At 37.7% G+C, this 136,716-nt stretch overlaps 17 protein-coding genes, 1 long non-coding RNA gene, 2 other non-coding genes and 1 pseudogene across 29 annotated transcripts; 11 read left to right on the plus strand and 10 right to left on the minus strand.

Annotated features, from left to right (window-relative positions):
* The first annotated feature begins 4,122 nt into the window (after positions 1–4,122).
* Positions 4,123–14,310, plus strand: LOC126616557 (putative disease resistance protein RGA3). The gene is made up of 13 exons (XM_050284630.1): positions 4,123–4,442; positions 4,529–5,490; positions 8,081–10,916; positions 11,064–11,244; positions 11,351–11,420; positions 12,067–12,146; positions 12,369–12,461; positions 12,566–12,645; positions 12,773–13,029; positions 13,287–13,398; positions 13,506–13,554; positions 13,643–13,770; positions 13,912–14,310. Exons 1-4 carry the CDS (start codon positions 4,268–4,270, stop codon positions 11,090–11,092), a joined length of 4,002 nt encoding a protein of 1,333 aa, XP_050140587.1. The 5' UTR covers positions 4,123–4,267; the 3' UTR covers positions 11,093–11,244; positions 11,351–11,420; positions 12,067–12,146; positions 12,369–12,461; positions 12,566–12,645; positions 12,773–13,029; positions 13,287–13,398; positions 13,506–13,554; positions 13,643–13,770; positions 13,912–14,310.
* A 1,234-nt stretch (positions 14,311–15,544) lies between these two features.
* Positions 15,545–17,268, plus strand: LOC126616558 (15-cis-phytoene desaturase, chloroplastic/chromoplastic-like). The gene has a single exon (XM_050284631.1). It carries the CDS (start codon positions 15,711–15,713, stop codon positions 17,172–17,174), a length of 1,464 nt encoding a protein of 487 aa, XP_050140588.1. The 5' UTR covers positions 15,545–15,710; the 3' UTR covers positions 17,175–17,268.
* A 15,161-nt stretch (positions 17,269–32,429) lies between these two features.
* LOC126616560 (CBL-interacting serine/threonine-protein kinase 11-like) lies at positions 32,430–34,330 on the plus strand. Its single transcript, XM_050284633.1, has one exon. The coding sequence runs from the start codon at positions 32,602–32,604 to the stop codon at positions 33,988–33,990; it is 1,389 nt and encodes a 462-aa protein (XP_050140590.1). The 5' UTR covers positions 32,430–32,601; the 3' UTR covers positions 33,991–34,330.
* A 3,284-nt stretch (positions 34,331–37,614) lies between these two features.
* On the plus strand, positions 37,615–39,372 carry LOC126614744 (uncharacterized). Its single transcript, XM_050282399.1, has 2 exons — positions 37,615–38,825; positions 39,005–39,372. The coding sequence occupies exons 1-2, from the start codon at positions 37,677–37,679 to the stop codon at positions 39,005–39,007; spliced, it is 1,152 nt and encodes a 383-aa protein (XP_050138356.1). The 5' UTR covers positions 37,615–37,676; the 3' UTR covers positions 39,008–39,372.
* Positions 39,373–40,149: 777 nt separating this feature from the next.
* Positions 40,150–44,633, plus strand: LOC126614193 (uncharacterized). Of its 2 annotated transcripts, XM_050281778.1 has the most exons (13): positions 40,151–40,361; positions 40,698–41,260; positions 41,408–41,853; positions 42,002–42,114; positions 42,260–42,379; positions 42,506–42,593; positions 42,773–42,864; positions 42,941–43,045; positions 43,146–43,255; positions 43,475–43,562; positions 43,658–43,693; positions 43,792–43,888; positions 44,004–44,633. In XM_050281778.1, exons 2-12 carry the CDS (start codon positions 40,881–40,883, stop codon positions 43,873–43,875), a joined length of 1,662 nt encoding a protein of 553 aa, XP_050137735.1. In that variant the 5' UTR covers positions 40,151–40,361; positions 40,698–40,880; the 3' UTR covers positions 43,876–43,888; positions 44,004–44,633. The 2 variants fall into 2 exon arrangements, with proteins under 2 accessions (XP_050137734.1, XP_050137735.1); XM_050281777.1 differs by having other exon boundaries at positions 40,150–40,361; positions 40,698–41,853.
* Positions 44,634–45,139: 506 nt separating this feature from the next.
* LOC126617301 (uncharacterized) lies at positions 45,140–45,990 on the plus strand. Its single transcript, XM_050285324.1, has 2 exons — positions 45,140–45,514; positions 45,620–45,990. Exons 1-2 carry the CDS (start codon positions 45,350–45,352, stop codon positions 45,725–45,727), a joined length of 273 nt encoding a protein of 90 aa, XP_050141281.1. The 5' UTR covers positions 45,140–45,349; the 3' UTR covers positions 45,728–45,990.
* A 12,070-nt stretch (positions 45,991–58,060) lies between these two features.
* On the minus strand, positions 58,061–60,811 carry LOC126617259 (uncharacterized). The gene has a single exon (XM_050285283.1). It carries the CDS (start codon positions 60,319–60,321, stop codon positions 58,456–58,458), a length of 1,866 nt encoding a protein of 621 aa, XP_050141240.1. The 5' UTR covers positions 60,322–60,811; the 3' UTR covers positions 58,061–58,455.
* A 128-nt stretch (positions 60,812–60,939) lies between these two features.
* LOC126617260 (novel plant SNARE 11-like) lies at positions 60,940–66,112 on the minus strand. 4 transcript variants are annotated; one of them, XM_050285286.1, is made up of 6 exons: positions 65,709–66,066; positions 65,515–65,607; positions 63,878–63,971; positions 63,689–63,726; positions 62,891–62,979; positions 60,940–61,384 (listed from the first exon to the last, which is right to left on the minus strand). In XM_050285286.1, exons 1-6 carry the CDS (start codon positions 65,783–65,785, stop codon positions 61,305–61,307), a joined length of 471 nt encoding a protein of 156 aa, XP_050141243.1. In that variant the 5' UTR covers positions 65,786–66,066; the 3' UTR covers positions 60,940–61,304. The 4 variants fall into 4 exon arrangements, with proteins under 4 accessions (XP_050141243.1, XP_050141244.1, XP_050141242.1 ...); XM_050285287.1 differs by having other exon boundaries at positions 60,940–61,673; XM_050285285.1 differs by lacking the exon at positions 60,940–61,384 and having other exon boundaries at positions 62,763–62,979; positions 65,709–65,903; positions 66,011–66,112.
* A 3,893-nt stretch (positions 66,113–70,005) lies between these two features.
* Positions 70,006–72,382, plus strand: LOC126617466 (structure-specific endonuclease subunit SLX1-like). The gene is made up of 4 exons (XM_050285525.1): positions 70,006–70,327; positions 70,637–70,775; positions 71,214–71,347; positions 71,456–72,382. Exons 1-4 carry the CDS (start codon positions 70,182–70,184, stop codon positions 72,252–72,254), a joined length of 1,218 nt encoding a protein of 405 aa, XP_050141482.1. The 5' UTR covers positions 70,006–70,181; the 3' UTR covers positions 72,255–72,382.
* A 2,813-nt stretch (positions 72,383–75,195) lies between these two features.
* LOC126614585 (uncharacterized) lies at positions 75,196–76,888 on the plus strand. 6 transcript variants are annotated; one of them, XR_007620448.1, is made up of 3 exons: positions 75,196–75,432; positions 75,969–76,233; positions 76,695–76,888. XR_007620448.1 is itself a non-coding variant. In XM_050282231.1 (3 exons), exons 1-3 carry the CDS (start codon positions 75,385–75,387, stop codon positions 76,815–76,817), a joined length of 384 nt encoding a protein of 127 aa, XP_050138188.1. In that variant the 5' UTR covers positions 75,196–75,384; the 3' UTR covers positions 76,818–76,888. The 6 variants fall into 6 exon arrangements, 1 of the variants encoding a protein (XP_050138188.1); XR_007620445.1 differs by having other exon boundaries at positions 76,110–76,542; XR_007620444.1 differs by having other exon boundaries at positions 76,110–76,233.
* Positions 76,889–80,107: 3,219 nt separating this feature from the next.
* On the minus strand, positions 80,108–81,337 carry LOC126615457 (protein CUP-SHAPED COTYLEDON 1-like). Its single transcript, XM_050283284.1, has one exon. It carries the CDS (start codon positions 81,335–81,337, stop codon positions 80,108–80,110), a length of 1,230 nt encoding a protein of 409 aa, XP_050139241.1.
* A 7,991-nt stretch (positions 81,338–89,328) lies between these two features.
* Positions 89,329–90,498, minus strand: LOC126615458 (NAC domain-containing protein 66-like). The gene is made up of 2 exons (XM_050283285.1): positions 89,907–90,498; positions 89,329–89,858 (listed from the first exon to the last, which is right to left on the minus strand). The coding sequence occupies exons 1-2, from the start codon at positions 90,496–90,498 to the stop codon at positions 89,329–89,331; spliced, it is 1,122 nt and encodes a 373-aa protein (XP_050139242.1).
* A 1,894-nt stretch (positions 90,499–92,392) lies between these two features.
* LOC126615306 (uncharacterized) lies at positions 92,393–94,943 on the plus strand. Its single transcript, XM_050283122.1, has 2 exons — positions 92,393–93,521; positions 94,321–94,943. Exons 1-2 carry the CDS (start codon positions 92,739–92,741, stop codon positions 94,534–94,536), a joined length of 999 nt encoding a protein of 332 aa, XP_050139079.1. The 5' UTR covers positions 92,393–92,738; the 3' UTR covers positions 94,537–94,943.
* A 286-nt stretch (positions 94,944–95,229) lies between these two features.
* Positions 95,230–97,687, minus strand: LOC126615460 (probable protein phosphatase 2C 26). Its single transcript, XM_050283288.1, has 9 exons — positions 97,641–97,687; positions 97,343–97,477; positions 97,101–97,179; positions 96,926–96,994; positions 96,754–96,832; positions 96,579–96,667; positions 95,841–95,964; positions 95,669–95,757; positions 95,230–95,566 (listed from the first exon to the last, which is right to left on the minus strand). The coding sequence occupies exons 1-9, from the start codon at positions 97,685–97,687 to the stop codon at positions 95,408–95,410; spliced, it is 870 nt and encodes a 289-aa protein (XP_050139245.1). The 3' UTR covers positions 95,230–95,407.
* Positions 96,046–96,164, minus strand: LOC126617504 (5S ribosomal RNA). The gene has a single exon (XR_007621383.1). It is a non-coding gene; the product is annotated as a 5S ribosomal RNA (ribosomal RNA).
* Positions 97,688–98,116: 429 nt separating the features above from the next.
* Positions 98,117–98,187, plus strand: TRNAG-GCC (transfer RNA glycine (anticodon GCC)). The gene has a single exon. It is a non-coding gene; the product is annotated as a tRNA-Gly (tRNA).
* A 4-nt stretch (positions 98,188–98,191) lies between these two features.
* LOC126615307 (uncharacterized) lies at positions 98,192–99,072 on the plus strand. Its single transcript, XM_050283123.1, has 2 exons — positions 98,192–98,351; positions 98,444–99,072. The coding sequence occupies exons 1-2, from the start codon at positions 98,318–98,320 to the stop codon at positions 98,944–98,946; spliced, it is 537 nt and encodes a 178-aa protein (XP_050139080.1). The 5' UTR covers positions 98,192–98,317; the 3' UTR covers positions 98,947–99,072.
* LOC126615305 (uncharacterized) lies at positions 99,032–102,412 on the minus strand. The gene is made up of 10 exons (XM_050283121.1): positions 102,035–102,412; positions 101,153–101,238; positions 100,971–101,037; positions 100,625–100,767; positions 100,295–100,343; positions 100,062–100,199; positions 99,888–99,968; positions 99,616–99,792; positions 99,450–99,536; positions 99,032–99,348 (listed from the first exon to the last, which is right to left on the minus strand). Exons 1-10 carry the CDS (start codon positions 102,305–102,307, stop codon positions 99,286–99,288), a joined length of 1,164 nt encoding a protein of 387 aa, XP_050139078.1. The 5' UTR covers positions 102,308–102,412; the 3' UTR covers positions 99,032–99,285.
* Positions 102,413–103,467: 1,055 nt separating this feature from the next.
* LOC126615461 (shewanella-like protein phosphatase 1) lies at positions 103,468–111,578 on the minus strand (annotated as a pseudogene).
* A 579-nt stretch (positions 111,579–112,157) lies between these two features.
* Positions 112,158–113,303, minus strand: LOC126615466 (uncharacterized mitochondrial protein AtMg00810-like). The gene is made up of 3 exons (XM_050283293.1): positions 113,216–113,303; positions 112,332–112,684; positions 112,158–112,217 (listed from the first exon to the last, which is right to left on the minus strand). The coding sequence occupies exons 1-3, from the start codon at positions 113,301–113,303 to the stop codon at positions 112,158–112,160; spliced, it is 501 nt and encodes a 166-aa protein (XP_050139250.1).
* A 12,761-nt stretch (positions 113,304–126,064) lies between these two features.
* On the minus strand, positions 126,065–128,786 carry LOC126616526 (uncharacterized). Its single transcript, XR_007621188.1, has 4 exons — positions 128,384–128,786; positions 128,181–128,305; positions 127,641–127,702; positions 126,065–126,873 (listed from the first exon to the last, which is right to left on the minus strand). It is a non-coding gene; the product is annotated as an uncharacterized LOC126616526 (long non-coding RNA).
* Positions 128,787–136,716: the final 7,930 nt, after the last annotated feature.

The raw sequence follows: 136,716 nt of genomic DNA on the forward strand, positions 1-136,716 counted from the left end.
CATGGTCCAGAAATATTCTAGTGGGTTCCACTCTAACATTATATAATTCAATATTTGACCGTTTAAATTTTCGCAATTTTCATCATTAATTTTGAACCCATAAATGTATGGTTTGAAAATTTTGGATATTTTTAAAAGCATATTCGACTAAAATTATAATGGTTTTCAGTTTTTAATCAAGTATTTATGTCTTAGGAGAAAGGTAATGAAAAAGGGTGATGAAGAGAAGGAAGAAATAAAAAGGCAAAACTGTAGCAGAGGTTATTTATACCATGAGTTTAATTTTCATTTTCCATCCTTGAATTATGTCATGTATTGTACTAGTAGTCTTTTTTATTAATTATGTCAACTTTTCCATTAAGTTGATGGATAAAGTAGAAATTTTATCCACAATATAAAAATAAAAAACAAATTTTTAAAGATAAAGACTTGGCTCCTCAAAGATTGAGGGAGAACTCCTCTATAAAATACCTAGTTACTTTTCTACAAAACTTTGTGCTTATGATTGGAACTCCTTAAGAATTGACTAAAAGATCTAAGTTTTAATTGATTTTTGTAAAGATGATCTTACATAATGATTTGTAATATAAATGGTCCTGATCATAAGTACAAGTTTTTCGCTTTTTAAGATAAATTAGATTTTTAATGTATAAAAAGACCACTACACTCTTAAATTTGACGGAATGACCACTTATGCAACACAAAATTAAATTAGAGGACGAAAGAAATTAATATGAAAGTTTAGGGACAAAAACTAAATATGAGGCAGAGTTCAGAACCCTTTGTTGCCATGCACTCAAATAAAAATTAAATACTCTATTGTGTCTGTTATCTATCATCCTATCATCCTCTTTTGCACTTGTAATATTGTATCGAAGAGAGAAATCTTGCCTAATAGCTTTATTTAATGAAGAGGATTTTTTTTTTTTAAAACAACCGATATTATTTATATTAAGAGGAAGAGATAAGCTTAGTCTCACAATAGGTTATTAATAATTTGGTTCAAATTCATTTTTGACGAGAATTGAACTTAAGACATTTTACGTATAAATGAAAATGAATACCACTAAATTATAGTACTAAATGATTATTTAATGAAGAAGATTTAAATTTTAAAGAAAAAGACAACTTCTTTTAATATAATAAAAAAAACATTAAAAAAGCTGGACCCACGCGTCCCACTCCATCCCTCTCCCACTCTCACCCGTATTCCCACTCTCACCCGTATTCCCACTCTTTTCACTCATCACTGTCATCTCTCTCCACACATCGCCATCATATCTCTTTCCTCCTGCACTCCTCACCATCGTCTCTCCTCTTTCACCTATCAGAGCATCTTGATTAGTTAGTGGAGGATAATGGTAATTTGAGGAGAAATTTTTAGTTGTGACGGAAACACAGATAATACATCACGTTTTTTTATGTAAGTGGTGAAAATTTTTAATTTTTAAGTTATTAAACTTTTAACACACATAACTCATCATTTATATAAGAACAAGTGATATACCACCTCGTGTGACGGTCATATTGAAAAATCCCTTCAATTAGAGGCCAAGGACATTAAAACTATTCTTACTTTTCATTCTAAATAGTAAGTGCTTTTATGCAAGTCTAGCAGTTTGAAAGGAAAAAGAGTAAAGGTGATTACTGTTCATAAATATATATTTTTATCTTTTATTTATGTTTTTATATATAGTTGGGTATTTGTAGAAAAAAAAAGGGTAATTTTTCACTAATTTTTTGAAAAAATTTTTGACGGTTGATAAAGATGCAAGTGGCAGAATAAAATCTATAAATTTAATAGTATATTTATAACCTTTTGCTCACCAAATTAACATTTGGAAGTCCAACTAAAAAAACAGAACAGAAATGTTGCTTTGTTTGGTTCATTTGTTCTTCACGTGGGTGGGACCACGGTTGTTTGCTGGTGCAATTGTGGGGGCGCTTGCCCTTGCAATAATTGGCACGGCAGCTGCCATACCACCTGCCCTTCTACCAATTGCCCTTGCAATTTTTCACTGCTAGAGCTAGTTTTTGTAGGCAAGAAGGCAGTTCCTCCTTACCCAATTGCAAGGACCATTAGGAATTGGTGGAGATGCTATAAATACACTCTGGGCTTTAGGCAATTCAATCCCTCCAAATGAATGGTAACTGTTTTTAATGAACAATAATTATTTAAGCACATCTTTATCTTTAAATTGAATAGCTCAAATAATTTGTATTAAAATATTATTATTTTTTAATATTTGAAGATATATATACATATATAAAGATGAAGACATGAAAAGATGGGAGAGAGAAGAGAAGTGGATGTGAGCAGAGGGGAGAATGAAAGAGAGAGAGAGAGAGAGAAAGGAGGTGGGGCCATGTGAAGGAGGAGAGAAGTGAGGTGGACGGAGGAGACGGGAGAGAGAGAGATTGAGAGCGAGCAGGTGGGGTCAGGTGAAAAATAAAGGCGGAAAGAGAAAAATTTGGCGGCTGGGCCAATTTTATTATGCTGTTTAATGTTGAGTTTTGTCATAATTATTAAATAAAATTATTAAATAATTTTTTATTAAAATTCAAAGTTTCAAAATTTGTTTTTCATTAATTTTTCTTAGTTAAAACTTCGGATTTTTTTTTAAATATTATATGAATTCATACATTATTTTCAATATTTCATATAAACTAAAAATTTAAGCAATCTGTCATATCAAATTTCTAAAATCATTAATTCTCATCTCATTTTAAATTTTAGTTCATATGACAAATCATTTAAAATATAAGTTCATATGGCAAATTGAAAACAATGTACAAGTTCTTATGACATTTTAAAAAAAATTCTATCACAACAGATGGATTGCCCTGGTGACAAATTATTACCACCCTTCATCTTCAATCCACTGCATTCATAATTCAAAAATGTTTTCCCTCACTTTGCTTGAGCTTAAAATATTATAATCGCTTGTAATTAAAAAAAAATCCTTATATATATATATATATATATATATTTTTTTTTTTTTTTGGTGAAGGAAAAAAACTCCTTATATATTAATATGAGGGAAATTTGAGATTTTAACATTCTAGTTATTAACAAGAATCAGTGCCCCTACTTCAGCCAAAGCCATGTGATCTGATACTTCCATCTTTTCTTCTTCTGTTTCTCAAAAACTATTACTCTCATGTGTATCCTAGAAATGTACATAATTTGATGAATTCAATTTCCAAGTTGTTTTGTTTTCATAAAATGTCTAATTTTCCAAGTTCATAAATTTTCAACGTAAAAAATTCTAACAAGTGGTTGGATTGGATGTAAACCAAATTAAAAATTCTGATTTCCCTATTCAAACGCAACTTAACTTGGCAAGAGATATATGGAGTCAGAGACGTTATATTCAATTTCTCCTCTCTTACAATCGCATGTATAAAAAACACACATAAATTTATCTTTTTTGAACAGACGATATTTTTTACACTAACAAAAAATGGTGGGCTTAGTCTCATAATAAGTTAACAATAATATGATTCAAGTTCAGCTAGTATTGAACTCAATATCTCTCACTTATAAGTAAAAAAAAAAATACTACTCACCTTAGTATCAAGTAATATTAACTTCATTTTTAAGGAAAAAGAAAAAATAATTGTTTCAGTTAATTAAAAAACCAGCTCAAGTATTATGCCTTTAACTTTCTTTTGAGCCTTTCGGCATCTTTATTTTAAATGAAAAAGGTTAAGGATGGGAGATTAACTTTTTCTGCCTTTCTTCTTATTGTACTTGGTAGAGATTAAGCCACTTCTTTTGACCGTTGAAAGAGGAGGATCCACGTCTAAAGTAAATCTATCCTCAATTATTTCTTTCTGACAGTAATTTACACGGAAAATGATTGTTTTTCCTCCTAGTTGTTGTGGTGCTCTTCTATAATCTTCTATTTTGTGAGTTCATGGTTAAACCACGTTAATATTTTATATTTTTATTATTTTTTATCTTATTATCTCATTAAAAAATTAATATAAAATATTAACTTGACTTAACCGTGACTACACAAAATAGGAGGGCATGAAAGTGCACCACAATTAGGAGGGAAGACAATCTTGTCCAATTTACACCTCTATTATTGGACCTTCCACGTTTTTCACGTTATGAGAGAGAAATTTAAACACTGCATTGTATCTGGTATCTTTAATCATATCATCCTCCATTGCACAATTTGCACTTGTGATATTGTATCGAAGAGAGAAATTTAAACACTGTGATTAGCTGAGCTGAGCCGAGCAGGGAATTGAAGAGATGGCAGCTGAAGCTGTGCTTACTTTTGCTGCGGAGGGAATACTGAACAAGGTGCTTTCACTCGCTGCTCAAGAATTCAGTCTTGCGTGGGGTTTCAAAGCTGAACTCAGAAAGCTTCAAAAGTCCTTCGCCAGCATTGAACGTTTCTTAGTTGATGTTGCCGACCAACCGCAAGGTAGTATATATTTCTGAATTCTCTCATAATCTCACACACGCATGATACAATTACAAGCTATTTAACTTCTTTCCATTCTCTAACAGGTCGGAGTAAGTCAATAGAGGAATGGGTGAAGAACCTCAAAGACGTTGCTCAGGATGCTGAGGATGTCTTGGATGAATTCCAGTACGAAGTTGATCGGCGTAAAGTCGAAATCCAAAACCATATCAAGAAAAAGGTTCTTAACTTCCTTTCACTCTCCAATCCACTTGCATTTCGTCTTCAAATGGCGCATAAAATTCAGAAGATCAATGCATCCTTGGTGGATCTCAAGAGTGAAGCCTCTGTTCTTGGACTAGTTTCCAAGAGTAAAGATGCAACCCCTCAGGAATCTAGATGGGACAGACAAACCAACTCACTCATTGGCAGAGATGAAATAACCGTTGGAAGGGAGGAGGTTGTGTCAGAAATAGTCACAACCTTGACCGACTCCAAATACAATCAAGAAAGTCTTTCGGTTATGGCCATCGTGGGAATGGGAGGCCTCGGCAAGACAACGTTGGCCAAATCAATTTACAATGAGGATTCTGTACACAAGTTTTTCGAAACGAGAATATGGGTTTGTGTATCGAACACTTTCGATGTCAATTTAATTCTACTCCAGATGTTAGAATCTCTTAACCCTGCAAAAGCTCTTTCAAAGAATAATCAGAATGCAATTCTAACAAACCTGCAAGAAGAGTTGAACGATAAAAGATACTTACTCGTACTTGATGACGTTTGGAACGAAGATCCTAGAAAATGGGAGAATTTGATAGAATGTTTGTCAAAGCTTTTTTCAGCTAAAGGATCCAAAATTGTTGTCACTACTCGCAGTGGCAAAGTTGCATCAATCTCTGAAAAACTACTTCCACGACGTGATTTGGGAAAACTTTCGGTGGATGAGTGTTGGTCTATCATGAAAGATAAAGCCCTCCCCAATGTCAGTGCTTATGTAGCTCCAGAGTTTCAGATAATTGGAAGGGAGATTGCTAAAAATTGTGGTGGTGTTCCATTAGTGGCAAAGGTGCGTACTATTATTATGTATCTTGAAATAGAATTTTCACCTTTTTTATTTTTATTTTTTTTATGTTTTCATTTATAAATTAGTACGATACTTGCATCCACATCATGGGATACACCACCTTATCAATTAAAGTAGTTAAGCTACATAAATTGGATGAATTATTTTGTTATGACTCAAATTGGTATTTTTAGGCTATCTAATAGTTAAAACTTTAATGTCAATTTTAATCTGAAATTTGGCTCTAAAATTGACTTGGCTTGAACTAAGTGTAGCGATTAGTTTGGATTGGAATTTATCCTGTCTTATGTTTAGTGTTAACTTTGGATTAGAGAGAGGATAGTTCTTAAATTATTACCCGAGCGAAAATTAGGTCCGTAATTATTTTTACAAAAAAATTAGTTCTTAAACTAATAAAAATCTATCACTTACATCTCTAATATTAGATTTGAAGTTATTATATTTAATTTTTTGTCAATTTAATTCATATGACTTGCATGTGATACACTTTAGAGTGTAAATTGGTTTTAAGGACCTTTTTTTTTCGAAGAAATAATATATGAAATTAACTTTGGGGGTAAATTGCACGTCAAATTCGCAACCTATATACAATATTAAGGTATTATAAACAAGAAAATGATGGCACTACCCTCTAAAATGTATCATGCGATTAAAGTTGACAAAAAATTGAATAAAATAGTTTTCAATATAATATTAGAGATGAAATTAGCAAATTTTAAGAAATTAGAGACTTATTTTACCAAAAATAATAATTTAAAGATCTAACTTTTACTGAAATGATAATTTAAAGACTAAGTCGACAATTCACAGTAAAACATATAGTGCAGTTAATATATTGTTTCATTTAAAAAGAAATTTTTTAGTTTAACTATTCTACTAGCACAGCTGCACATGGGAGCTGCCCATATGCAAGCTTATTTAGGACCATGTTTCCGCAAGGGGTTAAATAACGAAGTTTAAGGTGGTGCAAGTTCCGTCATTGAGTACTACGATTTAGTGGTATTTCATTTAATTTGAGTGAGAGATCTTATGTTTGATTCTCGTCAAAGACGAATTTGAATCATATTATTGCTATCCCATTATGAGACTAAGCTCACCCTTCCTCCTCTCCTTAGTGTAATATTATCGTTTGTTCATAAGAAAAAAAAAATGGTGCAAGTTTGGATTAATCAAGTTCTTATATAGTCCCATGTTTAGTGAAAAGCGGATATATGCTAAATAGGGTAATGCGGAAAGTTAATTTGGTGAAACAAACGTGCTCGAAGTGTTATGTCATTCTCGATACACATTAAATAAGAGTCAAATATAATGTTTGTAGTAAAATGTATAGACATATTTTACTATTTGAGGCAAATGTAAAATTAGGAAAATAGACAAAAATGACTCATTTTCTTAATCTTGAGATCAAAATAGGGCAAACTGCTCATGCACAAGCCATGCACACTATGCACAAAAGAAAAATGATGAAAATACCCACATATAAAATGTAAACCTCAAATCTGTGTAAAGTACATATCTTTAATGGTTTTCTAGAATCTAGACCCCCACATATCCCCTAACTCCGTTAATTGCTCAATACATGTCCACAACAAAATTGATACACGTTCCAAATATTGCATCAAGAATCCTAATGTTTCACAGCAAAACCGATACACGTTCCCATACTCCTCCTCCTACTTCCTCACCACCCTCTGAATCAACATCTCATATGGATTATTCTTTATAGGAGCAAATTACGTCTTCGAAGAAAAACCCATATGGATTCACACTTTTACGAAGAAAGGGGAAAACTGAGAGAGAGAGAGAGAGAGAGAGAGAGAGAGAGAGAGAGAGAGAGAGAGAGAGAGAGAGAGAGAGAGAGAGAGAGAGAGGAGAGACCACAGCAAAACCCATATGAAATTGGGGGAAAGTTTGGGTTTTTTGGAGATGTGGGTTTTGGTGTCGCCGTTGAGGTGGTGGTCCGGCGAGGAGGCCATTTGGGGATTAGGGTTTGGGGAAGTTGATGATGGAGCCGAGGAAGAGAATGAAATGGGAGAGAGTAGAGAGAGAAATCAGAAAATCGGAGGAATTAACCCATTTATAAACAAGGGTAATTAGGTTATTTTCAGTTGTAGGGAAAAATCATATTTTTGTCTTATTGTTGTGCATGGCGTGTGCATGACTTGTGCATGTCCGGTTTATCTTATTTTAGTCATAAAATTAAGAAAATAGGTCATTTTTGACAAATTTCCAATCAAATATGACTTTGCACTTGATTCTAGTCATAACTCGAAATTTTTTTATGCATTAGACAAAATTGAGCCAAATTTAAATTATTTGATTTTAATTTTTTTATGTACATTGAAGATTAGATCATGTATTTTCTAAATTATTTTAGGACACCATGAAAAGTTTAAAACTAACTTACAAACTTTTTTTTTTCTGTCGTAATTTTTTTCTCCTTATTTTTCATCCGATAAAAAAGAAATGGTGGAGAACATTATGCAGTTTGCATATATCCAAAAAATCGTTGTAGTCATAGTTAAACTACTTTATTCTATTAACTATACAAACTCTCATATCCAATTAACAGGTTTTGGGAGGCATTTTGCACACTAAAAAAAGTATTGAAGAATGGTCATTGTTTAAAGACAATAAAATATGGGACAACTTATCAAAAGGAGAAGATAGAATTATGCCAGTCTTGAAGTTGAGTTTCAACAATTTAGAATCACCACCATTGAAGCAATGTTTTGCATATTGCTCAATGTTCAAAAAAGATTCTATAATTGAAAGAGATAGCTTGATTCAACTTTGGATGGCTCAAGGACTACTCAACCCTTCACCTGGCGAAAATAAAGATATGGAAGATATAGGCAATGAATATTTTGATATTCTATTGCAGAGCTCCTTATTTCAAGATGTTTCAATGAGTGACAATGGCATTGTTAGCAAATGCATGATGCATGATCTTGTGCACGATTTGGCAGAACTTATATCCAAATTTGAAATCTTGACGGAAGACTTATGTGACACTAGTAATGCAGTTGAGATTCGACATGTTGCTCGGGTTTCTACTTCTATGCTGGATAAACTTCCAAAAAGAAGTGCTAGGAAATGGCGGTCGGTGTTTTTCAACGATGGTGAAGTTCCTAGGAACATTTTGGCACAGTTCAAAGCTTTACGTGTCTTAAATTTGTGTAATGCTAATAATGAAGAATTTCCAGTTTCCGTTGAAAGGCTGAAACACTTGAGGTATCTTGACATTTCTCAAACAAGATTCAAATCACTCCCCAAGTCTATAGGCAAGCTCTATAACCTACAAACATTAAGAGCAACGAATTGTGCTCTTAAAGAGTTTCCAAAAGAACTGCAAAACTTGATCAACCTGAGGCATATTTATTTTGATCAGAGTATGAAATTTCCACAGGGGATAAGGCGGTTGACTTGCCTTCGAACATTACCTTACTTTTCAGTGGGTAATGAGATTGGTCGTCAAATTGAAGAGTTGGCTGGCTTGAAACAATTGAAAGGTAAACTAATTATTCGTAATCTGGAGCACGTAAAGAATGGAGAAGAAGCAAAGAAAGCTAAGTTACATGATAAGAGGGAAGTATGCCATTTAAGCTTCAAATGGACAGAAGATAGGTCAATAACCAACAACAATGAAGATGGGGATGTACTGGAAGGCCTCCGACCGCATCCTGGGTTGGAGAGCTTATGTATTGAAAACTTCATGGGAGATAGGTTTCCATCATGGATGATGAGAAGGCCATTACTACTCAACAACTTGAAGGGCATTAAGCTACTTGGATGCGACAAATGTGAAGGAGTCCCACCGCTTGGTCATCTGCCCAATCTTACGGAGCTTAATATTAATGGAATGGCTAATTTGACATGCCTTGGAGCTGAATTCTATGGTTATGATCTTGTCCACGATGTAGCCACGACAAGTAAGGAGAAAATTACTTTATTTCCTGCACTAGAAGTATTACATATTGTGAAGTGCAACAATCTAATTGAATGGATGGAAGCGCCAATGATGTCAACACAAAAAGTTGTGGTTTTTCCTTGCCTCGAGGAGTTGGATATCAAATATTGTTCCAAATTGAGAAATGTTCCGGGTCATTTTCCATCTCTTCAAAACTTGGTGATAAAATCTAGTGATAGTGGAACGCCAATAGAAGAAATAAGCAGTGAATTAACAACTCTCGTTTCCCTCAAAATAGAAGGTATTAAGGAGCTTACTTGTTTGCCACAAGGAATTTTGAAGAACAATAATAATCTCTCATCTTTGACGATAAACGAATGCAATGATTTAACTTGTATTGCCCCCGATGTATTTGGATCTTGCGGCTCTCTTAAGAGATTGTCTATGTGGCGGTGTAAAAAGTTGAGGCATTTGCTGGATGGGCTAGACACACTCCCTCTCCTTGAATACCTGTATATTGGGACATGTGATAGTCTAGAGTTGATTCCAATTACACAGGGCATGACATCTCTTCGGGAATTACATATTAGTTATTGTAAACAATTGTCAGGCCTACCGAGTGGGATACGGTACTGCCCCTCTCTCCAGAAATTGCATTTACAAGGTTGCGATGGACTATCAGGCCCACTGAGTGTATGGGCCTCTCTCATGGATTTGAATATAGAGAGTTGCCGTAATCTGACATCAATTGAAATCAAAGGCGGCGTGTCCTCTCTTAAGGTATTGCGGATAAGTGAATGCCCAAAGGTAGCATGGTTTGGTGTCCAAAGTAACAGCATTAGTCTACAATCTTTTTCAGATTTGCGCACCTTCACCTCCCTTCGAGAACTGATAATTTTCCAATGTGAAGGATTGGAAAGTTGGGTGAGGAGGCTGCAGTTTCCACTCTCTCTTGAGAGGCTGACAATAGAGGATTTCCCTAATTTAGAGATTCTTCCAAGTTTAGACAACCTCACTTCTCTCCGTTTTTTGGGAATCGGTGGGTTCTGGGAGGAGCTCGATTCCTTCCCTGATTTTCAAGTTGGATCATTAATGCACCTTACAACGTTAGAGTTGTATGGTTGGCCTAAGCTCAAGTCTCTGCCTCAACAAATTCAACACCTCACTTCTCTAACATCATTGAGTTTATATGACTTTGGCGGAGTGGAGACTATGCCAGAATGGTTGGGTAGCCTTACATCTCTAACATCATTGGACGTACGTCGATTTCACTTACTGGAAACTTTGCCAGAATGTTTGGGTAGCCTTACATCCCTTACATTTCTGTATATTAGAGGGTGCGAGAATCTGATGAATTTGCCTAGCGTCCAAGCTATGCAACGCCTCACCAAATTACAAATCCTGCGGATTAATCACTGTCATCCCCTTCTAAAGCAAAGATGCAGCAGGGACAGCGGCACAGATTGGCCTAAGATTTCTCACATTCCATTTATCTACGGTAATTGTTTAAATTATTGAAATGAAATGACAGAGTTCATGTTACATGTTTATCTCTTTTCTTCTTTTATTCGTCTCAACTACTACATACAAATTTAAACTAGCATAACAAAAGTTATTTATTCTTCTCCCTCTTCTTTTAAATCAGTTGACGGAGAAATCATACACATCGGTTGAATCGAAGGTAGGCAGCACCTTACCAAACTACAGCAAATGTGTATTGGAAAAACCAAATTTCATGGTGTGCAAGGCCACAAGATTATTTGTATTCCAGTTTCATGTTCAAACAACTCCAAATGGCTCCAACTTTCGCATTGAAATTAAGTCATGTAAGAACACCTCCTATTTTCTTCTAATTGATCAACATACTGTACTGTTCACTTCTGACTTACTATATATATATATATATATATCTATATGTTGTGCGTTTTCCAGTGGCGTCTATATTTCTTTTGGCCTGCAGTGGCGTTTTTCAGGATGCTCAATGGGTGCAAACTGAGTTAAGGTATTGATGCACAAGATATTAATTTTCTCGCTCAACCTTCATTTCTCATGACGTTGTTGTTCAGAAATACCTTTTCAAGCTAGCATGCAATTCATGAATTGGCTTACAACGTTGTTGTTGAGAAATACATTGAAATCGAAGCGGATTTGGTTGTTGAACCATCAGTCGATCACTTTGTGTTACACATGCCAGATTAGTTCTCATTCTGATTCACATTGTTTTGTTCCAAAATTTTTTTGAAGTGGAATTTTCTTCTGGCCAGATTGTTTTAAAATGATCGGCAATGACTTTTTATCCTGTCACAATGGTAGTTGTAGATTTAACACATTTGTTGCTTCAGTCTCTTGCAGTTTGCTTATTCCATTGGTTCCTGCATTGTTTGTTTATATTATCCCAAGACTGTTTTCAGAATAACGATGTTGATATAATATATAGAAGTGTTGTAATTGCTTTCTTATGAAGATTTAGGACTGAGTTTTGAGGCTCCTTGTAATATCTGAATTGTATGCGCGTTTATTTGAATACTATTGATTTTGTGTCTGTAGTTGATATCGCTCTAGTAACTTAATGAACTATTGAGTACCCATATTATTGCTGAAATTACTGAGAGTGATATTATTGTTGATTTTTGTGTCTTTCCTAGCAGAAAATTCAAGATCTTGGGACTTTTTGGGACTCAGTGAGAAAGTAATTGAAATGCAATCATCGAGAGTGAGATTATTGTTGGTATGTTCGAATGAGATTTTCATCCCGATGAAAATTGTAGCAATATCCTTATCCCTTTGATTCTTGCATAATGAGGAAAGTGGGCAAATGTTATTCCAAGACTTGTTATCTGCTAAAACCATATTCATATAATATGCAAAAAAGTTATTATTCTTATGAAGATTTTGGACGGACTTTTATGATTACTTGTAATTTTTTAACAGATACTAAAATTGTATGCAGAGGGATTTGAATTCAGTTGACTTTTGTCTCTGTCACTGATAATCCTCGAATAACTTGATGAACAGAGTGTACCCGCACCATTGCAGAAATTAGGTAAATGAATCTTCAGTTACAAGCTTTTTACTATCAGTTGAAAAGTTGAAATCTGTTATTCATGTTTTTCTTATGTTGTTTTGGTGTTATCTTTGTACTGGCAGAATTGGGATTCGTATCAAAACTCATGCATGGATCAATATCATTTTTCAACCTCAATCATGTTTCCTTATCATCAAATCTGGTAATCTTTTAGCTTGTCGATTAGAACTGGACCAATATTTTCTGTTTGATACTCGTCGCCAAATCAAAATGCATCCGTATGAGTTTGCACAGAGATTTGAATTCAGTTGATTTTTTACGTTGTGTAGATTCTTAGAAGCTTGGGCTTCCTAGCGTCCTTTGTGCCCAGCATTGTTGTGAAGGGAGAGTGCAAGAAGCAGCCAAGTGTTGGATAGAGGGACAGCTTGAGATTTGAAACTGAAAAACGACTGTAGTACCCTAATTGTAACTATCTTTCTCTCTTTAGTTACTCTCTAAAAGACTCATGCTCATTTTGAAATGTAATTATAGTAAAAACTGGAGAAACTACTAAACATGGACGTAGCCCAGCTTGCATGTATGGAAGGTTCGTACAATGTCCAATGGACTTAGTACTGTCCTTAATGAATGAAAGAAAAATTGGACGCTTTATTGAGGATGAGAGTCTGTAAAATCAGCTCCAGTATATAAGGTGTGCTTTTCTCCTTTTCTTTTACATTGAACAATCTAAGCACGCATGTTTTCCCTTTTTCAGTTACCATTTCATATTCACCGTGAACTTATTCGTGATTATGCCATTGATGATAACGGTGTTGTAAGAGTAATTTGTATTGCGAAACAAAGTTTGCTCAGTGCAGGTCCATATTGGGTACTTTGGGTCACTCTTCATTATGGTGTTACTCATCATTGTCTCAACACCTTAATATTTTACTCAAGAGTTCTTCGGGCTGTGAAGGTAACACTATCTCCTTTGAGCCACTTTTTTATGCAATTATAAAGTATTAACATTTTTCTCTGAGAGTTAATCGCGTTTATAATAAACTGTGCAATGCATATATGAAGGAAGTAGTCTCTGTTATTTTAAGCAGAAAATTCAAGCTGCCAACAAGAAGTAACTTACTCCTACAAACTCCTACAAACATGTGCATTCTCTACCCAACTGTCTAGGATAAAATATAACATCTTTCCTTTTTCTTCAGCTGTGGTGGAGGTCGGCATGGGCCTTGCAGCAGCCGAAGTTGCTGGAATGAAGTGTATCGTAACCAAAAGCAGGCAACTTACTTTTACTATATGAACAAAGAGTGCTTCCATATTTCCCACCTTCTTGGTATCTCATATTATACTTCTAATTTGATAGAAAGTTCATGAGCATGCTTTGTGTGTAATCCTTGCCAGTCATGTATGTCAAATTTTTAGGGCAATCAAATGAGAAACATTTTCACTTCATCTCTTAAAACTCCAGTTTCAGGTACACAGCTGAAGAAGACTTTCAAAATGCATATGCAAACTTTGACTTCTTTGAAGATTCGCGGAGGAGCGATTTTACTTGGGAACCTGCAGAAGCCTTTTGTCAAACCGTAGGCAGTTTATGAATTTAATTCATTCATAGCCGGTCCTCCATCTACAAAATGTTGGTGAAGGGTTACAAAATGTTGGTGAGGAGTCTCATGATCATGAAATTATTGAAGATGATTTCTTGAACGTTGAAATTTCATGGAGTTTTGCTTAGAGTGGTTGTATATGATTTTACTTTTGATTGTCGGGGTTTACAGACGCTGCTCCACCAATTGTATGTTTTCTCAAGTACTATAATCTGGGCGTGAGGGCCTAGCCCCCCAACTTCGACTGGGTTCCAGCCTTCGTTAAATATATATATTTTTTAAATATATGTGTGTATTAAAAAATGCACGTTTTGAGCCTTCGCAGTGTGCACTAAAAACCTAAGGACTGGCCCTGACAACACCTTGGCAAAGACTAGGCTTACTGGAGGCGGATGCCATGTAAGATTATTTACCTTTGTATGGCATCTAATACTCCTAAGTTGTCCGTGTAAGTTCTTGCAACAGATATAAAAGTGTGACCTTTAAATTGTCAAGAGGCCACAAAAGAAAGTAAACTCGTCCAAATGATGTATCTTGAAATAAATAAAATTTGTAAAAGAAAATAAAATAGTAAACCCGTTCAAATGTGAAGGAATGGGGCATTGTGACATTATTTTGTGTACAAACTAAATCTGAGACCAAGATAATCCTCTTTGGATTCTGTTAGTGAAGATTTTGGGGATCCGTAAATCGTGTTTGTTCATCGTACATCGTGTGGTTACTTTTGGTCAAGTACTGTTTGTATTTAATTTTATATGAAAATATTTAAAATAATTTCTGACTGCACGATATACGATGAACGGATAGGATAAACAAACGTAGTGTGCAATGAGGTAGTAATCCTGATGTAGATATTCCTGTTGAAGTACAAATTAGCTCTTCAAGGGCAGTCATTGGTGAACCTATTGATGGTGAATTATCACAAGGGCTTTTTACTGCCATGGCAAAGTAATTGGGAACCATAACCTACGAATTTCTTCCAAATCTATAGACTAATGATAAGGGTAGAAAATATTTTTTTTAAATATTAGTCCCTTGATCCGAACTGTATATATTTTACTACAACATTTACATATCATTTTTACAAAAAAAAAATTAGGAAAATTTAAAACTACTAATAGGAAAGAAAATGGATGAATATGATTATACAAGAAACATTAAATTTAACCCAACGGTCATATGATCCCGAATTTTGGTGATTTTTGGCAAACATGATCTTTGAGGTAAGACATAAAAGATAGATGATTAGAATCCTTGAACTACTTTACAGAGAGGACTCCACATAAACGTATGTCAAAAGCGTGTGTCACCGAATCTTAACCCTTACGTATAAATATATATGAGTAGAAGATATTTGGATAAGGCAAATGGGTGTAGTGGTGGGTGTTGTGTTGTACATAATCATTTGAACAAGAATTAAACACGAGACCTTGAATGCATAAATGAATACAATTTAACTATTTTGAGCTACAAGCATTGCTCTAACAATTCATTCTTTTCCAAAATTTTCCCATAAAAAGAAATGAACAAAAAGGAAAATTAACGAAATAATGACTGGCTCTAGATAGTCCCAAAGATTATCCTTTCAATCCGTGTGACACAAGATCAGCCATTTTTCCCATCATCCAATCCAAACAGACCTCATCTTCCTCAAGAACTCATACAAATGAAACTGATCACTCTTCCTCTTCCACTCCCATCCACCACCACCGCCGCCACCACCCTCCTCTCCCCCAAACCCCAACTCCTCCGCTTCAAATTCAAACCCCAATCATCTCTCCAGACAACTATCAACCCCCCAAAATCCCCGTTCCCGCCAAACCCCAAGTCCCCTGTTATTATCATCGGCGGAGGACTCGCCGGCCTCGCCGCCGCCACCCACCTCAACTCCCAGAACACCCCTTTCCTCCTCCTCGAAGCCTCCGACGCCGTCGGCGGCCGCGTCCGAACTGACGTCGTCGACGGGTTCCTTCTCGACCGCGGCTTCCAAATCTTCATCACCGCTTACCCCGAAGCCCAGAAACTTCTCGACTACCAATCCCTCGACCTCCAGAAATTCTACTCCGGCGCCCGTATTTACTACGGAGGTAGTTTCCACACCGTCGCCGACCCCCTCCGGGATTTCTGGAACTCTGTCAAGTCCCTCGCCAACCCGATCGGATCCATTCCCGATAAATTGCTCATCGGATTGACGAGATTTCGGGTTCTGACGAAATCCGACGACGAGATATTCTCCTCCGGCGATGAAGTCTCCACGATGGAGCTGCTGAGGGGAATCGGATTCTCCGATTCGATCATCGCCCGATTCTTTCAGCCGTTTTTCGGCGGCGTTTTCTTCGATAAAGAGCTCGAAACAACTTCCAGATTGTTCAATTTCATCTTCAAGTGTCTTGCCCTCGGCGACAACACTCTCCCATCCAACGGCATTGGCGCCATCCCACAGCAATTGGCCGCGAAATTGCCGTCTGATTCGATCGTTCTCAATTCCCTAGTCGCTTCGATTGATTTCAGCGGCGACGAGTCTTCGTCGCCAATTGTGAGATTGGAGAGCGGAGAGGTTTTGAGAAGCGAGCTTGGAGTGATAGTGGCAGTTGAGCAACCGGAAGCGGATAAGCTTTTGGCGGGAAGGATAAGTGGACCGGTCCGGACCAAACCGTCTCGAAGTACAGTTTGCTTGTATTTCACAGCAGACCGGGCCAACATTCCGGTTTCTGACCCGGTTTTGTTTCTTAACGGGTCGGGCAAGGGCATTGTGAATAATATGTTTTTCGCAACCAATGTGGCTCCGTCTTACGGCCCACCCGATAAGGCTTTGGTATCGGTATCGCTTGTCGGAGGTTTTGAGGATGTGACGGATGATGATCTGACGACTGAAATTGTTCATGAGCTCTCTGGCTGGTTTGGGGGATCAATGGTGGGATCTTTAAGACACTTGAGAACGTATCGGATTAAATTTGCACAACCAAACCAATGTCCGCCGCTCGATTCGAAGAGAAACCCTCGGGTCGGGTCGGGTGTGTATGTGTGCGGTGACCATTGGACGACTGCCACATTTGATGGGGCGTTGGTGTCGGGAAAGAGAGCGGCAGAAGCTTTGCTTAGAGATAGTGCCTTGAATAGGGTTGTTTAGGTTATGACTTCATGTTTTTTGTGTTTCTTATCAAACAATGGCTTGTGCTTGTAAAGAGTTTGTGAAAGCGTTTCTGATAAAAATATTTTTTGAACCAATCTTTAATAAAAATATAAGTAAATTTTGGAAAAGTAAGTGTTTTCTACAAGAAATATTAGTTACATGTTTGTCGCATGAAGCACTTAAAGTGCCTTTAAAATTAGAAAATATTTTTGCTAAAAGTATTTTCAGTCATTTTAAAAGCATTGTCTTGGATTACAGCATTCAATTGAGGGGTATATGTATAATTGGAATATGCATCTGGACCCAAATTTTGTATATTCTATTTTTCATAAAATGTGGAATTTAAGATTACATTTTACAAGAAGTCATATCTTTCTTTTAGTTTGTAGTTTGAATTAGTTTTTCTTGTTGGAAGGAATTGGCTTGAACAACATACATGCATAATACACTCATGTTATTGGAGAAGTGTGCACATATAATTTTAAACATACGTACAATATGTTCTTCTCATTATATAATTGAAAAAGTAAAATATTTAATTTTCTTTTAAAATATAAATTATGGTCAAATATAAATGGACGACAATTGACACACCCCGTCCCGAAGGAGAGCATGCTGGCCGTCACGTGAGAGTGACGTAACCATTTGCACAGTACGGAAGCTTTAAGATACAATTTATAAGTTGATACACCCGAAGGTGAGTCCTAATTTTGTCCAATCTGTCAGAACACCGTCGAAATCCTCGTAGTCACCACACCTTTGTGATTCCTGAACCTGGAGGGGCGCAAAACCAAAATTGAGTGGGTCAGTAAAACAATTCTTTTCCAAATCCAAACATTTCTCAAAACGTTGTAACCCTTCTCCGTAAAACCTGTATACTTTCCCAGAAATGTAAAATATAAATATACATATATATTCTCAATACTTCAATTCATTAACTCAACATTTTTCAGTACAAATATGCCATGCCATGTCGGAATTCAACAGTTAAGTATGAATGCATCAACAATAATTATATCAGGTGCAAGAAGTAATCAACCGGAGGCCCTCTAATAGCCTTGTACGGTTGAACCTAGAGCTCAAAATCTATCACTCTCACTCTGCCGGAGTCACCTCTGTGACCTGTCCGGCCTTCTGCACACAAGTTACGCTTTAGTGCTTCTCTCATCAATCATCTGTGCACATAATCTAAGGTCACCCACCAGTCGAAATCTCACTAACACTCTTCGACTGGCCCGTCGCACCCACTCCGCGTGGACTGTGCGACCAGCATCTACTTGGATCCAAGGCGAGCGTGCGATGCGGTGAATACTATAAGCACTAAACTATGGTGCAGGATTTGAGCTCAATATACATCAACATCATCATAACAATATTTAAATACTCACCTGATACTCACCTGTGCGTCCGCCGCACCATTCATTCATATGCATCATATATCTCAAATCATACTTTTCATATCATTTCATGCATGGCAATTCAATTTACATTTCCATATATATTTCATATACTTCTATGCATGATCTTTCAATTCACGTTTTCATATCATTCTATATACCTTTCATTTAAAACATAATTTCATTCTAATTAAATTTCTGGGAAAGCGTCAAGTATATATATATACGGAAAACAAAACTGCCCACTCACATATTACATCGACGTCTCGTAGGTCCCTGAGCATCCTTTGGCCATGCCCGATGTCCGTATAATCCTCGCCTATACGAGAAGTAACCAAATTGACGTTATTTAACGCATAACCCCACTCTTAACTAATAACTCCTCATATAATGCTCAAATTGGGTATATGAATATACCACCGTGACCTACACAACCTCAGGATCATCCCCATATTTTTAAAATAATTTTTGGAGTCCTCACGCGCCCCCACGCGCCTGACGTGGCACGGACCTACGCGCCCCTCACGCGCGGCCACGTGCCAAGCACACTGACGGTGTCAATTGACGCCGTCAGGAATATTCCGTTAAACCCCGGAATATTCCGTTAAAACCTAACCGTTCCGTTAACGGCGTCAGGAATATTCCGTTAGAACTAACGGAATATTCCTGCTTCTTCTCCGATGGACTCTCGCCGGACTCCGGTCATCGGAAAACTGGGAAAAATTTCTATTTAACTATTCTCACTCGTTTTTCGTCCATTTTTTTCGTACTTTATACCAAAATGAAGCCCTAAACACCTACTATCACGTTGGAATGGTTTTAAGGTCTAAAAACAATGAGATCATACCTTTCCAAATTTCACAAAACTCGGCCAACCTCGAAACCAGTGATCCCGACGTCCATTTTGTTCAAACGAGGCACTCCGAGCCTCCTCGGGACTTCCTAAGACTCGTGGTGATCTTAGTTTGGCCTAAAACACAACCAAATCAAAGTTCGTGAACAGTACAAAATCACGGGGTGTTTTGAAACTAGGGTTTTTGAAATAGAACTCACCTGAAACTTGTACCCCCGTACTCGTGAAGTTCCCAAGATCACGATGGTGATCTTAGATTGGACGTTCGTGTAGAATTGTGGTTGTTCTTGGTGTTTGCCGTGAGTTCGAGAGTAAAAGAGAGAGTGAGAGAGTGTTTTCTGAAGAATAAGAGAGAGAGAGTGACTAAGGAGAGCTGAGGAAGAGAGACAACCTACGGGTTTTGGGGAAGGAATTCAGGAGGTAGGACCCTACCTAAAGTCCAAATACAAAATATTAACACATACAATAATAAATCTAACCCTAGTTTAGGATGTTTTTAGGTAAAACAAATACCAAATTTACGCACCTTAATCCCGTTTAAGGGCGTTTCTGTAATTTCACGTCATCGGAATTAAAATTCCGAGACGGACTGTGACAATCTCCCCTCCTTATAGAATTTCGTCCCCGAAATTCCAGTCACCAACCATAACATCAAAACTCATAGAATAGTCTCGGATACATATCTCTCATCCTTTCTTCTGTCTCCCAAGTAGCTTCTTCAGCTGAATGATTTCTCCACAATACTTTTACCAAGCTCACGGTCTTATTCCTCAAAGTCTTATCTTTCCAATCCAGTATAGTCACTGGTTCCTCATCATACGTCAAATCCGGATTAATTTCCAATGGTTGAGGAGGAATCACATGTGAAGGATCTGACACATAATGCCGAAGCATCGAGACATGGAACACATTATGTACCTTAGACAACTCTGGAGGCCATTCAATTCTATAATCAACTTCACCAACCTTTCGATGATCACGCTAAGTCCGATTCATTTAGGATTTAACTTGCCTTCCTTTCCAACCCGAATTATACTTTTCTATGGTGAACACTTCGAAAATATAAAACCATTTACCTTATATACTCGATTAGTGGCATAACTATATGTTGATCTCTTTTGCCATTCCTGGCTACTTTCAGGTTAACTTACTCACCTGAATATTCTTAGAAGAGACTCATCCAAAATTTCGGGCCCACTAAAATTCTTCTGTGATCGAATCTTTCTCTACCCAGAAGCATTCCATCCATAATTAAGCAAAAATCGACACATGACACGCTTCATGGACATTATGGCGTTACTTTGAAAACTGGCGAAACCAACATACTTAAGAAACTCAGCAGTTCCGTAAACCAATTCTCTTTTCCATAAAACAAATAAGTACTGTTGCACTGTCTGGGAAAGGTTGTTACTCAACACTGGAGTAAATGTACTAACTTGTTACATTAACCAACTATTACTTTAAATTCGACCATAACCATCTTGTGTACAAGGAAGCTTGTACACATAATCCAAAGTAATATCTTTCTATTTCTGCTGCGAAACAGAAAATAGTTGTCTCAATCCATTGGTTTATTTCGTTCTGCCTCAATCTGCTGACCAATAAAAATGTCGAATGGTATGATAAATCTTATTACTTTTGGAATATTGCAGAAGCTGAACAATGTACTTCGTCCAAAATTGCATGCTTTAGGCACATACTTTTTGTTTTCTTGTATCCACATACCATTTGATTCACGGATCATGTACTCATTCTTTTTTCCCTTCTTTCTCTGCCTTGGTTAATTCTTAATTTTTTTTTTCCGTTGGTTTTCAATCCACAAGATGATACTCTTGGCAAACGTGCCAAACATTAATCTTACTGTAGTCTTCTCACCAAGTGCTTCAGCTAGAACAAACTTTACGACCACCCTGATCGTACAATCATGTTCATTAAGCAATACAATTCACTTTCGCTGCCTCATATCAAAATCCTTCCAAGTAATGGTTATTGAAGACTTTTTGAATTCGTAAAAATCTTGCATTATAATGCCTTCGTAACTTCGCAACAAGAATGGTAATCATGACTTCCAAGTCACCCGTAGGGTAATTCATCTCATGAGGTTCCATTTGTCGTGAAACATATACAATCACCCTAACATTTGCATCAACATGCCTCCAATACCATTCAAGAAACATCACTAAAAATTTATGATTACCACTATCTTCTAGGAATACTAAAATACGTGCATGAGTGAGGAAATACGTCAGTTGTTGAATCCTTTGCTCACAATTTCCTTCCCACTCATACATAACCTCTTTTCTCAACAGTCTCGTCAATGACAAAGCAATGACTGAAAAATCTTTCACAACCATCCAAGATAGCCTGGTAAGCTAAGAAATTCCAAATCTCAATTACGACTCGTGGTTGTTCCAAAGTCTCAAATTTTTTTTTGCTATCTTTTAAGGATTCACTTGAATACCTTAAACAGATATAACAAATCTTAGAATGCCACTTGATTCATTTAACTTTAGCCTTTGCTAAACTTAGCCTACAATCGACATTCTTCCAATCTTTGCTTCACCGACTTAATACGTTTACATGCTCTGCTCTGGCTCAGAATGTACCAGAATATCGTCAATGACAAATGATATCAATCTATCAAGGCATTCCTGGAATACTTCATCCATCAACTCATAAAACAGCATGAGTATCCATATAGCATCACCAAACTTCATAAAGACTCATAACAAATCCAGAAAACCATCTTATGATCAACGTCACTTATAATATTCAATTAGTAGTAACCATATCTCAATTCAATCTTTGAATCTTCGCAATTACTTCTGAGCTGGTTAAATAAACATTAGTACATCACCATGGATAACAGTTCTCGATCGTTACCAATTCCATTGTCTATAATCAATGAACAATCTCTAAGTTCATTTTCTTTCTCACCAACAAACTGGTGCTCCTCAAAAGTGTTGTACTAGGTTGAATGAAACTTTTATCAACCAATTCTTTCAACTGAATTTCCAATTCCCTTAACTCATCATGAACCAATCTTTAACATACATTTATACCTGGCAACAATTCAATAGTGAACCTCATATCTCTGCCTGAAGGCAATCCAGGTATACCTTCAAGGAAGACATCAAGAAAAGTCTAACTCTTTCGACATTATTCACACTACTCCAAACAACATCATTTAGCACCACATGAGCTAAGTATTTTTGACAGCCTTTCAAAAACAATCTCTTTGCTCTCACAGCATAAATAACGGCCTGACTCAATCCACTTTGCATACTTACAAAAGTAATCTCTGGTCATCCAGATCGATGGAAAGTACTGGTTTCCCGTAACATTCCGTCTTGTCACAATTATAACCAACCAATCTAATGGAAATAATTTAACCGACACAATACATACTCTATTACTACTAAGCATTCTAAATAAGTACAACACTAACATAAAATAATCTACCGGTTTACTTACTTAACGAATCCACGAATGAGTTATTAATATTACGGTCTGCAGCCCGCAATACTGATAAATCATCGTTGTCTCGATAAGTAGGCAACCACTCTAAAAAATATAACATTACTATTTTGTCACTCAATGCAAAATACATACACTCGTCTCAACTACATTTATTTACTACTTTCTAAGCAATATCAATCATAATATATATATATATATATATATATATATATATATATATATCAGCCGGAGTCAACTAGAATGACCAATACGGCTGATTCAACTCTCATCTCAATAATACGTCGGCCGGATCCACTCCGCGTGGTCGGTACGGCCGAGCCTATAACTCACCAATTTCTCATGTGTCAGTCGAATCCACTTCTCATGGTCTGTACAGCTGAACATATAACTCATCAAACCTCTCTGTACTCGCGGTCAATCCGACCAAACTACTAAGTTCATAAACTTGCTGAATCGACACTACGATGTCATAGAAAACTGTTGGGTACAACTGATTCTAGGGACGATTCACAATTCTGTGTCTCCTCTGTTCACATAAACACATTCATTAATTTCACACTTCCCAAAGTGTTAATTTTGTACCTGCTGCACAAAGTACATTTCCTTTACTCGAGACACCTTGTCTCAAATATCTGGGATTACCAGTATATCCATCACTTTTACTCTGACCAACGACATTAAAACCTCAGCTGGAAGAATTAACTCTAGCTTCACTTCTTTCGAAGCTCTGAATCTTTCTATATCCTTGATATGACGAATCGTTAACTTTATCGTCTTCTTTTAATTCCCATTCATTTCTTATTTTTCTTTATTCTCGTTGCTCATGTTCTCAGAGTCCTCAAGGCTCAACAGCATCTCGCATACTCCTGATAAGAACTACAATGGATAGTGGTCACCCAAAATACCACTTCCCTTTTGCCACCCAACTTAAAACAACATAGCACCTCCACCAAATTAACAACAATATCTGGATGGAACGAGGCAAGTCTGAAAACTTTCTATAATATCCCTCGATCATCACCTTCCTTGTCTCATATTTGTAAACTCTTGTTTACTACCATCGATAAATGCCGGAGGGATAAACTTTTCCTTAAACAAGTCCTTAAACAATTTTAAATCGGCTGCTTCCTCTGGTGACAACAATTAATACTCCTGCTTCCATCAGGATACACGTTCATAACTCAAACCAGGTAGTCGTCTCGACCCACCTGTCAGAAGGAAATTTCCTTTGACTTGCATAATCTGAAACATCTTTTCCAAATGGTTAAACCGTTACTTTGTTCCCTCAGGTTCATCATTTCATAAGGTGATTCAAATTCAACTCATAACCCGTCTTAAAATGTCCCTTTTTATAATAGACTGAATCACCATAGTAATAGTTTCCCCCTAAACCGCTATATTAGGGAGACTAAATTCCTCTAACTAAGTGGCTTGCTACGAGGCGGTGTAGTTCTGACAGAATTCACTAGAAACTTCTCAAGATGTCCAAGATTGCAACCATGCTCTGATACCAACTGACACACCCCGTCCCGAAGGAGGGCATGATGGCCGTCACGTGAGAGTGACGTAACCATTTGCACAGTACGGAAGCTTTAAGATACAATTTATAAGTTGATACACCCGAAGGTGAGTCCTAATTTTGTCCAATCTGTCAGAACACCGTCGAAATCCTCGTAGTCACCACACATTTGTGATTCCTGAACCTGGAGGGGCGCAAAACCAAAATTGAGTGGGTCAGTAAAACAATTCTTTTCCAAATCCAAACATTTCTCAAAACGTTGTAACCCCTCTCCGTAAAACCTGTATACTTTCCCAGAAATGTAAAATATAAATATACATATATATTCTCAATACTTCAATTCATTAACTCAACATTTTTCAATACAAATATGCCATGCCATGTCGGAATTCAACAGTTAAGTATGAATGCATCAACAATAATTATATCAGGTGCAAGAAGTAATCAACCGGAGGCCCTCTAATAGCCTTGTACGGTTGAACCTAGAGCTCAAAATCTATCACTCTCACTCTGCCGGAGTCACCTCTGTGACCTGTCCGGCCTTCTGCACACAAGTTACGCTCTAGTGCTTCTCTCATCAATCATCTGTGCACATAATCTAAGGTCACCCACCAGTCGAAATCTCACTAACACTCTTCGACTGGCCCGTCGCACCCACTCCGCGTGGACTGTGCGACCAGCATCTACTTGGATCCAAGGCGAGCGTGCGATGCGGTGAATACTATAAGCACTAAACTATGGTGCAGGATTTGAGCTCAATATACATCAACATCATCATAACAATATTTAAATACTCACCTGATACTCACCTGTGCGTCCGCCGCACCATTCATTCATATGCATCATATATCTCAAATCATACTTTTCATATCATTTCATGCATGGCAATTCAATTTACATTTCCATATATATTTCATATACTTCTATGCATGATCTTTCAATTCACGTTTTCATATCATTCTATATACCTTTCATTTAAAACATAATTTCATTCTAATTAAATTTCTGGGAAAGCGTCAAGTATATATATATACGGAAAACAAAACTGCCCACTCACATATTACATCGACGTCACGTAGGTCCCTGAGCATCCTTTGGCCATGCCCGATGTCCGTATAATCCTCGCCTATACGAGAAGTAACCAAATTGACGTTATTTAACGCATAACCCCACTCTTAACTAATAACTCCTCATATAATGCTCAAATTGGGTATATGAATATACCACCGTGACCTACACAACCTCAGGATCATCCCCATATTTTTAAAATAATTTTTGGAGTCCTCACGCGCCCCCACGCGCCTGACGTGGCACGGACCTACGCGCCCCTCACGCGCGGCCACGTGCCAAGCACACTGACGGTGTCAATTGACGCCGTCAGGAATATTCCGTTAAACCCCGGAATATTCCGTTAAAACCTAACCGTTCCGTTAACGGCGTCAGGAATATTCCGTTAGAACTAACGGAATATTCCTGCTTCTTCTCCGATGGACTCTCGCCGGACTCCGGTCACCGGAAAACTGGGAAAAATTTCTATTTAACTATTCTCACTCGTTTTTCGTCCATTTTTTTCGTACTTTATACCAAAATGAAGCCCTAAACACCTACTATCACGTTGGAATGGTTTTAAGGTCTAAAAACAATGAGATCATACCTTTCCAAATTTCACAAAACTCGGCCAACCTCGAAACCAGTGATCCCGACGTCCATTTTGTTCAAACGAGGCACTCCAAGCCTCCTCGGGACTTCCTAAGACTCGTGGTGATCTTAGTTTGGCCTAAAACACAACCAAATCAAAGTTCGTGAACAGTACAAAATCACGGGGTGTTTTGAAACTAGGGTTTTTGAAATAGAACTCACCTGAAACTTGTACCCCCGTACTCGTGAAGTTCCCAAGATCACGATGGTGATCTTAGATTGGACGTTCGTGTAGAATTGTGGTTGTTCTTGGTGTTTGCCGTGAGTTCGAGAGTAAGAGAGAGAGTGAGAGAGTGTTTTCTGAAGAATAAGAGAGAGAGAGTGACTAAGGAGAGCTGAGGAAGAGAGACAACCTACGGGTTTTGGGGAAGGAATTCAGGAGGTAGGACCCTACCTAAAGTCCAAATACAAAATATTAACACATACAATAATAAATCTAACCCTAGTTTAGGATGTTTTTAGGTAAAACAAATACCAAATTTACGCACCTTAATCCCGTTTAAGGGCGTTTCTGTAATTTCACGTCATCGGAATTAAAATTCCGGGACGGGCTGTGACAACAATGTTGGTACTAATTAATACTAACTAAATATCGTTTATCATATAAGTAGACGACAAGGTTTATAATCCTACCATTTTTTTTTAGAGATAAATTGGCTGGTGTAAGATAGAATGGCATTTCTTTAAAGTAATTTATTTTATTCCTTCAAGTTTGGATGTAATTTTATTGTTTCATTCTTCAACATAACTTTGAATATATTTAAGCATTCATTTCAACCAGTTGTAGAGACCAAACAAGATAAATAGATATATGTGGTATCAGTGATGAATCCAAAATTTAAACTTTGGGAGGTACTAGTGTTAAAGGTTTAAGTTTTTTAGATAAAAATAAAGCGTAAAGTGCGCAAAAGTAATTCAGTTTATTCACTGAGGCATTTCATTAAATACTTGGTGGGGTTTGTTATCATCTACCGAACCAAGTTCTGCACGTGTCAAAAGATATTCATATATGTTGAAACAATCTGATGAGTACTATTAAGATAATTTGTCGAGAGTTGTAGATGCAACTTGCAAGAGACATTTCGTCAAACATTTGGTGGGCACAAAATGACACGTACCAAACATTTAGAAAGTTCTTGGAAGACCTTCAAATATATATTTCTCGAACTCCAAGCGGTTATGGGACCAACTTGGTCCCAATATGCATCCGCCACTGTGTGGTCTAATATAACTTCACTGAGTAACATTACATAGCGGTGTGAACTATTTGACCTTAATGGATTGAGACAGAAATCGGAGATGAAAGAAAGGGATTGTAGTGCCTATGCCACACTCTCTAATCTCTGTCAGACTATTATCGACTGGCTCTCGTCGCTTTGGATTATAAGCTAAAGTTTGTTTCCTGATCAGTCGTTAGTTTGGTTCTTGCCAGATCAATGGCAGCCATGCATTAACCCTTCAATATTTCTGTTGGTCCCAATTAATTGACCCTTGACATTACATATATGGTCATGGTGCTTTAGCCATTCAATATTTCTGCTAAATAGTCGTATTATATTTAAATCAATTATTTATTAACTTAGTAAACCCTATCGTTGTTGTCACTTAGAAATACGGTCTAGTGGTATTCTTCTTTATGTGAGAGGTATTATGCGCCAAATGTGAATTAAACCACATTATTGCTAGTCCATTGTAAGGCTAAACTCACATTCTCACTTTTTAGTGTAGATAATATCGATTGTTAAAAAAAATAAAAAAAAAAGGGAAAAAGCCTGTCGTTGTTGCCTTTAACTTGAAGAAGGATTTGTTTCTAATCGTGGCAACTCGTTATTGACATTGGAATATAACATAATATACAAAAATTGATATTGATCCTTTAAAATTTTTATTTTGTATTTTGAATTTTTATATTTAAAAAAAATGCTTTTAAAAAGTGCAAAATGAATTTTTAGAGTGTCAGCAACTTAATAATATATACAATATAATATAATAGTCAATTGTTGGCTAAGCTTGTATTTGAAGTACTAATCGAAGTTAAGCAACCAAAGTGGGTGACATGTCACGATCATCTACTTGGTATAATCCAGCTAGAAAAAAAAAAGTGTGAACACCTTAATGATAGAGGCAGTGGCGAAGCCATCGTGGGGCATGGCCTGCTGCTCCAATAACATCTAAAACCCATTCCTTGAAATTTTGTTTGACCCCTATGCTAGTTAAGGCAAATGACATAAGGAGACATTTACTTGTTATTTCTAAATGTACACAAACCAAAACTATGTCGTTTGTGTTTTGTTTCTCTTAAAAAGAAAGTTAAGCACACTGATTCTCAAACAAGCTGAAGATTTATTAAACACTCAAATGCCTTTCCACCCGTACTTCATATCTTCTAATTCAAAACTTCTTCGGTGTTCAAGTTCGGTTAGGCACCCTACATTGCATTTGGTTGTATCATGAAATCCCAATTGCATCAATATTTTCCTCCTCTTGGGTTTATTGGAATTTTAAGGATTTGTATTGATTGATTGATTTGGAATGAATTGATAATTATAAGTAAAGTATTTTTCTCAACGACTTCTATTTATGACACATACATTGTATTCATAAACGAAGTCAAAGATATGTATAAATGGAGTATTCTCAAACAACAAAGTAACAAATTAAAAAACTTAAGAATTTACTAAACAAAATCGTTACATATTAATCTATAAGATTTTTCATACAACACATCCACTATCTCTCGACGCGTTTTCACGTTTTGAAAGCGTTGTATAACAACTTCATGACCAATATCATCCACACTTAATCATCATTTAATAGATTATCCAACAATGAGGTATATAAGTAGACCTAGCATTTTGGACCCGACCAGTTAACCCGACTCGATCCGACCCTTTAATATTAGTATTTGGATGGATGGTTAACGGATCGGGTCGCTAACGGGTTATTTTGGGTCAACCCGTTAGACCCGTTAGTTGAAAATGTTTTAGTAATTTCAATAAAGTCTTAACAACAAAAAATAAACTCTATGTAAAATAATAATTGTTAACGGATGAGGTTTGGATGACCCGTTAACTTAACAGGTCGGATTGAACCTGACCCAAACCCTATAAACTCGATTTGTTTATAGGTCTATATATAAGAGAAGCTCAATCCAGGGCTTCGCCCCTGAGTCTTCCCTTGTGCAATCCAACATATGCTTTAATCCTTCTTTTTCATATTTATGGTCTTTCTCAAAGCGCTGCCTACCTAAACGTATGCGGTGGCTCCTAAACTAACTTCTCTCATACATCTAATTGCAACCAGGTATGTCTGGTCCATTGTATAATTCCCTAGCGCTCAGGGCAAGGTAGAGATGTTGGGGCTGAGCAAAGACTTCAAAGTAAACCAATACCATAAAATATCTCTTTCTATCAAATAACCACTTTATCATTCATTCATTGATTTTTTATTCGAATTTTTAATCGTAAAATTTCATGATTGAAACCATTTTTTTAACATTAACGTTAGCAAGAGGTAAAAAATAAATGAGTAAGGACACACGTCCGCCATGACAGTCCTAGATTGTATCACGGGATAGTAATGCATCATGCCACGAAGGGGGACACATATTGTTGTCCTTTACCGATCGGTATTCAAAATATGTTGCGTCATTTCAAATGGTCGTATACTGTGCGAAACATGCATCCAGACGGCCAACACCTAAACCTTCATCCAAGAAGGTTCTCATGCTTTCTACGGTAGATATTCTACCACATACCGGATAAGACTGTCCTTAAAGTCTGCCTACATGGTCCAGAAAAATTCTAGTGGGTTCCACTCTAACATTATATAATTCAATATTTGACCGTTTAAATTTTCACAATTTTCATCATTAATTTTGAACCCATAAACGTATGGTTTGAAAATTTTGGATATTTTTAAAAGTGTATTCCAAAATTTTTGCAATTTTCATCATTAATTTTGAACCCATAAATGTGTGGTTTGAAAATTTATGATATTTTTAAAAGCATATTCGAATTTTTTTGCAATTTTCATCATTAATTTTGAACCCATAAATGTGTGGTTTGAAAATTTTTGATATTTTTAAAAGCATATTCGAAATTTTTTGCAATTTTCATCATTAATTTTGAACCCATAAATGTGTGGTTTGAAAATTTTGGATATTTTTTAAAGCGTATTCGACTAAAATTTTAATGGTTTTCAGTTTTTAATCAACTATTTATGTCTTAGGAGAAAGGTGAATGAAAAAGGGTGATGAAGAGAAGGAAGAAATAAAAAGGCTAAACTGTAGCAAAGGTTATTTATACCATGACTTTAATTTTCGTCTTCCATCATCAAATTATGTCATGTGTTGCACAAGTAGTCTTTTTCATTAACTCTGTCAATTTTTCCGTTAAGTTGATGGATAACGTAGAAATTTTATCCACGATATAAAAATAAAAAACAAATTTTTAAAGAGAATGACTTGGCTCCTCAAAGATTGAGGAAGAACTCCTCTATAAAATACCTTGTTACTTTTCTATAGAACTTGGTGCTTATGATCGGAACTCCTTAATAATTGACTAAAAGATTTAAGTTTTAATTGATTTTTGTAAAGATAATCTTACATAGTGAATTGTAATATAAATGGTCCTAATCATAAGCACAAGCTTTTCGCACTTTAAAATAAATTAATTTTTTTTATGTATAAAACGACCACTACACTCTTAAATTTGACAGAATGATCACTCATGCAACACAAAGTTAAGTTAGAGGATGGGAAAAATTAATATGAGAGTTTAGGGACAAAAACTAAATACGAGGCATAGTTAAAAAACCTTTATTGCCACGCATTCAAATAAAAAATAAGGAATGAAAATAAAATCGTTAAAATTATTTGGTGCTTAGCTATCATTTTGTGTGTCTTTCTTTTAACGAAAAATCATATTTTTACATTAAAAAGTCAATTATGGTTATATTCACTTTACTCTTTATTTTGTCATTATCTTTAAAACTCAAAGTTTCAAATCATTTTTATTATTTTTTTCTTACAAATTAAGCAAACAATAGATTTGAATACAATTAGAAGTACAAGGTCAAATTCACTTCACGTGTAAAACTAAAGGGTTGAAATTTAAAAACCCTAAAATAAAATGCAAAACGTGTTTATAAGCCTAAAAAAGTATACTTCTCAAAAGCGTCAATTGGATAATTTACCTTTGAATTACAGTTCCACACGTGTGTAAATATTCTATTTTTTTTTGGCGGGTAGAGAGGTAGCCAAGCAAGCGTTCTTACCGAGGACACTTTTTTTTTTTTTCACGTGCACATTGGAGTTAACGTACAAACGCGGACGGCACGACGTGTCAGTATTCTACAGAACAGCCGTGTTGGCCCCCCAACCTCCGTCTCTCTCCTCCGTCACGCTATTCACAAAACCTACAACACGTGTACGGCAATCACGTTTCCAGACGAGTCCTGCCCACCACTTATTAAACAAATATTATTTTGTTTTTCTTAATAAAATAAAACAAATTCAAACAAAAAACCGCCTTTAGCTATTTTTTAATTTTGGTCTCGCAGCAAACTCCGAATAAATAAAAACAGAACAAAATTATTGTTTTTTTTTTTGGGAAAAGAACAAAATTATTGTTTGGTATAAAAAATAAAATCAGGTTTTTTTATTTAAAATAATTTTTAAGATTGACATAATTTCTTATTTTAGTTCATAAGATTTAGGTTCAACAGAAAGTGTCCTATTTAAACATTAAATGTAATGCTAGAGAGATTAAAATGTGTAGATAAAATTTTGTAAACTAAATAATATGAAAATAGATGATTAGATTATTACTTTTTTTTAACAAATAATATTATTTATACTAAAGGGAATGAGATGAGCTTAACCTCACAATAAGCTAGTAATAATGTGATTCAAACTCGCATTTAGCAAGAATCGAATCTAAGACATCTTACTTATGAAGAGAAATACTATAAGACCGTAGTAATAAGTGGCATTTTATTATTATTTAAACGTTGATAAACATGATCATTTTTATTAATGACACGTTATTTACTTTGTAAATTTTGTCTCTAAATTTAATCTTCCTATCATTATTCAAACGTTAAATGCATGGTTTTTTCAAATTAAAAGAGAATTTTCCAGAAGAATCAAAATGTTATCGAATTAATTACAGAAGCAATTTCTATAGATTTTAAATTTATGAGATCACAGTAAATTATTATGACAATCTGCCGATTTAACCAAAAAACCATAAAATTACTCTCCCGCGTATAGAAAAAGATCCCCCTTAAAATGCTTCCACCGAAAGTCTCTCCATATTTTTCTCTCCTCCTACTCTTCCTCGTCCCAATTAAAACTCCCAACATTCCTCCTCCTGACAAAAATTAAAATCCCCAATTTCTCTCTCTTCCAAGCTATCAAAACCCACAGCCCTGACCGACGCGATTACCCCCGGTTCGATCTCATCTCGGCATCCCATGATGCCGGGGAGCGAAGAACGACAGCCGCTGCTGGCGCCTGCGCCGCCGCAGCAGCAGCGTATCCCCGACAATGCCCTGTTCGGGAAGTACGAGCTCGGCAAGCTCCTCGGGTGCGGCGCCTTCGCCAAAGTCTACCACGCCCGCAACGTCCTCACTGGCCAGAGTGTCGCCGTGAAAATCATCAACAAGAAGAAGCTCACCGGCACCAACCTCATGTCCAACATCAAGCGCGAGATCACCATCATGCGCCGCCTCCGCCACCCCAACATCGTCAAGCTCTACGAGGTCCTCGCCTCCAAGACCAAGATCTACTTCGTCGTGGAGTTCGTCAAGGGTGGAGAGCTTTTCGCCAAGGTGTCGAAGGGGCGGTTCTCAGAGAATCTCAGCCGGAAGTACTTCCAGCAGCTCATCTCCGCCGTCGGGTACTGCCACTCCCGCGGGATCTACCACCGCGATTTGAAACCCGAGAATTTGTTAATTGACGAGAACGGGAATTTGAAGGTTTCGGATTTCGGGCTCAGCGCCGTGGCCGACCAGATCCGACCCGACGGGCTCCTCCACACGCTTTGCGGGACCCCTGCTTACGTGGCTCCGGAGATTTTGACGAAGAAGGGATACGACGGCGCGAAGGTGGATGTGTGGTCGTGCGGCGTGATACTGTACGTTTTGAACGCCGGGTATTTGCCGTTCAACGACCCCAATTTGATGGCGATGTATAAGAAGATTTACAAGGGCGAGTTCCGGTGCCCGAAATGGATGTCGCCGGATCTGAAGCGGTTTTTGGGTCGGCTCATGGATACCAACCCGGCGACCCGGATTACGATCGACGAGATTTTGAAGGACCCGTGGTTCAGAAAAGGCGGGTGCAAGGAAATCAAATTCTACGACGACGATTGTTCGATGGACGACGCCAAAATCGGCGGCGGCGAGGAGGAACAGAAGGGCGTGACGAGCCTGAACGCGTTCGATTTGATTTCGTTCTCGGCCGGGTTGGACCTGTCCGGGTTGTTCGAGTCGTCGAGCGGCAGCCCTGCGGAGGACGGTGAGCGCTTTATATCGGAGGAGACGGTGGAGAAGGTGACGGAGAGAGTGGCTGAGTTTGCCAAGGCGGAGAAGTTGAGGGTGAGGAGGAAGAAGGATTGGGGACTGGAGATGGAAGGGCAGAATGGAAATTTATCAATCGCTGTGGAGGTTTACAGATTGACTGATAATCTGGTGGTGGTGGAGGCCAAGAGGACGGGCGGAGACGCCGCGCCGTTCAAGGAGATGTGGAAGAACAAGCTCAGGCCTTATCTGATTTGCCCAAATGATCAAAGCATCTCATCGTCCATGTCTTCTCCGTCGTCTTCGTCCTCCTCGCTCGCTTGCCCAGTCAACGAATGCTGATCGTGGGTGTCGAACGACAGGTCGTTTTCTGGAGTGGCAATTAAAATTAATCAAGCAATTAATTAATAAAAAAATGAAAAAAAAAATTGGTGATGGTTTTGCTGTGTTTGTACTGGGAAATAAATAAAAAGAAAAGATTACCAGCCGTTCTTGTAATCTGGGGTTAATACTGGGATTAGTGAGAGGAGATATATGTGTATGTATAGGTGATAATATATAGCCTTTGATAGGCCTCATCAACAGAGGATGAAGGGTTAGATTTTAATCGAATCAAAACTCCCGACTCTTTTTGCAATGCATCTTGTATAATTGTATTAATTCATTCTTTTTATTATTTCAATTTCTGTGTTTGTATTTGCCTGTTCGTATTAATTTCTTCGCCGTTAGTCTAATGACATGTTTATTTATTTAGAGCAAGGTCAAGAAGTTTCGATTTCTAACTTCTTATACGAAACTAAAAGTCTCGCAACAAAAACTGAGATTGAACACCGGAAAACTCGTAATTAAAAAGTCTGTCAATTAAGGATTTTGGTTGGTTAGGGCAGGTTGATTACATACGTTTTCATTTTCTTTCTCGATTCATGACTTCGTCCATTCCGAATAAATAAACACGATATCGAAAAAATGGGAATCCCGCCTTAAATTTGTTAACGTGATGTTCACATATTGGAATGGCCTACCTAGTTTTAAATTGATTTAAATTGGTAGCCTAGCTGTAAATTGTGGGCAAAATGATTAAAAAATCACATGCAGTAGCCGGACCGGACCAATTATTTGATCCAGACTGGTGGGAAACTTGGAATGTTTGCCAATTTGCAAGATTTTAGGAGCCAATTTCATGTGACACAGTGCTCTGCATCATTTTTTTATTTATTTTATTTGTTGGAGTGACGTTTTGATGCATTGTTTTGTGTTAATTGCTTCAATAATTCATCAAGAAAGTGATTAGGTCAGGGAGCAATTATACGCAATGATACAAGAAGGGACATAAACAAATTATGGGCATCAATAATGAAGCAAATAAGTTCAAGGAGAATTGGCAAAGCAATTTTTTTCAAAAATGAGACTTTCTGCCACCTTATAGTTTAGCGTTAATTTTTACTTTAACGTTATAAAATATTAGGCAAAAAACATGAGATGATAGAGAATGAGTGCATAGAATCCACTTATCATTTCTCTCAATTCAAGTAAAGAATAGAGAGTAATTGGGAGAATGGAGTTGGGAGGAAGCTTGCTCTAGATTCTATGACGAGAGAATGAAGCTTAATCAAAAGAAATTTTTGTGAAGACGTGTATATAGGGTACCGCACTTAATTGAGACCAAATAGAGTGAGTCAAGTCTTTTAGTGAGAGGTGTCGGACGATTGACGTGATTTGGAGTGCCAAACCAAGAATTTCTTAGCGAAAGAACATATGCATAGTACAGTACTATCGTTGTCTTACTTTTATCTTGTCCATGTGAATATGGAGTTGTGGTTGTCTAATTAGAGGTCGAGGAATCACAAGCAAATGAAACCTCTAGTCGCCTGTCAAGGAGAAACGTATAGATCTGTCCAGATTGAGGACCACCTAATTCCAACCTAATTCGTATTCTCAACCATACAAAATATGTATTTTTTTTTTGTCATTGGCTCGTGAATTGAATGATTATGTGGTTCCCATTTTTCACGTTTGGTAAAATCAGTAATGAGATTATCAAGCGTACCACATGAGTTTATCAAACTTGTGATCAGAGACGGAGTCATGAAGGAGCAAGGATTGTCCGAGGTTTATTCTGACATTTTTTACGCATAAAAGTTTAGTGTAATACTTATGATTTTCAAGGTTTTTTCATAGACTCAGGCAGTGGCGGATCCACAGTGGGGTCATTGGGGTCGCGCGACCCCTTGGAAGCCATGGAAGCAACCTTCGAGACCCCTTGGAGATGGTGGGGCGACCCCTGGTGCGACCCCGTTGCCGTTGGAGTCGTCGGTTTTCTGGGCAGGAGGACGAACGAAGAAGACGAAGGCGCTGTGCGCCATTTTTGATTTTGAAAAAACCTGGGCAAAACGACGTCGTTTTGGCCCAGGAAATTTTTTTAAATGACCTGGCCAAAACGACGTCGTTTTGGGCCAGGCCGAAAAAAAATAAAAAAAAATAAAAATTCCCACCGTGTCCCTCCCCATCCCAGCCCTTCCTACCCGATCCCTATACAATTAAAAGCCCCAAATTTTCATCCTTCAACCCTAACTCAATCCCCCCAAATCCTCAACTCCTCTCCTCCATAGCTGCTGCCGCCCCCAACGTGAACTCCATCTCCTCCCTCCTCTGCTGGCGGCTCCAACTCCATCTCCTCCCTCCTCTGCTGGCGGCTCCAACTCCATCTCCTCCCTTGGTTTTTATATTGTGATGTGAGTATTTATTTTGAATATTTTGTATATGTAGAATATATTTAATTAATTGAAATTCAATTCATATTTATCTTGTGAGTTTTTATTGTGAGTTTTTATTGATGGTTTGTTTATATTGATGATTTGTTTATATTGTGAGTTTTTATTGGTTTGTTTTTATTGATGGTTTGTTTATATTGTGATTTTTTATTTTCATTATTTTGTATATGTAGAATGCAAGATGAGATATTTAATTTAATTGAAAATCCAATTCATATTTATTTTGATTATGTTTATGGTTTGTTTATATTGTGAGTATTTATTTTGAATATTTTGTATATGTAGAATATATTTAATTTAATTGAAATTCAATTCATATTTATTTTGATTATATTGATGGTTTGTTTATATTGTGAGTTTTTATTTTCATTATTTTGTATATGTAGAAATTAGAATGCAAGATGAGATATTTAATTTAATTGAAAATCCAATTCATATTTATTTTGATTATGTTTATGGTTTGTTTATATTGTGAGTATTTATTTTGAATATTTTGTATATGTAGCAAGCATTATTATGGAACGGTTTTTTAAGAGAAAGTCATCATCGGGTTCGGGTAGTTCGAATAATGTTGATAGTTCAAATACTGTTGGTAGTTCAAGAACTCCAAGTTCAAGACAAAGTCAGTTAGATGATGTTTTGGGTAATCTTCAAGCGGATCCTGGATTAAGAACTCGAATAATAGATTATGACGCTAATATGAGAGATGAGGTCCGAAGATTATATCTACAAAAAGGACCTTGTCAACCTAGAGGTCATAATTTCCCAATAACTAATATGTCGGGAATTAATCGACGCTTCATTCCCCAATGGTTTGATGAGTTTGATTGGTTGGAGTATAGTGTATCTAAAGATGCGGCATTTTGTCTCTATTGCTATCTCTTTAAAACCAATTTTGAACAAGTGGGTAGTGAAGCTTTCACTGGAGATGGATTTAAGAATTGGAAGAAAGGGAGAGAAAGATTTAAGATGCATGTTGGACCGGTTGGGAGTGTTCATAATAAGGCTAGAGAAGCTGCTACAAATTTGATGAATCAAGCTACACATATTGAAACGACAGTGAGCAAACACTCTGACCAAACTCGTAAGGCTTATCGCACATGCTTGATTGCTTCAATCAAGTGCACTAAGTTTTTATTGCGACAAGGTCTTCCTTTTCGTGGCCATGATGAAAGTGCCACTTCAAGCAATAGGAGAAATTACTTGGAGTTATTGCAATTCCTTGCAGATAATAATGATAAAGTTAGAGAAGTTGTGATGGAAAATGCTCCGGGGAATCTCAAATTACTAGCTCCTTCCATTCAAAAAGAAATTGTGAATTCATGTGCCCTTGAAACACTTGATGCTATCATGGATGGTCTAAAAGATAAATTCTTTTCAATATTGGTGGATGAAGCACGTGATGTGTCTGTGAAAGAGCAAATGGCTATGGTGTTGCGTTATGTGGATGACAACGGGCATGTAATTGAAAGATTTGTGGGTATCCAACATGTTACCGACACTACTTCAAGTTCACTAAAGGATGCTATTGACACATTGTTTTCTCGCTACGGTTTGAGCATTTCCAAGCTACGAGGACAAGGTTATGATGGTGCTAGCAATATGAGAGGTGAGTTGAATGGCCTTAAAACAAAGATATTGAGAGAACAACCTTGTGCATATTATGTTCATTGCTTTGCTCATCAACTTCAACTAGCTCTTGTTGCCGTAGCAAAGAATAATATAGACATTGCCTCTTTTTTTGCAACGGCTAATAATGTGGTTAATCATGTTGGAGCATCTTGTAAGCGGCGTGATTCACTTAGAGGGCAACTTCAAGAAGAGCTTGTGATAGCTTTTGAAAATGATTGTCTTATAACGGGGCGAGGCTTAAATCAAGAAACAAGTCTCAAACGTGCCGGTGACACACGATGGAACTCACACTATGGTACCTTGATTAGCATCATTTCTATGTTTTCATCCGTGGTTCATGTGCTTCAAATGGTTATTGATGATAATCCCAATGAAAGTGCGGGTGAAGCATATACGTTAATGAGAGTGATACTTACTTTTGAGTTTGTGTTTCACCTTTTCTTGATGAAAGTCATATTGGGACTCACAAATGATTTGTCACAAGCATTGCAAAGGAAAGATCAAGAAATTGTGAATGCAATGGCTTTAGTGAAATCATGCAAGGAAAAGCTATATTGGATGAGGAATAATGGGTTCGATGCATTGGTTGATGAAGTATCTTCTTTTTGTGAAAAACATCATATTGATGTTCCTAACATGGAAGAGGCATTTATACTTCCAGGGAGGTCAAGGCATTATGCTCCAATAAAGACAAATCGTCATCATTATCGTGTGGAGCTCTTTATTTATGTCATTGATGAGCAAATTACGGAGTTAGAGGATCGCTTTAATGAGGTAAATACCGAGTTGCTTATTTGTATGGCATGTTTGAGTCCGAAAGATTCATTTGTAGCTTTTGATAAACCAAAGTTACTTCGTCTTGCTCAATTTTATCCTCAAGACTTTTCGGATGAAGATCGTTTGGCACTTGAAGATCAACTTGAGATTTATATTCATTATGTGTGTTCCAGTAGTGATTTCTCTCAATTGGAAGGGATTGGTGATCTTGCAAAAAAAATGGTGGAGACAAGGATGCATCAAGTATTCAATTATGTATATTTGCTCATTACATTGTCTTTAGTTTTACCAGTTGCAACTGCTTCAGTGGAGAGAGCATTTTCTGTCATGAATATTGTTAAGGGTCCACTTAGGAACAAAATGGGAGATCAATGGTTGAGTGATAGCTTGCTTGTTTATATTGAGAGAGATATTTTTGCTTGTATTGAAAATGAAGCTATAATGCTTCGTTTTCAAAATATGAAACCTCGTCGTGGACAATTATAGTTTGTAATATTGTTTCCATTATGAATTATGAATGAAAGTACTATGATTTCATTTTCAATATGTTTTTCCATCCTAAATTTTTATTTGAACTTTTACACTGCGACCCCTTGGGGTAAGATTCCTGGATCCGCCACTGGACTCAGGGCCCTAATCCGATGTTTTTACTGATTTAAGGTTGGTGGCTCCTATGGAGTTTAGGTAATTCGTTGCTTGTGAGTTTGAGGAAGAGGGAGAGAGGAAGAAAGTCAGAGAGGCTTAGGGTTTAGGTTTAACTAAGAGAATGATGAGAATGACACAATAAAAATGCAGCGGTATGTTGCTCACCACATGTCAGAGTAATTTTTTGCAAGATTAGGAGTGCGTTTCCGATTTAGACTTTTGAGCCTCTTTACGACTAAAATTCTGACTCCGCTACTGCTTGTGATGGGGAGAATTTCGTACTCTTGGCAACCTCGTTCATGCAATATGCAATGCAATGCAATGATATCCTATTACTGCATAAATTAAATTCAGAAAATCTAATTGTCTTGTGAGAAGTGTCGTACGGTTGACATGGTACGAAGTGCCATACCAATAATTTCTCCTTAGCTGTAAGGGCATATGGGAAAAGAACAATTACTTAACATTGTAAAACTTATATTTGTCCTCGTCTTACTTTTATCAAATCTTATTTTCTTTTAATTTGTACGAGAACATGGAGTCGTGCTTATTTAATTAGACCGTCTAATTAAACAAGCACGACTCCACATTTTAGGCTACTTGTTCTTTAGAGTTGTAATGCGTATGACAATTTCATTCTTGAATGGCCCAATTTGTAAATCCAACGGGCCGTAAACACTAATGTGAGCAGTCGTCTCGTCACTCACGCTTTTACTTCTCAATCAGGGTTTAGGGTTTAAGCGTCCATGCCAAACACTCGTTTCTCTAACAGAGAGAACTGTCGCTGATTGCTGAAGCACTGCTCCAAATCCCAAGTCCCCAATTAGGTCTTTGCAGCGATCACAGCGCCTTTGAGAGGCTTCAGGCTTGGTCGAAAGGAGGAGTCTGGTGAGTCCCAAATGAAATTTCACATTTCAAGTTTCTTGCTTTATCCAAATCGGGCAAGTGGGCACATTTGGTATTGGATTACAATCCAAGTCACGGTGCCCAACCGATGGATTCGGCGTGGGAATCTCCCTATTCGAATGCCAAATCCATGGAAACAAACATAGCCTCTGTATTTTTATTTATTTATTGCAAATGGCTTTTATTTCTCTTTGTAGGTGATACTTTGTGCAATTAAATTGTGAACATTTCTGCTGGAATTTATCTATCGAGTGTAATTTCTGGCTTAAAATGCTACTGGAAATGGGATTTATTGTTTATTTCGCGTATGTTTTGTAGGTCGGATTCATACGTCTGCTTGAATTTCAGTATATTCAGGCGGTGCTCTGAAGTGTGTGCTAAATAGGAGGTTTGCCTTGTAATCTTGGGATTGGTTTTGGCTTCTGAGTATTTTAATTTTTTGCTTGGTGGGTTCGATTTTTGAGAATTCGGGGTATTTAATCGAGTGCTAGTGGTTACAGCATGTCTGCAGAGGCTAAATTAAGGTTTAAGCTCAATAAGAAACTCAAAGCATCTATTGGAAGGCCCAAGTTTCACAGTGATGGAAAAAAGGATGATGATAATAGGAAGGGGAGCTTTAATAAGAATGGGATAAAGTTTCATAATTCTGAGGAAGGGAGTCGTGGAGATCTTGATAAAAGGGACGATTTTAAAACCATGAATGGTGATAGGAGAAGAAAGAGAATCTATGGTGACCAAGACACAGATCGGGATTCAATGTCTTCTAGAAATGGAGAGGCACCTTATCGGAAGTCTTTTTCTAGGAAAGGACCGAACCAAGTAAGGGATGATTTTAATAGTGAAAGGAACGATACTAGAGCTCCTTTGCGTCCTCGCTCTAGGTGGGGTTCTAATGATTTGGGGAACACTGAATCTGAAACTAAACGTTTTTCTCCTAGGAGTCCCAGAGAGTCCAATAGAACCAAAAGTAAGAATGGTTTTGGTTATGAAAAGAACGGCAGTGAATCTCCTTTGCGTCCTCGCTCTAGGTGGGGTTCTAATAGATTAGAGAATGCTGATTCTGAAACTAAACGTTTTTCTCCTAGGAGTCCCAAAGTTTCCAATAAAACCAAAAGTAAGGATGATTTTGGGAATGAAAAGAACGCAAGTGAATCTCCTGGGCATTCTCGCTCTATCTGGGTTTCTAATGGATTAGAGAATGCTACTTCTGAAAATAAACGTTTTTCTTCTAAGGATAGAGGTGCAAAAGTTTCCAGTAAAACCAAATATAAGGAGGGCGATAAGATGGAATCTGTTAATACCGATGGTGGTCAGGCTAGTGCACTGAAGAAACATAACAAAGTTAAGCCGGATAAGAAAATCTTGAATGAAGAATCACGGGTGATAGATGATCAGCCAAAGAAGAGGAAGCGAATTCGATTAGATCCTAATGATATCTCAAATAAAAGATTTGATGATACTATTGTCATAAACGGTCAGTTTATCAATTACTTCCATTTTTTTGTTCTTTTTTATATAATTTGAATTTGTATCACTACTACTAGTATTTTATGTGTTTAAATTTTTAACTAAGTGTAGAGTTTTTCATTTTCTTGACACCTTGTACTTTTCGTGTTCCCCAGAAAGCAAAAAGGAGAAGGAAAAAGATGAGGAGGAAAAAGCTGAAATCTCAAAAAATGCACAGTTTCGTGCAATACAACCTAGTTCCTCAATCCTCTCTTATGTGGAAGATAATGTAATTTGTATGCACAGGTCTTTTGATGTTTGGGATATATGCTTTTCGATTATATGTCTCTAAGTGTGAAGGCTCTCTCTATATTCTTACCGTTCAGTTCTTGAAATATAACTCTAGTTTTTTTTTTTTAAATTATTATTTAAAGTTGTTAGGTCGTAGACGCTTGATAGAGTTGAGGAGGGCAGGCTACAACACTGAGCTTTCTGCCCCATTGGATAATATTCCTTCCTCTACCAGCTCAGAAAGAGAGAATATTGAGGAAAATGTATGTTTATACATTTCAATTTTAATATATTTTTCAGAACAAGCTTAAATCTATATAGTATTAGGGTGACCCTCTATTTACTGTTTTATGGAATCGCATTAATATGAACCTTTACTACTTTTACAGATATTTAGAAATAAATTGACATTTTTTGCCGCTGCAAAAGTTTCATCATCATTTCCACCTCCTGATCTTCCAGAGATTGCATTTGCAGGTGTGTTTTGATTCCCTCGATGCAATCCAATTAGCTCTACTTTTGTATCCCTTTCTTAGTAGTTTAATTGTGATCTGATTTATGAGTTCATAATATTAAGTATGTTCAGTGGTTTGATCAAAACTTTATTGTGGTAAGAGACAATGAGTGATTTTGTTGGCTTCTATTTGTTTTTTCAGGGAGGTCAAATGTCGGGAAATCCTCACTACTTAATGCACTTACTAGACAATGGGGTGTTGTACGAACGTCAGACAAGCCTGGTCTTACTCAGGTTACAATTTAGGCTTTTGTTGCTATGATTTCGTTAGCTGTTCAGTTTGTTGATGACATATGTGCTTCTTCTGCAGACTATTAATTTCTTCAATCTAGGATCAAAGCTCTGCTTGGTTGATTTGCCAGGGTACGGCTTTGCTTATGCTAAAGAAGAAGTTAAGGACGCTTGGGTGGAGCTTGTGAGTGACAACTTTAAGTTCTCTTCTTTTCTAAGTGGAATCAGTCTAACTCTTATATGTGCCAATATAATTGTTTTCTTGGACGCTTTGAGATTTGCAGGTGAAAGAGTATGTATCCACAAGAGTTGGTCTAAAGCGAGTGTGTCTACTTATTGACACAAAATGGGGAATGAAGCCAAGGGATCATGAACTCATTGACTTGATGGAAAGGTACCAGTAGACACTTCTATAAACTACAATTTTAATGACTGTTGGGATTGCCGCATCTGTTACAATGATTTTATGTGGTGGAAGAAATCACACCTTTATTATCTGCAAGTTTGGTACTCGTACATATATGCATATACACACAGAAATATTTTTACATGTGCATTCTGGAACTGTATGGCTCGCACTCAAGTTTTATGATGTTTAGTACTTGATTTACAGGGCTGAAACTAAATATCAGATTTTATTGACGAAGACGGATACAGTTTTCCCAATTGATGTGGCACGTCGTGCAATGCAAATTGAAGAAGTGAGTGTGGCTTATTTATGCTGAGAATATATAGCATATAAGTAGATTTTCTTCCGTAAGACTACATTTTCAATACAACATATTTGATCTTGCAGAGTCTGAAAGCAAAGAAGTCTTTGGTCCAACCTGCGGTATGCTTTTCTTTGATCAGTTGATAAGCACAAGCAGACTGTTTATGTGTATCAATACATAAATGATACAATCACTCCGAATTTGGTTCTTATTTCAGGTGATGGTGAGCTCGAAATCTGGAGCTGGTATTCGAAGTTTAAGAACAGTGCTAGCAAAGATTGCTCGTGTTGCCAAAGTCTAATATGTAGTGTCAGGTAAATTTTGCTTCTAGAACCATTTGTTATGTCATACCATTAGCTCTTCATCCAGAGCTCTTCATCCAGAGAGGATTCAAGTTCGTTCTTCATAACGTGAATTCATCCATGTTAGGTGGTTATGTACTTCTTGGCTGTGGCGGGCTGCTTGTACGATTGTTTTGGCTTGGAAGCCGAAAGTCCCCAACTCATGGAGATGCCGGATGCGTTCAACGCAGATTGTTCGCCTCCACAGATTGAGCAGTTAAATGAGAACTAGTTTTGTAGATTCTAGTTTATTTATTTCAAGTTTCAAATTGAAGGATCTACAGAGTTATAGGACCATTTGATCGTAGACATTTTTAACATAGTTTCAAAAGGCTTTTTGGGCTGATTGGTGCAAAATGCAGCCATGGATCACGCGTTCTCAAGTGATGCCTTTGACATACCATCGTCAGTCGCCGGCCACGATCATAGTGCAGCCATTGATGGTCGTGAGTTCCACTGTCAATATCAACTGCTGCGCTATCCGGCGGCTGCACTATCGTTTGATCATTTAAAAAGGATAGTGGGAAACCAGTACAATTGCAACATGGTAGACTTTATTGGATAATGTACCAAGAGTTGGGAGTTGTAATTGCAAATGTTAAATCATTATGCAGTCCTTTTTTTATCCGAAATAAATTTTGAGATTGGCATAACTCTTTATTTTGGCCTGTGACAATGAAATTTAATGGAAGTGGTTCCTGAGTTTCTTCAGTATAAATTATTTTGGTCATTTTGTAAAATATTTGTCAATATTCTTGTTAAATTGTCATGTGAATAACAATAACCATGTGACTACTTTTTAAGAGTATTTTTGTTAAATGAACCCCTCAACTTAGCGAGAATATTGACAGAATTTTCACTGAATGATCAAAATGATTTAGACAAGCTTAGAAACTATTTTTATCGATTTTTATTGTCAATGATCAAAATGAGAAGTTATGCAATTTCATAAACAATTTTAGCTATAAAAACCAAGTTAAATACAAAAAATCCCACCCAACTCAATTCTAGCAAATTTTTTTTTTAGCTAAGTTGATTAAAAGCACTCAACCTAGATTCCCCAACTAATCTTTATCCCAAAAGTCATCTTGAAGCAATTAAAAATAAACAAATTAGAGACATGTGTATCTGGATGTGTGTGTGTCTGGTCAAATGCAATTATCGCAATGGGATCCAAAGTTCCCAACTTTTTGAATTGGTTTAAGGGAGATGATTCATGACCTCAAATTCCATAACCAAAAAAAAATAAAATTGACCATTGCTCTCACCATTGGCATTCTTCAACTGCACCCTTCCCACTCCCTCCCTCCCTTTTCATAACCAACACGCATTTCTTAATCCTCTCTCTCCTCTCATTTCTCCTTTCTCTCTCTCTCTCTCTCTCTCTCTCTCTCTCTCTCTCTCTTTCTCTGTGCATGAGACTGAGAAGGAGAAATGTGTCCCCTCCGACTGATTCTGATATTCCTCTCCGCCACCCTCGCCGGCTTCTTTGTCCTCAGAAACCTCAAATCCGATGACCCCAAATTGGAACCGCCTCAAGATGAACAAGAAACCCACCATTTCCAAAACCCCAACAAATCTCCCGACCGATTCTCCAAGGTTCCCAATCCATTTTCCCCTTCAATTCTTACCCAATTTCAGTTTTTTTCTTCTGGGTTTCTCTCCGTTTTAACAAATTTTGCTTCTTTTTGTGTGCTTTTGCAGGTTTGCTCCGCCGTGGAATTCGGGTTCTGGACCGTCGTGGACATGGCCAGCGGACGCTACCTCTGGAGGCATTTGTCGTCGCCGGCGGCCGCGAAGCTGTCGGATTGATGCTGTAATTGATGGGAATAGCACACGAGTCCAGGTTTGAGATTGACTCGTATGAATCTAAGATGTTGTAATTTTGGAAGGACCCAATTGAAAAAAAAAATCCAAAATGTTGTATGATGTTTGCAAATGGTGTGCTGTAGCTGTAATTAGTACTATCCAGAAACAATGTCAATCGAATTTGTATTGTAAAATTGCTGTTTTACACTATCTGGTTCTGGTTTCTGTATTATCTAATAAAGTGTGGTGTGGGGAAATTTCACTAAGACATTATCCACCTCTATAAAGCTAAGGCTCGCGAACTTCGGCAACTTTCATACATTATACTTTACCTTGCTAGTGCTATTTAAAAAGAGAGCATGTTGTCAGTTATATAAGAAAGTCTCTTACTTTAATCCATTCGAGTGTTCATTGATCGATTAGAATAGATACTATACTTGATGTTAATGAAAGGGCCGAGAGAGGATTTTATGAAACGCACATTTAGAACGTCGAAGGTTGGGATACACGCTTGCATGCACAAACATAAGGATCATTTGTCTGTTTATGGTGATGGATTTTCTGTGTGTTTTCGCAGTTAGGGATAATGGAAATTGTTGTTTGCTACGGCTGCTGGTTTATGGTTAATCGAGTTTGTGATTTCGGCTCAATATAGATAATCTTTCTCTTACATGCCCACATGCACATGTGTAACCAATGCTGTTGTCGTATCCTATGAACTAATGTTTGTTGACGAGTGTTAGGGCATCTGGAAGGAAGTGTTTGTGATACCATTCTTGTTACTGCTATTTGAGATGTGGATTCTGTCTTCTCTTTTGCATGCTTGCTATGTGACTATTTAGGCCAAGATTCTACGTTTCTGGTATTCTGGTTGCAGACTGTTGATGCACTAGTAATGTGTAATCTTTTTCCGTCAAATGAATTGGAATATGACGCTTTTGTAGAGTGGTTTGCTCGTTAATGCTTCTCTTCCTGTATCTTCCCCTCTGTGTCTGTGTTGCCGACCTCAAATCCGATAGCTGTTGTTCCCTTAGTTGATGTCTTCTGAGTTGAAAATAGTAATGTCTTTGTTGCAATGAGCTCTTTCAATCTTCAATTCCACGAGCTTCGGATCATTTGACTTGAGATCATCGGAAAGATGAATGCTTAGATTTTTCATATTCGTGAGTTTATGATGCATTTCTATTAAGTTGGATCGCCATTCTCTTTCCTTTTGCAATCACCATTTCGTCTTCATTACATTACTGTGATGTAATGTTTATCTGAGGATAATGTGAAGAACATGAACCAACTAACCAAGTGTAGATGACAAACTTAAGGATAATGTTAGACCTACTTGAGCTTACTGACAGATAATTGACTTTGTATGTGCAACTTATCACTAGCATGGCCTTGTATTTTCTGTCGAAAAATTGTTTCGTGACGTCTCTACCGCTAAATAGGAGGTTAGCTTGGCAATTCTATACGGTATCTTAAGATTTGGATGGCCTGGATTTCAGTTTCTGTAATGGTAGCAGTAAGTAAACTCATTATGTACCTGACATTGGTATTGTACTTTCATTCCTTGACGAGCTGTTGGAGGAGGTCCATCAACGAAAATTCAATGGTTCCCGGAGCATCCTATACTTTTGGGTTTTTTACCGTTAGATATTTGATTAATATATCGTTGACCAATAATCTAACGGTTATTAGTCGTATAGAATTCCCAGGCATATACTAGAAGGACTCGGCCAACAATCTACATGGAAACTATGGAGTGAATACTCACAGTTGAGTAGCCTAGTTTTTGTGCTTTAATTGTGCTAGGTTTCCTGGCTCGGGGATTTGAATATATTGTTTTCTTGTACTTTTGGGTTCATTATTTCTCCTGATTGGCCAACCTTTTGACGAAATATTAGGCTGCTATTGGTAACTGATGGGTGAGAACACGACCTGACGTACCGTTCTCACCGACACACCAAATTTCATAAAATAATTGACTAATACTAAAATTAAAAAATAACAAATTTTTAATTAATTATTTTATGACATTTAATTTATTGAATCGTATTTTCGGTATATTGAAAACTTTCTCAGAGTGGTTAGATGATGCATTCAAGGGGACGGACTTCTTTTTTTGATTGTAAGTGGATGGATTAGCTAAGAGTGGAATAAATCAATTAATGGACTCATTCCCAAGGAGGATGTGACACATTCAAATGATCCATCCATCCACAACTTGATTGATTCAACTCCTCTCCCTTAAATAAATTCAGAATAATGCTCGTTAGGAACGGTGGTCAACTTTTATCAAGATAAGAGCAAGTCCATCCTTAAAAAAATACATTAATATTCAGTCTATTTAATCCATTCAATGAACAGTGATATATCCCAATGAATAGTAATAGGTTAAATGCATCTCCATTCTTAAAAAATGCATTGGCACAAAGTTTAAAAAATACGCTGGCACAAACGATATCCATTCCTACAAAATGCGCCGTCACCCACCTCATTTAAAATAATATTAATTTTTTTTTATAAAATAATAAATAAAAAATAGTTTTAATTTCAAATATGATTTTTAACTAATCTCGTCACGCCACGTTTATTATCATAATAAAATTACATAAACTCATTAAATAAACTTAAAAAAACACACTAAATAAACTAAGAACTTAATTGTTCCACCACAAGCTCCTTTTAATTATCTTGACCTTGTTGCAATCCCCATTGGTGTTCAATCAATTCTTCCTCGAGATTGACCAATTCTTCCTGTTGTGCCAACTATCTTTTCTGTTGCTCCTCAAACTGTTTATACATTTTCCTTGAAGAAGACATTGTAAGAACTCAAGATTTGAAAACGATGAAGGACTCTCAGCTAAAAAGAAGGATTGATTTCGGTGTGAGGCATTTGTCGTCGCCGGCGACAGCGAAGCTGTCGGATTGATGCTGTAATTGATGGGAATAGCACACGAGTCCAGGTTTGAGGTTGACTCGTATGAATCTAAGATGATGTAATTTTGGAAGGACCCAATTGAAAGAAAAAAAATCCGAAATGTTGTATGATGTTTGCAAATGGTGTGCTGTAGCTGTAATTACTACCATTCAGAAACAATGTCAATCCAATTTGTATTGTAAAATTGCTATTTTACACCATCTGGTTCTGGTTTCTGTATTATCTAATAAAGTGTGGTGTGGGGAAATTTCACTAAGACATTATCCACCTCTATAAAGCTAAGGCTCGCGAACTTCGGCAGCTTTCATACATTATACTTTACCTTGCTAGTGCTATTTATAAAGAGAGCATGTTGTCAGTTACATAAGAGTCTCCTACTTTAATCCATTTGAGTGTACGTTAATCGATTAGAATAGATACTATACTTGATGTTAATGGAAAGGCCGAGAGAGGATTTTATGAAACACACATTTAGAATGTCGAAGGTTGGGATACACGCTTGCATGCACAAACATAAGGATCATTTGTCTGTTTATGGTGATGGATTTTCTGTGTGTTTTCGCAGTTAGGGATAATGGAAATTGTTGTTTGCTACGGCTGCTGGTTTATGGTTAATCGAGTTTGTGATTTCAGCCCAATATAGATAATCTTTCTCTTAAATGCCCACATGCACATGTGTAACCAATGCGGCTGTCGTATCCTATGAACTAATATTTGTTGACGAGTGTTAGGGCATCTGGAAGGGAGTGTTGTGATACCATTCATGTTACTGCTATTTGAGATGTGGATTCTGTCTTCTCTTTTGCTTGCTTGCTATGTGACTATTTAGGCCAAGATTCTACATTTCTGGTATTCTGGTTGCAGACTGTTGATGCGCTCTGCTTGTAATGTGTAATCTTTTTTCCGTCAAATGAATTGGAATATGACGCTTTTGTAGAGTGGTTTGCTCGTTAACGCTTCTCTTCTTGTATCTTCCCCTCTGTGTCTGTGTTGCCGACCTCAAATCTGATAGCTGTTGTTCCCTTAGTTGATGTCTTCCGTGTTGAAAATAGTAATGTCTTTGTTGCAATGAGCTCTTTCAATCTTCAACTCTTCACGAGTTTCGGATCATTTGACTTGAGATCATCGGAAAGATGAATGCTTAGATTAGATTTTCATATTCGTGAGTTTATGACGCATTTCTATTAAGTTGGATCGCCATTCTCTTTTCTTTCGCAATCACCATTTCGTCTTCATTACATTACTGTGATGTAATGTTTATCTGAGGATAATGTTAGGAACATGAACCAACTAACCAAGTGTAGATGACAAACTTCATGATAATGTTAGACCTACTTGAGCTTACTGACAGATAATTGACTTTGTATGTGCAACTTATCATTAGCATGGACTTGTATTTTACCTGACATTGGTATTGTACTTTCATTCCTTGACGAGCTGTTGGAGGAGGTCCATCAACGAAAATTCAATGGTTCCCTAGAGCATCCTATACTCTTCGATTTTTAAACGTTAGATATTTGATTAATATATCGTTGACCAATAATCTAACGGTTAAAAGTCTCAGAGTATAGAATTCCCCGGCATGTACCTGAAGGACTCGGACAACATTGTATATGGAAACTATGGAGTGTAACTCACAGTTGAGTGGCCTGGTTTTTGTGCTTTAATTGTGCTAGGTTTTCTGACTTGGGGATTTGAATATAATCATACATTGTTTTCTTGTGCTTTTGGGTTCATTATTTCTCCTGTTTGGCCAACCTTTTGGCGAAATGTTAGGCTGCTATTGGTAACTGATTGGTAGGAGAGATTTTACACTCCAACAAGAACATGGCTCGACACATTAAATATTATAAAATAATTGGCTGATACTAAAATATAAAAATAAAAACTTTTAACTAATTATTTTACGACACTTAATTTATTAGACCGTGTTTTTGGTATACTGAAAACTTTCTGAGAGTGGTTGGATGATGCAAGTGGACGGATTAGCTTTTCTTCTTCGTTTTTTTGGGTTGGGAAGTGGATAGATTAGGTTAGAGTGGAATTAATCAATTAATGGACTCATTCCCATGGAGGATGTGACATATTCAAATGATCCACCCTTCCACAACTTTGATTGATTCAATTCCTCTCCCTTAAAAAATTCAGAATAATGCTCGTTAGAAACGGAGGTCAACTTTTATCAAGATAAAGTCCACCTGTATCAAAATATACAGTCAACTTCTGTTTTTGGAAGGGATTTGAAATCGGTGTTATAACATGAGTGAACTGATCATTACATGTTCGTCATAATAAAAAAGCTATCTAATTAAAAGAAAATCAATTAGGCCCCTTCTAAAACTAATGTAAGAAACTTGCAAATTGAGGTTTTTTAAGTTCAAAATGAGAGAACGAGGTTATTTATAGGCGATTTGGTATTGTAATTTATCAGAATATTTTTTATGATGTTTTAGAGTATAAAATACTCAAAATGTTTTAGAATACTTTAGACATTTTAAGACATTCCGGTTATTTTAACCTTCAAATCTTTGTTTAAAAATACAAAATTTAAAAATTAACGTTTAGAAAACCCCGAGTACTCTGAACCACCATAAAATTTCGGGTAAATTGCCAATTTAGTCCCTGAATTATCACCTTAGTGAAAATTAGGTCCCTAAACTATTTTTTTTTTCAGAAAAATTAGTCATTGAATTATAAAAATCTGCCAATTACATCCCTAATGTTATATTTGAAGCTACTATATTCAATTTTCCGTCAATTTAAGTCACGTTACTTGCATGTGAATCCCGGTATGGCCCAAGGATAGTTTTGTCCTCTTTTATAAAAAATCCATGTGTCTCATTGTGATTATTTTTGGCTCCACAAAAAGTACGTAGTATTATTGGGCAACTTTGCGAAGAGAATTTTTGAAAACTTTGGTACTTAAATTTTGTGTATTATTGAAAATATATGTAAACAACATGTACTAAATGTAAAACGTATGCGTGTACATATATCATGGAGTTTTAAAAACATCATATATAATAAGCAAATTGTTATTAATATTCTAAAAATCTAATTGTGCACTCCAAACTTTTTATATTTAGAAAGCAAAATAATCTTATGAAGAATATATAATTAGATTTTTGAAATATTAATAATAATTCTCTTATTGAACAAATGAATAAACTACATAGAAAAATTTAATTACATAATATTAAAATATTACAGGTCCCAAGAATGAACAAACAATCTCTGAACGACTCACCGCTGCAATCACAATACTCGAGTCTCCTTCCAAAACCCAATTTGAATTAGCAGTTTGGAATTCCACTAGAAGCTCTGTTGCACGTCTAGCCGCAAGCATTTCAGCATGGGAAACCTATGTTCCCCGATGTGGGACATGTGGGACATGGAGTCTCAAAACTCTAATAAACATATGACATATGAGTGTCTACTAAGAAACTTTTCTTAACTACTTGAGTTATAAACTCGTTATCAGAATTTCTAAGAACCCGCTATCATAAATATATTGGACACTTGAACTTGTAATAAATTCATTATCTGTGTAAGTTGAATATGAAATCTCTCACTCACAAATAGAGAGAATTAACATCATTAGGCCATACCATCAGTGGTTATATGCATAATAAGTTATGGTAAACATAATTTGAACGGATGAATTTGTTGAACAAAAAACTTGGAATATGAATGTGTTGGAAATTTGAGTAGTTTGAGTAGAAATTTCTTTGTCCCACATTGGCCATTCCCAAAAGATTTTATCACTTTATAAGACTTTGTCCTTTATAGAAAGTGATTGGAGTAATATGCCTAAACCCTAATTGTCAAAAGATGGGCCTTGGGCCTCTTGGGCTCTAATAATTAAATTAATTATTTATTTTCGGAATTAATTAATTATTTTTAATTTCGAATTTAAATTAATTAATTAATTATTTTTACCAACAGACTTATCTTTTCAGATGAAGTCTGAAGTGTGAAAACGCAGAAACAAAAACACCCTTTTCAGCAAATGTCTCCCAACAGATGTATCCCTTCCTCATACCTGTTGCGAACAGGTATAATCACATTATATATACATCCATCTGCATGACATTTAGAACACAGAAAAATCATAAATCTTCTCCTGCAATCATAAACATCCTTTCTGAGAGAACCACATTAAAATTTGTCAGAAGTCAATTTTTCGGTGCTGGAATTTCTGACTTAGATCGTTGAATCCTGGTGAAGCAGACGTCCGTAGAACTACAAACACTGAGTATGGGCGAAATTTCTGTTTCAAGGACATTGCGGTACGCAAACCTCGATCTTCAAGTTGTCTGTTTTTATAATTCGTATTCTAGTTTATATTCTGTTAATTCCTATTGCATTTATTATTTATTAGCATATATAAATTATCACAGATTGTTAACTTATATCCAACAGAATGCACATAGAATAGAATGATTTTATTCCATGTGCATACTGCATAGTATGGTTCATAAAAAAAGAAATAAAATGTATCGTATATAATATAGAAAACAAGTAGATGTTCCATTGACGTACGCTGCATGATCATCCTCACCCCCAAAGGCCAAATTACGGGTTTGGTGGGTGATGGCCTTCCTTTCAAAAGGAAGTCAGCAATCACTATGTTTGTCAGCCTTTTGACAAACTACAAAAAGTCTACAATATTCTGATGTGTTAGGACTGCTCGACTCTGTCCATTGTTGCTTGTGTTGAAGCTTCAAGTCTCGCTTTTTTCAGTTACCAGTTTTTTTCAAAACTTTTATATTAAAATATGCATAAAATGCAGGTTTGATGAGAAAAAGGTAATCGGTTCCCTTAAACATAATTGACGTTGCATGATCACCCCAAAGGGTTTGGTGGGTGATGGCCTTCCTCTCAAAAGGAAGTCAGCAATCACTATGTTTGTCAGCCATTTGACTTAACTACAAAAAAGTCTACAATATTCTAATGCGTTGGTTGGTACTGCTTGACTATTTGTCCATTGTTGCTTGTGTTGAAGCTTCAACTCTTGCTTTTTCAGTTACTAGATTCTTTTTTTTTTCAAAACTTTTGTAAACAGATGCAGCTTTGATGAGAAAAGGGTTGCTTTGTTTCGGGTCTTGTTTTACTTTAGAAAACCACATTATTCATGCAAAAGAAAGATATTATTCAACTAAATTTTTTAATTCAATTTAAAAACCAATTGGTAGCGAGTATAGAAACTAAACATCGTTTAAGTTTTTATGCAAAATGTTTGATTTCTCGAAATGGACCTTCGACCTTCGATTATGTGCATATTAGGCGCTTCGACTCAAACACATGAATTGTGTGTTTTGATACCATATTAAAGTTCAACTAATAAACTCGAAAGCATTATTCATGAATAAAAATCCCAAAATTGTTTAAATTGTTGTTGTATTTGAACCACAATTGTTAACAGTTCTGCGTGTTTGGTCAACAAAAAAAAAATGAAGTTGTAATGAAACATTCCCGGTACTGTTCACTTTTAACGAAAATAACATTTTTACGCTAAAAAATCACTCATGATACTATTCACTTACAACATCTTTTTATCATTTTAATTAAAACTCAAAATTATCAAATCTTTTTTATTAGTTTCCCTAAAAAAAAAAAAAACTCTTGATTGAGTGGGTTTGATTATAAGAATTACATTTTCTTTTCTTTTTTCCACCCAAGAGACGAGGACAAGCTAGCTATCTTATCCGACAACATAACTTGTTTTCAAATACTGTCAAAACCAGTCGTATGAAATTATGATTGATGCATGAGGAAAGTTTAAATCTTCTCCACTCAAAATTTGAGACAATACTTGGCTACTTAAAGATTAGTAGAAACTCTTACTTAAAATTTTTCAAACTTATTCGTTGTCAATTTATAGAACTTCGTGTTTATAATAAGAACCGTTCATATTATAAATCACCCTATAAAGATCGTCTCTGCAAAAAATCAATTAAAACTAAGATTGTTTAGTCATCAAACCATTTAAAAATAAATGAACGGTATTGGTAAAAACATTATGAACCGTCTATGTACTTATTATAATAGATTGACTAAACGACCTTAATATTAATTTTTTTTTCCAGATATAATCTTTACAGTGTGATTTATAGTATGAACAGTTCTGATTATAAACACAAAACTCTATGATTAAAACACTAAAAATTTTGAGTAGGTGTTCGTACTCATTTTTAATAGCCAAGTATTGTTCTCAAAATTTTATGTGGCATTTTTGTCACCTATCTCAGAGTTTGACACCTGTTATTAACTCTACTTTTAAACACCATAATTCTCTGAAAAAAAATTAAAAAAGAAAAAAAATAAAAAGTTAAACCTAGAAGCCCAACCGTTCCTGCCCACCCCCACTCCCACTTCCACTCCCACGAGTCCAAATCTTCTGCACCCAAAAACTCATGTGACCTCTCTGTGCCTTTGATTTTATTGAGCATGTCAACAGTCACACCCAATCAAATCAAGCTTCAAGTCTCGAGTCCCAAGACATGCTCAATAAAATCAAAGGCACAGAGAGGCCACATGGGTTTTTGGATGCAGAAGATTTGGACTCTACCACCATGCTGATGGTCCTGGTTCTTCACATTACATATTTGTATTTTGTTTTTTGTTTTTTTATTCTTAGTGTTTTTAAGTGAGTTAAATAGAGTTAACAGTTGACAAGTCACAAAGATTTTTGGGGGCAAAAGATTTGAAGTCGTACTAGCATTAAGATTAAATAAAAAATTAACCATACGATATACGATAATTGATTAGGATGTAAAGATTCTTAAGATCTCACAATTTGAATTCGAACATGATCCAAATCCGTTTAGAATTAGGATTAGGGGTGGTCAATATTAATTGTTTTCTAAGTTAGAAGTTCCTTTTATAAAAAAAATTGTACACATCACATGTGTGAGCGTATTATATGTCACAATTCAATACATAACTCATGGCACACGCAGCAACCAAAAAGAAAAGGACATACATCTCACCATTTCCCATTCCCACCAAGTCACTCCAATCATTTTTCTTTTTATCCTACACCAAAAGGCATTTGTTTGACCGAACCATGTATACATAACATCTTAGGAAGGCTGCAAACAAAAAGAAAAAATCGAATATTTATCCAAAAAGAGTATGAAACGTTCCAAAATATTCCCGTTTTTTATATTTATTTACCAAAATTATGTTTTGCAATCAAGTTTTGTATTTTATTGTTAATTTTGAATGCACTTTGTTTATTGTTTTTATGTTAATCGTACACTTATATATTAAAAATAAAAAGCATATATCACAAAATAAACTGGATTGATATATAAGCGTATACGGTATACCAAATATTGAGAAATAACAATAAATTTGTAAGTACGAAAAAGTTCAAGAATATTAAAAAACTTGTAATAGAAATGAATTTCTAAATCATGTTTCAAAATTTCTGAGATTATCTGAATTCAAATATTTTAAAACTTTCGAATTTAGAAATTGTGATCTGATATGACTTAATTCTACAATTTAAAAAAAAATGAAAACGTTGTGTTTCCAATTCATTCGTCAGACAATCATCCCCAACTGATTGAACCTGATCAAACTGCCCAATAACACTATCAATTAACTTTCCAGAGGGAGGCTGAAATACCTCTGTGAGTCTTCCCGAATCTCAGAAGAATAGACTACTGTGACGAAACCACCAACTAATCCCCTTTAAAAAAAATTAAATAAAACTATCTTTCTAGGGCTTCGAGCTCAACTCATCTATGGGAACTCTCTATTTTTAAAATTCAAACGTAAGATCTTTCACTTACAAATAAAAAAGAATACTATTAGACTGTAGTACTAAGTGGCTGTTATAATGCATTACATACTCTAATGTTCATTTACCATAAATGTATTGTGTTTGCGTTGTATGAAATAATGCTAAACTTAAACCCAATTTGTTAACCACCAATACCTATAATTTATCGTGCAAAATGTTATCATTTTATTGCGTTGTATATATCTATCACGTCAGCTTCTGACTTAGATGCATTCAATCCATGAAAATCGAAATTCACTTTGAAATTTGAAGATTAATTTGGTACATAAAATAATTTACCAAACAAAGATTTAGTAAAAAGTGACTACAAATACAACCAAAGGGTAAATAATGTATGAGAACCAATACATCCTAAAATACACCTTGTATACGGTCAGAGGGAAGAAATCACTGGACCGTAGTACTAAATGACATGTATTTGTTAAAATCCACAAAAATTCACTTCACTCATTCAATTCTTCCATTTTTTTTCTTCCTACCTGCAACCACTATTTATTTTCATTTCCAAATTTTCATGATGTCAAACCATCGTATTAGAAAACCTAATTGGTCAATGATGAAGATAAAAAGGAGTTGTGGTGAAGGTCGTTGACAAGAATGGGTTGGTTGTGTTATTTTTCATTATTTATCGAAATTTAAATTTGGAGGTTAAATGTTCATATGTTGAGAATTATTACCTCAAAATAAGTTAGGTGACACGCACATAAGGCTAAATTAAACGGCAATATGAAAAACTAAATGAGAAAATTATAGCAATGGTCTCTCAACTTTAACCTTAACAGGAGAAATGATCCCTCAACTTTAGCCAAATTGAAACATAGTTTAGTAATGTTCTTCCGACATGGCTCATTTTAACGGAAGTTTTGACGAAGTTGACGAAAAGAACCATAGTTATATGTTTTGGTGAGTTAAGGAACAAATGGTAACATATTTTTAATTGATGGAGCATCGCTCCAATTGGATTAAAGTTGCGGTACCATTACAACTTAAATGAGATAAACCCCACCAGTAAAAGCAATTTACATTGTAACAGCATCGTCGTCATCCTGTCGAAGTTGAGATTTTGTTTGAACTGTTTAATTTGAGATGCAGATACCCTCCTTGGCAAAAGTCTTTGAATTGCAGATTTGCGATGGCAAAAAATAATAAGTAGGTGATTAACTAACTTGTAGCTAATCGTGCTATATGACTGTAAGTACCAGAAAGAAAAAACACGATGAACCAACTCCGGAGTTGAGCACAAGTTCACAAACACAACAAACTCGTATCCTAAATCCCATTGCAGCTGAGCAATATATAGCGTCAAGGAATTATTCGTAGATCGCTTAACCGTAGCAAGAGCACTCTCAGGGAACAATCTCTTTCTCTTTTTCTGTCCAGGAGTCCATTTCTATCTCTTTCTATTGTATTACTTCTAGCTAGAACTGAATGCGGGAAATATGGGAAAGCATCTCTTGATGTATTTAACCAGAAAAATTGTGATGCTTCCACAATCTCAAGTGATTTAGACCCTTTTGTAGGTACATCTAATTCCCATTCCGTTTGAAGATCGAAGGGAAGGTATACGAAACAAATGGCAATGGCTTCGTTTCCTCTGAATGAATGAGCTTAATTAAAAACTGAATAACAAATGGCAAAGGCTTAGTTAATTTGGTCCAAACTTGTAACAAAGAAAGGAATAACATCCCTAACTAAAGATTACAAGTAAAAATAAAAACTGAATAAGCTTAATTTCAGTAAATGAATCCATAATACTCAATCATCCATATATTATAATTTAGGGGATACCCAGATACATAATACCAAATAGTTTTCAAGTTCGGAGCAGAAAATGCTGGTAGCTAGCAAGCAAAGAAACAACTAAGAGGGAGAGATCAGGAAATTATGTCAAGTAAGAGATGATGAATGCGAACGGAACATAGAGCATCAACCCAATGACAATGCCAAGTTGCCAACGGAGTCCACGATGAGCAAGTGAGCAAATCAGTCCACAACAGCAAGAGCTTGAAAATGTTTGTCCGAGAAGGCTGCTTCCATGACATGGTGCGGGCCAATCTCCCCACCATTCTCCAAGAAGGACCTGACCAAATTATTAGACCAGCCACGCAATAGCGTCACCCCTGGACGAGGCAAAGCGATTGAAGGCAATTCCCAGCACCAAATATCCCAAAACAGAATGTGAGGCACCGCATCATCCCCATACCCTTTGTCCTTAAACATGGTCCTTATGGCCTCGTACTGAGTCTCCCAGGCCGCGCCATCAAAAAAATCAGAGCCCATGTTGTAGTTGAAGATAAAGAGCTTCTGGATCATCTGATCTGGCTTCAAATTCTCATTGACACTCACTTGGAGAATCAAATCAAACACCTTTTGCAAATGAACTACCAGGCGGCCGTCCATTCCCATCAAAAAAGATAATTTGGACCTTAGGCCATCGTTGCAGGGTACTGAATACAGATGAGGAAGACGAAATAACAGAGCGTGGTCATCCCCGGCAGCAGCCGGAAGAGGAGCGGAACTGATCAGCTTTCCTTTCCAGGCCGGCTCTTCATTCAGTTCACTCACAAAAAGTCCCAAACTCGCCGTCAATTCCCTAGCCCCGCCCGTAATTCTGTTCATGTTACATACAGCGAAGCAGTTTCTGAATTTGCCACCCTCCTTGTGCTTGCGCAGCAATGCATTCCACTGAAGCTCAGCCGCCTCCCCAACATTCGCATCTTTCAAATATCGTATGATAAAATGTGGAAGCAAAGCATCGGGCTCTATGACGCAGCTTAAATTGCCTTTGCTTGCTGTTGATGCTGAGGCTTTCACCTGCTCCAAATATTTAATATCCACACCCCACCGTCTCGGGTTGAACCTGCCCTGACGCTTGTAGTACTTCTGCAAGGGCGCCAAGAACTCCTTCCTCAGCCGCTCCCACTGTTCATCCTCCTTTGATGATTGATCTGGTTGTTGCGATTGTGACACCAAAGGGAAGAGCCGCCTGGCAGTGCTTTCGCGAAGCGCAATGGCGCGGATGGCATGGGCGTCGGAGGGGAATGTGGTGAGGAAACAGTCTGCGGCCTCGGAGACGTAGAGATCAGCGAAAGCATCAGCATCAATAGGACGTATAACAGAATCATGTTCCCGAGAATCATCCTCGTCATGATCGTCGTCATCAGTTAAATAATCAGAAGGCTTGAGTTCCAGCTTGTTCTGCTGCATCTTTTGAACATCGGACTTGAGCCGCTCCACAAAAATATCCATAGCGCGGTCGTGCAAGGACTTGTAATGCGGATCGCGGTCGTATCTCTGGCGGTGTTTCTCCTCCATCTCATCCACCTCCGTCTCCTGCTGGTCCTGCGGAAGGAGAAGGCTGTAGAGAATCTCGACAATGGCGTACAATCCCCCGAAAGAGTCAAGGTTATGCGCCAGAGTTCTGGGGTGGTTGCGGTGGAGCCAAGACGTGGCCGCGGACGAGGCTTCCGGATAGACGTGATTTGTGGAGAGGTTGGAGATAAGCTTGAGGGTGGTGAGGGGGTTGTGGGAACAGGCGAGTGGGAACCGTTGCTCGAGAGAGTTGATGAGGGCAGTGTCAGTGTGGGAAGTACGGGCGGCAGATGCTGGTGGTGGTCGCACCTTGAAAAAGATATCGAGGCATGGGTCGCTGTAGGAGGAGGAGGAGGAGGAGTAGGAGGAAGCCATAATCTGAGGCTTAGCGGGGGCGTCGGCCACCTTGGACGCTATGAATCTTGTTGCGAGGTGGAATTGCGGAGGAGGAGCGACACCAACCACCCTTGTCAGTGCAGGAAAAGAAACAATGCTGCCAGGTGTTGCTAATTTCAGAACTCTGGCCAGATTCTTCATCTCTAAATCTCAAATTCAAATTATGTCCGTCTCTGTTGGGTGGCGGTTGGAGTAGGAATTGAGGATCTTTATTTGTTGGAGAAGAAGATATGAGGATATACATTGGTCCGGGAGTTGTGCGTGTCATATAATTCTCATGATTATTTATCCTTGTTTTCCAAGTAATACGATTAATAATCCATTAGGATTTATAAAAATCACAGTTTTAATAGAATTAGGACTGCAACCGTCTTTCACTTTTTAACAAAAACTACAACAACAAAGCCTTACTGATCCTTCTAAATAAGAATTTTTTATTTTAGAAAAAGTAAATGATTGTTTGGTTCAGAAGAATAGTTTTCTTATTTTTTTGTTAGTAATTTTCTGTTTCGTTTTACAAAACCATTTAATTTATAAATAATGTTAAAAGAGTGTGTGATAATTTTTGATCCCTCACCTCACCCGAGTTGATAAATATCTTTAGCTCAATACGTAATTAAGATTGTTTGTTCAATTTATTGGAGCTGAGCAGTGTGCCATTCCTAATTTCTTTGGTTTAGAATTGTCACGCAGCTCATGCTGCCATGGTTCCACGCTTGTTAAACTACTTTTAGTTTGAACAATGTTTTGCGAAACCCATTCATTAAACCACTCTATTTTATATTAATTCATATATATATGAAAGCAAATAACATAAACGTTTTTACGTGCGTCCACGTTCGCCTAAATTAAAATATTTAAAATAGCACTCTTACTTAATGCTCCTTGCTTCAGGACTTCTTCCTTTCCTTCAGCAATTCTTCCTTCTCTTCTCTGGAGTGACCTAATACTGCTTGAGCACTTTGTTCTTTTATGGAGTGACCTCTATCCCCACCCTCTGGCCCGCATCATGTACTTCCCTTTTGAAGTTACCAGAATTGTCATCATTTATTAAAATCTCCACTTTCCAACCATGCTTCTCAGAAGAGGCAAGGTCGCAGAGGGCCTCTGCATCTTGGAGATCTTCAACAACAACCCTCCTGTGGCTCTGAAGCTCCTCTAAGTCTCTTAGAAAAGCTGCCTCCTTCGCGTGGAAGTCTTCGAGCTTTTCATAGTCAACATTTTGGTTATTATTTTTGAGGCTTCTCACCTATCTCTCCAGGGGAATGAAATCATTTTTTGTTTTGATTACATCTCGGAGTGCCTTCAGTGAAGAGGGGAAAAACGTTCGGTATCGATAGACAGCCATGGAATTCAATTTGGTTTTGGAGGGGTGGAGATTGAGTTGGGACCGAACAGACCCTTTTAAACTTGAAAGTCATGCAATTACAATGCCATTTTCTTGTCATGAACTTATACTCGCAATGCAACTCGAATGATATCTTGCAAAAGACCTTTTTTATTGGGCTAATTAGGGTTACTTAGGCATGCAATTACAAAGTGTCATGAACATATCCTCACAATGCAACTGACATGATAAAATTTCACAAATTTATCTATATATTCATAAACTTACATGAAAAATACAATATATATATATCCCACTTATATTAGGGAATCACAAAAGGACTTTCTTTTTATACTCTTGGGCTCTTTTGGTGGGCTAGACAGGAATGGGCATCAATTATAGGTTAGGCTTTGTAAAACAAGACTTGTAACCTATGCAATATTATAAGTTAGATAGCCCACTCTATTATAGATTCATATCTCATCATGTATAATCTAGTTCATCTTACAGTTTGACACAACAAACAACAGAGTGAACTCAAATCCATTTTAATTGGTCACAACATATATTCCAACTGGCCCACCAAACAGGCCCTTAAATTCTTATCTGACCCTCCATGCTCACAAAAAGTGTGGATTCACCCCCTTAATGCAATATTTTGCATATGGAATATGGACATGGGTTTCTTTACTTATTTTTTGGGTTGATGATGGGAAGATGTCAAAATGTAGGTTGGTTGGTGTATATGCATTTCTTCAAAACCAAACGTAGGGAAATATGTCAAACATGAAATTATTGACATGACCCGTGCTTGACAGTGTCCCATGGATTGGTTTTATTTTTTCTTTTCCTTGTGTGGTTTTAAGTGAGTTAAAAGAGCTTTTAAGTGTAGAGTTAGCAGTTGACAAGTGCCAAATCCCGACATAGACCACAAAAAAGTCACAAAGAGCTTTGGGTGCAAAAGATTTGAATTTGCATTAGCATTAAGATTAGAGGATGAGGATTTTCTCCGGATTTTCTTTGTGAGGATCCTAGGATCCTTATATTTTAGTTGTTCATAGTATATCGTGCGGTCAATCATGCAGGATGTTATGTAAGTAAACATTGCATTTCAATCGGTGCCTCTCAAGTGTCTATTTTCTTCTCCCCACATCAACCATGCAGGATGTTATGGCATCCACTATATATTTGTACGAGTGCAAGTCTGTCAGTATGAGTGAGTGCGGGTATGTGTGCATGTGCACGAGCATGTGTGTGAGCGCTATATGTAAAACCATAGAATATCAGCGGATGGGTAATATGTTGATAGTGAATTGTAGCCCATTAGTGCAAAAGTATACAAGGCCAGATTGCATGTTAACAAAAACGTAGATATTTGCTTACCCGAGGCTAGCAAGACATTTTGTTCCCCAAAGTCTTCTGCCGGCCCATCAAAGAGATCAATTTTCTTGTTTTCAAGGTTTGATGCATATCTGTACCAAAGGCACACCAAATGTTTCTATAAAATTATTATTAGAAAAAAGATATATCATCAATTAAAAAAAAAAAAAAACAACTTTGACCCAAGCATAAACCAGTACTTTGAGTATCCAATGGGACAATTTCAAGAATAACAACAACAACAACAAAGCTTTTTTCAAGAATAATGAAAATAAATTATCTTCCTGTATTGTAAAATCAGGCTTCTTGTACTATTAAAACTTAGAGAAAAGATTGCGTGACTACTGCCTTCCATAACAAGTTACCCAGTGCACACTTGCATCTCTGGTTAAAGTGTAACTGTAACTCTGTGTCTGTGTGTGTGTTGGGGGGGGGGGGGGTGATAGGACGGAGACATGTTCATCACTACATCAGTCTAAAAAACATCCACGTTAAATATTTGGTAAATATGGGAACGTTGGATAATCATATGTGAAATAATAATTAAGACTCAGAAAAAAAGGTGTTTTCTAACACAGGTATTTCACTCTCCAAATTGATATGTAATGAACCTATATATCAACGAAATATCATATATATAAGCCTGGGGTAATAGATGTCAAAGTCAGATGGATACAATACCGTTCATCCACACAAAAATAACTAATATAATGTACACTTAAGAAATACCCAAAAAGGCAAATGAATTGGGTATTTCTGCTAAGAATCAATGAAGGTAATTTCTTGCTCATGCTAACTTACTGTTTTTTCAGAGCCACATATGAATTCAACTCTTTGATCTGCACAACAGTTCAATCTATTAACACAAGTATAACATGTTAAAAACAATTAATATACACAAGAAGATAATTAAAACAAAGGAAATTAGAAAAGGAAAAAAAAAAGTAAGCATAGCAGAGTCTGGAAATGAAATAAGGAATTAAAACACACCATTGACTGCTTTTTCTCATTCAGCATTCTACTGGTATTTGGGTCATTTATTCTCTCCATATTCTTGACTTCTCTATCAAATTCTTTGATAAGCCTGAAAACAACACAACATATAACCTTATTCACAGGACACCCAAATTGATGAGTGTCACAGGTTGGAATTCAAACATCAGAAGGAAGTTGAATTGGATAACCGCAACTCTTACAAATGAAGGCCAGAAAATTTGAAGGCAGGAAATCCCATATGCTGGCCAAAACAAATAAACTAAGCACAGATCCATAAGATTATAGCATTTGTTTTTCAAATGACATGTCAACACAAATAATACATTAGTATATGGAATTTAGGGGTTTAGGTAACGGATACTATTGGGTAGAAAAGTAAAAAGGTGACCAAGAAAATCCAGAGGTCTACATAAAAGGAACGAGTACTGAATTAATATGCATATCTGGGCATAAGAAGCAAATAATGTTCATTGCTGGTCACTTGGTCAGTGGTCACCAATCCCAAACATGACATTAGACAAGATATTTCCATCCCTTACATATAATGGAGCAGGATGCAACTAAATGTCAGCTTAGTTGCACTTTATCACATTTTCAGCATTAGTCACAAATTGTATAAATATTCCACTCCCAAGTATATTATTTTTTTGTCGATACAAATTTTATTACCAGAAATGGATAAACAATCATAAAAAGACATTTAAAATGGAACAAACAAAACTTTCCTCCTGCCCTCCAAAATAATGGCATCCCCCCAATCTGAAAAGGAAGAAACAGGAATTTCGCAAAATTCTGAAGGAACTGAAGCTCACAGTAACGATTAAAATTAGCGGTTATCCCACAAAACCTCCGCATCTCCCTAATGCTATCGCATCGTCTAATTTATTACTGGCTACACCACCCAAAACACATCCATCACTCAACACCTCCGTAGGCCTACACACTCTTCTTCCGTCCCCCAAATGCCTTGTGCTCACAAAATAGTGACATGAAAGTTGCCGGAATTACGCAGCTTAAACAGCCTCCCAAAGGACCCAAACAATATCCACCCCCTATTTTAAGGCAAAATAGTGCCATCAAAGTTTAGGGTATTAAGAAATAAAATTGTTAATTAGGAGGACCCATCCATGTATACTTCTATATACCTCAAGAAAAAACATTCAGGTAAACCTCTCTGAGTATTGAGCATCTTTCTATTCTTCTCAGTAAATAAATTCAATCACAAACCAAAAATAAAATAAAAAAGATCCTCTAAAAAGCTCCTTTCTTTATCATCATTTAGCTTATGAATATAATTTGAGGAAAATCATTGATTCTAACTTCAATAAATTCAAGTCAAATCGAACCCTTAAACGTGAAAAAAGCCAAGTATAAATTCCTACATCAAGATCTAATGGAGCGTAGTGTACTGAAACTCATCTATTTCTTGGCCAACTACCCATTTCTTGATATTTAAGCTAATTCAATTGCATTACCTCCAATCACAGTCAAGAACCCAATTTACCATTCAATAACTGGCAGCACAGACATTCACCAACTTATGAAGAAAATTGAATTGAAAATTAACCCACACTTGTGGACGATAAATAAAGAGGATAAAACTGTAGAAAAAGAAAAAGAAAAATTAATACCTCTTACAGTCTCGCATCTTGTCAGTGAGCTCTTCCAGCTGCCGACTCTGCCTATTCGAGTCCTGAATCTTCTCCAGCTTCTGAAACCCATTTCTGCCATATATCCAAACACTAAGACTATTAGAGCCTGTAACTTTCAGGAACCACAAAATACTCAGAAATTCGATCCAAAGCAAAGCCAAACAGATGCTTACGACAATGCACGGAAGATATCGGCGATTTGTCCGTCGATCTCCGCCAGCTCTTCGCTGATTGCAGATAACGGATCCATCTCTCCAACACAAAGCAATCAAATCAAATCAAATCCAATCCATCGAATCCTTCAGATCATCACAAAGCTTACAGATCCTCAGAAATCTCCCAATCAAATCCAATCGGCTTCGAACCGCCTAACCAAATCGAATCGAAACAATACAAAGAATCAAATCGCATCCAAAACAAATCGAATAAAAAAATATTAGAAATGCGCGATGGGATCCGGGGCAATGTGGGTTACGATGGGGATCGGAGGGTTATAATACAAAGAGCTTCCTCCTCGTGATTTACAGATACAAAACAAATTATTTGGAATTTTTTTTATATTTATTTTGGAAAAATTGGTATCCTCCTCGTTCTTACTAGTTCTTACTGTTCATTAATTAAGACCTTATTAGTTCCCAAATTTTGATTCAAGTTCTTATCATTAATGTGATAATGAATTTATATATTTATTATATAATTTTTTAATATAAAAATTAGTAATTAATTTAGGGTTTAATACTCATTCCTCTATTAAACTTCTAATTAATTTTCAATTCAAACATTTTGAAAATAATAAAAAATTAAATTAAGTTTGTACCTATTAGTTTTTTTATAAAAATATTCTCAATTTTTTAATCTTAAATGTACCCATTCATATATTTTTTTAATCTTTTTAATCTTAAATGTACCCATTCTCAAATATATCAATTTGTTATATGTAAAATGTACCCTTTTTTTAATATAAAATCCATTAAAAAATTTTAATCCATGTTTAAACTTATATGGGTACATTCTTTTTCGTTGATTTGAGAATGTATCCATGTTTTGGTACAATAACTTTTTTTGTTAATTTTGGTTAATGTACCCATCCATAATTGTATACACACACAAACACACACACACACAAACACAATATAATAGAGAGTATAATTTATATTTTATTATTTTTAATCCCATAAATTATGGATTTTATTTAAAATCTCATTAATATAAACAATTACAAATTTCAATTTTTAATTTTTAATTTAAAAAATATAGTAACTTGCATTATTACATTAATGTTAGGGACCTCAATCAAAAACTAAAAACTAACAAGGTTTCAATCAAAGAATATTGATAGATAGAGACTGTATCCAAAGTGTCCCATTTATTTTTTGTTTTTGGTGGGGGAGTCCGGAGAGAGAGAGAGGGAGGGAGGAGCGCGTTTAAAATTTACGCCAAAACATTTGGCCGTTTTGAAACGCTTGTTGGTTCGTTAGCAAAGTCTAAAATATCGATGATGTCGGAAATATCGTAGTTTAAAACTATGAAAATTTCGATGGAAATATCGAGATATTATCGATATCGATAAAAATTGAATAAAAACCACGAAAATTGTAAGAAAAACTTAAAAAAATTTATTGAAATTTTGCAGGATGTTTATTTAGTCAATTATCTATTAGTTTATTACAAAAAATTGGAAAAAAAAATATATTGCATAATGGATTTAACTGATTTAAGTTGATTATATAGCGAGCTGTCAAACATTGTGAGTCTAGAAAATATGTAGTAATTAATGAAAGAAGTTTAAACACACCATAATCATTTATATATAATGAATTGGTACAATATTTTACACTTTATACATTGCATGGTAAGATACATGAGTGACTTAGAGCAAGTCCACCGGAGTGGAATTTGCCCAGCACAAAGTACAAAAATTAGGCTGGGAGCCTGTCAATCCACTCCAGCCGACCCTTTTGCCTGGGACGCAGCCCAAGCTGGTCACCAGGCCAGCCCAAATTTGACTAAGCAAGAAGCCGGCCTATTTGGCTGGCGCGTGCGCGACAATCACGCGTGGCCGCGAGTAGGCGACAAGATTGCAGAGGGCTGTCAGCCCACTTGTGCTCCGGAGCCCCATTAGTGACGTGGCATGCTCATAACCGTTGGATTTCCAACGGTAAAAAAAAATTAAATTTTACTTTTAAACTGAACCGTTCGATCACAGATCAACGGTCCATGTTTTTCCCCCCAAAAATTAAGAATTTCACTTTTAAAAAATACATAAAATTTTTAATAAATTTAGATAATAATATTATTATTTTATTTTTTATAAATTCAGAAATTAAAAATAAAATTATTATTTTATAATAAATAATAATAATATTTTAATAAAATGGACTAGGCTATTTTTTGTTAGGGGTGAAGATGCTTTGGCCTATTACTGTTCACTGGGGTCTATTACTGTTCACTTGAGTGGATAAATGCGCTGGGTGCCGGCACAAAGTCCTTAGGGTGGACTTGCTCTTATTACCACATAGAGTTCATATGAGGTTCAAAATTTTCACTAACTTCATCATCTCTATGTGTAGAGTAAGTGTATTGTGAAAAGTAGTTCAAAAGTAAATACTTGAAAAGAAATTATCAAAGATTCATTGTCATATGCAAATTTGTTTCTTGCAAAAAGAATTCAAAACAAAACCATATATATAAATATTTTAGCACAATTTCACAAAAACATAAGTGATATGGTGGTCAAGGTGTTGAAGGAGTAAAATGGGAGGGCTTCGAATGCCCTTGGTGTTTTTTCAAATATAGAAATTTATCATAGATAATAAATATTAGCTTGCAAGCCTTGCAGACATCTTAACACATTTATAACGAGTTGGATAAGACCCAGGTGCGTGGTTGACAAAGGGAGGGGTGCGAATCCCTCTATGCCAAGGTTCTAAAAAATGCTAGACGCTAGTCGGCCGGCGGGCTGGCGCCTAGCGCCTAGGTGGAGGCCTAGGCGGATTTAGGTAAATTTCTTATATATCTTATAAATAAGTGCATATTGATACTTACAAAAAAGGAGTAATTAGGTTTTCATCCTTATTTTTACTACTCTATTGATTAAAACCTTATTACTTTTCAATTTTTGATCAAGGTCCTTTGTATTAATAATATCATTAATTATTTCAATAATAAAATATTTTTTATTTATAAATATATTCATTTAATATTAAAAATGTTACAATTAGTATATTTATATTTATGGCTAAATTTTTTATCATATATTTTTATTTTTAGTTTGTACCCATTTTTAATTTGCAACCCTTTTTTAATTTGTACCAATTTTCCTTTCAATTTTAATTTGTACCCATATATTAATTTATTTTTGTGCCCATATTTTTTAAAGTTTTATTTGTATTGTACCCATATTTTTTAATTTATTTGTACCCATTTTTATTTTTGCTAAATGTACCCATTTTGAAGAATGTACCCATGTTTTGATACAATAATTTTTTGGTTATTTTTTATGAATGTACCCATGTTTACACACACACACAATAGTATATTTATATTTTAATATTTTTAATCCCACAAATTATGTTTTTTATTTAAAATCTCATTAATATAAGCAACTATAAATTTTAATTTTTAATTTAAAAAATATAGTAGCGTACATAGAAATAAATTATCAATTAATTTTAGGGACTTGGATCAAAAATTGAAAACCAACAAAGTTTCAGTCAAAGATTGTTCATAACTAGGGACCGCATCCAAAGTCTCCCTACAAAAAATTATACTTGTATAAAATCCATGGATAAGATAATAAAATAATGATAAAATGCAAAAAAAGTATCTAACAAGTCCAAATTTTAAAAATACATATATGCTATATAACCATAATGAGGAGTATTGTAGGATGACACGCGAGAAAAATATAATTGAGAAAAAGTATGAAAAAGAAACACAAAACAGCCGCCATGGAGCATCAAACTCGTGACGTGGAAACTAATAAAGATGCACTGACCAACACGTAGAAGGCCACACCTGCGTCAATTCATTGCAATAGCTATAATATAAACTAGTGTAATAGCTTTGAAAAACCCTAGCAGCTACCCCCAATCTCACTTCAGCTTTATGACCTCGAGCCCAGAGCTCCCCTCTCTCTTTCTCTCTCTAGAAACCGAAATAAGTCTCATTTATCTCCACCCTCTCTCACATCTATTTCAAACCTCAAACCGAAACACAAACATCAGACCTGAGCCCAGCTCATCTATTTCAGCCATCACGGTTTGCCGACGCATAAAGGTTAAGTGCATCGATCTCTTCTTTGCTCATTAATTTCTTATTTCCAACGTACTACAGGTTCATCTCGCGATATTATCGGCACTTCAACCTAAAATTTTTGCTAAACAAATATGGATAGAGATATAAAAACAAAAAGTATTTTAAGTGGCACTAATCAGCTTATTCTTTTTGCGAATAAAGGAACAGCAAGCCACGTGGTAAAAACTTGGTTTCTCTTTCAGCACCACCGACAGATCGCGACCGTCGAATGGCGAGGTTTTCAAACAGTCAAAAGGGTAAAATATTCCAACGGTCGAATCGTATTCATTCCCATTTCAATGTACCTCTCTGTGTAACGCTGTCTGCTTGTGAGAGAGAGCGTATGAGAGATGAGGCAGAAGAAAAAGGCAGGATCAGAAATCCCAGAAACCCTAACGGCGATGGCAGCAGCAGAAGAAGAAGGAGAAGGTCGATTCTTTGCTTGCTATCTGTTGAGCTCTCGCAGCCCTCGCTACAAAGGCCACACTTATATTGGGTAATTTTGCCAATTTCCCCCAATTTCCTTAATTATTTTTATCAATTTTTAATCTCCAATCGGTTCGGAATAATCAGACCGTTCTTGATTTTATCATTTTCCATCTGATTTCTTTAAATTTTGAAACTTCCGTTCAGAACTCCGACTAATAATTCAGCCCAATTTCACTGTTTGATTGTTTGTTTATTTGGGACTTTCTCGTTTGAATTTATTTTAAATTTTGAGACTTTCTTCTGCTTTCTTTTATAAATTGGATTAACAAGTGACTCCAATTTGACTGTTTGTTTATCCGGGTGATGCTGAATACAGATTCACTGTGAATCCGCGGCGGCGAATAAGGCAGCACAACGGAGAAATATCGCAAGGAGCTTGGAGAACGAAGCGAAAGCGGCCTTGGGAGATGGTCTTGTGCATCTATGGTTTCCCAACAAACGTTTCTGCTCTCCAGGTCTCTACATTTTTATTTCCCTCCAAATCTAGTTAATATATCAATTATGATTGACTGGGATCAACTTAGATGCTAATTTCTTGAGAATTATATCCTAATTATGTGCCAATTGGGGATGTTTGCAGTTTGATTGGGACACCTTGAGTTTGTACTAATTCTGGCATCCATTTAGTCCCTTTTTTTTTTTTTTTTTACGGATTTATTGGATTCAAATTTAAATGAAGATTTATTAATCGGAATTTGGGAACTTTCAAACTCCAATTTCTTGAGAGTTATGTTGTTAATATGTTTCATTTAAGGATATCTCCAGTTTGATTGGAACCCACATTGGGTTGGAACTAATTTTGAAATCAGTTATGTTTTAATAGTTAATACCTGGTTGGGATTATTTTTGTTTAAGGATTTCTGATTTATATTGACTTGATTTGGGAATTGCAGTTTGAATGGGCCTGGCAGAATCCAACTGTATCAAAAGCAGTTAGGCAGGCTGCTGCAAACTTTAAAACCCTTGGAGGACTTGTCAGCAAGATCAAGCTTGCATACACAATGCTCACTCTTCCGCCATGGCACAGGTATCGTTTTATTAGTTTTCACGTGAATTGTGAGTGAATGAATACAAATATGCTTTTTATTTTGCTCATACTAATGGGATGTGAAGTTTTGTTTGTTTGGATCACCAGCTTGAACCTCACTGTGAACTTCTTTTCAAGCCAGTACATCAAGCATTCTACTGGCTGTCCACGCCTGCCGGAGCAGATGAAGGTCAAAGTTTGTTCCATGGATGATCTTCCTTCCTCAACCAAACTATCTGATGACATTTTCGAAAATGAAGATGATTGGTGCAATGAAAGGGAATGTGACGAAGATATGTGTACCAGTAGTTCACCACAGGAAGACACATTATCAGACATCATGGTTCATAATTCACCAGGCGATCAGCAAAATGATATCGGCAATAAGGTTGGAAATTATGAGTGCTGCAATGAAAAAGAATGCGATGAAGTTGGAAATTATGAGTGCTGCAATGAAAAAGAATGCGATGAATTCTTGAATGACAGCACATTATCAGATTTTATAGTTCATAATTCAGAAGACGATCAGCAGGATGATACAGGAAAGACAATTAACGACGTAAATGGAGACAGTCAAGAAGTAAGAGAAGATTTCACAGAGCAGTTTGGTTTTATAACATCACCGGTGAGAATTCCATCTTCGAATGTGGCTACCAGTACCACATCTTCTGATGACTGTAGCGTTGAATTGAGGCATCCTGTAAGGGAACAATTGACAACTACAGTTACAGACGATGATCAGTCACTGGGCAAAAGCTATCTCAGGCCTTGTGGAGGCGAGATAATAGATTTGACAACTCCAGCTCCCCAATGCAGAAGCGGTTTATGCGGGAAAAAGAGCAGAGTTACTAGTGCTTATCCTCAGATTATTGACTTGACTATGTCTCCAAATTTCATCCAGTTATAGTGCTTGATGATCTTGTGGTTTGGTTGAAATAATTTAGAGGAATTATTGTCATCTTTGCCTGATGGCATATTATTGTAATACTTCTGTTCTTACAGTTTTTACTGGAATAAAAATCTTCTTTTTACCCACTTGCTACTTTTACTGCCTTGCTTTGATGGCTTGATGAAGATTGCATTTACTCCCCTGTTTTTGACATTTTATCTTTACAAACTGGTTTGGACTAACTTGCATATCAAAGGAAGGTTTTTTTTTCTTCCTCAAAAGCCTGCTTATGCTTAAATGTTTCGAGTTAATCAAGCTTTGTGTTGTAAAGTTTATGCTTTGTTTCTGCAGTGCAATTAATTGAGTCGATTGAAATGTGCTATTCATGTTTTGCAACTAGCTCTGAAGGTGAGGAGGTTAAGACCAAGTTGGATGACAAGAACTCGTTCGCTCGAGAACTGCACCTACAAGATGCGGAACACTGTGAAGGATGAGAAAGAAGATCTAAATTTCATCCAATCATAGAATCTTTGATGTTGTTATAGCTTGGTGCCTGATGGCATATTGTAAGTTGTATTGTAAGCATACTGGTGTGAGCAATCTTTGTTCAAAACCTGCAACCACTGCAAACTGGTTTCAGCTGTCCTACATCTTTGAGTTAGTTTTACTTTCTCCAAAACCTGCTCATTCTTGAACTTCTTGCTGTAATTAAGCTTTGTGCTCACGCCTAATGAAGTCAGATTTAAATTATAACTAGCTGCAGACAAGAAATTATACATTTTGAACAAATTGAAAAGGAAATCAAGTTGAATTTAAGAAAGCAGTTCTCCATTATTCGGTCATCAAATTTACAAATCATCAGAAGTAAAATTACTGGAAAAACGGAAACAGTTCATTGATAATTTTACATGATCATCCGTAACAAAACACTATAGGCAATTGAAGAACACAAAAATTAATAAGAGGAGAAATTAAAGCCGGTGAAAATCGTGTTACAAATCTTCATTCAGTACCAAGTTCTGCAGGTAGTGAAATTAATTACATCAAAATATGTGGCATGAACTGATCTTCCGTAAACAAATAACTATTCAAGTAGCTGCTTCCGAACAATGATTGGTCAACCACATTGTCGAAGGCACTTGGATGATAAGCTTCCTCTACTCCTCCTCCATCAGCAAACATAAAATCCCGGTAGAGACTTGGATTCAAAGGTTCTGCTTCTTGGGTTTCAGAAAGCCAATATTGCTCTAATAAACTTGGATCCCAAGCTTTCTCTTCTACGGTTCCATCTTCAGCAGTCCCAGATGATGCTGGCAAAGGCAGTTCTCGGGTTTCAGGAATAAACTCCCCTGACATATTAGTATACAGAGCTTGATCTTCTCCTCCATCGGCAACGACGGATGAAACCGGCAGTTGCACATCTTTCCTTTCTTTACCCAATAACAATTCCTCTGAGGCAGAAGCTGTTGGAAAACGCGCTTCTACTGCTCCTCCATTGGTCGGCTCTTTAGCCAATACGTCGTCTAATTCGTCAGCAGTGATGGTGAATCTCGGATCATTATCATCATAACCATAATCAACATAATCACCGACCGCAAACTCATTGTTCTCTTGATCAGAAATCACAAAATTACTAGTTAGACAAGAATTGCCTTGTCGTCCTTCCTCGTCAACAACATTGATCGCATGCATGTTTTGTTCGATCTCTTCGTTAGCCCGCTTCTTCTTCATCTTCGGCACTTCCTCATCCTGTGAAGATGAAGTCGAACACTTCCTCTTGTTAATGCCAGACGTGTTCCTCAACCGACAAAGCACAAAATCGAAGTCGTAACTTGTATGGCTGTTGCGCTTCCTCGGAGATGCAAAGAGACTGTATTCGTCTAGTTTCCACCCGCCGTGGTCCTCGGTGCCTTCATTCTTGTACCAGAAGGTTCTCTTTAGTCCGATACAGGAAGAATTGCCCTCAGTCCCTTCGACCCAAGCGGGCACCGACTTGCCTTCCCAAGTACCTCCGAGCCCCATCTTTCGATCAAGTTTGGAACCCTTGGGGGTTATCTTCTTGAGCTCAGAGAAGAAGTACAAGGCGGGTTGATCAGTAGCGCCAAGTTGAAGTGCCGCTCCTCCCCCAAAAGCTTCCCAAATCTGAGAGGGTTGGAATTTGTTGCCGAAGAGGTTGCACTTGTGCATGAAGGTGCTGTGCGGCGGCGGGGGCAGTAGCCGCGGTGTCTTCACCAAAAAGTAGTGGAGAAAGCCACCGACGAGTTCTTGATCGGTGGGTTTGAAGCGGAAACCGGGCCGGAAAAGGGAATGGTTCTCCATTAACACCACAACGCAGAAGAAGAAGAGAGGAGTCGAGTAGTGAAGTAGGTTTGTGCTGTCGTTGCTGTGGATTTTTATGTGACGATTAGAGAGGGCGTTGTTTGGGTATTTATAGAATGCAATCTCCTGAACCTATTAGGATTTACCGAATTTGGATAGAATTTTAGAGAGAGAGAGAGAGAGAGAGAGAGAGAGAGATAGCGAAAAAATAGAGGTATATTTAGAGAGGGGGAGTGGCAGTGTAGTTGCTTGGAGGGTAAGAAATTAGAAACCCTAACTTTTAAGTCGGCCTGATTGTATTAGGAAATAGAGAGAGAAACCCAATTTTAGTAGGATTCTCTTCATTTATGTTAAGTTTTATAGCCGTTAAGTCATTTTAATTTAACTTATTTTAATTTAATTTACCCCATATTTTTTCGTTAGTTCTTTTAATTCCAAACAATTGTATACGCTTGTTCTGTTTTCTCTTTTATATTATTCGCTTATATATATATATTTTTTTTTTTTTCATAAAGGGAGACAATTGATGGCAAATCACAATTATCCACATTTTTTGGGCCGGAGAGGCTACTGGGAATTTCACTATGTCCGTGGCCACAGTCAGGCAGATTCACCAGTTTGGAGCATTGAACCTGAATCTCCCATTTTTTGTTTATTGGGGACTCGTAGTCCGCACCCTTACCATTGGGCCACTTGATATGGTTTATTATTAAGAAATTTCAAGTTTTGGTATTTACCAAACTCAAACTCCAACTTTCTTTGTCACTGCGCTCCTCGCCGCGCCAATTTCTCTAGCAACCGGCACTGTGCCATAGGTCCCGCCGCAACAATGACTACGGAACTGGAAGTTGGAAAGCCGGGTTGGGTCGGAGCTCAGGTATTAACTTAGATATGTAATTTGGATTGGGTTGTGACTAGTCAGTTGTATGCATGTAAAATGTTTGATAAAATGCCGTCCTGTCCAACTTGGTGGTTGGTTTGTGTTCGCTTTGTTCTGTTTTGCTTAAATATATCTTCTTTTAGCCTTCTCACAATTGCTAACTTGCATTGTAAGTACATATGCGTACATTGTTGGTCAGTTGTCGCGTACATGGCTTGTGTTTCGGGCATTGCAACATTTGCCTCGAGACAAGGTTCAGTTGGCTACAAAATTTGGTCTCGTAAGTTTTGACACTGATGACGTTGTAGCAAATGGCACTCCTGAATATGTCCAGCTGTGTTGTTGAAGGTAGCCTGAAACGCCTTGGTGTGGACTACATTGATCATTATTATCTGCAACGCATATATAAGTCCCCATAAAGGACACTGAAAGTGTTACCTATACTTCCTCATATTTATGTGCAATGTTAAGTCGTGTTTAGTTTTTTTCCCCAAATTCCTGGTTGTTTTAGTTGTTTATTGAAGCTAGTGCAGATACAATAAGGAGGGCACATGCAGTTCATCCCGTTGCTGCCAAACAGAATGGTGGTTTTGGACTCACGACATTGAGGAAGAAATCATCTGAATCTAGTCCCAACACAATAATGCGATCATTTTCCCTCCCATTGTTGGTAGGAGAACAATGTAGAGGCACCTGAAGAGTTCCCAAAGAAGGCTAAACTGTTCTTCGCTCGTGCTGCTGAAATTTGGAATGCTGAGTTTTACTCCAAATTCAACGATGATGTTTATGCAACTGTTGGTCAGTATTATCATTTATTACACGGACACGATCACTTTTCAATTTGCATTTGTATGATAATTGTCCAAATTAATTCAGATATAGTTTCTTTCAGTCCTTTTTTCGTTTTTCAAATTTTAAACTTGCTGAAGTTAAAATGGTATTTCTTTTATTGAATACAGATTAATATGATCATAATGTGAATGGCTCTGTCTGGAGATTGCAGAATTCACTATTGGCACTTCAGTAGGATATATGTGTCTCATTCATGTTTTGCAACTAGCTCTGGAACAATGTTGCAAATAAACGGCAATCATGGGCACCTTCGGGGTACCAAAATTTGATCTCCTGATGCTGCTTATTGCCATCGTATCTTCTCTTGTGCGAGGGATTATTTTCCTCTTAGGTTAGTGCTAGGACTAATCTCCTGATGCTGCTTTGTAATTGTATCTTTCATGGCTCCTATATGACATTTGATGCAGATTCAATGTGAATCCAAGGCATCGAATGCGATAGCACAATGGCAAAGCGTCCATGGGAAATCTATGGTTTCACAACTGACGCGTTGCTCTCTAGGTTTCGTCATTTCTCTTCTTTCCGCCTAAACTTACTTAGTTCTTTTAATCTTTGTTCAACCTTTTAAGGTTTTACTAGAATAACAATCTTTCTACTTGTACTGCCCTGTTAAAGATCAACACCAGCCCATTAAGATCAGTCGGTACAAAGGAACTAGATTGGTCTAGTTCAAACATGCATGGTTTTCTCTAGAAGATTCTATAATGGGAATATGCTAGAAAACTCTAGCAAAGAAGGTTGTTCCTTAAGTTGGTGGAAGATTCTAGAAGAATGGTGAGGTTTCCACCAACATGCAAGATTAGTGTAGATAATTCTAGCTTGAGAAGTTAGTAGAATTATCTAGATAACTTTAGCATGATGTTTCCATACTTCTCCAAGGTTCCATCCATGCCTATAAAAGGAGAAGGCATCCACACCATTTGTATCAACCAATCAACCAATTAACCAAGTAACCAACCAAGCAATCAAGAAGGCAACCAAGTGAGAGTGAGAAGCAAGAATAGTCTTGTAGGAGTGTGAGTGATCTAGAGTGTGTCTCTAGAAAGTGAGTGAGTGTCATTGCTTCTAATTTGAGTGTTGTGAGTGTTGTAATATTTTGTGTGTGTAATACAAGTAATTTGTTTACTTGTGTTGTCTCTCCAACACTTGTGTTAGAGTTGTGTACTCTAAGTTCTCCTCAACAATTGGTATCAGAGAGGTACGATCAGGGACCGTCTCTAGTGAAGTTTTTTTAGAATCGTGAGAAGTTTACTACTTCACAAGATTATTCGTTAAGCTTGTTCGGTTTATCGAAGTTCTGCCGACACGATGGGAGATCTTCAAGTTGTTGGAGGAATCAAGAAGTTGAACAACAAAAATTGCAACACATGGGCGACGTGTATGGAGTCTTACCTACAAGGCCAAGATCTTTGGGATGTTGTCGGCGGTAATGAAGTTACGCAGCCGGAAGAAGACACTAGTGGCATTTTGAGGAAGTGGAAGATCAAGGCAGGTAAGGCCATGTTTGCCTTAAAAACCACGGTTGAAGATGACATGTTAGAGCACATACGGAAGGCCAAGACACCAAAAGAAGCGTGGGACACCTTCGCCACACTCTTTTCAAAGAAGAATGATACAAGAATGCAACTTCTCGAGAACGAGCTGCTATCGATGGTCCAACGAGACATAACGATTGTTGAATATTTCCACAAGGTAAAGTCTATTTGTCGTGAAATTTCTGAGTTAGATCCTAGTGCTGCCATTGTAGAATCCAGGATAAAAAGAATAATTATCCATGGATTGAGACCCGAATATCGAGGCTTCGTTGCCGCTGTACAAGGATGGCCGACCCAACCATCACTTGTTGAGTTCGAGAATTTTCTTGCCGATCAAGAAGCTTTGGCAAAGCAAATGGGAGGGGTCTCGTTAAAAGGTGAAGAGGAAGCGCTCTACACCAAAAGTAAAGGCAGTTTTAAGCAGCGTGCTCATGGTGGATCTAAAATAAATGGTGACAAGGCGAAACGTCATCAAGGAGGAGGAAGTTCTCGACCAGGGGGAGCTCCGAAGTATCACGGCAACCATGGTCAGTCCCAGAATAATAAAAGGTTTGAGGGCAAGTGTTACAATTGTGGAAAGAAGGGCCACATGGCAAAGGATTGCTGGTTCAAAAAGCCCGCAAAGAGTAACGTCGCCAACTCAGAGAAGAAAAGTGAAGATGATTGGGACGCTGTAGCATATCTAGCTATGGAGGAAGAATGGGACGCTGAAGCATCTTCTTGGTGGTGCTCAGAAAATGAGGTGTTCCCTGACTCAAGAGAGATTGAGGATACGTTGCAGGAGGAAATGGGAGACCAAGCTGCCTAAACCCAAACGAGTCTAGATGAGCTCGAGGAATTGCTTGATGGTGACGATGTCAAGTAAGAAGTACCTAAGAGTCATTGGCAAACTGAAGAAGTTAGACCTAGTGAAGTGGAAGTATCGTTTCCACGATCACAACTAAGTAGGTCAACGGGAATAATGAAGTCAAATCCCAAATGCGCTAACGCAACCATAGTAGAAGAAGCAGTTGAAGCTAAGATGCGTATAGAAGCATCACAGAATTCTGAATGGCGTAAAGCTAGGAGAAGAGGTCGCTGCGTTAAAGAAATATCAAACTCGGGATCCAGTGGTAAGGCCAAGAGATGTGAAACCCATATCATGCAAATGGGTGTTCAAGATAAAGCGTCGACTGAGCGAGAAGAAAAGAATGAGCTGGTGTTGAGGGGGAGTGTTAAAGATCAACACCAGCCCATTAAGATCAGTTGGTACAAAGGAACTAGATTGGTCTAGTTCAAACATGCATGGTTTTCTCTAGAAGATTCTATAATGGGAATATGCTAGAAAACTCTAGCAAAGAAGGTTGTTCCTTAAGTTGGTGGAAGATTCTAGAAGAATGGTGAGGTTTCCACCAACATGCAAGATTAGTGTAGATAATTCTAGCTTGAGAAGTTAGTAGAATTATCTAGATAACTCTAGCATGATGTTTCCATGCTTCTCCAAGGTTCCATCCATGCCTATAAAAGGAGAAGGCATCCACACCATTTGTATCAACCAATCAACCAATTAACCAAGTAACCAACCAAGCAATCAAGAAGGCAACCAAGTGAGAATGAGAAGCCAGAATAGTCTTGTAGGAGTGTGAGTGATCTAGAGTGTGTCTCTAGAAAGTGAGTGAGTGTCATTGCTTCTAATTTGAGTGTTGTGAGTGTTGTAATATTTTGTGTGTGTAATACAAGTAATTTGTTTACTTGTGTTGTCTCTCCAACACTTGTGTTAGAGTTGTGTACTCTAAGTTCTTCTCAACATGCCCTGCTTTGATATCTGCAAGTACTGCAACCTGGTTTGAGCTGTCTTACATCTTGAGTTAGTTTTAATTTCTTTCTCCAAAACCCGCTCATTCTTTACCTTCTTGCAGTAATTAAGCTTTGTGTTCGCGCCTAAAGAAGTCGAATTTAAATTATAACTAGCTGCAGAAAAGAATTATTCTTTCTGCGCAAATTAAAAAGGAAATCAAGTTGAATTTAAGACAGCAGCTCTCCATTATTTGGTCATCAAATTTACAAATCATCAAAAGTAAAATTACTGGAAAAACGGAGCCAGTTCATTGATAATTTGACATGATCATCCGGAACAAAACACAATAGACAATTAAAGAAACACTAAAATTAATAAGAAGAGAAATTAAAGGCGGTGAAAATCGTGTTACAAATCTTCATTCAGTACCAAGTTCTGCAGGTAGTGAAATTAATTACATCAAAATAAGTGGCATGAATTGATCTTCTGTAAACGAATAACTATCCAATTAGTGGCTTCCGAATAATGATTGGTCGACCACATTGTCGAAGGCACTTGGATGATAAGCTTCCTCTACTCCTCCTCCATCAGCAAACATAAAATCCCTGTGGAAACTTGGATTCAGAGGTTCCTCTTCTTGCGTTTCAGCCAGCCAATATTGCTCTAGTAAACTTGGATCCCAAGCTTTCTCTTCAACGGTTCCATCTTCAGCAGTCCCAGATACTGCTGGCAAAGGCAGTTCTCGGGTTTCGGGAATTGACTCCTCTAACATATTTGGATTCAATGCTTCATCTTCCACTTCTCCATGGGCAACGACAATGGTGGAAGAAACCGACAGTGGCACTTCTTGTCTTTCGTTACCCAATAACAATTCCTCTGAGGCAGAAGCTGTTGGAAAAAGCACTTCTACTGCTCCGTCGGTCGGCTCTTTAGCCAATATTTTGTTTAATTCGGCAATAGTGATGGTCAATCTCTGATCATTATCATCATAACCATAATCAACATAATCATCGACTGGAAATTCATTGTTCTCTTGATCAGAAACCACGGAATTACTAGTTAGACAAGAATTGCCTCGTCGTCCTTCCTCCTCAACATTGATCGCATGCATGTTTTGTTCGATCTCTTCGTTAGCACGCTTCTTCTTCATCTTCGGCACTTCATCATCCTGTGAAGATGAAGTCGAACACTTTCTCTTGTTAATGCCAGACGTGTTCCTCAACCGACAAAGCACAAAATTGAAGTCGTAACCTGTATGGCTGTTGCGCTTCCTCGGAGATGCAAAGAGACTGTATTCGTCCAGTTTCCACCCGCCGTGGTCCTCGGTGCCTTCATTCTTGTACCAGAAGGTTCTCTTTAGTCCGATACAGGTAGAATTACCCTCAGTCCCTTCAACCCAAGCGGGCACTGACTTGCCTTCCCAAGTACCTCCGAGCCCCATCTTTCGATCAAGTTTGGAACCCTTGGGGGTTATCCTCTTAAGCTCAGAGAAGAAGTACAAGGCGGGTTGATCAGCAGCAGCAAGTTGAAGTGCTGCTCCTCCCCCAAAAGCTTCCCAAATTTGAGAGGGTTGGGATCTGTTGCCGAAGAGGTTGCACTTTTGCATGAAGGTGTTGTGTGGCGGCGGGGGCAGTAGCCGCGGTGTCTTCACTAAAAAGTAGTGGAGAAAGGTACCGATGAGTTCTTGATCGGTGGGTTTGAAGCGGAAACCGGGCGGGAAAAGGGAATGGTTCTCCATTAACACCACAATGCAGAAGAAGTCGAGTCGAGTGGAGTCGAGTAGTGAAGTAGTTTTGTGTTGTGGTTGCTGTGGCTTTTGATGTGACGATTAGAGAGGGCGTTGTTTGGGTATTTATAGAATGCAATCTCCTGAATCTATTAGGATTTACCGAATTTGGATAGAATTTTAGAGAGAGAGAGAGAGAGAGATAGCGAAAAATTAGAGGTATATTTAGAGAGAGGGGGAGTGGCAGTGTAGTTGCTTGGAGGGTAAGAAATTAGAAACCCTAACTCCAAGTCCTGTTTGTATTAGGAGATAGAGAGAAACCCACTTTTAGTAGGACTTCGACTCTCTTCATTTATGTTAAGTTTTCATAGCAAATGAGTCATTTTAATTAATCGCGTGTTTAATTTATTGTAATTCAAATTTCCCCTTATTTTCGTTGGTTCTTTTAATTTCAGATAAAACTGTATATGCTCCCTTCCTTTATGTGGATAAAATTTTAATTGTGACGAGAACATGAGTGATACATCACGTGTTTTTATGTAAATGGTGAGAAAATTTATTTTTTATGTTATTAACTTTTTAGCACACATATCCCACCAATTAAATAGTGACACGTGGTGTACCATTCGTGTGTCGGTCACACTAAAAAATCTCTCCTTTATGTAATGTTTTCATAGCCGTTAAGTCGTTTTAATTACCCACGTGTTTAATTTATTTTAATTAAAAAAATTTCAACTTTTTTTCGTTAGTTCTTTTAATTTCAAAAGAAGAAAAAATAGTATGTATGCAAATTTATGAAAAAATAGTATATGCAAATTAGTTAATTCTTTTAATTATGACTGATTGAGATCATATTAGATGCAAATTTATCGAGAATTGTATCCTAATTGTCTTTTACATATTTATATAGTATGTACTCTTTCATGGTTTCATTAAATGGAAGTGTAATGCTTCCCGCAGTATGATAAATAGCCACTTATTGTACGCGATGATTGTAACAATGTGTAATGCTTCCAGCAATATGATAAATGGCCACAAATTTTAGAATATCGATTTGCACCCATTATCGAACTTCATTTGACACGTCCTGATCCTAATATCCCTCTAATATTAGGATGGGCACTTGTTGGCTGATACCCGATGGTGACAAAGCCATTTTAAACATGCCTACGAATAAAATATGTAATTAGAACAAAAATGCTAATGTAGGAACGTGTTCAGAACATATAACTAAATAAAAATAATATGAAAGAATTATAATAAAAATGTATGAACGAAGGGAAGAGTCATACACTGAGAAGACCCGAATATACTCTTATGTGGATGTGCCTTGACGACGGGATTGTGTGTCTCGATTATATCTCCTAAAGGGGCGCAAAAACCAAAAAGGTGAGTGGACCATAAGTTTATAATAATACGAAAATCATTTTATTTATGAACATACTAACCCCCAGTTTTGAAAATACATATAATACTACATAATAGGTTTTTCAGAAAACCCTAGCATGCCATGAAATCATTCGTAAAACCAATGTGTATAAAATGGTGCTTGGAAATAGTAGTATAGCTGCCCGAAGGCAAATCCATAAATCTCATCAATACTGTACTCTCTAGGGGTATCATAGTCGCCCAAAGTTAGTACTTGTCCATCACCTAAAGGTGAAGTTGTATGACACTGGGTTACTCCAGTGAAGCAACATGGTAGGCCCCATCACCCGAAGGTGAAGCTGTACGACTCCGGGTTACGTCGGAGGAGAAAATATATACATCACACACTGACACTAGTCGTGTCTAATGAAGTTGTCCGATACTGCTTTCGGCAGTGAAGTTGGGGTTATATCATAATATCTTATCTCACTCCTCATCAATTGTGCCCTATGGCCATAGACGTCATAATAACCGTGTTGTGTGAATGTGCTATATGATAACCCACTAGATACATACTGAAAACATATCTAAAACATCTCATATCCAATCCGAAGCTCAAAAGCTCAAAACCTCATCTCATAAATCCATAGTATCTCATATTCGTAAATCCATAAAATTCCATATACGCAAATCCAAAGAGTCATAACTCATATTCAAAAATCCGCAATATAAATCATATCAGTAAATCCACTTAATTCACAATCGTAAATCTATGGCATTTCATAAGCAAAACCCAATATTTCGTATCTTTAGAAATATGTAGTTTCGATGAATCATAATTATTTCGCAAACCATAAATATAGAAGTTTGTAAAACAATATATAAAACATACTCAAATCATGAAATATGTAATGCATGCTAGGTTAATATTTTATAAAAATATGTAAGTTTAGAAGGGGTCCACTCACATATATTTTTTTGCCAGGGAACTGCTTGAGCTAGCGAGGATGACATTGCTTCCCGCCAATGCGCCTAAACACAATTAGGGACCATTTAATAAAACTATATCTAAACGATAGATTTGGGAAAACGGACGATGAATTCGGATCCAGCACGCCGAATAACCAAAAGAGGGACCTCGGGTTCCCTCACTCGTCGCCATGCGCCGAGATGAGTCGCAGGAAAAGTTGCTGGCGCCATTGTGGACAGCGGCAGAGCACAGTACCTCTGGCGGAGGTGTGTGTGCACCACGCGCCATTCATGACGTGTTGGCCCAAGGAAATGGGTTAGGTTCTAGGTAACTGGATTGAGCCAAGGGTTTTGGGCCATATGGGTTAGGCCAATATTGATTTGGCTTGGGTTAGGTTTAGTGAGTTGGGCCTGGGGCTAAGTGGGTTGGATTTTGGTTACATAGGCCCAAGGTTTTGGGTTGGGTTTAGAGTTGGGCCGAGTTAGGTTGGGCTGGGCTACTTTGGTTCAACTTTGGCCCGATTAGGCTCGCAGGTCATCGGAACCAACGAAGGAGAAAACTGGAATTTGGCCGGGAAATCTCCTTGGCTCTTTTTTTGGGATCAAAACTTAATCATTTTCAATGATTCAAATATCAAAACAAAGCTAAGAATGTAAGTGACAAGATTATACCATCGTAGTCTCACGCCGTGGCCGGACTTGACCGAAAAACGCCTGCACATGTGGGTTTACTTCGTCAGAAAACTGGATTTATTACCCCTGAGTTGTGTCTCATTCCAAGTTTACAAAAATTCAAACATGAATCATGTCGGAGCTTGACAAAGGGATTTTGAGCTCATGGTTTCATCAAGTCCAGTTTCTTCCCATCATCAGATCATCCATGTAAGCCTAATAATCGACTCCTATGATCGAGTTACACTCTCATTTGGTAAGGTTGGTCTAGATTTCATTGGAAAAAGGGTGTTGATGTGAGTGGTTCCCTCGGTGGTGCTCGAGAATAGAGGGAGGGTTGCAGAGAAAAAAGGTGAATGAGAGTTTGAGAGTGAGTCTAAGAGGGATGAGGGAGAACAGAGAGAGGGTTGGTGGTTTGCGTGCGTGCGTGTGTTGCTCGGGGATGGGTTGCAGAGATGGAGAGTGGAAGAGAGAGAGATAGCTAGAGAGAGAATAAGAAGTCCGGGAAAGAAATGAGAGGGAAATGACTTCAAAAGATCAGGGAAAGATCTGCCATGTGTCAGCTCCCTAGTGGTCCATGATAGGGAAATATCTTCAAACGTAAAATTACCAAAGTACCCTTATCGTTTCGAGTCCAGTAAAATCTCCGTTTTAACTCCAAATTCAATTTTTCTTGCGGCCACGCATTCGTAGCGACGAGGGTTATAAGGATACGCTAAGGGAATGAATCTTACATGACACAACAATGAGGTCTGTTGATGCACAAAATCGGAGGTCTTGGAACAACGTAAATCTGACCGTGAATCTGCAAGAAATGTAAATAACACAAGATGTATCGTGGTTCACCTCAAGGTTTGGGCTACGTCCACACTGATTGTATTTATCTGAGAGTATTTGTGAGGAAGAGAGTGTGAGAGCTTTGCTCTAGATAGGAGAAGCTTAGGGTTTGTGAGGGTGATGAGGCCATTTTATAGAATAAGGGCTCCTCCCCTTTTTACATATTTGCCCATTCCTTTATTACATAATTACATTTGAGTCCCCCGAGTATTTATACGAGGTCTAAATACGGAGGCCCTAAGTATGGTATAAACAGTAGTTCCCCAAGTCTTCAGTCAAGAGAGTCTTTTGGTTGGAGACTTGAAATTCAGTCCATGTGTGGGTCGAAGTAACTAGATGGCGTCTGGCACCGATACTCGACATGAGACGGTGCCTAATCTGAAATGATGCTCAACTAGAAGTAGCACATGTCGGCTTGTGGCTTATGTTGCCTTGGTTGGCTCGACATGTGGTGTTGAAGGTGAGGAAGCCTCTTTTATAGAATAAGGGCTCACTCCTCAATACATGAATAATGGGTTTGGAGTAATGCTCGCAGCGAGGCGGTTGCTTAGCGGGCGGCGATACTCTCTAATGAAGGTGAGAGAGTCCCTTTTATAAAATAAGGGCTCGCTCCTCAATACATAAGTGATGAGCTAAGTCCCCCAAGTATTTTTCATGAGTGCTCTCTAATGAAAGTGAAGGAGTCCCTTTTATAGAATAAGGGCTCGCTCCTCAGTACATAGATAATGCGCTAAGTCCCCCAAGTATTTTCATGAGTGCTCTTTAATGAAAGTGAGGGGCTCACTCCTCAGTACATAGATAATGGGTTAAGCCCCCAAGTATTTTCATGAGGCCCAGTTGAGGCCCAATATATGGTACATAATGTAGTCCTCCACGTCTTCGGTCAATAGAGTCTGTTGGCTGGAGACTTCAAATTGAATCCATGTATGGGCCGAAGTGGCGGTTGTTCGGAGGCGGTATTTGTATACCCTGCACTGAAGCTTTGTAAGTGAAGCTTTGAAGCTGAAGCTCTGTAAATGAAGCTTTCGAAGCTATCTTTTGTAAATGAAGCTTTTGAAGCTGTAGCTCTGTAAATGAAGCTTTTGAAGCTAGAGCTTTGGTAAATGAAACTTTTGAAGCTGATTGACATGAGTGATGCTCATGAATGTTTGATTGACATGAGTGATGCTTATAGATGTTGACATGAGTGATGCTCATGAATGTTGACATGAGTGATGCTCATGAATGTTGACATGAGTGATGCTCATGAATGTTTATGTATGGTTGATATGAGTGATGCTCATGAATGTTTATGTATGATTGACATGAGTAATGATCATGTATAATTTGGAGTACTGGGCGTACTTTTGATTGCCTGGTTGGTGGCATGAAGGAGAGTACGGGTTGTCCATTTCATCATCTGGTTGGTGGCATGAATGGCTAGTTGCCAAATGATATTAGAGTACGGGTTGTACATTTCATCACCTAGGTGGCATGAATGGCTAGTTGCCAAATGATATTAGAGTACAGGTTGTACATTTCATCACCTGATTTGTGGTAATAACGGTAGGTTGCCGAATAATTTTGGAGTACTGGGCATATTTTTGGTCACCTGGTTGGTAATAATAGAGGCAGGTTGCCGAATAATTTTGGAGTACTAGGCGTACTTTTGATCACCTGGTTGGTGCTATTTTGGGCTTATGGGCCTTCGCTCTCCACACAACATTGCAGCCCATTTATTTTGGGCTTTTGCCGTTTTTTTTTTACTATTATCACCCTCTGATGGGGTTAATACAGATATCTCTGAAAGATAAGAAAAATAAATTACATCATTCAAAAATATAAAGCAGTCGTTGGGGAACTACACTCCCCTTCATGATGAAAATTTCATATTTTTCAGCATGTTGATGGTATCTTCTGGTCCAAAAGAAAGTAGAGATGGGAACCTTGGTGCAGTGTAGTGGGAACCTTGCACCGGTCTTTATCTTTTGCATGTTATCTTTTGCAGTGTAGTGGGAACCTTGCACAAGAAATGGAAACACAGAAACCCACCAGACTACCACAACCAAAACTGATAATCGCAAAAAAAAAAAAAAAAAAACAAAAAAAAAAACATAAAACTCTCATTTTTCTTCTGCTACTTCAAGAATCTGCAAACAAAAATAACAACAACAATTCAATTTCTCTTTCTTCAAAAGTTTACAACTTTGAATTTGTTTCAAATCAGAAAAAAGAAAACAAGGAGGAGGTGGAAGAGATAAACCTGAGTCACTGCTTACGGAAGGAAAATAGGCTGGACTGGAGACAATGAGAAGAAGAGAATTGAGTCGCTGCCTCCGTTGTCCATCTTCAGTTTCTCCTTCTTCAAAGTTTACAACTTGGAGACAGTGAGAGGAAGAGAGGCTAGACTGGAGATAGCGAGAAGCGAAGCGAGGCTAGACTTGAGTCGCTGCCTTCGTTATCCATCGCTCGCAGAGGATTAGAGGGGCGAAGCGAAGCGGTCTTGCTCCGATGGTAGTTGCCATATCGGCTAGATGCAGAAGAAGGAGGAAATTAAAACAAAAAAAGATGAAGAAGGAGCAGAGAAAAAAAAATAAAGACAGAAAATTGAGGAGTGGGGGAGAGTTGGGAGACTTCTACATAGATTATTAACAAATGAAGATGGATAAAAGAAAGATAGGAGACTTCTAGAGAGACTATTAATAAATAAACGACATGGATTATTAATAAATGAAGATGGATAAAAGAAAGATAGGGCTGATTTATTATTTTACATATAGCGTTATACTCATTTTATACCCTTTTTGGTCATTTTACACAATTACAGGTGTTTTACATAAAAGTTTACCAAACACTATTATACTTTTTTTTTTCCAAAAGTATTTTTACAAAAAAGTTTACCAAACACTCAGCTGCTTATTCTCACAGCACAGCAAAAACAGTTTTTTTTTTTTCAAAGCACAGCAATATCAAACCAGCCACGAGAAACCCCTATTACCAATGACAAACTCAGGCTGAGAAAACGAAGAGGATGAGAGATTGTACAGGAGGCAGAGAGGTACAAAGCTGAAGGTGAGGAGGTTAAGACCAAGTTGGATGCCAAGAACTCGTTCACTCGAGAACTACGCCTACAACATGAGGAACTTCATGAAGGATGAGAATGTTGCTGGGAAATTGGACCCTGCACACATGCTTTTGCTGCTACGGACTAATAGAAAGTTATACCTGTACACCAAGTGTTCAGCTGGTTGTCCACACCTGCCGCAATAGATGAAGGTCAAGCTTTGAATGACCGTACCTGCAGGAAGAAACATCAGATTCCAGCAGTTGATCAGCAAAATGATACTGGAAAGATAATAACAATGTATATGGATGCAATCAAGAAGTAAGATGATGATTGCACAAAGCAATTTAGTTTCATCGCATCAGATAGAAGCGTAAATCTGCTGATCACAGTAGTGTTGAACTGGGACAAAGGGATCAATTAGCAACTATAGCTGCAGATAATGATCAGTCGCCCAGCAGAAGCTATCTCAGGCCTCGGATGCGGAGCTGAGGTAATGTACTTGCAGCTCTAGCTCCGCTATGCAGAAACATTTTATTGACTTACTACAAAGGAGAAGCAAACAAGTGCATGATTGTTCTTATTGTTTGGTCAAATAATTTGGAGGAGTCATTGTCATATTTGCCTGACGGCACATTGTAGGAAGCAAGTGTGAAATATTGTTTAAATCTTACAGGCTTCAGTGAAATAATTTTGTTCCCGTTGCCACTCTAATCGCATTGTGTTTGTTGTATATTACATTCCATCTGTTCTACTTATGTAGATGAATTCTGAAATTTGACAATGGCGGTGTTTCCAGTTTTATGGGGTTGAAAGAATTTCAGTACAATTAGCACCTGACTTGGATTCGATTGAAGAATAAATGATTGATTCCCTGCAAATTAACTCTTAACCTGCTTCCGCTTAAATTTTTTGTGTTCAAAATGTGAATGCTATGTTTCCTAAACATGATTAAAAGCAGCCAACAAGATCTTGCAAATTAAAAGGAAACCGTGAACACGTAAAGCAAAGGATGACAACATATGACTCAACTTATAGAACAAACAAAGTTAGTTCATCGTTGAAACTGAAGAAACACAAAAAGTACTAATAGAAGAAATTAAAGCCGATCAAACTATGGTGGCATGAACTGATCATCCATAAACGAATTATTCCAATAGTTGATGTCGAATAATGATTGGTCAACCACGTTCTCAAAGGTACTTGGATTGCAAGCTTCCTCTAAATAAGGAAACATCCCAGTCGTAGTCGGAAAAGGCTCTTGTTGGGTCTCAGCAAGCCAATATTCGTCTAACAAACTTGGATCCCAAGCTTTCTGTTCTACGGCTCCTTCTGCAGCAACTACAGAAGCTGCTGGCAGAGGCAGTTCTTGGGTTTCAGGAGTGAACTCCTCTAACATAAGTGGATTCAAAGCTTGCTCTGCTACTGCTTCACCAGAAACAATCCTGGAAGCTTCTGGCACAGGCAATAATTCATCGACGATGAGTGTTTCATCAAGGAGATCATGATCATAAACAACATCATCCGCATCTGTAAACTTATTGATCTCACTCACGACCACGATCTCACTACTTAAACAAGAACTGCCTTGTGGTGCCTCCTCCTCAGCAAGATTAATCACATTGATATTTTGTGATGATGAACCTTTTTACACCACTTGATCATCTTCTTTTTTCATCTTTTTGTTTGTACCGCGCTGCTTCTTCGAATTCAGCAGTTGATCCTTTGATAATGATGAAGTCGAACACTTTCTTTTGTTAATTCTGGACCCTTCCTTCTTCCTCAACCGACAAAGTGCAACATTAAAATCGTAACTAAAATTACTCTTGTTATTCCTAGGACCAGCAAAATGACTATATTCATCTAACAGCCACCTCTTGTGGTCCTCCGAACTTTCGTTCTCGTACCGAAATGTTCTTTTTTGTCCGATATCGGTAGGCCTTCCATCAACTATCCCCTCAACCCATACGGTGACTGATTTTCCAGTCCAAGTACCTCCACGTCCCATCTTGCGATCGATGTTGGTACCCTTAGGGTTTAGCCTCTTGAGCTCGGAGAAGAAATACAAGGCTGGTTGATCATCATCAAGTTGAGTTCCTCCATAGGCTTCCCAAATCTCTGAGGGTTCTGATTTGTTGCCGAAGATGTTGCACCCATGTATAAGGGTGTTGTGCGGCGGCACTAGCGGTATGTTCTCCAAAAAGTTGTAAAGAAAGTGGCCCAGGAGCTCTTGATCGGTGGGTTTGAAGCGGAAGCCGAACGGCACAAGGGAATTATTCTCCATAGCTAAGGTAACACCAGAAGAGACTGAGTCAAGTGAATTAATGTTGCCTGTTTTCTTGTGGTTTCGATCGGACAAGAACCAGCGCAGTTTGTTTCTTCTCCCTGTAGTTGTTTTGGTTTGAGCAAGTGATCGTGAGATTTGTGAGTGGATCGTTACTTGGGTACTTATAGCTTCCGACGAGTACAGGGATATTGGTAAGTTACTTAGAGATTAGGTATCGTGTAGTATGCAGACGGGACGAGACGGAATGGAATGGGACGGGACAGGACGGGACATGACGGAATGGAACGGAGATGGAGCAAAGATGACATCGGATGGAAACAAGGATGAGAAGAAGGAGATGGAGATGTTATAATTTTGTATTCCATGGGTGTGGAACAAGTCGTTCCAGGGGGGGGGTGAGGTAGAACGAAAATTCACCCAAAACTCGTCCCGTACAGTGCGTTCCACCCATTTTAGGCACACCAAATGTGGGACGGAACGTCTCGTCCCACTCCGTTCTGTCCCGTTCCATATACCAAACGGTACCTTAGGGATTTAAAACTCCTGATGCTTGTAGGAATTACTGACAGGATTAGGGTTTTGGTAAGTTGCTTGGAGAGCGGGGAATAGAATCCTAAAGTTACTAGGATTTAGTGGATTAACCATAACTTTGACGGTACATGAGAGGTCTGAAAAATTAAAAGTTAAATTTTGCATAGGTAATTAAGAGTCACTCTATTAGGTGATTAGAATAACTATACTACGAATTCCTAACTCAATTGGCAAGTTTTGGCTCAATCTTAGACGCCAGATAGTGATAGTTTATGCTATGGTTTTGTTTTATTTTCATTGTTAACTCCAAAAAAATTTAAAAAGAAAATTGAATAAACTACGGAAATTTTTAAGAAACAAAGGGAATAAGCTTTGGAAAAATAATTTTTAACATCTCTAACTTAACTATAAAAAATGGTCACCCTTTTTTCTTTTTTACAAGAAATAATATGCTTCTCTAAAGAGAAGAGGTTTATGTGACATTATCAAACAGTCAACAAAATTAGGAATCTTCTGAAACATGAGGCTTGTGCAATGGTTAAAAATCTTAATTTATTCAAATTTGTTTATCTTCTACTTAATACATGTTCTATTTTTAGTACAAGAAGTAAAAGTAAAATAGCTCTAGCTGTTTGGAATGATATTCAACATCTCTTCATGGATTGCCACTTCCTATATAGGATGAAAACGTGACTCAACTTAGAGATTCTCTCAAGAATGACAGAAGAACTTTAGAGAATACTGTGTTGAAGGCGATTCTAAATTAATTGTTGATTGTATTATGAGAAACAGTTTTTGAGTATCAAAGGCTTACAATTCACATCTTTGTTTTCTTATAAAGAAAACCAGAGTACGCAATTTATCATAATTTTGTACCTATATTTCATATATGAGTCTCATCCAAAGCATTAGATAAAGCCACTATTGAGATATTGGCCCTTATGGTATCTCGTACATATATATAAAGAATTTTATTATATCATATGGGCTCGAAAAACAAAAGAGTATTCTTTATTTAATATCATTGTTTGTATAGAACTGTGTGTGTAAGAATCAATGTTCTTGACCACTTTAACTGTACAATCTCCCCACTAAACTTCCTCGTCCATACAAGATGGTGTTCGTTGCTTTACTGTACATATTTTCTCACTCACTGTCCTAAAAAACTCCCACAAACTGAAGTTTGCTGGAAAATCTCCAACATCCTTTGACAAGGAAAGAGGCAGAACCTAGTCAGATATGGGCTTAAAATAGTAACAAAGGAAAAGCAGCCCATTTACCCATTCCTGTGGGCCTTAAAATCAGAAACATAATTTCTTAAAATCTTAATTACTCTCCACGAATTCGGGAGAAAAAACATTTTTTTTCTTTTTCTTTTTTTTTTTCTGAAAAAAAAACCCTAAAATCCGATTTTCTCTGGAACCCTAATTACTCAAATCTCCCAATTCATCTTGTATCCCAACTTACCTTTCGTTGTGGTTGGCTCAGTAACCCCATACCGCCCTTCTGCTCTCAGACACTATTAAATCCGAAAGATGCAACCTTCAACCTCTCTCCTTTGATAAACCCCAGTTTATGGAGATAAATTCCCAATCCACTCCAACCCAACACCAAATCAATCAGTTTATCCGAATCCGACCCGAACCCATTTCCAAAACCAAACTTACCGACGACCTATCTCGCCGGCCGCCGCTTTCTCGCTCCCCATGGCCACCGATGCCACCGCCAAGTTCCAAAACCCGGACTTTCACCCGGTTTCGAAGCCGCAGGATTACGTCCCAACCCCCACTGTCTCGCCCCACGACGGCCTACACTACTGGCAGTTCATGATCGCCGGTTCGATTGCCGGCATGGTCGAACATATGGCTATGTTCCCGGTCGACACCGTTAAAACCCATATGCAAGCTCTCGGGTCGTGCCCAATTAAGTCCGTCGGGGTCCGGCAGGCCCTCGGGTCAATTTTAAAGTCCGAGGGACCTGCCGCGCTATACCGCGGTATTGGAGCCATGGGCCTCGGCGCGGGTCCGGCGCACGCCGTCTACTTCTCGGTGTACGAGACGTGCAAGAAGTATTTCTCGGGCGGGAACCCGAACAACCCGGGCGCCCACGCAATTTCCGGCGTGTTTGCAACGGTGGCGAGCGACGCCGTTTTTACCCCGATGGATATGGTGAAGCAAAGGCTGCAGCTGGGGACTAATTTGCACAGCCCTTATAAGGGTGTGTGGGATTGTGTGCGGAAGGTGTTCAGGGAAGACGGGTTTAGGGCGTTTTACGCGTCGTACAGAACGACGGTGCTGATGAATGCGCCATACACGGCGGTGCATTTCGCGACGTATGAGGCGGCAAAGAGGGCTTTGAATGAGATTTCGTCGGAGCATGCGGACGACGAGCGGTTGATTGTTCATGCCACTGCTGGTGCTGCCGCTGGGGGGTTGGCTTCGATGGTTACTACGCCGCTTGATGTGGTGAAAACTCAATTACAGTGTCAGGTATGGTAATTGTTGGCCTTTCCATATTAAGATTCACTTGTTGGTTTGATTTAAATACATTCCGATGCAATTGATAACCTTTTAGTTTCATTATACAATCAATCACTTTAATGCCCCGTTGGTTTCAAGCCCACGGTACTAGGCTCGGCGATAATTGATAGCCTGTAGTTACTAAGAAAATGTAGACACTGATTGCTCAGCTGTGTGATCTTTTCGATTCCCAGCATCTAATAGAGATGTTCCATAGCAATAAGGTGGTAGTTCTGTTTTGTAGGTTTTAGCAAAATTTGTCTACTGATGAAATCCTAGGTTATTGGTACGTGGACTGGATGTTTGTGCTTGCATATTGTGTTTTTCTTTTTCTCATTTAAAGAGGTAATATGGGGCGGAGAGATCAAATAATCTTGTCTGAAGTCGATTGGTTAAAGCGCTCTCTTATGTGATTCAGTGATTGTATCTTTTTTTGTGTATAGTCCTGTTTAAGCGGTCTCTTGAAAGTGGAATTCTGTGTCACAATCACGATTAGTTAGTCTGGTTGGACGACATACTATTAAGAATTGGAACGAATGGCTGATAAATCATAGGCCTTAGTTGTAATGGAATTATGGTAACTGATGATTCATATGCCTGTAGTTGTAATTGAATTACTATATCCGTTGATTCTTCCGATGATTCACATACCTTTAGTTGTGATGGTATTACTAGGCGTAGGATGATTTGATTGAAGGTTTAAATACTCGTATGAATACAAACCTGTCTGAAGCTTTTCTGCTTTTCTTAACATGGATTTGTTGTACAGGGTATTTGCGGATGTGACAGATTTAAAAGTGGCTCGATAAGTGATGTTTTCAGAACAATAGTGATAAAGGATGGATACAAAGGGCTTGTGAGGGGGTGGGCTCCGAGAATGCTATTCCATGCCCCAGCTGCTGCCATCTGCTGGTCCACATATGAAGCCTCAAAAACCTTCTTCCAAGATCTCAATGGTGGTAGTAACAGCGGCACTGTAACCTGAAGAGACCTCTAAAGACAAACGAGATTTGTCCGCTTCATTAGCGATACATCTGTAGCCTGTATAATGGACAATCGGAGTTGCTTCACACAAAGGATGAGTAACAGAGTAAGAAAGTCGATCGGAATTTTTTCATACCTGACTCCAGTCTAGTTAATGGGCGGTGGTAGTCCGGTGAGTTGGATTCATTGGTGTAGGTTAAATTAATTGTACTTCAGCATTGTTGTCTGTTTTAATAATTTTTTCCCGGTCACAGATTTTGTTCTAATAAACGTAGAAATCAAATGTTTTGTTCTTTCATTCCTCAGAGTTCGTCTTACATGAACGAAACCCTTTGGAGTCTTTTTCATCATTGGGTTTCTTGTTGTTGTATGAATCTATCAATCAATCAATCATAAAGTTTTGAATTATATTCGATCTCTCAAAAATAATTTTGGCGTGTGTTGTTGATTTCTGCTTCATGTTAGAGTCGTATCGGTCCTACTTTTCTAGACACTTTCTGTTAAAAAATTCAAGTGCTTCTCGGAAAAGCACTTTGAACGTACTATTTCCATAAGTACTTTTACATCTTTTTGTCAGGCGTTATTAGAAGTGCAATAGTGATATAAAATGTTAATGTGGCTTAACCGTGACTGCACAAAATAGGAGGGGATGTGATTGTATGGGAACTGGGAGGGCAGAGAAGCCGGGTCCCAATTTTAATGGGCAAAAGTTTCACTTTGCTGTAAGTTTCCGTGGATCTTTCACTGTTCCAAGACCATAAAAATAACAGATGAAAATCGACGAAACCAGGAAAAGGGAATGTTTGTATTTGAAGTTTCAATCTCTAGGAGGAGACCAAAAATGCTTCATAAGCTTACAACCTGATCAACAATCAGAGTGATATCATCCGGCTTTCCACCTGCACAACAGAAAATTCAGGTCCGTCATGACATCGAAGATTGAGGTCCTTATCGTCATAGTATAAACCGAGATAGGTCGTGCCTGTAAGCTTCATTCCGAGAATCTTCTTCCATAAAGGAGGCTCGAAACCCTGAAAGGTGTTACGGAGGAAGGGAATTAATACGTAATTATGTTTTCGTTGAGAGAGAGTATTATGATTTCGAAGTTGGTTAAGTCGGATAGATTACCTTACCCTTGATCTAGCCTCCATGGAGTAGGGAGAATCAAAGTTTGAATCCAATGAATGATTGTTTGCCAAATTAGCTGATGCATTTGCTAGCACTAAGATCAGTTTCAGTTAGAAAGAACATAAAACTTACGCTAGCTGACGCTAATCATATTTGTTTGATTTCGGAAACACATACCAGCCTCAGCAACGTCTCTGTATCCGGCCACTGTCGAAACAATTTCACGGTTGAAAACGTTGTCAAAAAGTCCGTCGGAGCCCATAACTACGGTATCTCCTTCCATCAGCTCAACATTGGAAACCTGCAAATGGTGAGATTACTCAACAAGCATAAAACAACAACACAACAAAGCCTTTTCCCACTAAGTGGGGTCAGCTATGGGGGGATGCAACATGAGGACTTCCCAGGAGGTCACTCATCCTAGTACTACTCTCGCCCAGACTCACATATCTTCGGAGTTCAGCTGGGATCCGGTGCATGTGAGTTGGTATGATCGCAACCCAAAGATTCGACGTAAGATAGGAGCGCCAGCTGTCGACTACCTGACGCCCTCCCCCTCCTCCTTTATCCGGGCTTGGGACCGGTAATATTATGATTTTTGGTGATTATGCTTGTTGAGAGAGCATAATCACCAAAAATCATCATACTACAAAAAGCAATTAGATTTATAAAAATGGCGAATCCAAGACGTTTGGAGATCTGTTTATTCGTCCATTGTAGGCTTTATGCAACTATGAAGTAGAGATTGTTTTCATACCAGCACTCGAAATTCGTAGATCTGTTATGTTTCAATGTAGAGAGCAGCTAGAGGAGATATAAAACTCCCTAAGATATTTGTGTGTGCGTGTGTGTGTGGAGTTGATTCGAAGTAGAAATGTTGACAGTAATTGTGTACTGTTAGATCGGTGTAAATACCGTCGCATCATGGTACGTTTGGCCAACGATCTCCTGGTATGGACAATCGAAATAGTGTTCTTGTGGAGATGTGGAAAAATTAATTTTACCTGCAATTCACATTTACATGTCATTTGAAGATAGAGCAATCGAGAGTTGATCAGAACTTGTGCACAAGAAAAACATCCGGTGTTACCTTCACGATAACCCTTAATCTGCAATCCCCGACATTGGCAATTTTCAGAGTCCCATTCCTCTCCAGCAAGGCAATAATTCTACTTGGATAAAGGAAAGCTAAAGTAAGAATCTCTTGAACAAACATGGCAAACTACAGCGAAGATTTCTTGATCGAAATGATGAACTGACACCATAGCAGAACCTATCGAGGAAGTATAAGCATGTGCCTTTTGTATCAGAATATGAGGATTGTTGTTCACCTGCTATAGGACGTGCATTGGGTTTCTTAGCAAACACGAAATTTGCACAAGCTCGAAAATCTACTTAAAAATAGTGAAAGTGGTACTTGGTTTTGAGAGAAACTACCTCCTCATCTCCCACAAAATTTGAGGCATTGGCCATCAATTCTTTGGGGAACGAAGGATCCACATCCTGTTCAGCACAACTGCCAAGCCAAAAAATGAGAAGATAAGAACTTCCAAAATCAACAGATGAATTATGTGTCCACTCCTTAGAGTTTCTTAAACCAAATTTCCCTGGATTTCTTGTTCTTTTTCGAATCGTAAAACGTAATAGGGTAGATAAGCAAGCCAACATAAGTTCCATACCCAGAAACACCATCAGCAATAGCAAGAACTCCTCCATTGTAGCTGCTCACAAAGAAAGCATCTTCCCCACCTTTTTCAACACACAAAAATATATAAAGTATCAAGTATAGTATACACGCAGGTCTCGTTTGGCATCTAGAATTGAACTGACTTAGATAATTCAAAGTAGAAAATGGATTAGACGTGATGGATCTTATCCCTCTTAGTCCCCACAAATGGTAGAATTGTAAGGTGTAAGATCCTTCAATTAAAATCCCTGAAACCTCTTCAATTAAAATCCAAGTGGAAAAGTACCTACCTTTTTCTAGGGATAATACATGTGTCAATCTTTAAGTTGCACATCATAGTTAACTTTGTTGTAATTAACGTATTGTTTATTGTATAAATATTAGTTACTTTCAAAATTATTAATTTATTTCATACATATACATGATTCAATGATACTAATCTGATTCTTTTCTCTTTTTTTCTTTCTGCAAATATAATGTTACAATGATGTCTATTGTAATGTTTGGACAGTGAAATATACATCATAAAAAAAATACAAAATACAAAATAAAAACTGTTGTCATAGACTGACAAAAGTATTTTGTAAAATGATAAATACACTTTTTTTAGCTTCTCACACAACCCTATTTAATTTTGGCCGCCGTTTTTATTTGATTTATTCAATCCCATAAGAAAAGACAAAGAGGAGTATGTATTAGGCTAAAAGGAGTGTGTGAACATCACTCGAAAGCAATTTATTGTATTTTCCTCTCAAGTAACATCAAAGCACCAGTGGTCTAGTGGTAGAATAGTACCCTGCCACGGTACAGACCCGGGTTCGATTCCCGGCTGGTGCATACCTTTTTTCTTTTTTTTTTTTGTTTCTTTATATAAATCGCTTCCAGTTCACATTTTCCGGTCCGTTTCCCCCAAAACGCTCTCACTCTTCTCATATTTTTGGTTCTCTCCGCCACCGAAACGACGACGATGAACGCCACAGCTCCGCCTGATGTCATCCAAGGTTTCGTATTCCACAAATTTCTCTTCTTTTTCACTTAATTTTCCCTACTCGATTATTTACTATTATTATTGATATGTGCATTCTAATTTCAGTCACAGATTACCAGAACGGAAGCGATTCCGACACCAACATCGACGACGATGACGGCGATGCAGCCGCCGCCGAGTTCTACCAGCCAGTCTCCGCCGTCGACTCCGAAGACGACGAAGACCAGATCGGAAACGACGCCGTCCCGATCCACTCCCAGCTGCACTCCAACGGCGTCACCGTCAATCAGGTCGACAGAGGAATATCGTCTCTCCAGCTAAACGACGGCGTCGGGCGCAATGATCGCTTGAACAGCAGCAGCGATGACGAAGCGGAAGCAGAAGAAGTGGAGGAGGAGGTCGCTTCCGACTCGGAGATAATTAGGGCTTTCAGAGAAGACGAGAATCGCAGAAACGCGCCGCTTACGGCGGAGAACGCGACTAGGGTCAGGGAGGCCATGCGTGGAATTTCCTTCGCCGGAGCTCCTCCGCATTGGGCGGGTCTGATCCCCGAGAACAACTGGATGGACCGCCTTCGCGGGCTCGGGCAATCTTCGTCCCGGAGGTGAAAATGTTTAAATCTTTGTATCTCGTTTTCTCGGATTGGAGTGGATTGCAAATTTTCAAATTTGTTGGATTTGCGTGTAATCAGACTTATATGTAAAATGTAATTTCAATAATATTAGTTCTACTAATCCAATTCTTCCAGCTTATTATGCACTACTAATTTTGATTAGTTCTACAAAACTCTAAAACAGTAGTAAATTCCGGCAAAGTTTTGCCGTTGAAGCGGCTTCATCTGCCCCGTGCTCTCCATTTGCCGCCTACAGCCGCCAGGTGCCGCCATTAGCAAATGTATTGCATTGTAATCGGATACCGTTGGAGAAGAAGGTACATTATGGCCTTTCTCAAGCAGCAATGTTCTCAATGTCTGCACTTCTCTCCATTCTCTTCACAATGCCAGCTATAACCTGATACATGATCCATACAACTTTAGAATCGAAGAAATTAAGCAACCTACGACGAAGATCAACTGAAATTCTGTTAGTGTTCTGTGTAGTGTGTTGTGTACCTTTCCGGGTCCCAATTCATAACTCTTCTTCAGCCCCTTGCCGAGGAGGGTCTTGACGGTTGTTTCCCATTGAACAGGAGAAGTCACCTGTGATTTTGAGTTTAGGTCTTGATCAGTATCTTGATCGTGGGACGTGATAGGGAGGAGACTGTTCTAGCTAGCTTACCTGACGAGCCAATATCTTCTTAATTGTCTCGGGATCTGAATGTGGCTGTGCGTCAACGTTGGAGATAACTGGTATTCTTGGTGTCCTGATCTGTGTTTCTGCCAACTTAGCTTCCAATCTTGACACTGCTGGTTCCATAAAACTAGTGTGGAAAGCGCCAGCAACAGCTAGACGCACCTGAGCAAAATGGAAAAGGGAAGAAGTGCGTTCATCATCACTAGTTAATAGGAGAAGAATGAAATTACATCGAAGTAGGAAATGAAGAATGGTACCGTCATTCGGGCCTTGAATGACTTTGCCTTGGCCTCTACTGCTTCTATTCCCTTCACACCACCAGATACAGCATAATTTCCCTACCGCAACAAAATCATGCCACGGTAAAAAAATTTGTTAAAATCGACGAAGATGCAATCAACAAGTCAGGGTTACTAAGTTGAAGTCCTTACGGTGCATAGATAATTTGCAATCTGAACTTTGTTAGCTTCATCAACTTCTTCATTGGCCGCATCACACAACTGTTGGACCTTGTCTGAGTCCAACCCGATGACACTGACCATGGCACTTTTGGCAGCATCGGCAGCTGCCTGAAGTAAATTGTATAATAGGAAGCATGTTAGTGTAACAAATTATGAACCCATTCCCTCGAGGAACATGTATCGACACGCAACCAAAAATTTACCTGCATGGCTTCTCCCCTCAGTTTGACCAGCTTGAGCCCATCCTCAAAGCTTACATATTGAATCAAGTCAACAAAAAAAAATTAGTACAAGAAGGCGGCCAAGTACTACGACTACATTAACATTACTCTTCTTTCCTAAACCTAGTACTAGGTGAACAACGAAAGCGATGCTTCCTCTCCCTCATATTATAAACATGAAAAGGCGGGATAACAGTTGAATTCATGTGTAAACTCTTTCATGCTCCCGCCATAACAGAAATGAGATCAACAAGTTTAACAGATTTATTCGTTCGGTATGCGTCCATGATGTTGCTCAGTTCAACAACTCACCTGAATGACTCGGCAAATGCTAGAGCAGTATATTCTCCCAAACTTAGGCCACATGTGACATCAACTGAATCAATGATCAGCTGACCACCTTCACGTGCACGTAGTAACTCAACGGCAGCTAGACTTGTGACATAGATAGCTGGCTGCAAAGTAGTGGATACTTATCAACGACAATCACAAAAAAAACCTCATCCTCGAACATTTGACATAGAAGAACATAAATGTTACATCCCGACCCCCAAGATCATTGACTATAGTTTATAACGTGCACATTCAATACATATATAGAGTAAAACAATCCTGTTTCTGTAGAACTAAACTACCTAACAAGTAACTCATCACATACCTGGCTTATAACGGTTGAATCTAATTTCTCTTTTGGTCCATTGATACAAACATCCAAAAGATCAAACCTGCACACAGCATAGACGTTAGATCACTCACGAAAACCACTTTTCGTTCACTGAAAGAAAATAAGTATATTTTCAGAGCAAAAACTAAAATAAAAGGAACTGTATTTGAAGTTACCCTAAAATGTCGTTCGCTTTCTTGTATAACTCTGCAGCAGCAGGAACACTTTGAGCTTCCTTTCCCATTCCAACTACTTGTGCACCCTGAGTTGCAAAAACAGTACAACATTAACAGAATGAAGCTCAACCTAGAATTCGAAATCTCTATCTTTAGCACCATAACATGATGAAATTCCAAACAAACTAACACATAGGGCTCATTTGGGAGTGTTTCTGTAGGAAGTAATTCTACTCGTAAGCTCTTTTGTAAGAAGAGCTTTTATTAAAAGCATGTTAAATAGTTTATCAAAAATACAATTGCTTACTAAAAGTACTTTAATGGGCCATAGCACGGTTGAGTTTTTCTACAAAACGGAGTCAAAAGCGCTTTTGGTTGTTTAGAAGAAGCAAAATTCAAGTATTCAATTATAACCCAAATTACAGTTTTTCCCGAATTACAAACCATTCTAATTTTAAATTCTATTCCTACATCAGAATGACTAAGCTTCATAGTGAATTCAGAAGTCTCTATCTTTAGCACCATAACATGATGAAACTCCAAGCAAACAAACAAGCATGGTCTGTCCTGGTAGGAATTACTTCTACTCAAAAGCGCTTCTTCAAGAAGCACTTGTAGCATAAGTAAATCAATGTATATATTAAAACTCCAAGTACTCCTTGTAAAAGCCCTGCACTAAAAAGTACTTTTATGATCCATAACCACTTTTGAGCTTCTGAGTTGTTAAAACTATTCAATTAGTTACCCTAATTACAAACTTTTCATATCAAACTAGCATTCAAATTTTGGATTCAATTACTAAATTAGACTGAAATTTGAGCAGTAAAGTAACGACATTGTTCACGTTAAAGAAATCAGATGGCAGCGGAGAAACAAACTCACTTGGCCAGGGAAGAGGAAAGCAGAGGAGGGCTTGTAATCGGCGAACAAGGCGTCGCTTTGCAGAGTCTGCGATCCGACGGAGGCGGCCATGGAAACTCTAGATTGTCCGAAGTTTCGGACTCCGAGCTGGGCTCCGGCGCCAATCCGGATCCCCGAGAAGGATGAGGAATTGAGAGAAATGGAGGACGGGAGGGCTATGGAGGCGGCCATGGTGGCAAGTGAGATGCGAAGGATAAGAGGGTGGTGGAGGTTAAGCCTGAGGGAGGTGTGCATATAAGGAGGGGTAGGCGGATTGAGTGATATAGTGCGCAGAGGGTGTTGAGGTTAGCGGAGTTTACAAAGGTGGACGTTGGAGGTGGCCATCAAAATCAAGAAATACCGTCCAACTGCTTTTTAGTTTTTGTGTCTTGTTTTGGTCATCAGAAATTACTGTAAATTTCATCTTTCATAATTAATTAATTAATTATAAAATTCGAAAAAAAAATCTGACATAAGTTTAGCCGAGTTGAATAGAGCATTAGGATCATTCTTATGCACTCAATTTCGAAACCATTTTTTTTGGGTAAAAAAAAGGTCGAATCCTCCCTAAAATCGAGCTATTAGAATATTTATGATGTTCAAACAAATAACAATAGTGAGATGATTTAATGAGCTATCATAGTGTTGAAAAATATCCATGTCAACAATATTGAGATGGATTTTCAAGAGAATGCAGGGCTTTTTTTTGTTTAATTCATACTCTTTTAGATGACTGCTCACGTATCGTTAGAATTAGACTAGTTGTTCTTTAGTGTTTCTTTTCTCTTTTTCTTCCATGTTGCTAAAAAAAAATTTCAATTTAAACACCAACCCAATGATTAACATTTGCAATTACAATTCCCAACTCTTGTAAAGTAAGAAAAGTTTAATTTTACATAATCTTCAACAAAATCTTAAAGTAATGAAACTGAATGGGTAGTAAAGCCAAATCAACTTGATTAAAGTAAGAATTCAAGACTCTTGTGGGAATATATATAAATATATGATACAATGGCATCTTTTCTCTCTATTTTTCTGCTATTTTGGTTGACAACGGGGCAAGCTCGAAAGAAAAATAAAAATTACATAAAAATATCACGAGACCATGAGACCTTAGCTATATCTGCAACTAGCAATTGATGACAAAGAAGAGGAGCTTGCTTAAAAAAACTGGGCCCAAATTGCATGACAAACCCAAATAAGTCAAATTAGCAGCAACAAAATTCTTTTCACGGTAAATATGACGAATTTGAGCTAAAAATGGTAAATATTCTTCTCCTACTTCGCTTCTGCTCTTAATATGGTAAAAAAGGGCGTCTCCTTTACCGACGTTGAAGTTACTCTTGTTCTGTACAAACAATTTAAGTCATGGAAAACAACTTGTTTGCTCGTCTCTATATATAATCAGACAACCATTAATTCACTGGATGGATCCTTCTTGCTTTGTTGTCTTTTATCTCTAGAACCTGTAAAACATAGTTAAAATACAGATTTAATGAATTTAATCCCCGTTAAGCATTCAAGAAACTAGCATCTGACAGTAATGCACGGAAGCAGCTGAACTTAAGTTTACCTCGGGTCTTGAATTAAGAACTCCGATGGACATCCCAACATCAATCCGCCATATGCTACAATCGTACTCACTGCAAAGAAGTCCATAATTCAAGAACTGTATCTACAAAAGTACTTTCATTTGGAGCACAAGAACCAAATTGCACAGAAGAACGATTGGTGTCATACCAGTTTACTCCCGTAGGTTGAGGAGTATGCCCCACAACCATTCCCTTGGCGCCAACTGCTTTTAGCGTCTGTTGAAGAATATAATTTATCTGAAAGATGATTTAAACAAGTCAGTATAAGACCACATTCAGGAGGATGAGAACTCAATCTTGAACCCCAGCCTCGTTAGAAGAAGAGGGACCGACTTATATGATAGTGAAACAACCAAGGATTTCCAAGATATTGTCCAATGCAGTCAATGAAATCTGCTGGCGGTTCTTTTTAATTCTAATCGAGTTATTTTACCCTGAGTATTGAAACAACTGAATATGAAAAGGGAACCAAAACATTGTCACTGACATGCCTGGTTAATTAATCTGATAGTCATCTAAATCTGATGTATCTCTCGAGTACAAGCGGTTCCAAACTACACTGTCATATCCCTTGGTGGCGATGAAAGGGAAGCGTGGGTTGTCATCACTCTCAACAAGGCCTCTCATCCAGTCAGATACTTCCCTGTTCATCCTCTCTACTCCGTATGCAACTGCAGAAGGATCAATACTCCTATCAGGCAATGCAAACAAGAAATATATAAGCTTCTTCTTTAAAAGTTTGAACAGCCATTGACACCAGAAAACCGCTTTGTTCAGATTGTAGTACTATTTTACGATGTTGAGGAACAAGACCACCGTTATGATAAGCCATGTGCTGATAAGCCATGTGCTGCTGACATGCCATGTGCTGCTGACATGATGAAATGAATATTCTAAATGAAACCCATGAAGAATATGTCGAAGATGCTGATGAAGATGGGCAGAAGAATATTGCATGATCACACAACTAGACAATCACTTTATTGTAATTATTTATTGCATGCGTGTGCTATTGTTTATTGCATGCGGGTGTATGTAAAACTGTATAAAGACCATACTGCTATTGAAGCAGAGATAGGTAACTGAGCTAAAGTATATTCCTTTATGGTATCACAGAGCCCAGTCTAACGACAACCTCAAAACACCCAATTTTTTTTTTTTCCCGATGGCCTCTGCACATGAATCATCTCCCCCCATTTCTTCTCCAGTTCTTCCCAATGTCTCCAATTTCCTCACTATCAAGTTGGACCGTACCAACTATCCCCTGTGGCAAGCACAGATGCTGCCTCTTCTTCGGAGCCGGAACTTGGTCCCTTTTGTCGATGGAACCAGTGTTTGCCCTCCTGCCTTCCTCAAAGACACTACAGGCAACACTACTACTGAACCTAATCTGGCCTATGAGGCATGGATCCAACAAGACGCCATGGTGATGTCTTGGTTAAATAGTTCTGTTCATCGTACTGTTCTTGCCACTCTCATTGGTAAGACGAGCTCCTACTCTATCTGGACCTCTCTTCAGGACATATATGATTCTCAGTCTACCGGCCGTCTTCTTCAGCTCCGAAGTGAGTTAATGAACACTCATCGTGGTGACACTTCCATTGCTGATTTTTTGGATCGTGTCAATGGCATTGCCGATACTCTCTCCCTCTCTGGTTCTCCTATATCTGATGAGGACTTGGTGGCCATCGTTCTTAACAATGTTGGCCCGGCTTATGAGAGTACTGTGGCATCTGCACAGGCTCGAGATGAAGCCATTTCCTATGCTGCTTTAGAAGCTCTTCTTCTCAGCGCAGAACGACGCCAAAAAGGTCACTCTATTCTTCCTTCCGACGCTGTACCGACTATTCTTGCTGCTCAGCGTGGAGGACGCTCTGGTGGTGGTTTCCGGGGTCGTGGCTCTTCCTACCGTGGTGGACGTGGATCTTCTTCTGGTGGTCATAATTTCCACACTGGACATTACCCCAAACCTGGAGAACCACGCTTTGCTCATCCCTCAGGTCCTCCACATCGCTCCAACAATGATGGAGTCCTTGGTACTGCACCTTCCAATGGTGGTTCTGGAGGTAATGTTTTTTATTCCTCTGGGCGAGTTCAATGCCAAATTTGTCAACGCCACGGACATGCTGCCATTGACTGTTTCAACCGTCTGAATATGGCCTATGAGGGACGTGTTCCTGGCTCTCGTCTTCAAGCCTTTGCTGCAGCTGCTCCATCCTCAGGCTCTCGCAGTACCCCTGTTGTTCAAGACTGGCTCTTCGATTCTGGTGCCAACGCCCACATCACCAACGACTTAGCTCAAGTCCCTGCTGCCCGTGACTATCATGGACCTGATCATGTGAACGGAGTAGTTGGTGGCACAGGTTTGCATATTTCAAAAGTTGGCCATTCCTATATTCGAACACCTTATCACACCTTTAAATTATCAGACACTCTTTATTGCCCTAATGCTACCACTAATGTCATCTCCATCAATCGTTTTACCACATATAACAAGTGTTCTCTAACTTTGTCTCCTACCTCTTATCATATTCAGGACATGCAAACGGGGAAGATCCTTTTGCACGGCCAGAGTAGGAATGGCTTCTATCCCTTTTCCAGACTTTCCATCTCAAACAATAATGGCGTTTTTGCATGCATCGGTACTCGTGTATCAGATAGTATTTGGCATTCTCGTTTAGGACATCCATCTAGTTCCATTTTGAAACTTCTTGTCACTAGAAATAAATTGCCCATTTCTGGTAAAGTTAACAGTGAAGTGTGTCACTCATGTCCACTGGGTAAGAGTCATAAATTACCTTTTTCATTGTCTACTTCTGTGTCGTCATTTCCTTTAGAATTGATCCACTCTGATGTATGGACGTCTCCGTCTCATTCTATTAATGGATTCAAATATTATGTTATTTTTATTGATGATTTCTCTAGGTATTCTTGGATTTATCCTTTAAAATTAAAATCTGACGTCTTTGCAACTTTTGTCACTTTTCAAAAATTAGTGGAAAACATGTTTAGTACCACAATAAAATCATTTCAAACAGATGGAGGTGGCGAATATATCAATACTCATTTTAAACAATTTTTGGCAACTCGTGGCATACATCATCGTTTCACTTGTCCACATCATCCGGAACAAAATGGCTTAGCCGAAAGAAAACACCGTCATTTGGTCGAAACTGGACTTACTCTTCTTGCTCATGCATCTTTGCCTGCGTCCTTTTGGGTTGAAGCCTTTCATACGGCTAACTACCTTATCAATCGGTTGCCAACAAAAGTTTTACAAAATGATTCTCCTTATTACAAATTATTTTCAAAATTTCCTCAATTCGATTTTCTTAAAGTATTTGGCTGTGCATGTTTTCCATACTTACGTCCATATAACAATAACAAGTTGCAATTTCGTTCCAAAAAGTGCATATTTCTCGGATATTCATTAAATCAACAAGGATATCGTTGTTTAGATCCATTTACAGGTCGCATATTTTTATCTCGCCATGTTGTTTTTGATGAAAAGTCTTTTCCATACAAAAACTCCATTCCTCCTATCCCCTCTTCTTCCTCTGATGCACTTCCTGCCACGTTAGAATTAGGGCCCCAATATCCTCTCCCTTCTCTTACTCCTATTATAACCTCTTATTCCCAACCTACTCCCAATATACTACCTACTAACACCACTCCCATATCAGATCCATCCCCTTTATGTCCCACACCCATCAGCTCTTTCCCCAGTTCGAATATAGGGCAGTCTCCGCCACTTCCACTAACTACTTCATCTCACTCCATGGTCACCCGTGCTAAGGATGGGATTCGACGACCCAATCCTAAGTATGCTTTACTTGCTATTACTGTTGATGATTTAGTTGAACCTACTTGTTTCAGTCAAGCAAATAAATATCCCGAGTGGAGGCAAGCAATGGCAGAGGAGTTTAATGCACTCCAACGCACAGGTACTTGGACACTTGTTCCCTGTCAGCCCCATTTCAATGTTCTTCCAAACAAATGGGTGTATCGCATCAAGCGTAAGTCTGATGGTTCCATTGAACGGTTCAAAGCACGTCTTGTTGCCAATGGTTTTCATCAACAGGAAGGTCTTGATTATGGGGAAACTTTTAGTCCAGTTGTGACTCATGCCACCATTCGCCTCATACTGTCCATTGCTCTTCACTTTCACTGGCCTATTCGTCAACTTGACGTCCAAAATGCCTTTCTCCATGGCACACTGGCTGAAGACGTTTTTATGAGACAACCATCAGGCTTTGTGGACCCTCAATATCCTACTCATGTTTGCAAGCTTCGTCGTTCTTTATACGGCCTTAAACAAGCACCCCGGGCATGGTTTCAGTGTTTTTCTCATCACTTGGAGGACTTAGGTTTCCTTGCTTCCACTGCCGACTCCTCCCTGTTTACATATTTCAATGGTGCCACTATTATTTATCTTTTGATTTATGTAGATGACATTTTAGTCACTGGGAATGATGCAGCTCACATTTCACGTCTCATTGCTCAGCTTGGCCTATTATTCTCTATGAAAGATCTTGGGCCCCTTAAGTTTTTCCTTGGCATGGAAGTCACTCGTACACCTACTGGCATGTACCTTTCTCAATCCAAATACATTGTGGATCTCCTCCGTCGCACCAAGATGACCGACTGCAAGCCAACTTCAACACCTGCTACTGCCGGTCGTCGTCTTAGTCTTCATGAAGGGGAACCTCTTTCAGATGCCACTGAATTTAGAAGTGTTGTTGGTGCTCTTCAGTACCTTCTCTTCACACGTCCTGACATTGCTTTCGCGGTTAATCAAGTTTGCCAATATATGCATTCACCGACAACCACACATTGGGCTGCTGTCAAACGTATTCTTCGATACTTAAAAGCAACACATGATCATGCCCTTGTCTACACTGCTAGTTCCCTCACTCTCACTGCGTATGCTGATGCTGATTACGCGGGGATCCAGATGATCGACGATCCACTGGAGGTTACTGTATTTTCCTTGGTAGTAATCTCATTTCGTGGAGTTCCAAGAAACAAAGAGGAGTCTTTCGCTCTAGCACAGAGGCCGAATACCGTCAGCTTGCTTACACCTCCGCCACTCTCTCTTGGTTCCGAAACATTTTTCGTGATCTTCATCTTCATCTTCTTCCTCCACGTCTCTGGTGTGATAATATCAGTGCTATCGCTGTTGCCTCTAATCCAGTCTATCAAGCTCGGATGCGACATGTCGAGGTTGATTACCATTATGTGCGGGAAAAAGTCACTCGAAAAGAAATTGTTGTCGGTTATGTTGCCTCCACTGATCAACTAGCTGATCTTCTCACAAAAGGCTTGTCATTTCCCCGGTTTTTGTTTCTGGTTTCCAAGCTTCCTGTCCGTTCCTGCCCACTCAGCTTGAGGGGCCGTGATAAGCCATGTGCTGATAAGCCATGTGCTGCTGACATGCCATGTGCTGCTGACATGATGAAATGAATATTCTAAATGAAACCCATGAAGAATATGTCGAAGATGCTGATGAAGATGGGCAGAAGAATATTGCATGATCACACAACTAGACAATCACTTTATTGTAATTATTTATTGCATGCGTGTGCTATTGTTTATTGCATGCGGGTGTATGTAAAACTGTATAAAGACCATACTGCTATTGAAGCAGAGATAGGTAACTGAGCTAAAGTATATTCCTTTACGTTACAGAAGACCCAGTCATTAACCTTAAGAACAACAGCATGATGTGCTAACTCGCATGCCAGTGGACCTCCTGGCCTTAGAAGGATTGATCTGGCAATCACACCTTTTTGCTTCTGTCCTAATATTCGGAAAAATTTATCAGAAGAAACATTACGAAATACTGACGGGAAAAGAATAATAAGTGAAACAGTGGATTTCAGTACCCTCACTAGATTCCATGGATCCCAATAATTTTGGGGCGTTTTCCTCTCTTCCTTCATCCTTTTAGAGCAGTTCCACCGGGGAACTGATAGGCCAGCATCCAGCAAAAAAACCAGCCCGGCACCCAGGCTATCCACTCCAGCGGCGCATTTTGACTGGCACCCAGCCCAAGCCAGGCAAGAGACTGGCCTAAAATCGACAGAGGTAGGAGACGGCTCATCTGACGCCATGCTAACGTCATGGCTACCGAGGAGGAGCCCATGCGAGGCAGCCGAGGAGGAGGGTCGGGTTTTGGCGTGTTCAACCTCCGGAGCTTCTTCTCGTACCGGATCTTTGTCTCGGCTATGTTCTCTCTTCTCTTCATTGCCACGCTCTCTGTTATCCTCACCACAAATCCTTCAACTCCGCACCACGACTCTTTATGTATTGCCCCCTCTTCCCTAAATCCATTTTCTCCCAATTATTTATTTAATTAATCAAGGTTTAGATTGAAATTTCGAAGCTTTAGCAAAACCCAGATGTTAATTTCACTGATTAATCACAACCCACGTTCTAATTTTCACATCTGAACAAATCCTAGATTGGAACAAAAAAAAGTAGGAAGAAGAAGAAGAAGACGGGAGTCAGAGAGAAGAAGTCAGAAATTAAAAAATTAAATTAGGTTGCAGTGAGTTTCTGGCGAAGGGATGGGAAGTTGCAGTGAGTTTTGGGGAGTTTTGGGGTTGGAGCAGTGAGTTTTGGGGTTGGGATTCAACCACACCTAAGTCGGGTTTTTTGTGTGTGGAAGAGATGGGAAGTTGCAGGAGATGGAAGGGAAGAAGAAGTCAAAAAGTAAAAATTAAATTATTATTTTATAATAAAAAATAATAATATTTTAATAAATTGACCAGCTTTTTTTTTTTTAGGGATGGAGATGCTTTGGTCTATTACTGTTTATTGGGGTCTATTACTGTTCATTTGAGTGGATAAATGCGCTGAGTGCTGGCGCAAAGTCTTTAGGGGTGGATTTGCTCTTAGAGACACCAACTCAGGCAACAAAGGCTTCTTCCCAGTCATCTCGGTTGTCATCCAAGTATTCCAGGAAATCAAGACACTCATCAAATCCTCCAGTATCCACGAATCGGAAATCCCCTTCCACATTGATAGTCTCGTGATTTCCATTGACCTACAACATTACAGAGAACACCGTCGAGATTACTAACTAGGAAACAATCTACATACACAATTCTCAAAATTACATCAAGATCCCCAACTGTATATACACAAGCCCATAAACGCACAAATATTTGTGAATAATGCTACAATGGTAAGCCTACGAGCTGAACCTGATATCGAAAACGCTAAAGATAGTGATGATCACACCAAGCATGTTAGCAAGAACCTGTTCATAATATCAGATTTCCAATTCCAACATTGGCATGTCTTCAGGCCAATACATACCAAATTACAATGGACAGTCAAAGACTTAATATGTTCTAAATTGCAGCCATTACTAAGAGTTTCGACATGGGTTAACGGATACACAAGCATCAAATCGTCAAGTTTCAGCAGAAAAAAAAAAACTGGTACATTGACTAGCTAGAATTGAATTTGATCATACAAATTCTAATGCATTCTATATTTTGAATTTGCAAATTCAACCACAAAACTAACAGAAATTCAAACTTAATCCAACAACCTAGAAAATATACTGACAAACCCAACTGCTAAAATCTAAGATGTAAATTCAACAGTTAAATACAAAACAAAGAAGAGAAAACAAAACCACATAAATGTTTAGTTTTTCTTCCATCAACTAATAAATTAATATTCGTACAAAGATAAACATAAAATGAAATGCAAATGAAACGAAACAGCGACAATTCGGCGGCCGGGGGCGGAAACAAAGGTGGGTGGGCTGCCACTGATGACAATGGGCTTTGAAGGTTCTCCTCTGCTGCCATAATTATTAACATTCAGAGAATTGGAAGGAGGAGGAGGAGGAGACTCTGAGAGTTTGCGGGGTTGGGAAGGCGGAGGCAGAGCAGCGAGTTGAGACAGAACGAAGCCATTGTTTATGGGAATATGTAGAAAAAGATATATGGGAAAAGTATTTTGTATTGATACGTGAAAAGAAATATATACAAGTACATTCCTTGCAGAGCAAGATATTATCCCTACAAGTTAGGAATATAACTACAATTAGGATTACAATCAAATCCAGACTTCATCTAGGATTCTATTGTCTAACACTCCCCCTCAAGTTGGAGAGTGAATGTCAAGAACACCCAACTTGTGTGTCAAAGTCGAAAACTTGTCCTTCCCAAGTGGTTTAGTGAACAAAACAACCAACTGGTGTGCCGTACCAACATACCCAGTTGCTATAGTTCCATCTGTAATCTTATCACATATAAAGTGACAATTCATCTCAATGTGACAAGTCCGTTCATGAAAAACAGGATTAGCGGCTATATGTAATGCTGCTTGATTATCACAAAATAAAGTGGAAGGGCCATCCTCTAAAGGAATGTTCAAATCTTTTAACAAGAACCGAAGCCAAACAAACTCACAACAAGCACCTGCCATAGCCCTATATTTTGCCTCAGCTGAAGAAAGTGACACAGTCTTCTGTCGCTTTGTGCGTTACAAAATCAACGAATTTCCCAAGAATACACAATACCCAGTAGTCGAACGGCGTGTGGTAGGACAACCTGCTCAGTCAAAGTCACAAAATGCAGCTAACTTGATCTGATTGTCAGAATCGAATAATAAGCCTTAGACCTGGAATGGATTTCAAATAACGAACAACACGAAGAGCAGCATACACGTGGCTCGTGCATAAACCGACTCAAGACATGAATAGAATATGTGATATCTGGCTGAGTTATGGTGAGATAAATCAACCGTCCTACTAAGCGCCGATACTTTTCAGGATCCTTGAGAAGTTCTCCTTGATCAGATAATTTAGTATCATCCATAGGGAAAGCAATGGGCCGTGCTCCCAGAAAACCATAATCCTTGAGAATCTCTAATGCATACTTTCGCTGTGAAATATAAATCCCATGTTGAGATCGAGAAACCTCAATACCCAAAAAATATTTTAACTTACCAAGGTCCTTTATCTGAAAGTGATCACCGAGAAAAGACTTCAGAGAATCAATGGCACTGACATCGTTGCCTGTAATTACAATATCATCCACATAAATGAGTAAGGCAGTGAAAGAAGTACCAGACTTTTTGGTGAACAGTGAATAGTCAGCCTTTGATTGTTGGAAACCAGCAGAAAGAATGGCAGTAGTGAATTTGGCAAACCATTGGCGAGAAGCTTACTTGATACCATAAAGAGATTTGTGGAGGCGACACACAATCCCTGTTGTCGAAAACCAGGAGGATGAGACATATAAATTTCCTCATGTAAATCACCGTGCAAAAAAAGCATTATTAACATCGAGTTGATGAAGAGACCAAGACTGACTAGCAGTAAGAGCGAGAAGACAACACACCGTAATCATCTTAGTAGTAGGAGAAAAAGTGTCATGATAATCAGTACCTTCGGCCTGTGTGTAACCTTTAGCAACCAAGCAAGCTTTGTAACACTCAATGGAACCATCAGAGGTATACTTCAATTTGTACACCCATTTACAATCAATGGGAACTTTGCCCCGGGGGGGGGGGGGGAGGAGGGGCAAGGGAGTCAATGTCTAAGTACCATTGGCATGTAAGGCTTGAAGCTCCTCATTCATGGCATGACGCCAATTAGGATCACTGGCAGCCTCGGCAAAGGATGAGGGCTCCATATTCCGACTAACAGAATATACATAGGAAAGATGTTGGGGAGAGTAACGGTGATAAGAAATAAAATTACAAAGTGGATATCGTGTACCTTTTGGAGAACGAGGTTGCGAAGTTGAGGATTGGCGTAGTGGCAGAATCACCTGCGAGCAAACATAGTCCTTTAAGTAGGAATGGGGTTGATGGGTACGGGAAGGGGTACGGGGAAGTGAAGAGGTGGAAGGATTCGTGAGTGGGTTGGTGGAAACTAAGGGAAAGTCGGGAGAGGGAACATGTGGGGCCGGGTTTGGAAGGGAGTGATGGTGGTCATGTGAAGTGGCAGTAGGAAATGTAGCCGTGGCAGTAGGGGAATGTGGTGTAGGGACAAGAGGTGGTGGATAAGAAAGGTCCATAGGGGAAGGGAGAGGCAGGGTAGTCGTGAGGGATGAGGTAGGAGGAGGTTGAAGGGTATAAGGGAAGGAATCTTCATGGAAGATGACGTCCCTACTTGTGAAGATGAGGTGAGTGTCTAGGTTATAAAGTTTGTATGCCTTCTGGCCAGGAGGGTAACCAAGGAAGATGCAATGATGTGCCCGAGGGGAAAATTTCGTAGGTGGAATGATAGATGTGGCATAGGCTAGACAACCAAACACGCGGAAGTGATCATAGGTGGGAGCTTTGTTGTGGAGGACCTCAAAAGGAGATTTATTATGGAGAAGGCAGGTAGGGAGACGATTTATGAGATAAGCAGCAGTAAGGACACATTCACCCCAAAATTTGAGAGGAAGATGGGACTGAAAGCGAAAGGCGTGTGCGGTTTCTAAGAGATGCCTATGTTTGCGTTCAACAACGCCATTTTGTTGAGGAGTATAAACACAAGAAGTTTGAAAAAGGACTCCATTATCTAAGAAAAATGGGCGAAGAGAAAGAAATTTGCCGCCATTGTCAGTGTGAATACATTGGATTGTAGTATAGAATTGGGTATTGACATAAGCAAAAAAATCCTTGATTAATTGTTGAGTATCCGATTTATGTTTCATGAGAAAGATCCACGTAAAGCGAGAAAAATCATCCACAATGGTTAAAAAATAATGAGCTCCAGAAAGGGAAGATTGACGATTCGGGACCTAAATATCACAATGAATTAAAGCAAAAGGAAAAGTTGTTGAAATTGAACTTAAACTAAAAGGTTGACAAGTTTGTTTCGCCAAAGGACAAACATCACAAACATGACTAGAATCAAAAGAACAGTTTAAAAAATGAGAAGCTAAAGCTTGCAAACGAGGAGGGGAAGGGTGACCAAGGTGCCTATGCCATAGGGAGGACGGGATGTTGATGATATTGCAGAGGGGGTGACGGGGTAAGATGGAGAAGGCAAAGGCCACAAGGTAGTATAGGTCGCCACGTCGCTTACCCACACCAATCATCGCCTTCGAAACCAAGTCCTGCAAAACACACCAAGAGGGAAAAAAATGCGACAGAACACGATAATCCATCTGTAAGCTTACCAACCGATAAAAGGTCCACTTTAAAATTAGGGACACATAACATCTTTCAAATGTACAGAAGAATTTAAACAAAGGGTGCCAGTTAAAGTAATAGTTGTGGTAGCACCACTAGCCAAAGAAACAGGGGGCAATTGTGAAGTAGAAGTATTAACCAAACACGAAGCCGAAGAAGTAATATGGTCTATAGTGCCGCCGTCAATTATCCATTGACCATGACTAGAAAAGACGGGAAATAAACCTTTGGCAAAATCCTTACTTAAAACAACATGAGCCTGAGGAAATGAATGAAGGTTGGCAGCATCAGTGAGAACAGCAAGAATGCGGGATTGTTGGTCAGCCGAGAGGTGGGGCATAGCAACTTGCACATCATGCAGCGTGGGCTGCCCTTGCATGTGATGGGCTGAGGGAGGGACTGAAGGCTTGTAATGGACCGACTATTAGGGCTACGGGAAGAACCAGCAGCAGCACTATTGCTGCGTAAAGCACCAGCAGAGGTAGACCGACGGGGTGGCCTCCATGGCTGGCCATGAAGAGGGTGACCAACAGAATAACCATGGAGCTTGTGACGATTTTCACGGGCGTGAAAATCATAGTTGCAGTAGGTGCAGTGAAGAGGAGGACGGTCAGAGGACGAACGGGATGATCCACGGACCACCATTGTTGCAGGTTGATCGGCTGAACGAAGAGAACCCATGGAACGCTGCTTCTCTGCCTGAGACACGGAAGAACATGCTTGGCGAACTGTGGGCAAAGGGTTCATCAAGAGGATATGATCACGAACGGCAGAAAAAGACTCGTTAAGCCCCATGAGAAATTGCATAAGCTGTTGTCGGTCATTCTTAGTGCCAAAAGAACATGTGCAATGGTCATTGTAAGAGGCAAGTTCATCCCAAAGACCCTTGAGACGAGTGAAATAGGCGGAAACAGATGAAGTGCCTTGGAAGATGATGGCAATGTCACAGTTGAGGTGAAAGATGCGAGGAGCGTTGCTTTGAGAAAACCGTTCACGAAGGTCGTCCCAGACGGCTTTGGCAGTGGTGGAAAAGAGGACAGACTTAGCAAGGTCAAGCTCCAAAGAATGAAGGAGCCAGGAAAGAATCATATCGTTGCAGTGCCGCCAAGTAGCGTGCGTATCAAGGTCCTCGGAGGAGGACGGTTCCCCAACATCACCATTAATAAAGCCAAGTTTGTTCTTGGCGCTCAAGGAGATCTCCATGCCGCGCGCCCAAGTGGTATAATTGTCACCATTTAATTTTTTGGAGACAAGAACAAGGTTAGGATGATCAGAATGGTGAAGGTAAAAAGGGGTATTGGAATCTGAGTCTCCCATGATGGATGAACAGGAACGGCAAGAAGCTGCCGAAAAAAATTTTAAAAAAAACTAGGGTTTTGAAACCTGCTCTGTATACCATGTAGAAAAAGATATATGGGAAAAGTATTTTGTATTGATACGTGAAAAGAAATATATACAAGTACATTCCTTGCAAAGCAACATATTATCCCTACAAGTTAGGAATATAACTACAATTAGGATTACAATCAAATCTAGACTTCATCTAGGATTCTATTGTCTAACAGAATAGCAGTGGACTCAGGTGACTCAGTGTCAGTGGCCATTCATATTGCTCTTCTATTTTCTTTTACATACATATATATATATATATATGTATATATATTGATAGTTTTATGTATTATAATTTATAAGGGACATAAAAAAGGAGGCAGATTCTCTGCCCCCCACTTCCCGTGCCCTACTGTTTGTATGGTCACGGTTAAGTTACGTCAATATTTTTATATTATTATTTCTTTTTGTCTTATTATCTCTATAAAAAAATAATATAAAATATTGACGTGACTTAATTGTGACCACATAAAACAGGAGTGCACGAGAAGTGGGAGGGCAGAGAATCTGCCTCCCAAAAAGAAACCCAGAATTCCTTCTCTCTCAGCCAAGTATTTGGGAATATCTTTCTTTGATAGTATTTGACTCCCGAAAAAGGTGGATTGTCATTGCTTTGTCATGGATCTTCTTTTCGAAAAAGACTAAAAACAAAAGAAAATGAAACTTGTTTCTTTTGTTCTTTTCTTCACTTAATTTTCTAGACTCAAGTTTCGAAATTGAAAATTTCCAAACAAGACAGAAAATCGTAAGTTGAAAATTTCTCATACAAATATTTAACAAGCTTTTTAACAATTGATCTTTGAAGGTATATACCAAAGATCAAATAAGTTGATCTTTGAAGGTTGAATTTGACTAAGTAAACAAATTATTTTCTCTATATTTTAAATAGGTAACTAATATAAACTGAGGTTTTCAATATCATAAGCATCTTAGAAACCAAGTTTTGAGATGTTATATATCGGAGGCTAGTGAATGCAAAGTTGCAAACGCTTCATCCTCGTTTTCTCTCACAACTCACAAAAAAAGCATAAGAGTAAAGTGCGTGCTAAAAAATGTCAAATGTCGGACATCCCTCAAGGTATGTGTTATCACTTATACAGTACATACTGTGTTTTGAACCATGCATCTACTTTGGTCAAGTGACAAGTTCTGTACATAATTTGAATCACGATGATCTAGCTTTATTGCTAGTGTGAAACGTCGAGTAGTAGTTATGTGGTTTAGATATCACCAACAATCGAAGCATATTTCATGGGTGGGACTTTATATGTATTAGGATTAAAAGAAGATTGGAAGTTTCCCCAAAAAAAAAAGATTGGATTCACTAATAATTTTTTTAGAGGTGTGATATCCACGTACTCTTTTTTACTTCTCCCACACCTTTTTAGTTTTCGGTCATCAGATCGGAAGAATTGAAGAAGATCAACGGACATAAATTAACAAAGGGTGTCTGAGAAGTAAAAAGAGGTATGTGGATTGCACACCCTTTTTTTTAATAAGAGATCTTATGTTTGATTCTTACCAAAAGCGAATTTGAACCATATTATTGCTAGCATATTGTGAGACTTAGTCCACTTACCCACTTTCTTAGTGTAGACAATATTGTTTGTTTAAAAAAAAAAATCATTTTTCTTCTGTTGAGAAATTAGATAGAGTACATAGGATTTAGATTAAAAGAATTTCTAAATAAAACGGACAGTGGTGGCAAAAGCTTCATGTGGATCGACAATAGTTGTGTAAGGTTTGGCCCAGTATTGTGTTCTGGACTTAACCCACAGCAAGCAAAGCTCACCTCCCTTTTATTTTCCAAAAAATAAAATAAACTAACCCAATTGGGCTCTAACGGGTGAGATTGCCCAAAGCACTAAACCGAATGGCTACTTTCAAAATTTCACCCAAGTCATATAAATTTGAGTGGGGGCGCTATCCACACGTTATTTTTTTTATCTCGCGCACATTTTTTTCAATTTCTGGTCATCGGATCGAATGAATTGAAAAAGATCAAAAGACATAAATTAATAAGGGGTATGTGGAAGTAAAAATAGGTATGTAAATAGCACCATCCATTTGAGTAAAATAGTTGGGTGTTTAGAGATAACTGAATTTTTCAATTTAAAATTGGCCTATACACTTTGAGCTTGGTTTAGAATTGATCTCTAAATTAAAAACTCGTAAATTAGGGTCCTTGAATTTAACAAAACGTGTTTTATTTAATCCAACACTTGATATGAAATTATGAACGCAAGAGTCACTCAATCGCACAAACATTCACATGCCAATAAAATAAGAGCTAGCATATCTAAATCGTCCAAACCAATCACATATTGACGTTTCTTAAATGGTTAGTAGTATCTCATCATCATTTTGAATAAATTTGAATGGAGGGACAAACGGTGAGCTCCCAAAGACTGTAGGATCATTCACTTTCGAGATTGAGGATAGACGCTTTGCGTTCTAAATTGTTCTACTTTGAAGAGTTAAAGTTACTTAATCCTCTATTTTATTTAAAAAAAAATTCACATTAGATTGGATGGAACCTTATGCATTTACCCACAAACCAATCCTTAAATTAGCCATGCAATAGGAATATTTTAGTCGTGCCATTCTCATGTAATTGAAGAAAATATTAATTGACATTTTGGGAATCATGTCAAAGTAAACTAGGCAACTTTCATGGTGAAATCATTAACCGTATGAGATCGCATGATTAAAACTCAAAAGAACTCGTACTTTTGTGAGAAGTAATCTACAGATGTTATGTAGTTAGACACTGTACACAAATTTTTACTGTAACCCAATATAGTTTACTTTGTACAAAAATATTTTGGTAATTAACTAGTTTTTTATTCCTTAATTATGACTGGTAAACATTTTACTGAAATCATCTTCATTTCCTTTCCGATTCCAAGTGTGTGTATATATATATATATATATATATATATATATATATATATATGCTATGGGGATCCGAGTAGTACACATGTAAAACCTCCAACAAGAAGATGACAATTGAGTTGATGAAAAAGGTGAAACGGCAATGGAAGCCGGAAAAGAGGGCTTGAAAGAAGGGCTGCCACAATGTCTCGGGTCTCTGCAGATCAGGAAAAGGCTAACGAGATATATGCATGTGATGATATTATAAGATTTAAGCCCTCCACTGCCTCTCGGCCTACAGCATAACACGGACCAATACATGTCCAGTCACTCTCACTCAATTCACGTACGTAACGCATGCATATGCAGAGTCTAGGGTTTCAGATATTGTTATCAGGGCCAGTCCCGACATCGATCCAGCTCTATATGTAAACCTGTATTAGATATATTGTGAAGAACCCTAATTGAATCTAGTGGGTTTTTACTAGCATTTATGTTTCTCTTTTTTCATGATTGGATTAGGTTATTATCGTTCCTTAATGCAGCTGGACCGTTGGTTTAATAAACCTAATTTGCAAATATACAAGGTCTATCATAGAGGTACGCGCGGTTAGAATAGTGAACCTATATAAGGTGTATAAACCTCTGGTCGTGTGGTTTATCATGCTTTTTAATTTGAACAAACGACAGTATCTACATTAGGGGGTGAGGGAGTGGACTAAATCTTACAAGTTACAAGGGCCTTGCCATTGTATAAATCTGGTCATGTGGATTATAATGTTAATAAACCTGTCATGAAGGGTAGTAAACTTATGGGTAATGCAGCTAATGTTAGGTAGACTAAATTTGCAAAGTAATTGATGCGTTACCGATAAGAAACACTTAAGTAATAATTCAATTATTAACTTCTGTGTCAGTTAATTACAAAATTTAGTCTACAAATTTAATCTCTCTAGCATCTTTGTAATGTGATAAACGTATCCATATAGTTTCTAACTGTGATAAAGGGTAGTAATCCATTAATTAGGTTCCAAATTTGATAAACCTATCCATGCTAGACATAACTATGCGAAGATGGCTATACGAATTAGTGCTATCCCATGTTATCATCCTACTTGGAGTAGTATGGTTAAAACTTTTCCCTATTAATTACATGCTACAAAATGTTCAAAAGCACCATAACATCAATAGTGCACATCAACTAACAGTGCAAGATGCACTAAAAAGGGTGCAAATTAATTGTACTTGAAAAAGTTGTAAACATACACCCTAAAAAATAGGCCGAGTCATCGTTATAAAATAGAACATTTGCTTAGTTAGATCATAAATTAATAGACCTAAAATGATAAGCGAAATCTCAAAGATTAATAATTGACTACATAGCTGGTCTTATATCTAATTATCTCGCTGTATATTGTTACGGGAAGCTAGCTTTTGCTTGTCGGCTACTAAACATTGTTTATTTTAAATCTTACTATATTATAAAAGATTAATCTCTTATTTGTAACAAGGTTTATTGTTAAAGTTTATTGAAATTCTAAATCTATTTTTGAAAATGTGGTCCAAAGATCTTAGTGACAATCCATTTCAAGAAAGACGGCTCTCTAATCATGGGAAAAGTAGTCAAATAATGCCATCAAAAGAGATCTTACATATTTCTAGTATACTTTGGAACATTGTACGATGATAGGATTATTAAAAAGTTTAATTATTATTATGTGGTGAGATTGAGAAAACCAAAATAATAAGGGTATATAGTGTATGAATGGGAGTTTGACTATGAGTGTCTTGACTCTTGATATGCATGCGGCACCGCATTTGTCCAGCAAGGCCACAGCCATGAATTTGAGGGCAGAGAAGGGGGGACCGGGTGCCCGATCCAGGGGAGAGCAACAAATGTAAAGGTATTGCCGGGACGAAGCTGAGAAATTTTTTATTGTGACGGGAATATTAGTGGTACATCACGTGTTTTTATGTAAATGGTGAAAATTTTTATTTTTTAAGTTATTAATTTTTTAACGCACATATCCTACTATTTATATAGTGACATGTGGTGTACCATCTTATGTAACGGTCACACTGAAAAATCTCTAGAAGGAGCCCTCCACTTGACCTAGTTTATGAAAAGAAGATTTAAAAATTTATTTTTAATACATTGTCACTGAAATTGCTTAGCAGTTGAACTTTGTAATATAGAAGCTAGGATAACTTGTTGATAGGATATCATGATGTTTATGTCAAAAATTACACTGTTTTGGTGATTAGGGATAGCCATTCTGGACTTAAGCTGTTGGCTTATATTCGGGGATAAGGATTATCTGCCCTCCTATTTTTCATGCCCTTCCATGCTCTTATGTTTTGCGCGGTCACGGTTAAGCTACGTTAACATTTTATATTATTTTTTTTATAAAGATAATAAGACAAAAATGAATAGTAATATAAAATGTTGACGTGGCTTAACCGTGACCACACAAACATGAGAGCATGGAAAAAATGAGGGCAGACAATCCTTGTCCTATATTCGGTACAAATAAAATGCTAACTGTGAGGATGTGAACCACTGCTCTAAAAATCTCCGCTTAGGCACTACACGGCTGGTCACCGCCCCGATTAATATCTAGGTGTTTGAAAGTTAAGAAGGGGCGCCTAGACTTGCTGAGGCACCCGCCTAGACCACCTAAGCACCCGCCTAGCCCGTCCAGACCCGCTTGGGCACCTGCCTAGCTCGAAATTACTTTCAATTCGATTTTCTTTAGTTTTTGTTCAGTTTGGTTTGATTTTGGTTTATTTTTTATGGTTCGGTTTCAGTTCTAGTTTTTCTAATAAAACCTAAAATTTGGTTTAAAAATAAAAATAAAAATCTGAAAAATCATAGCAAGGAGAAGCTTAGTGTTGGCATTTAGCTCTCGATTTATTCAAAACCATGTGTTAATAATATTATAAAAAAATTTATTTGAACCCATATAACATCTCTCTACACTTAATTTAAACTTTAAATATGAATTATCTTTTTTACCCTATTACAAAATTACCATTAGATGAAATTAACAACAAAACTAAAATTTATCATAAACTCACAATCAATAATCAAACCCTACCATCATGCAATTTTTATCCTACTGATTCTCTTGATGTGCTTCATGCCATTGTGACATGTTTCCTATGGCCTTTTAGGGGAGAGGTCAATCGTGTATTTGTTAGTGCTAGTCTATAGAACTAGGGGTGGGTTCGGTTTGGTTTTTCTTCCGTTTTTTTTCGGTTTTGATTTTTTTGGTCCAGTTTGGTTTTTTCACGAAAATTGTTTTTTTTTTTAATCTGGATATTAGAGAGAGGGAGTCTTAATCTGGATATTAGAGAGTCTGCAAGACTGAGCACTTGCTCTCTAGAATTAGGTTGTGAGAGTAGATTCTCAGTGTTTACCCCGATAGACTGAGTCAGTGTAGGATCAAGAGCGTGCTTAGCGTCAACAAAAACACATGTCCAATATTACGACAACATCCAATATAACAATCACCAACATAAGATAAACCTACAAGTTAATTGATATTAACAGATTACCCCGCACCAAAAGATGGTCTCAATTGGTTCTTCATGATTAAATATTGAAACATGAAGAATTTACATTTTACACACCAGCCATAACCATTAAATGTGCACCAAACCAAATCCCTACATGCCCATTGTATAACATTGCTTTAACATTTCAAGCTAATAGATTACAGAAATTTACTAATTTGACCAGACCAGCAAGAAAAAAAAAAAAGCAAAGGTATCGTAGATGCAGGGGAAGAGACACAATGATAGATAGCACCAGAGAACTTACCTCGGCGAGTGAGTTCCGCCGATTTGACTCGAAAATTAAGGGGAGGTGGGAATTGGAGGTTGGGGAAATGGGTGAGCTTGATTTCTGGGTTGTATTTGGTTGGAAGGAGAGAGGGAGAGAGGGAGAGAGGGGACAGAGAGAGAGAGGGAGAGAGAAGAGGATGATGAAAGATAGGAATTGGGAACGAAGCGGCTAGGGTTAAAAAAAAGTTGGGATTGGGAATTGATAACCTATTAAACAATTATGATCTAGTGTTTTTAAATATGCTACTCATAATGGTATTAGTAAGAAAAAACTTGTTGTCAAAATGGTTTAAGGGAAAGACACTCAACCAAGCGAGAATGGGTTCGAAACCCCTAGGCTACAATTTTTTTTTTGTGTTTTTTATTATTAAAATATATTTCGGTTCGATTCGGTTTTCGAACCTTAGAAACCGAAATTGAACCAACCAAATTCAGTTTGGTTCGGTTTGGCAGTTTCGGTTCGGTTTTTTTGGTCTCGGTCCGGTTTTCGTTCCGATTTTTTTTGGTTTTCGGCTTTTTGAACCCACCCTTATATAGAACAATAGTTGTGGGGTTTTGTCTGTCACACCTTGTATCCATTTAGCATTTTATATGCAGTTTCATGGTTCTTCATTCTTGTAGAAAGGATTTCATTGTGTCCTAGGATTTTCTTTTCATTCCTTGATTATTGTTTGATTTGTTTTTGTTTTTTTAGAGCTTTCGAAATTGTTCAGTTTTAGAGAGAGGCTACAATATGTGAGTGATGAATTAGCCAATTAAGCCAACAAGCCAATTACCTCTTTGAATGATCGTTCACATATTGTTCTCTTCATACCTTGAATGATTTGGAGAACATTGATTTTGGTTTTTTTCTGTTCTTTTTAAATGAGTGTAAAGATAAATTTACTTATTGAATTAGGATTGTAAGAGTAGCTCAGGTTATATGGATTCAAATATTTTTTTTTTTAAATATTATACAAACCAATAAATACACATGTTTGTACCATACTTCACTAATCTCGAAATTACCTAGAACCGGTTAACTTTATACCTTCAAGGCACATTAAAAGATTCGTGTTAAGAGACCCGTGCCGAAGCACAAGAGTATTTTTATAACGAGAGGGCCAATCACAATGAGACACGTGTCAACGTTAGAATAAAGCTCTTAGAGTTCCACAGAGGCTCTCCTCAATTATAAAAGGAGATCATTTTTCTACACTTAATCTCTAATGCCATTATTGTATTTAAACTCGTCATTAGAACTCACTAATAAAGATTATGCTTTAACATATGTATTGTGTAAACTCTTAACTACTAAATTACTAATAAAAATTTCTCTACACTCGTGGATGTACCCCAACTTAAGGTGAATCACATACATCTTGTGTTTTCTTCCCTATCTCTCTACATACTCATCTACACTTAGGGCTGGTTTGGTATTGCTGTGCTTTGAAAAAAAAACTACTTCTGCTGTGCTGTGAGAATAAGCAGCTGTGAAATAAAGCAGCAGAGTGTTTGGCAAAGTTTTTTTGTAAAAGTTCTTTTGGAAAAGAAAAAAAACAGTATTATAGTGTTTGGTAAACTTTTATGTAAAACAGTTATGACTATGTGAAATGACCTAAAAATGTATACTAATAGATGTGCCATTAATTTAATTTTCTTAAGTCTTCACCCTTTATTTTCTCCATCTGCATCGAGAAGTCTCTCCCACTACCCCACTATTGAACCAGACTTTCCAAAAATGAAAAAAATCTCTCTAGAAGTCTCCCCCACAACCCCAATTTTCTCAGTTTTTTTTTTTTTTGCTCCGTCTTCTTCTTTTTTATTTTCTGCTCCGTTCCTCAATCTCTCTCACCTGTCATCTGATTTGCAGTACGTACATTGTCTAGCTGTTGAGTTCATTATATACATCGGGCAGGGCCAACGCTCCAGGATGCTGGTCTCTTTCTTCTTCCAGGACTAATCATTTTTTCTTTTTGAAACTATATAATGTGAATTTGATCATACGAAGTAGTTTCCTGTATTTAATTTTGGGTATTTGGAATAACTGAGTTTTGGTGTTCGTCTGGGCAATCTGGGCTCTCCTAATTTGCAAAAATACGAAGATAGCCACCTATAAGCGGTGCAATCTGGGAAATCTGGGCAAATCTACGATGCCAAAACCGAATCTTGTCCTCGCCCAAAAAGATGGTGGTATGGCGCGATTTTGTCAACATGGGAGTGAGAGAGGACATAAGAGATGGGAGGAAAGACGGAGGCAAAAACAATGTCCTATGGTATGGAATCCAAGGTCAATAACAGTGATTTTGAATTTGGGAGTGAATGACGTTGTGGCGGGATCGAAAAGGACGACCTCCCAATTAGAGTCGGCGATGTTTTCCAATTGGTATTATGTGTAATTATTTAATTGTTTAAGGTCATTTTGGGTGTTTGAAAGTTTCATTAAAGGGCTCAGCATCTCTTACAAATTAGGTTTGCGCATAAGCTGTGGAAGCATAAAAACTTGGTTTTTCAAAGCTAGCTTTTGCTGCTTTGAACTTTTAGTTTTTTTTCACCAAAAACTGCAAAAAAAAAAGCTGAAGTTGAATGTTTACCAAACATAAAAAAGCTCTTTACCGCTTTTTTAAAAAGCACCTCAGTACCAAACCAATTCTTAATGACCGGAACTTGGTCCCCCGTGCCATAAACATCCCTGAAATTCAAATCAATCCTGATAACCCCGTTCTCATCCTCTTCCGAATCTGTCTCGAACCCAACTAGCCTCACACAATCCTGTGTAAGCATCATCATCAGCCTACTTAAACAGAAAGTTTCCTCACCAAATTCAGACCCACAAACCCTCCTCCCTACAAAGAAATCATCGTATTTGGATCATCAATCCCATCGCAATCCAAACAATACCCAAAATCTCGTCACCACCAATTCTTCCTCCTCCGCCACAAGATCACATGCCACCTCACTCATAAAAATCCTATATTTCTCTCAAGTATGTGTTTTTACATGAAGGAGGCTTATAAAGGAACGGATCTCTATTTTTTTGTTTTTTTTAAATGGGGATTAGTTGTGGTGCCAACACCACATTGAACTTCAATAGTTTGAACCGTCTATTTTTCAAGTTGCATCTTATAGATCCTTGTTGCAAAATATTAGCTAAATCAAAAATATTAAAGACATCTAATTGAAACTTACAAAATAGATCATTCAAATTGTTGAAGTTTGATGTGAACTGGATCCACAACTAATCCTTATTTTTTGAAAAAAAAGAGAGAATTTCTTTGCATAAAGGGCATGTTGCATGAGATAGAAAGAGAGAGAAAGAGAGAAGTCGTAGACAAAAAAAAAGATGAGAGAAGAGAAAGAAAAAAGAAGTTGTAGAGGAAGAAGATAGGAGAGATGCGGGAGGGGATAAAAAGAGATGATGGAAGATAGGTTAAGGTTTTTAGAATTTTTTAGACTTTTTAAGAGCTTTGGGATTATGTAGGCTTGTGTTGACTTGGAATTGAGCTTGAAAAATGAATACTCATCTTAAATAAATAACTTATATTTTATTCGATTTGGTTTCTAGATCTCTGAAATCGAAATCGAACCAATAACTTTTGGTTTGGTTCTATTTTTTCTAAGTTTAGTTTAGTTTTTTTTTCAATTTTTCTTCATTGAATAGTTTTTTTTTTCCAAGCCCAACTCTACTTAACGTGACACATCCCAACCCAGAATGTCCACCTGTACTCTGAATCGAGCTGTACTGGTCGACACCATGAGGGTGATGAAGCCATAAAGTGTAGTGATGTGGAAAATGTGAATGAGTTTAAAAATAAAAGTGCCTAATATAAGAATGCGCTTGTGAGTGGGAATGAACTCATTTCACACGTGATGTCAGATCATAAGTAAAGTACAGTAAGGTAGGATAAGAATTATACCATCAAAGGTAGCCAACTATACTGAGATTTGCCGAAAATCCTCGTCGATTTGAAAACTCAGCACTAAAACCTGGAGGGATGAAAAACAAGGGTGAATGGGCCTGAAAATAAACTTTGTAAAAACCTTTTTGAAAACATAATAACCCCTCGCTGTAAAACAAGTATAGTTTCCAAAATATACATACTACGTATAGTAAGAAATACTTCCGTAGCCTGCAATATCTCAAGATATCAATATGGCACAATATTTCGTAAGTAAACACATGACGTTCGTAATTGCATAATCTCGCATAAACAAATATATCATATCGAGTGCTCAAGTGCTCATCGACACATGCTGACACACGAGTTCATGTAGAGATATTCTGACATGAACAGAACTGGTTGTAACAATGATATACTCTATAGTACTACAATCACGTGAAGACTGGTGTTATGCGCATCACATACGAGTCCTAATTGCCTACAATAATCTGGGACAGGACTGAAACCTACAATGGATCCAAAGTGAGCGTACGGTGTGATGTGCACATACACGTGAAAGACTTGGCCCTAGCCCGGGCGGGTACTAACACCGGTGTAACAAACGATGAGCAGATAACATAAACATAATCATGCCACAGTGATTTGATAACTCTAGTCAATATAACATTATTCATAGCTGTAAATTTAGCTAAAGCATCTTGTAAGATTTATAAAGATTTACTAATTCTCATCGTTACGTCATTTACCATAAACATTAATTTAATTACGGTAATCATAAAGAAAATTCATTATTAGATGCATATACGGAAACTAAACATATATATGTATATATCAAAGAAAAGACCCACTCACAAATTATGTCGTCGAGTCGAACCTGCCTTGCGGGCATCGAAGGTCCTTGCGATGTGTTTCACCTAGAAATGCGACCATTTATGTAAATATAGCATACTAACATAATTACACGTTTTCGTACAAAGTACAACTAATAAAGGAACTGTATTAAAACAATCGAATTTCAGAAAATAAACAATGGATTCCGATTCGGCACATCGAGAAACCTCAAGAGGGACCTCGGGTTCCTCCACGAGCCGCTGCACACCACCACAACTCGACGGCTCGGGAGGTTGGCTGGAAAAGTCGCTTGAAGGTTGGCCAGAAAAGTCGCTGCATGACGGTGAAGCGCAGTACCTTCGGGGAGGCATGTGTGCTCCACACGCCGATCATTGCAACACCATGCGCTCGTGAGTACATGCTTACTCGCCTTCCTCACAAGGCCAGAATTTTCCAGATTTTCTTCCTAACTTTCAGAGCTAATATCTAACTCAATACTTAACCAAATTCGATGATTCAAAAGCCATTTTGAAGTTCAAAATGTAGAGAACAAGACTATACCTATTGGAAGCCCAGTCGTGGTCCGTGTTGGCCGAGAATTTGGTCTAAATGTGGTCGGATGGCCATGGTCCCAAATTTTCTAGTAATCTGGAAAATTATCCCCTTCGTCGAAACAGCTTCTAACCCTAACAAAAAGCATCCAAACTTTGAGATCGTTCACTGACAATGAGAAGGGTAAGAGGGAAAGAGGTCCTAACACTTACCTTGGTTGGGATTCATGGAAACTCGCTGGGAATCCATATCCATAAAGGAGCTCCATTTGAGCTCCAAGGCTTGATTCTAGTAACCCAATTGGGTTAAGTTTGTAGGGATGAGATGATCTATTCTGGTGGTGCGATGGTCTGGAGTTCGCCAGCATGGTGAAGGGTTTGTGTGGTGGTGGTGTCCCGATGGCTGAACTTGCAGAGAGGGAGAGTTGACAGAGGTGAACTCACCTGGTTTGATGGCAGATGGTAATGGCCTGAAAACTCGCTAAGGTAGTATTAATGATGATGGCTCGTGTTGCCTCATCTTCTATGCAGTGCACATAGCTTAGAGATGGATAGTTCTTTGGTTTACAGAGAAGAGAGAGTTTGAGATGGAGAGTTAAGAGAGATAGATAGTGCTCGAGAGAAGAAATGAGAGTTAGGGAAATAAAGATGAGACAGGGAATAAGACACGAGGAAAGAAACACGGGAAAGATGGAAGAACTAGGGCGTGGGCCCCACGTGGTGCACAACCCAAGGACAAAAGACAAAAAAAATTTATCCCTGTAAGTGTGAGATTAATAAAACGCCCTTTACGAACGTAAGTACGTAAAATCTCCATCGTAGCTTTGAATTCGATTCTGCTTACGTCTACACGTTCGTATCGTCGAGTATTTCTAGAGTACGGTAAAATAGTAACTCGTACGCATCCTAAAAATGTGGTCAAAGAAAGTCAACAATCTTGCCTCTAGGGACATTTTTGTCAATTCACTCTTTTAAAACTAATAAAATCGTAAAAGTAGGCACGAGTTGTTACATAATGAATCAACTTCTACTAACATAAGAGCACTTCCACATGGGTTCAAATTGACATTTTTCAATTTGCTATAATTGCCCCGAAACCAACAAAATTGGCTCTAACAATGTCAAAAATGGAAGGCAGTTGATGCGCACCACCATGCTTGACTCATTTCCTGGTGGATCTCAGCCCGACCAACTACCAGAGGGCAATGGTGACGTGGCTCGTTGGATTTCAAATGGTGTTAGTATCCAACAGTCTATATTACCACCTCGTATACTGATTACATTGAAAAATCTCTCATGGCCACTTTTTTCTCTCTTCCCTCATTAGATCTCTCTCTCCATGTTTGCTCTCTATCTCCTCTCTTTCTCTCTCTCATTTTTCAAGTGACCTCTTTTTTCCCTTCCGTTATCAAATTTATCTCTCATCTTTCACCTAGCTTTCTTAATTTCTCTCTCCACTATCACATGTGGGTCAACTTTATTCTATAAAGCTTGACTAATTCTCAAATGTTAAATATTTTAGAAATACTGAAACCCCAATTAATATTTTAAAAATAATGATTGTTTCCCAAACAATATATAGAAATAGTGACTATTTCTCAATAAATATTAAAAAAAATTAGTGATTGTCTAGCAATAAATATTTTAAAATAGTGATTATTTCTCAATAAATATATATTTTTTAAATAATAATTGTTTCTCAATAAATATTTTAAAAATAGTGATTGTTTCTTAATAAATAAATAAAAAGTTTATGGAACGATGATAAAAACATGTAAAAAAGGGAGGGTGATGTGATAAAAGAGAATTTTTCATTGTGACCGAAACATAGGTCGTACATTACGTGGTGGAAAATTTAATTTTGTAAGTTATTAATTTTTCATTACACAAACCCAATCATTTATATAGTGATATGTGGTGTACCATCCTGTTGACTGGTCACATTGAAAAACCTCTTCTCACAATGAGTTAACAATAATGTGGTTTAAATTCGTTTTTGGTGAGAATCAATGTTCATTTTATCTTAACTATTAAATAAAGTTATTTGAATGCTTCAAGTTAAAAATTAAAGTTTTGAAGTTTTTTTATTAGTTTTTTTTTATTTTTTTATACAACAAGAATCCATAATTTTGCATGAATAGTGTTTTAATAAATCTATTTACATGACTTTTAGGTTGTATTTTATTTTATTATGTATTAAAAAAATATATTAGTGAATAGTAATTGTCATGGTAATGAAAAACGAGCGAAGTTGCACAAAAGCGATTACTTTTCATAGTGGATAGTAACTTACATTGTCCTCCCCTTGCTTGGACAATGGAAAAGGGGTGGAAGTGTTGTAATGCATATTATTGGGTAAGGAAATTTGGTCCTAACCAATTAGACCCAAAAATTATTGATTTTTCACATTCTAACGAAACAACTGATGTTGTCCTCATAGAAGATCCTCATTGAACTAGCCACTAAAAATGTGATGTTGGCCTAGATTCTCAAATCATTATTATTAGTTTCTTTCTTTCATTTTAAGAGAAGAACTCAAAAGTGTAACTGCAATCAAAGGAAACAAAAAATGATATTGGTTTCAGCTATAGAGTGGGGTGAGGGCCATATTGCCATATTGGTGGTGATGAATCACCCACACGTGGACTACTTAATATAGCTAGAGAGATATTTTTAATGTGATCAATACATGAGGTGATACATCACATGTTATTATATAAATAATGAAATATATATGTTAAAATATTAATAACTTAAAAAATAAAATTACCTATAATTTACATAAAAATAAATAATATACTACTTATGTTATCGTCACAGTAAAAAGTTTTTCGTATAGATGAGTTCTTTTGATATTCAAAATACCAGAAATATGCTGAATGGCTAGCTAGCTTTGATGTGACAAACGCACACAAATAGAAATGGGCAGGGTGCCCGGGTCTGCCGACTAAAGTTAGTCAACCTTTTTTTAAGAATAAAATGCTTTGTTAATCCTATACACTGCGCATGACACCCTGCCACGTGTAAAGGTCCAGCCTCCGGCCAGTCCTTTCCATATTTGCTGCCGATCTGCACCATGAACGATAGTGCGTCCAATCTTGAATCTAAAGTTGACGATGCTTCCATTTGTAATAACCAAGATGAGCTAATTCATATACACATTGTGTATATGACAACATGTACGGATATGGTAAGTGTGTCGAGCCATTTGTCAAAAAAGTGAAGTTTGACAATTATAACAGATTTGTTGATAACTATTGTTGGAGAATAATATAGAAATAAACAAAAATAACATAATTCTAATATTTTATTAACCAAAATATATTTACTATACAAAACGAAAATTATACAATAAATTCATAAATTAATGTTACTAACTTGATTACAAAAGGTAGAGACTAGCGTAAAAGCTATGTCCTTCGAACAGTATTTTCGTCCCACTCCTGTGCTTGTGGTTCTATAACGTCTGCTCGACCGGGATTCAACTACCTAATTCTATAATCCGCACCGGATTCTAGAACTCTAGCGAATTTGCTTTTTGTGTGTTTACTCTCTAGAAAATTCGTACAGAAGGAAATAGCAAGAAAAGATAATCCATTTGGAAACTGTGATTGCAGATACATAGGCTGTTTCACACCCTTTCAAATACATGTTCAGTGTATTTGAAGGTACACAACTCTTTCTAAGAGCTGTGTCTTTTAATCAAAACATTTTTAATTAATAAATTAATTAAAAACTTAATCTGAAAGTTAAAATTAATGAATCAGATTAATTTTAAATTCCAAGGTTATATTATACAAGCCTAATCCACACAACCATAAGGCCCAAGCCTTCAATCCATTTCCAAATGGTCCATGTTGTAATTACTAGACTGAAGCATTAAATCTATATAAAGACCCTTGGGAATCTTGTTTTTCCCCAATGTGGGACAAGAGTCTCAAAACTTCCAACAACTATTTCGTTTTTTTAATATTTATTTTGGATATTAAGGAGAAATGCGTGGATGAAAAAAAGGATATAGAGAGTGCAAGAGTGAACCATTGAAGATGTAGAAGAAATATATAAAGAAATACACACAAAATGAAAAGTAAGAAGAAAAATTATTTATAGTTGTTTTTACTCAAAATTTTATTTTTTATTCATTCTTTGTTTATTTCTTCCTCTCTCTCATTTTTCTGTATTTCTCATTTTTTTAATATACTTTTCTTATATAGTAGGCACACAAAAACTATATACAAAGACTAAAACATAAAATAATTATCCAACGAATGTTAAAAAAAAAAAAAGAGATATAATACCAAAATTATTGCTTAAAAGACACCTCAAACCTCAGTAATGCTCACTATCCACACAATTTGAAGTTGCTTTCTATAGAATGTTCTTAAAACACACTCAAACTATATATACATGCACTCCGAGCGTGGCCTAAAATTTTAACTTATGTATACTAATCATAAAATAGTGTTCAAAATTTCTAGTATTTGAGAAATAAAGATCTCCATTACAATCAAAATTTCTAGCACACCGAGTAGAAGCCTAGAAGGTAGAGAGACAATTTGCTTCCCCACATGAGAGTAACACGTCAAAATGATTAGTTCAAAATAGTGATGCTCCATGTTTTTATAATCCATTTAGATCCAGAAGCTATGAGATTACTAATATGAGTATATGAAACAAAACCGAGGAATATTGCCGAATTAGAACGAATGTGACCTCTATACACACCCAAATTAAGCAGATTATAATTAGCTAACACATTTGTTTTCAATAGGAGCTTTTTAAATTGACGCTATTTAAGTTGTGACTTAAGTGTCGTGGTGCAGTTGTCATACGTACACCATTTTTTTTTATTATATACAAGATATATAAAGAAATAAAGAATCAAACACCGAATCTTAAATATTAGTGCGCGTAAATGCTCTTAATAAACTTGAACTACAAAAACATCATTCGTATACCAGGTCTAATTTATAATTAGAATACAATTTCTATTAATGATAATTATGATATAACTTATTGTATGTGGTGAACATCTATGGATGTATATAGGTAAATTCAAATATACGAGTGCAACAACCGGATGTGTATGGCCAAGTGCAACGTCCATGCATTGTGGATCTTGTTACTTGTAAGTAGACCTGTAAACGGGTTGGGTTTATCGGATTTGGGTTGGGTTCAATTCGACCCGTTAAGTTAACGGATCATCCGAATCCAACTCATTAAGCTAACGGGTCACCTGTTAACAATTATTATTATTTTTTTTTTGCATAGAGTTTATTTTTTGTTGTTAAGATTTTACTGAAATTACTAAAACATCCTCAACTAACGGGTTGACTCAAAGTGACCCGTTATTTAACGGGTTGTTAATGGGTTCACCCGTTAGCGACCTGATCCGTTAAGTATCTACCCAAATACTAATATTAACGGGTCGGGTCGGGTCCAAAATGCCAGGTCTACTTATAGGCGTAGGTGGCGTTGTAGTAGAACTAAACATGACACATTTTATTACCCCTGCACAAATTAGGGGTGCAACTAGGACAAGTTGGAAGGTCAACTTAATCCTAACCCAACTTTTACAATTCGGGATCGGGTTCGAGTTGGGTTTTAATTGGGTTCATTCGGGATTGGGTTTAATCGGATTCAGATTTACTTGGGCTGGGTTTGGGTTGCCAACTTTTTCAAGTTTTAATTGGGCATTAGCATCGAATTTTAAATCATATGTTTCTGAAAGCACCTGCACATGCATGTATACATCCACAAAGACATCAACCTATTTGTATTAGCAAACAACTGACCTTAAAATCACTTTCCCTCAACTTGCTCAATTGCCTGCTTCGTCTAAATCGGCACAAGAAAGCAGCATAAGAAATCATCACAACTCAAACTGTGAAGCAGATCTCAAAGAAAGGTCGAATAGTTGCAATATTAATTTAATAAAGGAAGTTGTTCAACATGATGTGATGTGAAAAGCAGAATAAACTTAATATGATTCCTTTCAAGTCGAATTGTACATCATATTAGTAGGTTCTCATGAAGGTGCGAAGGTGCAAAGGTGCAAAGGTGCAAAGGTCATTAAGAAGCATGTTGCACAGCTCAACCCAATCGGGTTTGGTTAATCAGTTGGGTTGGGTTGGGATAAGTAGAAGTTTTTATTCAATTTTTTTATAGCCAATTTATAGAACTTTATATTTATGTTTTATATTAGTCATATTATTATAAATTACTTTGTGAAGAAAGTTAAGCTTTCATTATTAACCAATTGGCAATATAGGAGAAACCTAACTTGTTATAAGCACATGCAAGGTTGCACATTTCTCCATTGAGAGATTGATGTTGTCAATACGTTCACTCAATGCTGCGAATTTTCAGGTTTAGTACGTGGACAACACTAATCGGGGATTTATATTGTCAACACACCCCCTCACATGTACGTGAACAATACAAATTGAATTACGTGGAACACGTGTGGCCATTGGCTTCGCATGTGGGCAACCTTTTCTAATACTATGAAGAAAGTTGAGGTTTCACCATAAAATCAATTGGCCATTTGGGGAGCAATCGAACTACTTATAAGCACATGCAATGTCTCTCATTTTTTCAATGTGGGATTGATACTCTCCACATAGTGTAAAGATTATTTTTATAATACATTAATTGAAACTAAGGTCATTTTATCAACCTACTAAAGCAAATAGATAGATGATTCATAACACTATAGTTCACAGCCTAAATGAATCTTTAATTTATTTGCTACAATTAATTGACTAAATAATTTTAATTGTAATTAATTTTTTTACACAAATAATTTTTATATAGTAATAACTTGCATAAAATTTAATTTGTAAATCGACTACAAATAATTTTGAGTAGGAACCTGTTGAACCTAAAAACTAACTACCAAGCCTACGTGGCGCATAGGCCGAGTAACTAATGAGCTAACTACGTCATTCGGTTGTATGCGGGCGTGCCAACTTGTCGGCTGAGCTCAGCCGAGGAGTAAAATATATTGATGTTACATCGGATGCGCTGCTAACTTTTCGATCTTCCGATTGCGGCCGAGGAAGGAACACGTCTCGGCCTTTGGGTTCTAGAGCCTAAAGACAAGGCTACTAGTTCTACGAAGTTCACAAATCATCGGAGTCGGATTCAGTCACGATGATTATATTCGTAAAAATATAAGCACACCGAATCGACACTAGACTATATGGACACAAGTATTCAAAGCAGATGTGCGTCTTAATCGTAAATGTGGTTCAGCCGTCAGAATGCCAAACTCTAAATCCAACTTGTGAGTATCCAATCATAAAATAACTCGGCGTTCAACGCACCGAGTCCAGTGATTCGTAACACCTCACTTCGCCGAGAAGGTTCATGAGATGACCTCTGCCAATAAGGATTCGAAAACCCTTCTCGACCGAGACTTGGATAGATAACTAGTCGGCCTTGACGCAGTGCTATTTATCCAAACTGAAAGTACTTTGTGGTCGGCTGATTCTACAGCGACATTGCTGTTTATCTAAACTGAAGATGTTCGCCGGTTGCCTTCACAGTACTGTTTATCCAAACTGAAGATGTGTTGGCGAAAAAGAAAATAAAAATCTCAAGGTTGTTGAGAGGTTTCACGTAGAGCGAGGGTTTGCGCATGGCAGTTTATGTGTTCAGTTGGGGGGATGTTTTCGTTGTTTGCCTTTTTTATTTATAGCCAAGTTTCCTTGACTGCCAATCCAAAAGAGTCATTTCCCGACTATACTCCAAAAACAATATCAAAACAACTGATATTATCTTTAATATATTTCGGCAAAAATCTTCTTAGTCTCCTTATGCCTGTAGACTTATACCAGATAAGCAACAGATGTCCCGTTGAAACCTTTTCACACGACAAGCATACTGTGATTCCATCATCAATTCTTATCACTTTAAACTCATTTGAAAACACCCATCACCATGCAAAAAGGCTTAGCCTACCTAGGTTTCCTACCACATCACCAAAAAAACCTAGCTTTCTTAGGCTCCCATCATCACCCTAAGCCATCATCTTTTACCAAAAATGTCCCATGCATCCTGAATGCTGATGTTCATTTTTAATTATCACCATATTTTAAATGGATAATATCCTGACCTACATGCTTCATTATATGATATCGTGCATATCTATCAACCAAAATTAATCCAAACCACATATCCACATCCACATCAATTTGAATTGTACCGCCTGTTTCCAGCTTGGAGATATATTTCCATAAGAAAATTTCAAGATAAATCATTATTAAAAGATAATCATGATAAAAGAAAGGCTAAATAACCAAAATGGTCCTTGAGATTTGCATAACTCATCACTTTGGTTCTTAACATTTCAAATTGATAAAAGTGGTCCTTGAGATTGTCCACCATCCATCATTTTGGTCATTCCGTTAAAAACTCTGTTAAGTGTCCCAAAGCTCTTGGCCGGAAGTTTAGACAATTTTCAAAGCTTCGTAACTCAATCGTTTCTTAACCAAATTATACCCATAATATATCAAAATGAAAATAGGAAAGTGTAGAATAAG

This window comes from Malus sylvestris, chromosome 3 (assembly GCF_916048215.2).
Source record: "Malus sylvestris chromosome 3, drMalSylv7.2, whole genome shotgun sequence".
Taxonomy (NCBI): Eukaryota; Viridiplantae; Streptophyta; class Magnoliopsida; order Rosales; family Rosaceae; genus Malus; species Malus sylvestris.

Excerpts from the sequence above, each read along its gene's own strand:
- LOC126616557 (XM_050284630.1), top strand. The coding sequence starts at position 4,268 with ATGGCAGCTGAAGCTGTGCTTACTTTTGCTGCGGAGGGAATACTGAAC. Across the intron at positions 4,443-4,528 it reads TGTTGCCGACCAACCGCAAG|GTCGGAGTAAGTCAATAGAG; the intron begins GTAGTATATATT and ends ATTCTCTAACAG. Across the intron at positions 5,491-8,080 it reads GTGTTCCATTAGTGGCAAAG|GTTTTGGGAGGCATTTTGCA; the intron begins GTGCGTACTATT and ends TCCAATTAACAG.
- LOC126616558 (XM_050284631.1), top strand. The coding sequence starts at position 15,711 with ATGAAACTGATCACTCTTCCTCTTCCACTCCCATCCACCACCACCGCC.
- LOC126616560 (XM_050284633.1), top strand. The coding sequence starts at position 32,602 with ATGATGCCGGGGAGCGAAGAACGACAGCCGCTGCTGGCGCCTGCGCCG.
- LOC126614744 (XM_050282399.1), top strand. The coding sequence starts at position 37,677 with ATGGAAAATGCTCCGGGGAATCTCAAATTACTAGCTCCTTCCATTCAA.
- LOC126614193 (XM_050281777.1), top strand. The coding sequence starts at position 40,881 with ATGTCTGCAGAGGCTAAATTAAGGTTTAAGCTCAATAAGAAACTCAAA. Across the intron at positions 42,380-42,505 it reads GAGAGAATATTGAGGAAAAT|ATATTTAGAAATAAATTGAC; the intron begins GTATGTTTATAC and ends CTACTTTTACAG. Across the intron at positions 42,865-42,940 it reads ACAAGCCTGGTCTTACTCAG|ACTATTAATTTCTTCAATCT; the intron begins GTTACAATTTAG and ends CTTCTTCTGCAG.
- LOC126617301 (XM_050285324.1), top strand. The coding sequence starts at position 45,350 with ATGTGTCCCCTCCGACTGATTCTGATATTCCTCTCCGCCACCCTCGCC. Across the intron at positions 45,515-45,619 it reads CTCCCGACCGATTCTCCAAG|GTTTGCTCCGCCGTGGAATT; the intron begins GTTCCCAATCCA and ends GTGCTTTTGCAG.
- LOC126617259 (XM_050285283.1), bottom strand. The coding sequence starts at position 60,321 with ATGAAGAATCTGGCCAGAGTTCTGAAATTAGCAACACCTGGCAGCATT.
- LOC126617260 (XM_050285285.1), bottom strand. The coding sequence starts at position 65,785 with ATGGATCCGTTATCTGCAATCAGCGAAGAGCTGGCGGAGATCGACGGA. Across the intron at positions 63,972-65,514 it reads AAGATGCGAGACTGTAAGAG|GCTTATCAAAGAATTTGATA; the intron begins GTATTAATTTTT and ends TGTTGTTTTCAG. Across the intron at positions 62,980-63,688 it reads TATGTGGCTCTGAAAAAACA|ATATGCATCAAACCTTGAAA; the intron begins GTAAGTTAGCAT and ends CCTTTGGTACAG.
- LOC126617466 (XM_050285525.1), top strand. The coding sequence starts at position 70,182 with ATGAGGCAGAAGAAAAAGGCAGGATCAGAAATCCCAGAAACCCTAACG. Across the intron at positions 70,328-70,636 it reads AAAGGCCACACTTATATTGG|ATTCACTGTGAATCCGCGGC; the intron begins GTAATTTTGCCA and ends TGCTGAATACAG. Across the intron at positions 71,348-71,455 it reads ACTCTTCCGCCATGGCACAG|CTTGAACCTCACTGTGAACT; the intron begins GTATCGTTTTAT and ends TTGGATCACCAG.
- LOC126614585 (XM_050282231.1), top strand. The coding sequence starts at position 75,385 with ATGACTACGGAACTGGAAGTTGGAAAGCCGGGTTGGGTCGGAGCTCAG. Across the intron at positions 75,433-76,109 it reads CGGGTTGGGTCGGAGCTCAG|GAGAACAATGTAGAGGCACC; the intron begins GTATTAACTTAG and ends CATTGTTGGTAG. Across the intron at positions 76,312-76,683 it reads AATTGTCCAAATTAATTCAG|ATTTGATGCAGATTCAATGT; the intron begins ATATAGTTTCTT and ends CTCCTATATGAC.
- LOC126615457 (XM_050283284.1), bottom strand. The coding sequence starts at position 81,337 with ATGGAGAACCATTCCCTTTTCCCGCCCGGTTTCCGCTTCAAACCCACC.
- LOC126615458 (XM_050283285.1), bottom strand. The coding sequence starts at position 90,498 with ATGGAGAATAATTCCCTTGTGCCGTTCGGCTTCCGCTTCAAACCCACC. Across the intron at positions 89,859-89,906 it reads GAATTCGAAGAAGCAGCGCG|GTTCATCATCACAAAATATC; the intron begins GTACAAACAAAA and ends TGGTGTAAAAAG.
- LOC126615306 (XM_050283122.1), top strand. The coding sequence starts at position 92,739 with ATGGCCACCGATGCCACCGCCAAGTTCCAAAACCCGGACTTTCACCCG. Across the intron at positions 93,522-94,320 it reads AAACTCAATTACAGTGTCAG|GGTATTTGCGGATGTGACAG; the intron begins GTATGGTAATTG and ends TTTGTTGTACAG.
- LOC126615460 (XM_050283288.1), bottom strand. The coding sequence starts at position 97,687 with ATGATGTGCAACTTAAAGATTGACACATGTATTATCCCTAGAAAAAG. Across the intron at positions 95,758-95,840 it reads CAGAGACGTTGCTGAGGCTG|TGCTAGCAAATGCATCAGCT; the intron begins GTATGTGTTTCC and ends AACTGATCTTAG. Across the intron at positions 95,567-95,668 it reads CCATGGAGGCTAGATCAAGG|GGTTTCGAGCCTCCTTTATG; the intron begins GTAAGGTAATCT and ends AACACCTTTCAG.
- LOC126615307 (XM_050283123.1), top strand. The coding sequence starts at position 98,318 with ATGAACGCCACAGCTCCGCCTGATGTCATCCAAG. Across the intron at positions 98,352-98,443 it reads TCCGCCTGATGTCATCCAAG|TCACAGATTACCAGAACGGA; the intron begins GTTTCGTATTCC and ends TTCTAATTTCAG.
- LOC126615305 (XM_050283121.1), bottom strand. The coding sequence starts at position 102,307 with ATGCACACCTCCCTCAGGCTTAACCTCCACCACCCTCTTATCCTTCGC. Across the intron at positions 101,038-101,152 it reads AAAGCGAACGACATTTTAGG|GTTTGATCTTTTGGATGTTT; the intron begins GTAACTTCAAAT and ends TGCTGTGTGCAG. Across the intron at positions 100,200-100,294 it reads TGAGGGGAGAAGCCATGCAG|GCAGCTGCCGATGCTGCCAA; the intron begins GTAAATTTTTGG and ends AATTTACTTCAG.
- LOC126615466 (XM_050283293.1), bottom strand. The coding sequence starts at position 113,303 with ATGGAGCCCTCATCCTTTGCCGAGGCTGCCAGTGATCCTAATTGGCGT. Across the intron at positions 112,685-113,215 it reads TCAAGCCTTACATGCCAATG|GCAACGATGTCAGTGCCATT; the intron begins GTACTTAGACAT and ends TTGTAATTACAG. Across the intron at positions 112,218-112,331 it reads GGTTTATGCACGAGCCACGT|GTTGTCCTACCACACGCCGT; the intron begins GTATGCTGCTCT and ends TTGACTGAGCAG.